The following is a 123,880-nucleotide window of genomic DNA, read 5'->3' on the forward strand; positions in this document are numbered from 1 at the left end:
TCGCTTGAGTCCGAATATACATCCAATAACTTGTCAAGGTACCCAGCATAAATTTTCTGCTTATGCCGACGATGTGGTACTTTTCATTTCAAATCCTGAAGTATCTGTGACTCCGCTATTGAAGCTAATAAATGTGTTTGGGTCCTTCTCAGGTTACAAAATTAACTGGGATAAAAGCGAATTAATGCCACTATCTCAAAAAGTAAACAAAGAGTTTCTAGACTCCACTCCATTTAAGAAAGTTTTAGAAAGTTTTGTTAGTCTGGGTATTATAATAACAAGAAAATTAGATAAGTTATTGCAGGCTAATTGGGATAGGCGAATAGAACAGTTGAAGAAGAGTATTGAATTTTGGAATACTTTACCAGTGTCCATGGTCGGGAAGATAATTGCTGTAAAAATGTAATTACTGTAAAAATGATAATTACTCTAAAAATACTTCCCAGGTTTCTTTATCTGTTCCAGACTATTCCAGCATTTATTCCTCAAAAATATTTTAAGAATTTAGATTAAATTATTATTACTTTCATATGGGTGGGTAAACAGCCACAGATAAGTAGGAAACATCTTAGTAAAACCAGAAGTGAAGGGGGATTTTGGACTTCGTCAGTTTAAGTTGAGGAGTTTATTTTGGAGAGACTGTCTCCCAAGTTGTGATTTTCAAGACATGCCGGCTTGGCTTCAGATTGAACACTCTTCATGTAAACATACTTCACTCCTAGCTATTCTCTATAGCCCAGTGAAAATGAGTAAAGTATTATATAATTATAATCCAGTGATTCATCATTCATTAAGAATATGGAAAATAGCGATGAAAATAATTAAAGCCCCAAAACTGTATATAGATAGTCCAATTTGCTGGAATCATGCCTTTCAGCCAGGTTTAACTGATTCAAGTTTTCAATCTTGGAGGGAAGCTGGCATAGTCAAAATGAAAGATTTATATATAGAGGATCGAATGGCATTCTTTCAGCATCTTCAGCAGAGATACCAATTTCCAGCCTCTCATTTTTTTTCGTTATCTACAAATAAGACATTTTTTGAGAACATACATTGTACACTATGAGCAGAAACCTCAACATGTTGTATTGGATAGGATGGGAGATATTAAGCCTTTTGAGAAAGGATTTGTGTCTAGAGCATATAATGTCTTTTTGGAGCAGAGTCCGACATCCTCAGAAGCATTTAAACAGTCCTGGGAAGAGGAATTGGGCACAGATATATCGGTGGAGACATGGAAATCCTGTATTGACAATATTCTTAATAGTTAGATAAATTCACGTTTGGGTCTGATTCAATTTAAGGTTGTTCACAGACTTCATTTTTGCCAAAGTAGATTGTCGAAATTCTCTCCAGAGATATCATCTTTGTGTCCAAAATGTTCGGCTGCAGAAGGGACACTTCTCTTCCACCAGTTCCTCACGTCACAAGCTCAATAATTTCTGGAACCTGCTGTTTGGTCATCTTTCTGAGGTATATAACAGAACTATTATGGCGGATCCTATTATGGAATTGTTCGGTGTGGTGGCACCAGAAACAGGGCTGGACAAATATGAAGTACAAGCTGTTGCCCTCAGCATGTTACTTGCAAAACGTCTGATTTTACAACATCGGAGGTCTGAGGCAGTGCCAACGTTTGATATGTGAATCATGGAATTGGGAAAGATATTGCATTTGGAAAGGATTCATTTTATTAAGGAAAAGAAAGAGCATGTTTTTTTGAGCATGTGGGAGTCATTTATTAGTTTGAGGGGCAAATCTGCAGATTGTGCTGGTGCATCATAGTTGCTGTAATATTTTGACTTTTTTTGTCATCATTGTTTGCTTTGCTTTATTTTATATATTATTATATATTAATATTCATTTTATATATACACTGTATATATAAAAGAAATAAGCCAATAAATAAATATTATTGTATTATAATATATTATATTTAATAAGGTATATGCAAAACCAGAAAGTGTTAACAGCAGTATCAACTGATGCCAATGTCTATGTACTGTTGGGGAATTACAGTTAAAACCCAAGGACCAGGTATGATGAACAAAGACCAGGAGTCAGATGCGATTCAATTAAAGAAAAATTTACTGAAGAACATAGTTTACAGCTTCATCAGCAGAAGTCAGCTTTAACACTCGCACGGAGTTCGTCGGCCGCTCTGCTTTACAATTCAAAATCACCAGCAATTATACCCTAACAGAGGTTGCTAACTGCATCAATTCATAAGTCATCAAAATTCTGATTGGTTCTAAAACCTAGATAAACTTAGAAAATTTCCACATATGGACGCAAGCTTGAAGCATATCTTCTGACGACTATTTTGGTGACAAGTGATCAGAGGTCCGACGCAATACGTCTCTCCAAAGACTTATGTAGAATATATGTAGAAACACTTATCTTGCTTAAAGGCTACTTCAGCCCTAAACCTTATTGAGCATGGTTACACACACAATGAGAGCAGCTTCTTAGAGAGGAAAAGGCAGACTAAAGCCATAATCAACTTATTCTCTAACATGCATAAATGTAACTTTGATTAATAATTATTCAAGAAATATTATAATTAATATTATTATGAAGGCCACTGTATATCTGCGATCCACTCCTTCAGTACTTTTAATCATCTATCCTATAGCTAGTTGTTTTTATTATTGCCTTTTCTTTTCAATTTGATCTGAATATTATAGTGAGAAGAAGAGAAATAAAAAACTTTTAGATATTAATCATTTACTCACCCTTATAATGTACTTTCTTTCCTCTGCTGAACACAGAAGAAGATTTTTAACAATGTTGCCAGTAGCCATTGTTTTTCATACTATGGAAGTCATTGGCTTATCAGCAACTGTCTGGTTGCCAACGTTCTTCTGCAGAAGAGAGAAACTAATGCAAGTTTGGAACAGCTTGAGGATGAGTAAACGATGACAGAATTTTTGTTTTTGGAGGAACTGCCTTTGGTACAAGACAGCTGTCTTTGAGTTCGGACAGAGCCATAAGCTTCATCCAGCATTTTGGCACAACTCCTGCTTCACTCCTCCTCTGTCATTCTCTTTCTGCTTCTATTTAGCCATAAAACTGTCAGCAGTCTCTCTCTTGTGGTGTTGGAGGGGAGAGCTGAAACACAAAGGCCTGTCAAAGAAGATGCGTTTATTTGGCTCCATTTGCACATCTCATTTTCCACTGCAAAAAAAGTACATAAACAGAGCAGAGCCTGGCAAGACATCTAGACTCTCAAATTTTGTCTTCGTCTTTCTGACAAGGTGAGGATGACAGAATGCAAATTTTTATCAGTGTGTTGAGGGGGATAAAAGAGAAATAGAACAAGAGAGATTTAGCAGGACACACTATTCTCTGTCCTCATCTGTGGGAATTCTAGGATAGCCCCAGGCAGCCTTTGACCTACATAGGTGGACTCTGACGAGTGCGTGTGTTTGGTGGTGTATGAGGACAGGTGTGTGTGTGAGTTATATGGGTCAGGCTCAAAGGCAGACAGCCTCTGTCCCCTCTCTTGCTTTCATTCCTCTGTAGTGCTGACAGGTGACTGACTGCTTGACACACCTGTCAGAGCTTAGTCTCCCTCGCGCTGACAGATACAGACATCTCTCTCTCTCTGCCTCTCTTCTGCTGTCTCCCTTTCCTGATCCCCGTCTCCTGCTCTTGAGCAATGGGACTAAGTGAACTTCCATGTATTAAAAGGTAAAGGAATGAAGACACTTGCTCATCTAATCCTGTCAAGCGTATATATAAACAGCTATGACCAAACCATCACACCTACTCATCCTTTATTTCTGTTAATTCACAAATAATTTCATTATTAACTAGTTCAGGGAGTTAAAGAGTTCCAAGCTTTATCCCTCCGTCTTGTTCAGCAAATCTGTTTACCTTCATTATACACAAGGATCATATGAACAGGTGATACCATGAATCAGGTGATAGAAAAAAATTAAACAAAATATGTAAATATTAGATTAAAAAAAAAAAATATATTGCCTTGGCAACTAACTAAAATAAGTTGACGTTTGAAAATCATTATTTAGAAATATTTCAGAAAGTTGTATTGTTTTATTGTAAAACCTTTATTGTAAAATTAACATGAATGTTAAAAATAAATAGCTTAAATATATATATAAAATTTGCTTTCAGTTTTCATTTTTAACATTTATTTTAACATTCATATTATGTGTATGCACACACTAAAATAACACTGCATTGATTCAAAATCATGATATTCTTGACAAATATTTGCAGCAAATACATATGCTGCAAATATTTGTTTATATATGTATATATTATATATATTTATATAGATTTGAAATTTGTGCATTTGTCCTCATATAGATTCTAATGCAGCAATTCTGATGCGAATGTCATATTTATAAACATAAAGAACAAAACAGTGCTGGGCTGATATAGTAAAGGTTTGTGCTAACCTGACGCTGACCGTGTGTCTGTAAGACAGACTGTGTGTGTGTGTGTGTGTGTGTGTGTGTGTTTCGCAGGCATCCTACAGATGGAATGTGTGTGTTCTACAGACAGGGCCATATGGTCTGATAAAACTGTCTTCTCTGAAGACTACTAATGAATCCTTATGCTGCACAATAAATATTACATGTCTAAAACAGATATGATGAACAATGTGCTTGGCCTTTACAGATTCAAAAACTCATCTGTGAACTGAACGTGAGAGGTGGAAATTATGGGTTGGAGTTCCTTGAAAGGCTCAGTGGTGGGTAGCAGAGAGAAGGGTCTGAGGAAAATGTTTTTGAGCTTCTTTGAATCGCAGGCTCCTAAAACTGGCCTTAATAGAGCAATAACATTTGACAGTAAATGCGTCACATGCCACAAATGGCCCTCAATAGGCAATACTACCTACAGTCCAGTGTAATGCTTTGTTTCACCAGCAGAGGGACCTTCAAAATGCAGTAATCAGATGATAGACTGAGTATAAAGGAAAATAGTGCAAAATAACATGATATGAAAAAACACAAAAGTAGAGCATGAACATTTTCTCTACAGTCAATGTGACATGCATTTATTTTGTAATACGTTTGGGAAACAGATGGTGTGGTTATGTCATCTACCAGCAGTCAATCATGCAGTCTAGCAGTCTAAAAACGCCAAAGTCACTCACAGTCACAGCTGAATTTTGAAAGCGAGTTTGGTTGATGTGTGCTATAATTGTCTGTTGAGTCACTGACAAAGGTATATTTGAGCATCCTTGTGTATTAGTAAATATGGCCACCCAAAGCTGACTGTGTGACTGTAGTCTGTGAATGAGAGAGGCTATTTTCAAGTATCAAAGAGTGTGAACTTTCTCTCTCTCTGTTTCTGGTTAGACAGTTTGCCTTAATTATAAATTAATTGTATCATTAGGAGTAAGTTACTGCTGGCGGCCGCATTGAGCCTGTCAAGGTTAATTACTGTAATGTGTTTATTTTGTGTCAGCCTCTGCTGTGAGCTGTCACACACGTGCGGATACAGTCTTCAAACACACGGCTGCATGGAGAGGAACCTCCTGGACAGCAGCAACACATACATCTCTCTCTCTCTCTTTAATCTGCTCACTCATATTCTTATCCATTCACACATCTGGAGTGCTGGAGGAATGGCTCTTACAGAAGACTAAATGGTCAGATTTACAACAGGAGAAGACCAGACATCCACATGTGCATGAACCGCACTGTGTGTGTTGGAAGGGGCATTTTATTTATATGGATTTTTAATAATCAAGTATTTCTTATCACAATCAAAGCACATTGAGTTTTATGTCATAATTTCTTATTGTCCTAATTAGTCAGTGGCAGTTCTGTTACCGTCAAGCTGTGTTACTAAGGTAAAGTGACAATGTTAACCGTATGTAACAGAAATGACAGTCATGTGCATGTTTTTCTCTGTGTATGACAATTGTTACATACTGTTAAAATTGTTACTCTACCTTATTAACAGAATTTACACTATAAGACACTTCTTACAGAAAATGTATTGTTACGGCCTGTAAAATCCTGTGATCCATGACAATGAGAAACAAATGACTAAAATAAAAAAAAAATATAACCATTTAAAAAAAGCAGACTTTGGACATGAAATGTAGCCTACCTGCAATTACAGAATAACCCATTTCTAGAAATGATAGATTTTATTTACAATTGTATGCAATTGTTTTGTACACATTTAATGAAAAATGTTACAATTGTTTCATTATTATTATTATTATTATTAACAATAATATATAAAATATTAAAATCTGTCATATTTATTAAATAACTATTTTAAAATGTTGTAATTGTTTTATTATTAATAATAATAGTAATACATGTCTATGGCATGCCCACATTCAGATAATTGCATGTGTTTTAGAAGATTTATTTTGTATTAAAAGGAGAAATCGCGCACACACTCTGAATCCAACTATCAAGATCTGCTGTGAACAGAATTCAGCTCATTTACCTGGATAGTACAAGAGATCAGTCAAGATCTCTCATACAAATGTTCTCTCTTTTGACTGGTATGATGTATTGAGAGTTTTAGAGCTGACGTTAGAGCGAGCGAGAGAGAGAAGATGGAGCAAGTCATGGGCAGATTTGATTTATGTCAGTTCTGATATGCTCAGTAACTCATCTGCTGACATTTCTCTCTCTCTCTCTTTCTCTCTCGCTGTCTGTTTTTAGCAGTGCTGTTGAGAGAGGAGCTGCCCTCATTTATCAGACTGTCAATCCAGCCCTCTATTCTACACCACTGCTCTGACACACTGACTAATGATGGCTTGCACTAAAAACACCTTGTTCTTTGCAACACACACACACTACCATTCTACTGAATCACACTGACAGACTGACAAATGATGTTTAAAAAGCAGACACCTTACTGTCTCGCTTTTTCTCTCAGTCATTTACTAGCCCCATCTTACTAACTACCTTATCAAACATATGCAAGATATTCACGTTATTGCACTCTTTCTGACCTTAAACTATTCAAGAATATGATTAGAGGAGTACAGTGCCTTCTGTAGAACAAATTGACTTGCGATGGAGGCTGTGAACAAATAATGAATGTTTATTGCACAGTATATTCTATTCAAAATATAACTGAGGAAATATTGATTGTGTTTGTTGATTTTGTTCCCATGATGCTCTTGCCCATTCATTGAATGTTTTTTCATGCTAAGGAATTCAAGAATATTTTAAAGACACCATCAATGTGTTGGGTGAGATTTCCATCTAGTGGCCAATTTTGGTGTTACAGCTTGTGTATAAAAAATGGAGGCACACGCTAAGAGCAGAATTTACTTTAAATTAAAAAGGGAGGATGGGTAAAAAAAAAAAAAAGTGACTTACAGCCTTCTTACATTAGCAACTCCTTTGTACAGCAAAGATACTCTGAGATGTAATGTTGTATATAAGACCGGACAAAGATACATACTAGATGTCACACAAAGATCCTCTGTAAAGCTAGAAAGAATCATAACAGACAGTGTTTGTAACCATAAGTGAATCATAACTGTTGTATTTCTACGTGTCTGCCTTTTTTAAAAGCAGAAATTGAACATTGTAGGCTACAGCATTCCGTGCATTGTTTTGGAATTATATTATGGAAACTATATTATGTAAACTGCAAATTATTGTTCTGCTAATTGAATTTCCTTTAAATGTAATATAAATCATGCCATTCCACTATTGCTAAGCACACTTGGGCCACTGTTTTACATTTAGATGACTGTTAAAAGTGGCCCAATTTACATGAATTGTACAGTACATTCTATAGTTTGGTCCCTGCACACTACAGCACGTCCTGATATTGCCGAGTTAGACGTGTTCCTGGCTCAACATATTTTGTTGACCCTGGAGCAACATTTTAATCCAAAAATATAATCTTAACCATATTCCTACACCTAAACCTAACCTTACCCATGAGTAATCCCTAAAATCAGAGGAACTGATAGATGAATTACACTGATGCACAGGCACCAAACACTGATTGTAATCCTAAACTTCACAAAAATTATAAACTGGTTCTTGAAATCTGATTGGTTAATCACAATGTCGTTCCAGGGTCAACAAAGATGTTGACCCAGGAACATGTCGCACTCAGCAATATCAGGTTGTGCCACACTACACACTTTCAATGCACTCTTCCTCTTCTGTGATTTAATAAAAGCTGCAATAGTTGACTGCATGAAGTGTCCAACATTCCACACTTTTCTTTTTTTATGAAGAGCATCTTCTGGGTACTTGAAATGCACGTCTTGTTGGATTTTTTTCAGTGTAAACACTACCCACATTATTTATACGACAAAATGGCGTTGAATAATGATTAAGTCTGTCCTTTTATATGATTTTGTGTAGACAGATTTCACTTCATTTGACTTTCATTTGATCCTGTGTGAAATATTTCCAAAGTAAAACATTAGCATCTTAGAAGCAGCTAGCATCAACAAAAAATCAACAACGATAGGCTATTGTTTTTCTGGTGAAACAAAATCTTATGTAAAGTACAGTTAGATAAACCTGTATTTGCACCCTTCATTTCAGGAGACTGAGAAGAAATGACATTGGAGATGTAGTAACACTTCTGAAGTCCATGACACATAGTGAGGAACTGAGGCCTACAGCAACAGTTATCCTTCCTAAGCCTTACGGGAAAACAATGTAAGTTTGTTTATTGCTACAAAAAAAAAAAAGAAGCAGCCATTTTGTGGTCTTTATTGAGATCAAAGTGACAACCAAAACACTCCCGGCTGACAGAATTCTTCAATCTTAATAAAACCAGTTCCATAGGACCTTAATAAACAAACTGTATAGTACTTCAAATGTATTTATGTTAAGAATTAAAAACAGTCAACCAGAATCAGTTGAACTGTGTATTTAGCATCTTATGAAAGAGAATGAAGCAACATTACCGTTTGGTTTTTAACTGTTGTATGTGACTGCTAGCAAACTCAAGCCCATCTTTCAAAGAAAATGATCAAGGATTTTTTTTTCCCCACATTGTACTGGAAAGAATTAATTTGTGCCAAATGGCCATATGTAACAAATGGAAAGTGGATTGTCATTTATTTATATATATATATATATATATATATATATATATATATATATATATGATAAATATGAAATTGAATCTCATTTTTCAGTTTAATAAAAGACATTATAGAATTATTAAATATAATCTAATAATTATAGAAATTATTAGCATATTGACTAATGCAGAAAGCAGCACATCTCACCCCACTCCTCCATAGCCAAGATGTCGGTCATCTTTTACCACAAAGAATCATGAATTATCACACAATTGTAAAATACTGGAAAATATTCTTTCATTGAACACTCAAGACAACAAAGTATTTCTGAATGGTTATTATTAAGTGTTTTTACACATGGAATATAGTAAATGGAACAACATTAGATGGAAGCATATAATCGGGGTGTTTCAAAATAACAGTAAACTTCTCTAGCTTTTTACAAAAAAAAAAAAAATTCCCAGTTAGATAGAAAAAGAGATACATTAAATAACTATGTTGATAAATTTACATGACACAGAAGAAAAGAAGGGGGGGGGAGAACAGTTGCTCATTACTTTCAATTTGATCTACTTAATCATGACTCAGTGTTGGGGCCCAGTAAGAAAAAAAAACACCAGTGTCCGGGAAAAAATTTGGCCGTGTGAGCAACTCGAGAACGTGTGGCTGAAACCCAGGAGTATCTTGCACTTCCTCCCCTTTCCAAAATACACCAAACACTGACATTACAATCACCATCTCAATACAGCAAGGTGGAAGCATGCAAGATCTTGTTTCATTTTTGTCATTGTCTTTGGCTTGTAAATTCAACAGTGACTCATGGGGAAGAAGTACGGGGGGAACATAGAAAAATTGCATCTCAGTAACTCTAATGAACATGTTTTTATGGATTTTACAAGAGATTGTAACAAGAACAGAGCTCAGAATGTCCATGCAACGTTACATTACAGATGTTCAACAAACCCTGGATTTACAAGATTTAAAGAAATAATTCACAACCTCATTTTACACAGAATTACAAAAATCTTTACAAAGATGCTACAGCACTGCCATTACCGCTGATTAGCTGCGGTGCTGTCACACCCTCAACTGATCCGAGCAAACATGATTTTGTAAAAATATGAAAAAAAAGTTTTAAAAATTGAGCCAACAATTCCATGTTACAAAACGAATAGACTACGGTTTAAATTGAACAAAAAAGGAAGCATGTTTTCTGCACCCGTGTTAATACAACTTGTTAAAAGCTTTAGTAATTGTCCAAAACTTTATCATGAAATTTCTGAAACCTCAAGTACTCCAGGCCACAGAATAATCTCCCCTATATATGCAAAATACTTTTATCATTAGGCGTCACGAGATAAAATATTTTATATTCGATTAACGCGATCACACGTCTCAATTTTTGAAAACTTTCTCGTCAAAATAAAATGTAAAGCATAGTCGTACTGACAAAAAGATGAAATATTCGTGAACAAATCAGTTTTAGAGACCCATATAAAGAGTGCAGTATATTAGACCTCAAACTTTCTACACCGTTCGAGGTGTGAGCTAAATTGAGCCTGCAGATTCAACACATTGAAAAGACATTCCATCTGTTGCAAAACTAGACAATTAAAGTCCCCGAAATGCAGTACTTTTTAAAAGAAAATCTGAGAACAACAAAATCCTAATCCTGGGGCCTAAAAAAAAAAATGACAAAAGACAGGATTCCTTCCAAGTTAATGGTCTGAGTATAATGTACAGTGGGCTGAATGCAGCCCTTTCAACAACCCCTGAACTGGTGTAATGGTGAGTCCCATTGGGCAGATGCCACACTGGAGTGGGGTTTAATGATTGGACTGAGGGATTAATCAGCCACATCTGTACTTATTTATATCCCTGCTGATTCCAGGCCTGCCCATAGACGCCGTAAGTGGGCATCTGCCAGCCGTTGGGCATATACTGACCCATCTGCTGACCGTTGCCGTATGACTGACCCCACTGTCCGTAAGGCTGGGCCGCATAGGTGGGTTTATTCTGCTGTGGAAAAGGAGAAACAGTAAGACTTGAGTTTGCAACAGAGCAGAGGAAATGTTTCTGAGAGGTCAAGAACTAGGTGAAGGGTTACCTGGGGCATTTGCATCTGTTGCATGGATCTCATATCAGCCGTTTCTTTGCCCCAGTAGCACTTTACAATGTGGCCCTCGATGCAGGTCCCATTTACAGACACTATGGCATGGGCGGCACCCTCATGTGAGTCGAACCTAAAAAAGAAAAAGCCCCCACACACACAAGCTAAATTCAAGTATACGCACAGGTGAATGATTTAAAGTCACAGAGAAGCAGTACGACATACCTCACAAATGAGTAGCCTTTCTCCGGGAAAACCCTGATCTCCATTATCTGACCGAACGGAGAGAAAGTCTGTCTCATCAGCTGATCTACAGTGGATGATGAAAAACACATTCAAACAGGATATTCACATTTTAGATTTCAAAACTTTTTTTTTTAAATCTAGCTCTGCTTGGCTTACTGACAGGATGTGCAAACCGGTTTTAAAATTCTTACAAGATAACATTATTCTCACAACATATGTACAATTACAATATTGAGACTACGTTTACACTAGTCCGTTTTCGTTTTAAAATGCATAACTTTTGCTACGGTTACACCTATTGTTTACACTACTCTGGCGTTTAACCGAGACTTTTGAAAACGCTGCAGACCCCATTTTTATTTTGAAAACTCCGGGATTGCATTTCAGTGTAAATGGACCAAAACGGAGACTTTAGAAAAGATGGCGTGGCTGCCCACAGTCGCACTGCGTATCCTTGACGACTGTGTAAACAATAACATGCTCGTTGTAACCATAGATATATAGATGCCCCATTCGACCGCTCCAAGCACGTAGACGCGTCCGCCATCTAAATAATAGGGAATCTATCTATACATATCTATGGTTGTACCAGCATGAATGGTCATGTGACATGCATTTTCAGTTGTGTAGTATGGACTGAGATCCTTTCTGAAACACGATGAAAACGCCAGAGGATGGTTTTCATTTTAAAAGGAAAATGCACTAATGTAAACAGGGCCTTAGACAAACCTGAAAGGCCAGAAGCAATGCCGCCACAATACACTGTGCAGTTACTCGGACTCGACTGGTTCAGGACCTCCTCATAGGACAAGTGTTTGCTGCTGGAAGCTTTAGATCAAAAAGAGAGAACATTTTAGAGTAGTATGACACTAATAAATGACTATGGAAATAAGTTCCACAGTAGGTGGTTCATATAATAAAACACATGGCTACATAAAAGACAAGAAATGAGAGACCAAAGAAACAGATTCTATTGTGTAAACTGACTTACCTTCATTGTTTGGTTTAGGAGCTGATGGCTTCCTTGTGGCCCAGTTTGTTCTGATCTGTCTGCCTCCCAGCCACTGGCCATTCATTTGCTGAATGGCACTTTCTGCATCCTATCAGTGGCAACAAAACCAATCAAACTGATCAATAACAAAAAAAGCCATAAAGACACAAAAAGTTACATTCATGTTATCCTGCTGCAGAGTATAACTATCACTTAATAACATCTTTGATCATAATCTTACCCATTTATTAATAAAGGAGATGAAACCATATCCTTTAGATTTGCCTGTGGCCAGATCCTTCACCACACGGGCGTCACTGCATGAAATCAGTAAGAATCCAAATGTTTAGACAATCCAGCTCAGATGAGGTTTAAATAGCACTTGAATTACACAATATTCCACTTACGATATCTTTCCAAACGGAGCAAAGGCTGCTCTGACATCATCTGTTGAGATCTCTGGGCTCAGGTCACCGACAAAGACGTGGAAATGATCTACAATAACGGTTTGAGGGGAAACAGTTAGATATATCAAACTATGAAGCAAACAAGAAAAACTATTCATGCTTTACAGTTTGACCACACAGGCTCTTATATATGCCAATATAACACCACGTGCATCCACTAGCAACACTGAAGAGGATACTTACTGCTTGTGTCTTTCTTTTGACTGCCTGGCATTGAGGCCCAGTTAACCTTCATATCCTAAGAGAAAGCAGAGCAGAGACCGGCAGATTAAGACAAGCAACAGCATAAATCATCTTCATCTTACTTAGCCGCATAATATGGCGAGCCTCCAAACGCAGAAGAAATAAGCTGACAACAAAATAAAAACCCTGGTGATCACTCGGGTTCAAAGAAAAAGCGAATTATTTTCTACATAGGAAAAGAGTCTAAATAGCAGACTTACAAAGAAGTGACATTATCAACTTGTATTACTCCTCAAATGGTCCTTCATTACCTGTTGAGGATAAAATATTTGCACTGAATATATTTTTCCAAGGCTTTGCTAAATTTGAAGGCCTGGTACAAGTGTAGACGATGATATAGCAAGGCTAAATGTTGACATAAATGGAGGGAGGGGGGCAAAAATAAAAATGGTCGACACGTACCCAAAAATTACTTAAATAATAATAATAAAAAAATGCTCACATGCTTTGTGGAGTTTGAAATATAACCAAGTAATCAGGCACTCCAATGGCCCAGTAATGGATTCTGGTGTGCTGCAAGGACTTTCGGGATAAATATTTTGCTTATTTGATTATGCTTCAAACTACCAATACAACCATAGTATTCTCCGCTATATTTAAATATTACCATGTTAAAGCCATAAGCTAACGATATGAACATGTGCAATGAACATCTATTTTTGACTAGTTTACTGTGCATTGTCATATTGTGGCTTCTTACATTTTTTTTAATTTGTAAAAGCAGCAATATGCCACAAAGATAAAACAATGTTTTATTATAAACAGGCCTTAAACACCATAAATTAAGTAAAACCTTGGTCAATATACTTTGACTTGTATGTCGTAAATAGTTGATGAGATGAAGGGACTTGAAAGATTTGATGCACAGGTTTAAAACAACTTACCTGTAAACACACTATAAATGTGCTAACTAAAGATATTCAGTGTGTCATCTTAGACAAGGCTCTGACAAGGCATTTAAGGGGTGTAACCATTTCAAACCATATCCAACCTACTTTTGAGGGTGTGTTTGCAATATTTTACCTTTCCTAAGATCTTCCTGCCATTCATGGCAGCCAAAGCTGCAGCAGCATGTCTGTTCTCATAGAACTCCACAAAGCAGTATGGGTCATTTCCAGCCGTCTGAAAAACACAAAATGATCTGGGTCAAACACTGATCTAAGTTACGAGTGTCCAGGGTTCCCAGGCTTTTTGATCAATGAATTTTTCCATGACCTTTTTTTAAAAGTCATAAGTTAGTAGTGGACAATTTTTTTTAAAGAATTATTTTAGATCATAGATCATCAACTCAATGACAATTTGCTCAAACTACCCATTCCCACTTGCAAGGAAATTTTATTCTACTTACGAGCTAGAAATGTGTATTAACTATAGAAATTTCCATGACGTTTGAGGTTCTACTAACTTCCATGACTTTTCCAGGCCTGAAAAATATTTCTCGGTTTTCCATGAACGTGGAATCCCTGGATTTCAGATGTTTTTTCACACAGTACTCACATCAAATATCATTTTACAGCTCTTGCAGGGGCCGATCTGGGAGAACACTTGCAGGATGAGGGCCTCCGTAACGTCCCTGGAGAGGTTCCCGACATACCTAAAAACACAGAAGTGCACAACAAACTGAAAAACACGGTCAATGCGTCGCGTTTTCCCTTCTCCTCTCACGCTAGCAGCACATTCCGCGAGGTTTCATGTCTGCCACGTTTTCAACGCACGAGAGCCAACAGCTAACATGATCCAAAACCTCCATTTATGAGAGAAACCACGCATAGTAAACAGACTGTCCGTCTGATTCACGATTTTCCACCAGAGGAAAGTGTGAGAAGGGCCATGTGTGGGATATAATAACATTTAAGCGCTTTTTTGGTAGTTAGCTAATTAGGTAACGGAAGCCTAGCGCTACAAACGGAACTTGTGCGCTGGCAAAAGCCGCTTGTGCACCGTAATTAGCCGCTATGTGGACAGATTAGTTCATCCTTTTGGACATAACCGGATAAATTAAAATAAGGTTAAAGGAAACCGTGGATTCTTCACCGCTAACGTTACCTCTGCCCCAATTTGGTGTTTGTCTAGCCGGCTTGTGCTGTCGGGATTAAACGCATGGACGCCCATATCACACTTCATATATAACATAAAGAGTAATTAACGGAGTTGTACCCTTGAGTTGCTTATCTTCGTTCGTCGTGCTGCGCTTGCGACCTGTGCGCCGCTTTACTAAACGTGTTTAAACACGAGTTTGGCCGACTAAACTACAGCAGCACTTACAATGTCCTGGGCTGATCCTCGTCCATCATCATCATCATCGTGCTGGTGGGAAAAGGTTGACGCTTTGATTAAAAAACTGCTCTGTTTTTAACGTTCGAGTGGATAAAGCTTCTATGATTTTAACTTGTTAGTTAACGCGAATTTACTGGAATAACTTCCTCTGACGTTACTCGTGAAACGTCATCAAAGGACGTCGCGAGCGCTCTTCTTTAGCTGCTGCTGTTTCTGGAGAAAGAGACCGATTACTGCCCCCTATCGGGTCATTCGCTGTATAGCCATAATAAATATGGTTCGCTGACCCTGGTGACGGCAAGTCCGACTCATTTCGGCGAATCGCTTCTTTTGATTCAGCGATTCTTTTACGTTATGACCTGTTGACATACGTGAACTGCTCTAAACTAGTGCTGTCACACGATTTATCCAAATAATCGTTTTTGTTTACATTATATATGTATGTGTATTTTGTATATATAAATACACATAGTATATGTTTAGAAAATATTTACACGTTCATACATTTATATATTCATATTCTTATATTTTATGTTATATATAAATATATTTAATTATAACATATTTTTCTTAAATATATACATGCACGTGTTTTTATTTATATATACATAATAAATATACACAGTATGCACACATATATTATGTAAACAAAAACTTATATTTTGGATGCAATTAATCACGATTAATCATTTGATACTCTAAACGTTTCAATAAAGCCAAATGTAGATAGATTGAGCTTTTTTTAAGGGCATTCATTATTATTTCACATGTCCCAGTTTAGTTTGCTGAAGGCATGGTTTTTCTTACAAATATGAAGTCATTTAGAAAACCAGTTATGTGTTCATATTGTGGGAAGTTGTGGCCTAATGGTTAGAGAGCCGGACTCGTAACCCAAAGGTCTCAGGTCCGGCAGGGATTGTAGGTGAGGGGAGTGAATATACAGCGCTCTCTCCACCCTCAATACCACGACTGAGGTGCCCTTGAGCAAGGACCGAACCCCCACCTGCTCCCTGGGCGCCGCAGCATAAATGGCTGCCCACTGCTCCGGGTGTGTGTGTGTTCACTGCTGTATGTGTGCACTTTGGATGGGATAAATGCAGAGCACTAATTCTGAGTATGGGTTACCATACTTGGCCACTTTTCACATCACTTTCAATTTTTTTAATTTGAATACTACTAAAACTGATACTGATACTAAAACTCATATACAGCTCTTGGTGTTCAGCCTGATTGGAAACGAACTGTTCCATCAATAAAGCAATTCTGTGTGAAATAGAAAAGGTTCATAGATTGTGGTAACCTGTTATGGTTGCATAAAAACTAAATTCTTTCTAGAATATAAAGTAAGAGAAGGCTATCTTGAATTTGGGTAACATGAAAATGGGCTGCACTTTTTTGTGTGTGGAATAAAGAGAGGTAACAGATTCCGGTATTGTTATAATGCCTTATTGGATTCTGTGCATCTCTGTGTCTGTTCACATAAGCAAAGTGTTTTCTAGAATATAAAAGAGGAAGCTAGACATCACCATAGTGAATTTGAGTAACATTAAAGTAAGCCACGCTTTCTGTGGGAAATACAGAGGGGCAACAGACTTGGGAAACGTTTTACTGGCTTGTCGGATTCTGTTTATCTCTGGGTCTATTCACATAAAAACAAATTGCTTTCTAGAATATTAAATAGAGGTGGCTAGACATCACTACAGTGAATTTGGGCAACATGAAAGTGCTTGTGTGTGAAATACAGAGAGGTAACAGATTCCAGTAACATGTTATGCTGCCTTATTGGATTCTGTGTATCTGTTTACATAAAAGCAAATTGTTTTCTAGAATATCAAATAGAGTAGACATCACCAGAGTTAATTTGGGTAGCATTAACGTAAACCACACACACTTTCAGTGTAAAATACAGAGGGGCAACAGATTTTGGTAACCAGTTACACTAGAATCTGAAAAACAAATAGCTTTCTAGAATAAATTGCTTTCTAGAATATAAAATAGAGCAGACTAGACATCACCAGAGTAATTTTGGGTAACATTAAAGTCATTCTGTGTAAAATAGAGTAGGGTAACAGATTTCGGTAACCTTTTTACACAGCCATGTGGGATTCAGTTACCCTGTCTCTGAAGCTGTTCACATTCAGGGCCATGCAGTTGCATAAATTTAGCCACTTTGTTAAGACAAAGTAGTCTAAACAAATAGCAGTTAGACAAGTGGTAATGAGTCTCATTTTTAAGATTCAAGCTAAAAAGAAATACGTTTTTTTAATTGTTTAATTTTTTAGTTGTTTAATAATTAAATGTTGGAGGGTAACATTCATATGTCGCTGTATAGTCATGCACTTGAGTGATCACAACTAAATCATGTCTGCTAATGATGTGGTGTAGCATATTATTTCACCAAGCCATGCAACAAATAAATTGCACACACTACTGGCCTCTTCTGAAGCAAATGTTAGTAAAAACTGAATCATGTTGGCCCAATCAAATGAACGTAGACAGCGGTTGAGAGGCGTGTTCATTCAGATCCTCTGCTGCTCTGCGGTGAAGATGGCGGAGAGAGCAGACGGACATCTGAAACACATAAACGGACAAATCCTTTGATTGCATGCGGTCTTCAGTAGAGAATTTGTGTAGTAGGTGAGTAAAAGAGGATAGTGTGCAGAAACTGCTGTGATGTGTATTGCTTTCGACATTTAGTTAACGCATGGTTGGGTTGAAAAGGTTTGGTTGCCGCACACGGCTCCTTATTACGGCTAACGCGGGCGAAATAATCGAGGCATGGATCAGTTTTTCCTAAACACACAAGAAAGCGCTCACGTAATTGTTTAAAAAACAGTTGTGAGACACAAAATTGCAGTTTTTAATATCTGCGTGATGAAATGTAACGTTAACCACATTGCCTTCCGGTTCTCTTAGCCGACCAATTAGCAAAGGCCTTTAGGGCTTATGGTTCGTTATAATACACTACAAATACTGTGTTTATTTGCTGACCTATTTATTTAGCAACACCCAATTTTTAATCTCGACATGCAAACGAACAATTGTGAATCAATTGTGTTACTGCTTTCTGGGGCATAGGCCTACGTTGTGAGGTAAACATTGTTTTGGGGGGAAAAAGTGCGAGTTTGACCATTTAGATCCGGTTCTGTAGTGCTCTTTGAATGCCTCTTGATTTTTCTTTTTCTCTTTCTTTCAGCACTGGCAGAAGATCTGACCCCCCAGGATGGACAGTGCTTAGATGTGGGCAACGTTTAAGCTGAATGCATTGTGATTTCCAATAATTGAGACAGTGATTTCTAAAAAGCTGTCTACATTAATGAAAAGAACAATGTAGTCAGCTTAGCATATTCAACCATGTACATGAATATTGTCTAGAGCTGTGTAATGTACTCATGCATGTATTAGGGGCTGCATTTATTTTATTTTTTTAGCTAAATTAGGCAGATCTCTTCCCACTTGCATTCTCGTATAGTTTTTAATATAGTACTTTTTAAGAAATTAAACATGGATGTGAATGAGATTTTACCTCCCCTCCCATTGGAGCCACCAGACGCAGTATTGGCAGGGAATGATTACAGTAAAGCACCTCCACCACCTCCCCTGCAAACGTCCAGTGACGCAGAGGAAATGGACGTTAGCTCTGGTAGTGATGGACATCAACACACCCCAGCAGTGGACAGGGATGAACAGCTGAACTTCAACAAGCGCACATTGTCTGTTAGCAGTCACCCATCAGGTAGCCCTGACCAAATGGCCATGTGCCCTAGAACCGCTCGCCATGCTCCCCCAGTTAGCAAGTTCTTACCTGATCTCAAACTCCTCAGAGATGTAAAGATCCGTGTCAGTTTCTCAGACAGCAGTAAGAGCAAAGACAGGAAGGTGTTATACACTCGTTTGGGGCAGGTTAGAGATGAAGGGCAGAGCCTAGAGGGACTGAATGGTGAATTGCATGAATCTTTAGAGCCAGGCAGCTCGACCATGAGCACTGGTTCCTTAGGGTTAGTTAGAAACAGTGAAGAACTGGAGACAGAACAGGAGAACAAGGTTGAGTTTGCCGTGTTGGACGACCTGGAAGATTTCAGCGAGAACTTTCTGGAAGTGGAAGATGGGGAGCCGAGTGGTTTCAGGTCTCAGACGATAGTTCAGCAGGAGCACGAGGAGGACCTGAATTACTCCTATGAGGTAAAATGCATGGTCTTATTTTGCCTCCTTTGATTTTGACCATTTTATTTGTTCAAATTGAAACATTATTTGGTTAAAGATAATATTATTGCCGTCTAAACCTGTAAATGCCATCAATCAAAGCATCTCCTGAAATATGCATCTACCACAGATAGAGTGCGTGTCTTTTATTCATCAGGAAGGATCCTGGATTGTAACAAGGTGGTCAATTTGAAGAGAATTTGAATTACAGCTCACAAAATGGGCTTGCTTCAAATCTTGATGTACATTTAGTTGATGACGTGTCAGTGGCTGCCAGTTATTAACCCACCTATTCTTCCAGGAGGAATTTGACAATGATGTAGATGCCCTGCTGGAGAAAGGCATGCCCATGCCTAAGAAGAGGCGTCTGGCTGAAGACAAGTGTGCTGGAGACAGTGATCACCATTCAGAAGGGGAGGCCGGAGTTCAGCCCATGATGACCAAAATTAAGACTGTTCTTAAGAGTGAGCCTCAGAAACTCTTGGTTAACTCATAGAAAGTTTGGTTGGAAGTTTTAAACACTGTTGCTACACTGTTAACTTTTAAAGTTTAAGATAAATTATAGATTATTATTAGAATGGGAGATTACATTATTGCAACTACACAAAGACGATATGTGTTTTCCAACCCCAAGGTTATTAGAGTTTTCTGTGGATTTCACTTTTGTGTGTGTGTGTGTGCTGCCAAAGTATTTTAAACCAATTGTAAAATATGTTTATAAAATTTGAAACGTAAATACACATTGTATTCAAGTCTGTAAAATTGGTGTTTGTTTATACGCACCAAAGCTGTTTAATTACTTCAGTAATTATTTGATATTAATATTTAAAGTAACTTTGTTTTTATAATGTTTAACTTTTTTTTTTGTATATTTATAAAATTAAATAAAAGTGAAATTCTAGTTATTTATGAGTTAGTTATTCTAGTTAAGTAATCATTCTAATATACTTATTTGGTGCTTAGGAAAAAATTCTTGTCAGTGTTGAACACTTGCTTCATATTTTTGTGGAAAATTATACATTTCCCAGGATGCTTTATTGAATAGTTCAAAAGTTTAGCATTTATTTGAAACAACACTTTTGTAACCATGTGAAAGTCTCAACTGTCATTTTGTTTTATCAGTTTAATGCATTCTTGGTGAATGTGATTTATTTCTGACTTTTCAACAGTAGTGTATATTCAGAATCAGACTTAAAGTAATTTGTAGGCTTTTTTTTATTTTTTATTTTATGTTGGTTCCATTAATGTTTTCATTTAAAATTTTGTTAACAATAACACTGATTCAAACAAGATAAAAACCTACATATGATTCTAGGTGACTGTAGTTTTTTGGTGGTTATTATTATTGATCTGACTAGTTTTTATTTATTTTTAAGGTCGTGGGCGTCCACCAACTGAGCCATTACCCGATGGGTGGATCATGACATTCCATAACTCTGGCATTCCAGTCTACCTCCACCGGGAAACCAGAGTTGTCACCTGGTCTAGACCTTACTTTCTTGGAACGGGAAGCATTAGGGTAAATGGTTGGCTCCCCTAAGATAATTGTATTTACAAATTGGGTGCTCTGCATTCTCATGCACCTCATCCCTTTATTCTACTCATTCCCCCCCAGAAACATGACCCACCAACCAGTAGCATTCCTTGCTTGCACTATAAGAAAATAAAGGAACAAGAAGAAAGGGAACAGAATGGAGAGGTGACTCCGACTGCAGAGGTGTCTCCAGTGAAATCTGGTGAGGAGGGCGTCCCATTGGAGAGAGTCGATGAACCTGACTCTACTGCCACAGAAGAGCCGACCGGCAGACCAACATCAGAAGATCCAGATCTTGACCTCATGGAGCCAGGAGGATCTGCAGAGGTGAAGGAGAGCCAAGCCAATGATACTGCACATGGAGCGCTGGGCCAGGTCAAAGCCAAGGTGGAGGTGTGCAAGGATGAGTCTGTTGGTAAGAGGATGAAGTTTCACACTCTCTTATGAATCACTGTTTAAAATCCACATGGTTTGTAAACTCTCTCTTCTCGTGACTTGTATACCAGACATTGAGGAGTTTAGAAGCTACCTAGAGAAGTGCTTTGATTTTGAGCAAGTGACAGTTAAGAAGTTTCGCACATGGGCTGAGCGCAGACAGTTCAACAGGGACATGAAGAGGAAGCAGGCAGAGTCTGAGAGGCCCATCCTCCCAGCCAATCAGAAGCTCATCACACTGTCTGTACAAGACGCCCCCACAAAGAAAGGTACTTGTCTATGAGTTATTGCATTAGTGAATTGAGAAGTACACAACACGTGCTGTTTTAACAAGACTGACCATATTTATATTTCAGAGTTTGTCATCAACCCCAACGGGAAATCAGAAGTGTGCATTTTGCACGAGTATATGCAAAGAGTGCTCAAAGTACGACCAGTTTACAACTTTTTTGAATGTGGTAAGTTTGAAGCTGTGAAAAAATGGCCAAAAATAAGCACGTGTGTTGAGTTATTTGTGTACAGAGTACATATCTGCAGTATCATTTACAGTTGTGCTAATGAGCTCGCTTGGCAGAAAAATGGGTTGTGATTTTTATCGATATACTAAAAATGTTATAATGCTGTTGTGAAAGCAATAAACCACTAAAGGCTATGCTGAATGGTTTGGTTAAAGACATTTTGGGCTTGATAAGGCTTTCTAACCATGATAAAATAGCTTTAATAATACATGGCCTGTTGTGGCATAATGATTTTACTTTCCGTGTGTGTGTTTTTTTTTTTTTCTCTCTTTTTGTGTAATAATATTGTTTTGTTTGCCCAGAAAACCCAAGTGAACCCTTCGGCGCCTCAGTCATTATAGACGGTGTTACATATGGCACAGGAACAGCAAGTAGTAAAAAACTTGCCAAGAATAAAGCTGGTACCACCCCCACCCACCCCCCATCTTCATCCAAGTCCTTTACCTTAGCAAGAATGTGTTTCATGAATAGATTGCTCTAAACATTTTATTGGGGAATATAAGCATTTATACTGTCATTTTCTTTCTGACAGCTCGAGCAACACTGGAGATCCTTATTCCTGACTTTGTGAAGCAGACGTCTGAGGAGAAGCCTATAGAGGGAGATGAACTGGAGGTACTGCTCTTCTTTGAGTGAAATGACTGATTTTTATCTTTGATCAGAGTTTTGTTCTTTGTTGTATTTATGGATGTTTATTTCCTTCTCCAATCCCACAGTATTTTAATCATATCAATATTGAAGATTCAAGGGTGTATGAGCTGACCAACAAAGCAGGTTTACTCTCACCATATCAGATCCTTCATGAGTGCCTTAAGAGGTATGTCGCGATAGAGAGTCTGTCACTCTGTATTACAGGAAATACATGTTAATCTAACCATGGGTCCTTGAAATGTCATGTCTGATTGAAAAGCAACTGTAGATCTGCTGTCGTCTGTTCTATAGAAACCATGGCATGGGTGACACCAGCATCAAGTTTGAGGTGATTCCAGGAAAGAACCAGAAGAGTGAATACGTGATGACATGTGGCAAGCACACTGTACGCGGCTGGTGTGAGTATCATTCAGAGCATTTCACAATGTCACACTTCATAAATTATAAATGTTGGTCCACTCTGCAGGTTAATCTCAAGCCACATACCTAATACTGCTCTTGTTGACTGCAGGTAAAAATAAGAGGGTTGGAAAGCAGCTGGCATCTCAGAAGATTCTTCAGATGCTTCATCCTCACGTGAAGAACTGGGGCTCACTGCTGCGCATGTACGGCAGAGAAAACAGCAAGATGGTCAAGAAGGTTGGCGCTGTCTTTTGTCGAAACAACATAATCTGCATTTTAAGAAATTAAATATGAGAGGAATGTTTCTTTTTGTTTGTGTGATTGAGAAGATGTTGAATTCTTGTCGTCTTCAGGAGAACTCTGATAAGAGCGTGATTGAGCTTCAGCAGTATGCCAAAAAGAACAAGCCAAATCTTCACATCCTCAACAAACTAAGAGAAGAGATGATGAAGCTGGCTCGAGAAAGGGTACAGCTGCAAATATGACCCCTTTCAGACAAATCTTGCACTTCAGTTAAATGGATTTGGCTAAAGATTAAAAACATTTGTTTAATTTATTTATTTTCAGGAGGAGGCAAGAAAGAAGCCGAAGATGACTATAATGGAGTCCGCTCAACCTGGCAGTGAACCTCTGTGTACTGTTGACGTCTAGCAAACCTTCGTCCAGCATGTTGTGATAGCACATAGCACTGACCAATGGTAATAGTTCTATAACAAAAGGTCATCGTACCATTACTGACTTATGCATTACTTTGCAGTGCAAAATGGCAATACTAGTTACATTTTTATCAGATTTTTGAGCTCTATTCCCAATCCAATTATTGCCCATAATGTATGGGTTCGGTAAGAGTCGTATACATGCACTAAGGGAAGGTAGAGTGAGCATTAAATACCTCCAGATGCACTTCTGCACCTGAAAGTGCACAAATATAATGATGGCTGTTGACAATAATATGCCTATATATTAAGGGGAATCATACAAATTATGTATGTGAAGTATTACAGATGCTTTTAAGTTTGTGGCTTTTTACATGTTAATAAAATGTTGCTTTTTCCCTTCTTAAACAGCAAATTCATTTCATATTTACTGTGGAACCACAGATTTCAGAGAAGGACTGTATCTTGGTACTCATAACTGTTGCGTTTGACTATATATGCCTGTTATTTTACAGGAATTTGTTCCTTTTATGTCTGCTTTTGTGGCATGCAGAGTTGTTCATTCAGTGCACGTGATCTTTTATATGGAAAATAGGGTTTGTAATGGCTTATAAAGTGTGTTGGTTTTCTTCAGTGGCCATGTCTAGTTCTTATTGGCATGTGAAGAATTTAAATGTTGTATTTCTAAAGCATTTCATGTGCACACTTCCAACTGCTGTTAAGAAATGCACTTATGTTGGAATTATTTGCTTGTGTGGAATGAACAACCTTTGTGTTTTTGTTTTAATTAAGCAGTGATGTGACCAGTTGCTCTACTTATTCAGAAAGCACTGCAGAGAAAGCACAAGTGTTTGAGGTACTGTAGTTTGTAGAGGAACAAGACATCAGGGAGATAGGATGCTAGTGCGTGCTAGTTAAGCTATCTTTTTTTTTTTGTTACATTTTGTTATGCTTTGATGTAATCAAACTCTTGCATTAGAGACTGGTTGGCAATTTTCAGTAAGAAAAAAATGGTAAATGCTGCCTTAGTTTTTCCTCTTGTATTGATGGTACCTTGTTTCAAAAGGGAAACGCCTCACTTGAGTCTGCATTCGTGATGTTATACATTATGTATTTGCTGTGGAGTGATGCTTGCTTTCTTGCATTGATATTTAGGGAAAAAATGCCTTCTACGCATGTGCTTTTTTTTTTTGTCTTAAATTTTTCTGTATGGTTTTGTGGTCATTTGCTGCGGTGGGTGACTGTGTGCACATTTTGCTCAGATGTTGTCACGGTGGTGTATTAAATAGTTTGAAACTCATTTCATAAGGCAGTCTACCTAAAATCAAAGGTGGTAACTCCATACCTCGAAGAAAAATCAGACCATGTCAATATATTCAATAGCTTGAAAAACATTGTGAACCAAAGCTTTACATTTATGCATTTTATAGAATATTGCTGCATATCTATTAAATATATAAATATATGGAACAAAATATATAAAAAAAATGCAATAACTGCTGGTTAAAATATGGTCCCTGCATTAAAATATGGTCCCTGTTTGAAGAAAACCACCACTTCCCCTCAAACTAATGGGGGGGGGTTCTGGTCTTAACATATGACAGGAAGGTCTGACAGGAAATCTGTTTAACACACTGAGTGAAAGGGGGAAATCAGGTTTTCTTGGGACAGCGACTAAAAAACTGCTGTGCACTGTCATTGAGTTTAGTATTTTAGTTTGTGTGCTTCTGAATGTTCACTGCGTTTGTGAAGGCACTTTCCTGTTTTCCATGAGCACAAGGCTGCTGCCATACTAAAAGTGCTTGGGGAATATGCTTTCCCAATAAAGGTCTGGAGTGTACGACTTGTCCTGTCAGTCTTGCTAAGTGTGTAATAGTTGTGTGAAGAAATACAAGCTTTTTAGTCGCTATCATTGAAGGGATAATTTAGCTGCAAGTAAAGCTGCCTAAAAAAAAAAAAAAATTATTTTAATGTAACATGATCGCTGATACACAGTGCTTTGTTTATGCAAATAAATTGACCAGAAACTGTCTTGTGCTGTTTTTAATGCAAACAAAAGAGAAAAAAGAAACCTATACAAAAATGTGGTAATGGTTTGAGCACTTCGATCAAGTCAGTTGAACTTAAGAAAAAGTGAACATTTGAATTTCACTCTGTTTAAATGGAAGAGAGACAGCCGTGCTGGCATGATAGATGAAGATAACAGAGCCTCAAGTTTCTGTGGTCTGAGTGTCAGAGCTGTAGTCCACTCTTTCAAACAGCAGGATGGTTTCACAGTGCATGGTCTGGGGGAAGAGGTCAACAGCCATAGCTCTCACTGGACGGAAAGGGGCTCCTCGCACACGGTTAGAAACAGCTCTGCAGAGACTTCAATACATAAATATACGTTTTAGAATAAAGTTGATAGGGAATATTTTGTATTTTCAGAGGAAAGTCAAACTGAAATGCTTTACCATGGTGTTTTTTTTTTTGTTTGTCTTCATACTCTTATCAAAATATAATAAGCCTCTGATTTCCCTTTTGGTTGATGTCATGCATTTCTGTCGCACATTTAAACTTTTCACTCAAACCACCACCATTCTGATGTAATGCCCATCAAAATGCAATCAATTCACAATAGTTTGGATGTTGCTATCCTGAAATTGATGTGTAAATCATTGTTCAATTGAAACATAAAATAAACTTACTCATTAAAATTGTTCATAGCTGCTTTGGCATTGCAGGCGATGTAGATGAGTCTCTTCAGATGCTCTGCTCTTCTAATTGCTAGAATAACTTTGGAATCTGGTAAGAGTGAGAATATTTGAGCAGAGAACTTAAAACACCATGCCTGCAAGTCAAAAGTAACGCTCGGGAGTACTGTACGTACGTAGCCCTGCTCTCGGAGGATCAACGATTGCTGTGACGTTGGGGGACACAACAGCATTAAGAACAGTGGGTAACACATCTTCAGCCTTTCCACAGTGGAATTCCACATTGGTCAAGCCTGAAAATGTACATTTGAAGTGTGAGTATTTCTTGGGAGATGGAGAGAGAAAAACAAGGCAATGATAATGCCATTCTGGCCTACCATTAGCTTCAGCGTTAGCCTTAGCGTCTTCCACTGCCTCCTGGCACAACTCTATGCCAATGACCTTCTTCACTCTCTGTTAACACGCAGAATTGTTTTTGTTGCTGCACTGTTCATTACTCATATTTTTGTGTATTTTTAGAAGCAAATGCCACACCTTTGCCAGCGAGATGCCGATGGTTCCTGTTCCACAGCACACATCCAGCACAGTGCTGTCCTGGTCCAGCTGTGCCCATTCACCCACAGCAGAGTACAGAACCTCAGCAGCAGGGGTGTTCGTCTGCCAGTATCAACAATCATAATATTATAAACATTTCAATAGCACTAATGTAGGACATTTAAACTGAAGGTCAGTATTATTATCCTGTACCTAATATTCTGAATCACACACACGATGGCATAAAGGAATCAGCTGCCTGATGCCTTATCAAGAATCATAGTATTAATTTTCAAGAAATTATATAACAGTTAATTTGTCAGAAGGTTCACCTGAAAGAATGAGTGTGGAGAGATACGGAATTTTAGTCCGAGAAGCTCTTCGTGAATCCATTCTTCTCCAGTCACGTGTTCACATGGCAGGTCCTCTGTACCCGCAGATGTCCTGGGTTGACGCAGATTAATAAAAGAATGTGTAAAGTCATCTAAAATCTAAATTAATTTCATTTAGGGTTTTGGGGTCTTACCTTTGTCCCATTCTCACAAAATACAATGAAGTGATGGCACTATCTTTTCCTTCTCCTTCAGTAAAATACTGACGCAGGTTTAGTTTCAGTTCCTCAATTTCTTCTTCTTGGAGTTTCTAGGTTGTTTAAACAAGTAAATATTTCATGCAGCAGTGACAATAGTTCCACCGTTTACTAAATACATAACCAACATTTAAAGTGGACACAAAAATAACCACTGAGTAAATCTCTTATTACCTGTGGATTGAAGAAAACTATGGCCATGGTTTGCTTTATCCTGCTTGTTCGGACTGTTAGCTGTCGCCAATGACCCTCATAAGTCTCTGGACTGTATACTGCATATGGAGTTGTCCTGTTCAGAATATCAATACAAAATCATTTAATAAATAGAAAAAATACATATACAGGTGCATCTCAAATTAGAATGTTGTGAAAAAGTTCATTTTTTCTTGCAAGTTATTTCAAAAAGTGAAACTTTCATATATTTTAGATTCATTGCATGTAAAGTAAAATATTTCAAAAGTTTTTTTGTTTTAATTTTGTATGATTAGACCTTACAGCTCATGAAAGTGAAAAATCAGTATCACTAAATAGAATATTTACATTTGAGTTGCAATTAATGACAATCCTTCAAATCTTGTTCTTTGAAACCACAATAATGGGGAAGACTGCTGACTTGGCAATGATCCAGAAGACGAACATTGACGCCCTCCACAAAGAGTGTAAGTCACAGAGGGTCTTTACTGAAAGGTGTGGCTGTTTACAGAGTGGAACAGGAAATTTTAGAGCACTTCATGCTTCCTTCTTCTGACAAGCTTTATGGAGATGCTGATTTCATTTTCCAGCAGGACTTGGCACCTGCCCACACTGCCAAAGGTAACAAAAGCGGACCATGGTGTTACTGTGCTTGATTGGCCAGCAAACTCGCCTGACCTGAACCCCATAGAGAATCTATGGGGTATTGTCAAGAGGAAGATGAGAGACACCAGACCCAACAATGCAGATGACCTGAAGGCCGCTATCAAAGCAACCTGGGCTTCCATACCACCTCAGCAGTGCCACAAACTGATCACCTCCATGCCACGCCGAATTGAGGCAGTAATTAAAGCAAAAGGAGCCCCTACCAAGTATTGAGTACATATACAGTAAATGAACATACTTTCCAGAAGGCCAACAATTCACTAATTTTTTTTTTTTATTGGTCTTATGAAGTATTCTAATTTGTTGAGCCTAAATCATCACAATTAAAAGAACCAAAGACTTAAACTACTTCAGTCTGTGTGCAATGAATTTATTTAATACACGAGTTTCACAATTTGAGTTGAATTACTGAAATAAATGAACTTTTCCACGACATTCTAATTTATTGAGATGCACCTATAAAATGGCTGATGGGTAATGCAGGCATATAATTTGCCCCTGGAATAAAAAAAAAACAAACTCATTTGACTTCATAAATATGGTTAGATTTGGATGCACATTAGGCATAATCAACAGTTAACAAAATAATTATTTAATTTACCTGATGAACTGCTGGAAGCCCTGCACAACCCTCTTGGCCTCAGAAGATACATGGGTGGTTTCTGATGGACTCACTACTGCACAGGATCCTCCTTTATACTTACCTAAACGAAAGCCCACTGTCTTATCCTCTCCATCTGCTCCCACTCCAATCACAAACTCACACTTATTCCTGTACTTCGTCTGCAAGGACAAATTCTTTGTTAGACAATGACAAATCACATTCAATCATACTATTTCCACAGACTGTATTAAACAAACTATTTGTCATGCATCCATCAAACCCCCAAAATGTTCATTCAACCCTTCACATACTTTACGATATTTATTTTGTGAGTTTATTTAAAGTGTGACTGTGATTAGAATAATTTATGTGAGCACAGAGGATTTACCTGCACAGGTGATGGTCGTATGGCCTCGAGTGGGCAGCACATTTTGTTGTACTTCTCTTTTTGAACAAACAACCAGGGAAGCATGGCTTTGTTGTTGTTGCCAATTTCTCTGAGAAAAAATATCAAGGAGGCTGGTTATATTGAAGGAAAACTTTACAGACCAGCTTTACTACTAGAAGCTCATGTATGAACTTTATATGTGACAATGTCATGTAATTTATCTATTTTTGCAATTTATAAAAGAAACATCTGGAAGCCATATGCATGACACCGGATCCATCAGAAAATACCTGGTCAGTTTCTGGAGAACGCCTTCAACTTCTTTCTCTTTCCTTTTCAGCTGTTCTTCATAAGGCACGTTCCACAAGGGTGTCACAGCATTGGCAATCTGGATATTGAGAGGCTCTTCTTCAGCCTCCTCCCCCTCCTGGCTACCAGCTGCACGTTTTGCACCAGGCTGTCCACTTTCCGCTTCCTCCTCTTGTTTCCTCTTCTTGAGAATGGGATCAGCTTTGGGCTTGGCCAGCCGTACACTAAGTACTTTACTCTTCCACTGCATGCCATGCACTGCCTTCATGGCCTTGTCCCTTTCCTCCTGATTCTTAAAAGTGACAAAGGCAAACATCTGCTTGTTAAACAGCTTGATTTTGTGAGGATTGATCCCATGCTTGTTGAGGAACTTCTTCAGGTCGTTAAAGCCAATGTACTTGGGCAAGTTTTGAATCTCAACTTTAAAGATCTCCGAGGTGAAGAGATCTCCTTTGATGTAACGGTACACACCACCTGCTGCACCCTCTCCTTCAGCTGCTGTTGCTGGTGGATTCTCTTGGTTTTTCTCTTCTATTACATCATCTGATTCCTTCTCTGTGCTGGGTAATGAACCAGCTGGATTGTCAACAGCAACATCTGTCATTTTGTCCTGCATCAAAAGCCAAAGGAACATATTATTAGATTTTAAAATGTTTTTTAAATTTTGGATTCAAATAGGTGATCTTAATTTTCAGTAAATCAGTTTCAGCAGTGTTCTGCCATGTGCCATGGTGTAATTGTGTAAATCTACTTTAATAATTAATTTCCCACAGATCAGGACAATTAAAAAACAAATGTAATAGTGACCAGTTACCGCACATTCGCATGTACAATTAAGATAAAAAAATGTGAACTGACATGTTTGTCAACGAATGGACACTACACGGCTCAAATAAAAAACAGACTATATTTAAGACAGTTAAATGCTAAACAAATTGCAAGCGAAGTTATTTCTGATATATCTTTAGACCGTCTGAACTAACCTGCAATGTCAAACCTCCTTGTTCTTCACTATGAAACATTAAAGAGCTCTAAAAGCACTGTGCAGTTATGCATGCATGCAAGCTGCCATCTTTAGAAACACGTGTCAAAAGCAGCGTATTGTGTTAAGGTCTTTTCCTTTATTTAGTAAAATGTAGTTGTAAGACTAATTGTTTAAAATATACTACTTAAATTTAGACCGCAAATAGTATTCACAATGCTTTGCATTTAAACGTTTAATTTTATTTAATTCCAGTGCAACGTTTAACTTTATCTATCACAAAAGAGCTGGGACTTTTATTTTGAAGTGTCACTCAACTGGCGAAAGAAAGTGCCGAGTCTTTTCTGACGGACAGAGAAGTTTTGGTTGCTGGGAAGGTTCGTGTTCGGAAGAGAGAGAGAAGCGCGAATGACTAACAAGTGCTGTTAAACATTATGTGATTGTCTGTAAAATTATCACTGGGGGATGAACTGACAGATTATTGAATGAGAGGCCAAGCACCTTCGACCGTAACTTAGCTGTCAGCTCGCTGCTATCTGATACGAAGACAGCGCAAATTACCGAGGAAAGTCGCGCGTATTCAGACTCGGACTTCAACCGAACTTTAACCAGGGATGGACGACCCAACAGGACTGGAGATTTGGGTTTGATTAGATTAACGACTAACAGCGGGGTTTTCAGTGGTCAGATGTGGCTGCTGGGACTGGAGACGTGTCACAGATAAAGCGGCTGGAGTTAAGAGCCACAGCGCTGATATCCATCCCTCGGTCCATTCACCTCGGTCCGCCCCTCAGGGGGAGTCCATTCAGCCTCTAACCTGGACCTGTAGGATTTTATTTACTCTAAACTTCACCTCCCGGTGAATTTAACACTTCTTAACCCCACTCTGGTGTGGAAAAACGTGTTTTGTCAAGATGGGTTCATTGTTTCGGAGTGAGGAGATGTGTCTGGCCCAGCTCTTTCTGCAGTCCGGATCCGCTTACGACTGCATCAGTGAACTCGGCGAACTCGGGCTGGTGGAGTTCAGAGACGTAAGTCGGTGTATAGTGTCAGTAATGTGCTGTTTATGTTTATTTCTTGTGCTCTAGGTTTTCGTAGACCACCCCACATCTTTCTACATCTTTAATTGACGTCGTTCATTTGTTGGAATAAAATAAGTGTTTGATGCATCTGTCAGATACCCACATAAACTGCTCGATTATGCATTAATATTTAGCACACTTTGCCCCAGTGTTCTTTACTCTCATTATTAAGTCATGAACATTCTTTAGCTTTAAGTGTATAAAAAATATTTCAATTCATTATTATTTCCAAATGATTATTATTCCACAAAAGTTGTTATTATTAGCATTATTGCATGAAAGTACTATACTATAAAAAATAAATTCATTGTATTGAATTTATTAGTATAGAATATTTTGAATATGTGTAGAATATTCCAGTCATCCTGGATTTGTTTTGATATACATTTTCTTTCTCTCTCTTTTTTTTTTACAGCTTAACCCAAGTGTGAACTCTTTTCAGCGGAAGTTTGTCAATGAAATCAAGAGATGTGAAGAGATGGAGAGGATTCTAGGTAAAAACTTAAACTTATTAGATAAATTATTTAATAAGGGTATACTTCAAAATTTTATAGTCTCAATACTTTCTGATCACAAAGCATGTTCATGATGGTTGAGTTATAACCAAAAACAGTAGAAGTACTAATAGGAAATGTGTTAAGCAAAAGAAAATAAATATTTTTTCTTTAAAATATTTGTGAATGAGCGATGGGCAGGACCATTAGGTTATTTACTTTTTATAGAGTTTATAAAGAGTGCATTCAAGTTAATTCAGTAAAATGTGATTTACGATTGGTGTGTAATGGCACTTGATCAGTGCACAGAAACAGACATTAAAGATCATTAAAATCCCCCAAAGTAAATCAACAAAATGAACTCAAAGTGGACTTGCATAACAGGATATCTTCTGAGGGAAATCAAAAAAGAAGACATCCCACTGCCAGAAGGGGAGGTGAACCCAGCTGCACCATTACCCAAACATGTGATGGTCATAATGGTGAGATCATTTCAACGCTGTTCATTTGTTTAACTCTTGTGATTAGTTGGTCTTTCAGACACATTCAAATGTCTTTTCTGTTTTCTCACAGCCAGTTGCCTAGCTTCTGCTTCTGTTTTCTTTCTTTTATGGCTGCTTAGCTCAATTCAAGTCATTTGGTTAAATAATTTCAATCATAGCTGTGCTATAAAGATAATTTTAAGTTTGAAAATGTCAGCTTATAGAATGTTTGTCATTCAAAATGTAAATATTAAATATTTGCTTACTGAACTTTTTTCTGGATATTTTAACTGTTGGTCATGCCTTCATTTAAAGGGGTTTTTGACTTTTTATTTTTTTATTTTTTTTATTTTTATTTTTTTTCTAGGCTTGATTGTGTTTATGGGGTGCAGTCTAACATGTGTTAATGCTTCGTTTGTTAAAAAACACATTATTTTTCACAATTTACCTTTATTCCACATCTCTCTGTCCTTTCTCTGATAAACGCGCTGATCATTTCCTGCTTTTATGAAGCCCCTCCCTCAGAAATACTAGTTAACGTTATCCCATAGGACTCAAACTTACTGACTTTGTTCACATAGGGTATAAGTACTTCTCATAATTTCTTTTTAGAATTTTAGTAATTTTTTGTGGGTTTTATTTCACCTAGTCACACTTGTGGTGTTCCTGGTCAAAAATGTCCGGACTCCAAACAATTGCTTATAAATCTCTCATTATGCTATTATCACTAAATATTGGATTCAATCTTTTTGTCAACTTGTTTTCTTTCATTTAGGACTGGCTTTGTGTTTCTATTTGTGTCTGTTTAATCGTAAGCCTCATTTATCTGAGAGTATCTACCTGTTTTATTGAGTGAAAAAATAATTTTTTATGAATAATTTTCACAATATTAAACAAAAATAATACAAATTTGCACTGTTTCTCGCTCTAGTGTGCTTTAATGTTTAATCAGGAAGTTTGCTTTTAAATGTTTTTATTTTGTACAAAATTGCAAAAAGTCACACTTGTGGTGTTCCCGGTCAAAAATGACCGGACTCCGATCAATTGCTTATAAATCTTTCATTATGCTATATTATCACCAAATATTGTATTCAATCTTTGTCAACTTGTATTCTTTCACTTAGGACTGGTTTTGTGTTTCTATGTGCATCTGATTAATCGTAAGCCTCATTTATCTGAAAGTAGACACCAAATTTTTGGAGTGAAAAAAGCATTTTATGAATAATTTTCACAATATGATAGAAAAAATTATGAAAATTTGCACTGTTTCTCACAATAAATAAAAATTTAAAAGCAAACTTCCTGATTAAACATTAAAGCGCACTAGTGTGAGAAACAGTGCAAATTTTCATAATTTATCTCATATTGCGAAAATTATTCATAAAAAATGAATTTTCACAACCATAATGTTAATACAGTATGTCAACCGCACGCGCGTCCATGTATAATGCTTCTCATAGCTAAGTGAAAATAAGTGTATTCACTGAGCTGATGATCTGAATGAGAGAGAGAGAGAGAGAGAGAGATGCAGAGCAGGGGATGCGAGGAACAGTATTAAGAACCGTTGCTTTAGAACACTGATTTTGAAACTTGTGAATCCATTAGAATCGTTAGAAGACAGAATCGCAATTCATATATGAATAGATTTTTATGTGCACCCCTAGTTTTCTCTTCCTCTTCTGTAATGCTACCTTCACGTACTATCGGAAATTTCCTATTTCCCACTTATGAAGTCGTGATTACGAGCTTGTTCTATTCAAGTGCTTTAATGTCGGAAAGAATAACATAGCATCCCATTGGTTGACAATCATATAAACATTCACCGCGCTATACGTGCAGTTTGCTGACAATTCTGGAATTTCAGTCAAATACATGTTTATTTCACTGCTTATAAAACATACAATATGCTTCGAATGATCGTTCATATCTAGCCTATAAATAAACTAATTTAGCGACAAGACAAAGGGATGTAGTTTTTGTGAGAACAGTATTGACAGTAGCAATGGTTGTCCCCACCACCATGTTAAAATTTTATGACCCACCCAACTCGGAAACTCTGGTATCAAAATTGTTTCAGAATTTCCCAGTAGTAAATACAACTTGAGAGGCCGTTCACGTCCAATTTCCGATTAGGAAACTCGTATTTACGATAATTCCGATAGCACGTGAAGGCAGCATAAAGGCCCCGATATATTTTAAATGAAATCGAAGAACGAACTGATATGACGTCATTTCAAACAAAATTAGGCCGAAACGAAGTTTGTTTTGAGTTCGTTTCGGCAGTTTGAAACAGCTCACCAAAGCGAACTTTCTGGGGAGTTCGTTTTGGCTCCTAAACACCTTTGAGCTACCGTTGGTCCATGGCGATTACGCAATTGGTTACGCAATTTTTTTTTTTTTCCCCCTATTCCTTTCTCATTCAACTGAGGTCAGGCAGGGGAACAACATCTCCAAGTCACTAGCAACATAAATGCACTGTGTCGAATAGCTGAGCTGCCACAAATATATCCGCACCTGTACAATCAGTCGTGGAGAGACTTTAAAGATTCAGAGAAAGCATATAAAGAAATTGCAATGAAGCTTGGTGGCGACGACCCGGAGTTATGCAAAAAGCGACATAGAGAAATATCAGATGCAAGTTTTCCAAAGCCATGAAAAGAATGAAACGAAAGAGTAAAGATAAAAGGTAGCAAGTACCAAATACATGTTTCAAATAAATGTTACACCATAGCCTACTGCTGCTGCTGCTGTTCTTTCAATAAGCAAATTGAAAAGGTATACAGTAAATGAAATGCCATAACATGCAATAATAAACCTTTGTTTTTATCAAATTATGACAACACATAAAATATAAAAACGTGTAATAATTTATCCAGTTTAATAAAAGACCTAGATACACCTTCATTGCATCGTTGTTGTGTTAAGGGCAGACGCGCGAGCGTCACGACGCATGTTTACATTAAAGGATTAGTTCACTTTTAAAAAAAAAACATTTGCTGATAATTTACTCACCCCCATGTCATCAAAGATGTCCATGTCTTTCTTTCTTCAGTCGAAAAGAAATTAAGGTTTTTGATGAAAACATTTCTCCATATAATGAACTTCAATGGGACCCAAACGGTTCAAGGTCAAAATGACAGTTTCAGTGCAGCTTCAAAGGGCTTTAAACGATACCAGACGATGAATAAGGGGGTTATCTAGCGAAACAATCGGTCATTTCAAAAATAAATAAAAAAGTTTAAGTTTTATAAGCACAAATGCTCGCCTTGCTCTGTTCTGTGATGCGCGTTCGTGATGTCACGTAATATTATATTATTATATATTTTAATATTAAAAAGCCTACTGACTTGGTACTTCCGCCTAAGTCAACCCTGACCTTTTCCACGTAATTGCGTATTACGTGACGTCACGAACGCGCATCACAGAACAGAGCAAGGCGAGCATTTGTGCTTATAAAACTTAAACTTTTTTTATTTATTTTTGAAATGACCGATTGTTTCGCTAGATAACACCCTTATTCATCGTCTGGTATCGTTTAAAGCCCTTTGAAGCTGCACTGAAACTGTCATTTTGACCTTGAACCGTTTGGGTCCCATTGAAGTTCATTATATGGAGAAATGTTTTCATCAAAAACCTTAATTTCTTTTCGACTGAAGAAAGAAAGACATGGACATCTTGGATGACATGGGGGTGAGTAAATTATCAGCAAAAGTTTTTTTTAAAAGTGAACTAATCCTTTAATCTACACCCCACCTCCAGCAGCGCGGGGGTGTTGGAATGTTCAAAAACAGTATACTGTCGCTCAGCCTTATCGAACTTCTTTTTGCCCCCAAACGAACAACGAAAACGAACTTCGTTTGTAGTATATCGGGGCCTTAAAGCAGCACAGCATAGCCTCGCCCCCTTCGTTGCGTGTTCCCAGGGGCGGGTTTTATCTGGGTTCGTGACGTATCGGACCTGGAAAGTAACTCGTTGTAGTCCCTTACCAATTGTTTTTGTAGGCATTAAACTGCCAGAATTTTAAAAGATCTTCGTTTGCATTGAATTTTCAGCTTCGTAACTTTGCAGATATTGTTTATGCTCAAACAGCAACATTACACACTAACTAACGTTAAAAAAGTGAAATCGCAATCAACCACCCCTTTAATCATTTTATCGCATGTCATTTAATCAGTTGAAATCCCTTTTTGCAGTTCCCTGCTAGATCTCTCTCAGGAACACTTTCCTCAAAGTCAGTGCACTGCTTACAACGTTGAAATATGACTGCTGATGTTTAGTTCTTACCGATTCCTGTGTGTTTTATATAGGAGCAGCTTCAGAGACTGGAACTGGAGCTGAGCGAGGTCACCAGGAACAAGGAGAAACTCCAGAAGAACCTTCTGGAACTGACTGAGTACACGCATATGCTGCATATCACACGCAACTTTGTGCACCGCAGTGCAAAGGTAGGTCATGTGATTCCCTGTCAAATGTTTGGAACGTTTGTTTGAGCAAAAGAAACGGTTAACATCTGATTGGTGGAAAGATTTACCCTGCTTTTGTCCTTTAATTATATCACTAATATTGTTAAGCAAACAGCTGTTTATAAATCAAATATCTTTAAAACTGTTGAAAAGCAGTTTGTCTCTTGATGTCTTTGGTACTCGATCATGTTCAACCTTTCTGGTGTAATTGAAAGCAATTCATCACCAGAGAAAAGAACTGTGGGAATCACGCACAGGGCTCCAAACTGCGACTAAAATGGTCGCATTTGCGACCAAAAATATTAATTTGCGAGTGAAGTTTTTGCTGAGGTCGCCACTGGCGACTATATATAATTTGCATGAAAGGACTTTTTTCCCGATTGTTTTACGCTCACATCTTTTGTTATGTTCACGTATTAAACTTACAAAAGACGATGCGCATCAAAGTTTTACTGGAAAAGAGTTTCAAACAGTCCTCGTCTCTGCCGCACACAGTCTGCTGAACGCAGTGAGAGAGACCTGAAAGGTGATAATATAAACACCAGTACGCCGCGTCCACACGGTCTGTGTATGCGTCCGGATCGCGAGAGCGGAGAGTATCGCACTTAATGCTCAGGCGCGAACTCTTTAGCACCTCAGTTAAAGCAGCAAGTGAACCCATTATATATTTTGATTTACTACTATAGTATGAAATGAACATGATCAAAAGGTAGGCAATAAGAAAGCCTATAGTACAACTTACTGAAATGTTTTATGTAAAAGCTCATGTTTCAAACTGAGGAAATGTATAAAGCTTGTAAACATTGCATTGTAATACATTTACCTCAGAATAACCACTCAGTGTCCATAAACTCATCAGTTAGCTAGAAAAATAACTATAAAGAGGAGCGTTTTGCTATATTTATGCGCTGTTGCATATTAATATTTTTACTTATTGTGTTGTACATGATTCAACTCCTCCTATAAAATTGCATTTTACTAATGAAGAAAGACTGAATGTGTGAAAGACATGACAACATTTATAGGATGCACTGCACTCAGTTGCCAAGTGATGCTTATGGTCCATGATATTGGTACAGATTCTGTGTAACGAACAATTCTTTGTGACTGTACATTTCAAGTTGTAAAAGACATTTAATTCACACTTTAAGTGAACCTTAGTCCCCCGGTCGACCTGATCATCTACAAGATGGATTAAAATGCTGATAAAGCCTAGAAAAGAGAAGACATAAACACATGACAAAATGATTGAAATGTTAAAATAGGGGGTAAAAATAAAATGATAATAATAAAATAAACCACTTTTATTCTGTGGCACCTAAAAAAATAATTTGGCGCCTAAGTTTTTCTTTTATAGGAGCCAATGGCTCCTTACTCTATTTTTTTTGTCTGGAGCCCTGCACGCAGGTGATTTGGAGTCACCTGATTTTCACTGACTGCCAGAACTTTGAGAGCAGCCAGCAGTGGCTGCAAATAGGCTTAACTCTTGACGACTTCTTCTTGATCACGGAGGCGTTGTGTGAATCTAATCTCTTGCTGGGTTTTTGCTTGTGTATGAGCAGAGGGAGCCTTCACAGGTCCAGTATGAAGAGTTTCCCTTCCTAGAGAAAGAACCCATGATGGACTACACCAGCATGCAGAGGCTTGGAGCCAAGCTTGGGTGAGCAGTGTTTAAAAATTTAAAGCTGAAAGTATACTGCTCTTGCCCATGTCCTGCTTTGGCTCACCAACAGATAATGTGACACAAATTTCATCATCAGCACAGTTTCCTGTTGTACACCTTCCATGTGCAGACTGATTTTTCTTTTGCAATCATCTTTTTATCTAACATCCTGTTTCTTGTATGTATGTTTAAAAGCACACAAAACCTGTGTTTTTTAAATTCATGTTAATGTTGTAAAGTGGAGCTAATAATCTTCTTGTCCCTCCTGCACAGGTTCATTTCTGGGCTCATCCAGAGCGTAAAAATCGAAGCGTTTGAGCGAATGCTCTGGAGAGTGTGTAAGGGCTACACCATCCTCAGCTACTCCGAGGTAGATGGGCTTTTGGAGGACCCTGATACGGTGAGACTAGTTGGCAGCTCCAACATGGTTTAATTTTATGTTGTTTTTGGTTACAAAAATGTATAGTTAAATCTTTAAAAAATATTTTTTTTTAACCATTTGTTTCTTTTTATGTGGTCAGTTTGATCTAAGCCTTTACTCTAATCCTGGATGCTTGATTCAATTAAAAAAAAATAATAATAATAATAAAATAGGAATATCTAAGTCTTTTAAGATGTTCTCTGTCTGGTTTGTCAGGGGGAGCCAACCAGGAGTGTGGTGTTTCTCATCTCCTACTGGGGAGATCAGATTGGACAGAAAGTTAAGAAGATTTGTGACTGGTAACTTAGCTCTTAAATCAACTTCCTACATTCTACTTGAGGTGAAGCTACCACACATCTGGGGCAGTTAACCACCAACGCACTGATTGTGTCACTGTAACAAAACAGGGAGCTGCTCCTTTTTCATAAAGATTATAAATAGCTTGTTCCCTGTTACATTTGGGGGAAGCTTCATGCTTTCATTTGTTTATTTTAGTTCTTTCAGAGCATTTTTCTTCTTAAGAGAAAGTAGAAGTGCTGTAGTTTTGAAAATATTGTTTTTGTTTTCATAGCTACCACTGTCACCTGTACCCATACCCCAACAGTAATGAGGAGAGGACAGATGTGGTGGAGGGGCTCCGCACACGCATTGAGGACTTGCACACGGTGAGTCCAGATGAGCTCGGTTTTACCTTTGTTACAGTTTATGACACGCACACTTTTTCTTGCTTTGACTGTGTGTAACATAATGAGGGTGTAAGTGTGCTCTCACTAGTGTGATTAGTTATTTACTGGCTGTAACCTTTATCTAAGTTACTAATAAGCTCAGCTTAATCTTAATTAAAGATAAAAAAAACAACATTCATGTTTAATTGTACTTTAAACGTCTTTTGAAACTGACTGATGAAATCAGGGACAGTAGAGATTGACTCAAAGCAACTTTGATGCACAAACTATACAAGCATCCTGTATAACCACAGTTTTGTCCTTACCAGGGAAGGCTATAAGACACACCTGTAACGCTATAAACTGAAACCTGTCCTAGAAACTGTAACTTGACATTGTTAAATTCAGCAGCTAAATGTAATGAGTATTTTATTGCTTGTTTTCAATAAGTTTAATCAAATTCACACAAACAATCTCACTTGTTAGTTCAGAGAAACAAAATATCTCTTTTCTTAACTGAATAAAAAGTGCTAATTTAATGCTGCAATAGTGCTCGAGTATAGTGTAAATTCCTCAAATTAACACTATAATAACACTATAACTCAGGAATTATAGTAATGAAATGCATGAAGGTTTGTGGAGTTTTGTGTCATGCACAGTAATAAATGATGGGCTGCAATAGTAAAAGGGTTTGATTGTGCTCTCTCTGTCTTTAGCAGTGGATGCTACTTCAGATACTCCAACCAAAAGAGCAGAAATTGTACATAATAGAATGTATATTAGAATTATTTGGATGTAGTGTTGTCACTAATCTTTCCTAACCAGTTCTAGACAGCCATGCAGTGGAGGAATGTAGGGGGCAGTTTGAGGGCATTTAAGTTTGCTTGTGACCCACTGCTTTGTAAAAGAGAGAAAGACAATTGTGCTAGTGGCCCAACTCAGCACATGATGTTCATGAGGTCTAGGCTGTGGACAAATTTCTCACAGACTTCAGGCACCATTAAATTATTTGTTGATACTTTGTTCTCACTCACTGTCACTCTCTCTCAAAACCTATGAAAAGATGTTCAATCATTGGGTTGTTTCTGTGCCTAGAAAATATTCCTTGATTGATTGAAGATTTGTTTGCTGAAGAGCACAGCAAAATTACTGCATGCTCATCTGAGAACACAGTTCAGAAACCAGGGCAACAAAATGCCATGTATGGTTGACCTTGGGGGAAAATTCACATTTATCTTACAAGTTCCCAATACAGGCTAAAATATTAATTTTCTGCTGTAATTATGACAAAAAGTTCATTTTTCAAAATCTTAACCACACAAACTGAGAAATATATTACATTAATTTTGTGATTCCAGACATTTTATAAACTATATGTTCTTCAATAAAGCATTTAATTAATATTATTACAGAGCTTTACATAAACGATTTAAAAAGAAATAAGTAAATATATGAACAAGTAAATGCATTCATTTTGTTCATTTTAAGTCATCCTACTGTCTCCTTTGATGTTTGTTTGCTAAGGCCCCCTGGTTGGGCTGCTATATGTTAAACCTTAAACCTTTACATGCAAAATGGTTTAGCTTGACATGCTCTTGAAACCATTGTTTCTTCGTAGGTTCTTCACCGGACTGAGGATTACCTGAGGCAGGTGTTGATCAAGGGCTCAGAGTCTGTGTACGTTTGGGTGATCCAGGTTAAGAAAATGAAGGCCATATATCACATCCTTAACCTCTGCAGTTTTGATGTCACAAACAAGTGCCTCATAGCTGAGGTGTGGTGTCCCGTAAATGATCTGCCTGCTCTTCGGAGAGCTCTAGAGGATGGATCGGTGAGTTCTTTACATTATTTTGAAGGTGCACTAATTCAGATACATCTGATTGATAATTGTACACACATCTCTTAAAGCAGGGGTGTCAAACTCAATTCCTGGAGGGCCACAGCCCTGCAGAGTTTAGCTCCAACCCTAATTAAACACACCTGATCCAGCTAATCAAGTCCTTCAGGCTCAATTGAAAACTACATGGTTTGTGTTGGAGCAGGGTTGTAACTAAACTCTGCAGGGCTGCGGCCCTCCAGGAACTGAGTTTGACACCCCTGTCTTAAAGGGATAGTTGAGCCAAAAATGAAAACTGTCATTAATTATTCACCCTCATGTTATTCCAAACCTGTGAGACCTTCACTCATCTTCAGAACACAAATTAATATATTTTTGATGAAATCCAAGAGTTTTCTGACTCTGCGTAGACAACAACACAACAGACACGTTCAAGGCCCAGAAAGGTAGTTAGGACATTGATAAAATGGCCTGTCGCATCAGTGGTTCAAGCGTAATTTTACGAAGCTACGAGAATAAAACTTTTTGTGCAAAAATAAGAAAAATTATGCCTTTTATTCAACAATTTCTTCTCTTCCGTGTCAGTCTTCGACTCACAAATTTTCATTTTTGGGTGAACTATCCCTTTAACTCTGTTGTTTTGTTCCTTCAGAGTAAGAATGGAGCCTCAGTTCCCTCATTTGTCAATCGTATCCCAAGCAATGACACTCCACCAACCCTCATACGCACCAACAAGTTTACCTCAGGCTTTCAGAATATAGTGGATGCCTACGGTGTAAGCAGCTACAGAGAGGTCAACCCAGGTGAGAGGATAGCGATTAAAAAGCACTAAGTATTAACATTAAGTATTAACTTCATGTTTGCAGCTTTAACATGTCTTCAATGCTTCATACATTCTATATGCTTGGATAAGATGTGTAAGCTTCCTTCTTTATCACACCTTCTCGCAGCTCCATATACAATCATTACTTTTCCCTTCCTGTTTGCTGTGATGTTTGGAGACCTCGGGCACGGCATCATCATGGCGCTGTTTGCTCTGTGGATGGTTCTCTATGAGAATGACCGCAAACTGAAGAAAACCAGAAATGAAGTACATGCAGCTTGCTGTTGTGACAATGTTCATTTTCTTCTGAAATTCATTTAGACATCGTTGTTAAAAGTTATTTAGTCTATTATTAGTTTACTGTTTTTGTTAATTTTGTTATAGTTTGATTAACATTGTGTTCTTTTTTTTTTTAAGATCTGGAACATTTTTTTTAAGGGCCGTTACATCATCTTGTTGATGGGTGTATTTTCAGTCTACACTGGATTAATATACAATGACTGCTTCTCCAAATCACTCAACCTGTTCGGCTCGGGGTGGAACGTCAGCGCTATGTTTGTGCCTGGAGTCTGGAGGTGAGTGTCCAAAGCACAAAATATTGTGTACAGTATCCTTTATTTAAGCAAAAAAAAGAACAATATACAGTATGTGGTGTGCAAAATATGTTTTAAAATGTAGCATTCTAAATTGCTTTAATGGATCTACAGCTATGGAAAAAATTCTCAAGAAAAAAGTTCTCAAAGAGAACACTTGAAAATTCTATGAGTTTGAGTAAAATGTCCAAGAAAATTACATTTTAATAACAAATGTTTTCATTTGTTGTAATTTGAAAATCAGGGTTATTCCACCAAATATTGATTTCTTAACTCTTCTAGAGTTAAAACATTGGTATTGTGTTGTCTAAAAATAAATATGATGTCTGAAAACATGGCATCTGTTTTTGTTATTTTGACCAACTGTCATTTCATGCTCTAAATGATATTATATTTTTATTTAAAATTTGAAAGAAATGTTATCAGTCGTTTACAGAATAAAGCAAAAATAGTTTTACTCAAACGCATACCTGTAAATTTCAAATTCAGAGAAACTATGAATCTTCGGTGCTCTCAATTTTTTCCATAGCGGTATCTAACAAATATTTTGAAATGTAGGTACAACCTTCCCTGTTCCCATGGAGATGAAATCAAGGCTTTACTAAAGCACATTTCATTTATCAGCTCTTTGTACAGACAGTTTTAATCCTGGCAGTTGAATCCTAGTTCAAACATAAGGGGAAGGCAATTCTAACAAACACTGTCTCTCATGATGCTATGTTTGAAGAGGTTTATTCTATATACACCAACATTCAGACGTTTTGGGTTGTTCAGGAGGGGCACATTAAAATGACAGTAAAGACATTTATACTTTTTTTTATTGTATTTTTGATCAAATAAATGCAGCCTTGGCGAGTTGTAGTGTAATAATTCCTGTAATCAGACAGCTGATGAATCAGTAAATTATTTATTTACATAAAGAAATTTGTTTACATACAAATTTACAACCCAGTCCAAAATTCTGATGGAAAAATGTGGGAATAATTTGTGGAGATTATGCAGATGATCATCACAATTTCATTTATTACCTCGCCGTAGGGAACAACAGCAGGCACAGAGATTTCTCACGTACAGTATGTGGCTCTAATGTGATCTTCATTTTCTCTTTCTCCCAAGTCCAAGCACGTTCCGCTCAAATAGCTTCCTTGCACTGGATCCAAACATCACAGGAGTCTTTAAAGGGGCCTATCCTCTGGGCATTGACCCGGTAGGTCTCTGACTTCATTTTATTACTGTGTTATCAAACGAAACAAATGACCTTACTATCACATCACCATAAAAACAAGTAACAGTGGGTGAAAGTCTAGGGTGAAAGGTTCCATGGATGAATGAAAAGCTATGATTTTTAGTCCTTATAAAATATATAATTATTTTTTAAAATGAAATTTAATAATATTTTATTTGCACTCTGTAGATCTGGAACCTGGCGTCCAACCGTCTCACCTTCCTGAACTCCTATAAAATGAAGATGTCTGTGATCATAGGAATAATCCACATGACTTTTGGAATCGTCCTTGGGGTTTTCAATCACTTGTGAGACGTTTTAAAATATATTTTCGATAGATCCATTTAAAATGTATGACTTTGATCCTTCTAATACTTTGTATGTTCATCTGTTCAGGCACTTCAGACGGACATTCAATCTATACCTGATATTTATTCCTGAGCTGCTCTTCCTGCTCTGCCTCTTCGGCTATCTGGTCTTCATGATCATTTATAAGTGGCTGTTTTTCACAGTCAGAGATTCTCAGACAGCTCCCAGCATTCTCATCCACTTTATCAACATGTTCCTGATGCAGGGGGACTCCAGTCAACCCTTTTACCCAGGACAGGTAGGACTGAAAGAACCGTACTTGCACCTATTCCACTTTACATGCACCTCAGTGTTTCTTTACATGTATTTTCCTTCTTTCCCACAGGCTGGGTTTCAGGTGCTCCTGCTGATTGTGGCTGTGCTCTCTGTGCCTGTGTTACTCTTGGGCAAACCTCTCTACCTCTACTGGCAACACAAGGGCAGAGACCACTTGAGCATGTACCGAGTGAGGATCCTTGTTTTGTTTGTGTGTGTTCTGCAGTTGGCTGAAGGCCATTGGCTGATTTTCTCTGTCTCTCTCTGTAGGGTTATCAGCGTGTACGGTGGAGCAGTGAGGAGGAGCTCTCTCTCATGCATGCTCATGATATGGAGGAGGGAACCAGTCTGGACAGCCACTCCTCCAGCTCTGACAGCCAATCAGGGGAGGTAAGATGTTCAGAATAGGGGTGGGCGATATAACGGTAGTCATGATTAACCGGTAGAAATTTGTCAACCGGTAGAGATTTTGGACTATCATCTTTATTGCGGTTATGCACTCGCATCAAGTTGCAGTGCACTGTGGTCACGAAATGTATCGTTTGCACACATTTTTAAGCATCGAGGTTCAAAAAACTATGATTCTAAGCTGTTTAAATGCAAACAATAGCATTATATATGCGTGCACTGTCTATGAGACTGTTCTGAGCACGGTCTGCATGAATCCTACATGAAGCTGCTGCACATAGAGCATGTGAGTATTTTTGTTGCTTTATTGGCCTTGTTCAGTTAAATACACTTACTTATATGTATGAAAATGCCTGTCTTTGCAAGTATTCTCATAAACACAGTAATTTAGGTCTTAAGTGAAAGTAAACAGCTGTAAGAAAACACGTGTAACAGTATATTGGATCTTGGTAGCTCTTAGAGGGACAGCAGTCTGTCATTCATGTTAATCAAACAACAAGAGAGAAAATCTCTCACTGCTCTTGACTAAATCACTTTTGTAACTTAATACGAAATTTAATTTACACAGTGATTAATTTATACAATGTATTTAGCATTTAATTATTGTATTTTTTAATTATTGTCCTGTTGCTTGAAATTAGTTACTTATCCTCAGTGAGCTTGAGTTTTTTTAGGCTTGAGTTAGTTTTTCTGTGGCATTGACACAGGTGACAAGATTTATGAAAATTCTATGGTATAAAAAAAAAACATTAAAAGTATTAAATGCTGCTCCATTTGAAAGCAGGTGATGGATATTTACCGCTAATCACGGAACCGGCTTTACTGACGAGATGCGCATCGATTCATCGGATTCGATATATCGCCCAGCCCTAATTAAAAGCAAAAATAACTATATTGTGATATATATCGATAAACTAAACTAACTACGTGCATCGTTTGGTGTGAATAGACTACTTTCCCTATGAGCCTAACAAAGTTTCCTCTCTTCCACAGTTTGATTTTGCTGATGTCTTCCTCCATCAGTCCATCCACACTATAGAGTACTGCCTGGGCTGCATCTCTAACACTGCGTCTTACCTCCGTCTGTGGGCTCTCAGCCTGGCACATGCCCGTGAGTAACATACCCTTCAGTGTAGTGCTGGGCAATATAAAATAATAATACAGTTTATTAAACACACAGAAAGCAAAGGTCATTAAAACCTGCTAAAATAAACGTTTGTCTAATAATATTAGTATTGAACAATAGAATGTTCTTTTTAAAGTAATTATGATAATAATAGTAATAATAATACTGAAAACATAATTTAAGGAATATCACTAAATTCATTTGATTACATTTTAAAATATCAATTAAATTGTTTATAAATGTATTTGATTACCGCAGTTTTTGATAGTAAATTTGTATTTAATGTTACAATGGCTTTTTTTTATTCTGTGTAATCCTGACAGTATAATAAGCCACTATAAACCTATACAAAGGTCCAGGCATGCAAAGAATAAAATACAGTGATGTACCTTGAAACCAAATTCTTAAAAATAACTGTAACCATAATACAATTTTTTTTTTTTTTGTAATACTGCCCAGCACTACTTGAATGACTATCGAATCTAGTTATTTTATTTTAGTTATTTAAAGAATTTAAAAAAATCTTACAAATAAAATAAAATGTTAACAAATGTTATTTCCTCTTTTTTATTTTATTTTTATTGATGACTGTACAGTTTTAATTATAGTTAAATTTGTGATTTAATATTCAGCACATCCAGTGTGTTAATACAATTTTTTGAAACAAGCCGCTTTATCATAATTACAGCAGAAATACTGGGTGACATGTTTAGCCTATATAGGACCTGTAAATTATTGTTTATTAGAGGCCTTTAATTGCTTTTAAAAACGGCTTTATTTAAAGTAAAGGAATGCTGAACATGTTTTGTTGTGGTCCAGAGCTCTCTGAAGTGTTGTGGGCGATGGTGATGCGGGTCGGTCTGCGTGTAGACACCAGTGTGGGCATTGTGTTCCTGGTGCCGGTTTTTGGTCTGTTTGCTGTCCTCACTGTGTCCATCCTGCTGGTGATGGAGGGACTTTCAGCCTTCCTTCATGCTCTCAGACTCCACTGGTCAGTACTGTCCTCAAACATACACGGTATATATTCAAACACAGTATGAATTGATACTGAATGGTTCAAACTGAAATCATCTCTCTCTCCTCAGGGTGGAGTTTCAGAATAAGTTCTATAGCGGCGCTGGCGTCAAGTTTGTACCATTTGCCTTCTCTCTCTTGCACACCATCTTTGAAAACGAGGGGTTGTTGTGAACTGTGGCACGCTAAACACCAGACCAGAGCGGATCTGTGAGCTTCATTTTAACAGATTTACATGTTGGTTAGGGCATTCACATGCCAAAGTAGTCCAACCAAATACTCTTTATATGGAGACACCAGATCAGCATTGACAATACTGTGCCACATCAGATCACATTTTGGGACTTGCAACCGTTACACAAACACGCTGAGATAAAGCAACAGCTCTGGAGTGTAAATAGGACTTTTTTTGTGTGTTGAATGTATTAGCTCTTCACAAAAGGGCTGTTTGTGAATATCATTTTTCTATCATGCCTGTTGGCTGTGCAGAGATGGTTGACTCTCCATAGCCGAGCACATTCCCTGAGTGTCTTTAAGGTTGAACTTTTTTGTTTATTTGCTGTCGATTTAACTCCTTGTTTAAATTCCAGCATTTTCATCCTCCACAGAGTTGCAACACGAATATGGCTCATGTAGTTCATTCATAGTGTTGAACGGTACTGCGCTTAGATAACAGCAGATGTAACACAATCAGGAGTTCGTACATTTGGGCACAGTATTTGTCAAATGTTGGCAACAAGATGCTCAGAAAGGACAACAATGTCTTGCCTGATTGGTTGCTCCAGATTTGAGCAACGTTAGCCCAGATCTCGTTTCTGTTGGGCTGTATAGAGCTTCACGAGCCTCTGTTTGTTTCAAATCCTGCTGCAGCTGATCTTCTTTCTGCTTGAAAAATCTCCTCAAGAACCTCTACTAGCCCACAGGAGGCTCAGATAGTTCTAAGTGCCTAACATGCTGAATGTATTCTGATGGGTGGGTGGGTGGTGGATTGAAATTTTCAGATGACGTCATTTAGAATTTAATTCATTTAATGAGGAAATTCATTGTGTTGCTGTTCATGTTTTTAGTGTTTTTAACTTGCAGATCTGTTCAGTTACTCGGTTCTGCTTCTTCAGAATGGTCCTTTTTTTAAACTCTTGAATTTAATGTGAGATTTTGGTGTGTGGATTGTGAGCCACTGAATTCATTCCAGGTTTTTTTATTTTATTTATTAACAGTACTTACTTTGATTTCTATATATGGTTTGACGAGTCTGCATCGTTTAGGTAATTGACATTCCACATTTTTTCATATGAGCTCTGTATTAACATGACACAAAATCAAACCTGTGAAGCTGGGCTAATAAAACTTTGATTAAATGACTCTTGATATCATTGCCATTTTTGAGCAAAGGCTTTAATGCAGTGTCACTAAAAAGAGCTTGCATTTGTAAGAGTTAGTTTGTTTTCTGAAATAGTCACAACTTTTACTTAATTCTAGTTGATTTCACAAACAACTGTTTTTTTTCTGATCATTTTTAGAACATTCTACAAGTATTAGTCCTTCATTGGTAAGGTTTTCTCAATAGTTCTGAATTTATAATCTCTCTATTACCAACTCAGATCTTGAACTTGCAAACCATAACAAAAATGTAAGATTTTATTTGTTTTCATAAATAATCTTAAGGAAAATGGCATTTACATGTATGGGTAAGTGTGAACAAACAAACTCTAAATTGTTGCATTGTGCTTCATTCAGTGTTTTAGAGCTGACATGGAAACAAACTAAGGATATGCCAGCATTTACAAACGGTTTAAAATTAATAACATTTTTTGTTCAGAGATCAAAACATCCTACAGAACAGCCTTGCTGGTGATGAACAATAGCTCTTGTGGGCACATCACCTCCTGACACACTGCTGAACCACTTAAAATTCTACACAAATCATCACACCCCCTTCAGTCATTCTGCATGAGACCAAAACATTCCTAACAAATGTATATAGACATGAAAAGTGTCTGCCAGTATCCAAGTCAGTGAGTTTTAATAGAAAAGATTAACATTTATAATCGTACATTGACAGCTTGTCAAAAATGAAACTGACTAGCTGGGTCATTTGAAATTAAAATATCCATTTACAAGTAAACCTCTTGGTTAAAATTACGGTTTTTACCAAAACAGCATTTATTAGGATGGCATGGCATCATTACTTCAGTTTTCTTTATAATAGTAATAATAATTATGGTTATTACAAAATACATATGGTGGCATGAGCGCAAAATAAGACCTCCAGCCTAATTCTACACTTTGACAGCAATCAGAAATAAAGTGAGAACTGATCTCCAGTGATGTAAGGCCTGAATCCACTGCTTTACTACTAATCATAAAAGAAATACTGTAGATTTGTTTCTGTTATACAACTTTGCTGCTTGGGGGCTATAGTTTTATAGTGCTCAGCAAAGCAACAGAAATAGCTCCTTTTTATCACTACTAAAAAGAAATAAAAAATCTGTCACGAAGTACTGAAATTACCAGCTTTAAAAAAATGACTACAATGTCCTTCTCTATCGCTATAATGCAATGTGAAATACAGCGATCCCCTTCATCAGGAACACTTGGGTGTTTTAATCCACGTTCTCGACTGCTAATAAATACAAGCATGCTATGAACACAAAACAAGGTCAGCGAGCTGTTTGCTTGTGTTTTTAGTATCACACTTTGTATTTTGATTGTTTGCTATGTCCTCTGAGTGAGTCAAGCGGGCGACTTGTTTACTTTTATTAGATCATTCATTCATTAATTAAGTATCCATGTTTTTACCAAAAAATTGTTTTTTTTTTTAATTGCATTGATACGCATTATACTGTGGCATCACAGGAACATGATAATGACCACTGGGGGCTCCACTGAGCTGATGCAGGAAGCAGCTAATTAATGTGCATGACAATTCATGGGTCTAACATTTGTGTCCGAATACCTGCACTGTCAAATACAACAGACACAAGGGCTCTTTTAATGCTTGCCTGAAGCTCATTGGCTATCTGAAGACATGAGATGAACCTTAACTGTCATTTGCTATGCAAAGTGGGCGGAGCCAGGGAAAGTCTTCAGATGTGTGTCCAATAAAAGAGCCTGATTGTGCTCCTGGGATAACAAATAAAAATAACTTCCTTTGTCCAAATATGGTACTGTTCTTGATATGAAACTAAAAGAAGTACAAGCTGAACAATCAGACAATTCACAGAAATGTTGCAGCTGCATTGTGTTGAGTTGAGTGAGTCTCTCCTTCATATGTGAGTTTCTTCATGTGCTGTCCAGGCCAGTATGGGACGGGGGTGGAGCGTCTTTGATATGATCTCTTTATAAACAAGACTGAGTCCAGTGTACTTTACTGCTGGGAAAAGAGGAAAGTGCATTTGTGATGGGGTTGTATTGAATAAGAAGAACCTGATTTGCTTTGGAAGATAAACTGGGGCGGCACTTGGCTAAGAGTTCAACTGAGCTCAATTTCTCGCACACACTCGTCTTTGAGGTGAACTTCGGAGAGAACATTCTTCTGTTCACCCATTTTAGTAGTCTAGTTAAGAGTCGGGCAAAGATATATGTCATTGAGCTGCAAACACACACTTACACACACACACACACACACACACGCTCTAAGAGATCAAACAGCGCAGGTGTTCATGACCTGTCTCCACTACCTCTGCAGTCCCAAGGCCCTGATGAGTTCATGTAGAGGGTTTATTCCTCTTTTGTCTTTGTCTATCTGCAGAGTTAGTCAATTGTTTTGCGTGTTCAGAAGATATCGGGACTCGTACTCCAGTCTTGTCTTTCTTTGGCCTCCCAGTAACCCCCCTTATAGACGTAAATAGTCTCTCCCGTCATTTCATCCGTCCTCTGGTGGAACCACAGCGGCACGTAGCCTTCAAAGTCCTGTCCTGTAACACAAAACAACAATAAAATCACCAGGAGAACAGCCTGAACAGTGGCACAAAAGTTGTGGTTGACAAATGGAATTTATAGTTTCATGAATAGGTGTGAGATATATATCGTCTACGATAATATTGCAATTGTTGTTTAAAAGATAGGAATTTGACATTATCGAGTATATCGCAAAAACATAACAAACAACACCCACAGGGTGCACGCATACCCTATGAAATGTAAGTTAGACTACTGCGCGGGCACATTTAGAGTTCAGGATTTCATGATTTACTCTATTAAAAAACATTTAGAATTCCCCCAAAATTCAAGATATGGGAATATGCCCCCATATGACTTTTATGTCTTTTATATTTATATCATGTGATATAGATAATAGAGTACAGTTTTTTTCTCCAAATATCAGTACGATTGCAAATGTGACTGATTTTATAAAACAGTCCAATAAACAAGAAGTGACTATTAATTGACTTACATTTTGGACTCAATTGGACTCCGCTTTTGCAGCAATGAAAATAATAACACCCCTAGTTTCATGGTTTTCAAAACTTCTACATCGGCAAAATGCCAGAGATGTGACCATCTTGTGACCTTGGACCTCCGCTCACCTTCATCGATGGCCTTTGAGGCCTCAGCTTCTCTTCTCCTCCTCGTGGCTCTCTGTTTTTCCTCCAGCCTCTGTTTCTCTACGTTGGCCTCGTCCCAGCGTCCCGCTTCCATCAGCTGCTGGTCTGGCCTCAGCCTGCTGTCCGTCCAACACACACCCTCCTCTTCCTCATTCAGGGTCAAAGCCAGAGAGGAGAAACAGTACATGTTCTCAGCATTCTCTCTGAGAGATAGAGAGGAGAATAGAATGAGAAACAAATACAAAAATTATGCAGAGAATCTAACGTTATAATTTGTTTTGCAAGGCCACCTTTAGTTAAGTAGGTAAGTAGGAAGCAAAGAAGGTATTTCTGCAGGTAGGCAGTTTTGGTCTGTCAGTAATGAGTCTGGTAGGTGTGTTGTTTAGACTGTAAATAGTTAAGAAGATACCAATGCAATCACTCTTTTGCCAACTCTGGTATTTCTCCTGCTTTTTTATTTGGATGGTAATTGTTTCTCATGGGGACGTAAGGGATTTTCAACATTTACAGGGGTTGGTCTGTGATTTTATTGCTGTCTGAATACAGAATGTATGTTTTTCTCCCACCACCCGTGTACAAATCCCTGGCCGAATTACCTTGTGTTTTTTGACAAACAGCAAAGTCGTGTGGTAATTTAATTGCCATCTGAATTCACATATCTGAGTTTACGAGATCATTTTTTATTTTTTTTTTAATTCAATGTTGAAATTCTTTTTGACCACTGCCGAACACTGTACAGAAACTGTTGGTTAGTTCACTTAGTATATGGAGGTAGGCCAGTACTTTATTGATTGACAATAATACCAGACATTAATGCTGTGTCTTACGGTAGAGGGTATTTCTTCCACAGTAGTTTGGGTGTGAGCGTCTGATAGACAGTCTTCTGTTTGCCCTCAGAGCTGCTGCTTCCTCTGCTACTCTGCACGATCTTGGCGCTCTCCATCTTTTCATCCCATGTACCTGACAGGATGTAGTGGGCCTGGCCGTCACTGTCCTTCACCACCCCTGTGACCTTACAGTGGAAGAACAAGGAGAAAAAGGATAACAAGCTCTGGGGTTGAACTACAGAAGCATGCCGAGACAGAGAGAGGGCAGAGCAGGATAGAAAGATGGTTTAGCCATGACGAACATCATTAAGGGCTCTTATCTGCTGTGAGTATAACTCACATATGAATCACAGCGGGAGGGACAGGAAAAAGGACAGGGACGATTTAAGTCCAAAACATACCTTTCGTGGGACTTCCCTCGAAAAGTAGCTGTACGGAGAGAACTTGAGCTGACAGTTCTCTTTGGTCCTGTGGTTGACTATGTCAATATCTCCTGACTGCAACAAAGAAAATATGAGATGAAAAGAGAGAAATATCAACAACTAAATCAGTGGTTCTTAAAGCCTGGCGGTCATGGAGGTATGATGTGTTTTTCTTCAATAAAGTTGTATTTGATATTGAAAAGAAAACATGTCTTAAAGCCCCTCAAAAAAGTCAGATTTTTTTCAGTTAAAACTTCAAGGAATAGTTCACCCAAAAATTTTAATTTTGTCATCATTTACTCACCCACATGTCATTCCAAACCTGTATTCTTTCATATTTTGAACACAGAAGAAGATATTTTGAAGAACCAAACAGTTATCGGTCCCCATTGACTTCCATAGTAGGGAACTGTTTGATTACCAGCATTCTTCAAAATATCTTCTTTAATGTTCAAAACATGAAAGAATACAGGTTTGCAATGACATGAGGGTGAGTAAAGGATGACAAAATTTTCATGTTTGAGAGAACTATGCCATTAACAATAGTGTAGGCTGCATTGTTTAATTGCAAAACTGTTTTCTCCTCATTTTTAGTCTTTATTATTCAGAAGAGGACATCAAAATTGAGTAAAACTAAGTCATACAAAGAATATATTCTACAAGCATGGACCTACAAGCAATATGTTCCCCTTGACGTTTCTAGGCTTTGAATATTTGACATACTACTGCAAGAAAATTCTGGCAATCATAGAAACTTAATAATGTCAGAAGTTCAACCTGATCAATCCACAGTTTGCCCACAATGATGTTGTGCACAGTGGAGGTGACTTTACGCCACACATAGTGGTTTCCACTCGCATGAAACTGTAGGTGGATCGCACCTGGTTAGACAGACAGAAAATCAATATGTTCATCATTATCACAATATGACAATCAAATCATGTGAAGTCAAGAGTGAAATACAAAATAAATCCTCTGCGTGACAATAAATTAAATCAGCATAAATAATGTTTATAGATGCTGTGTTACTTACAACCAGTGTTGGGGGTAACGCATTACAAGTAACGCGAGTAACGTAATAATATTACTTTTTTCAAGTAACTAGTAAAGTAACGCATTACTTTTTAATTTACAAGAAAGTATCTGAGTTACTTTTTCAAAAAGTTACGCCAGTTACTTTTTTCCCATTTATTGATTGTCAGGGCGCTGTGTGAACATGCTGTTACTGTAGTTCTAGACTAAATGTGAATGTGCATTAATTCATCCCACTTGCAAAAAACAGATTTAGTATTCATCAAAATGAATTAAAACAGTGAAATGCAAACTCAGAATATGATGCAAACCTGCAATAATTAAATATGTTAAACAACACAAATGTATCTAATCCCATTTTATTAATCAATGTCTTTGCTGCTGACCTTTGATGGTCCAGTTCAACCATACTAATAAGCAAAAATGACTTTAGATAAACTAACAATTGTGCTTCATTGTTTTTTTATTGCTGAAGAGTGTTGAAACTTCTTCTCCTGTGTTCTACTTTACAGACGTGAATTTACTTTTCCTTCAGCCTGAGGTTTATTCATTACACTTTTTGGTGTGAAAGGGCTTTTACATTAGCTGTAAATAGAACTTCTTGTATTAAAAACAATCAAGCCTTGTGCATATTTAAAAAGTAACGCAAAAGTAACGTAACGCATTACTTTCCATAAAAAGTAGCTAAGTAAAGTAATTAGTTACTTTTTTATGGAGTAACGCAATATTGTAATGAATTACTTTTAAAAGTAACTTTCCCCAACACTGCTTACAACCTAGTACATATGTGTACATTTGTTTACAGAATATGAAGAATAGTGAAATAGTGAGACAGTCAAGAGAGGAGAGCACACTCACCCAGAGGCATGATGGAGAGGTATTTGCCACGGAACTTGCTAGCGATGGTGATTTCCTGCCACAGGGACCAGCCTCGCTGTGACATCACATGATGGGCAGCTGCCGGCGGATGATGACTGACCTGAAAGATACAGGCAAATAACAGTCGAGTGCTGAATATAAAATTCACCACTAGGGAGTACTGTGTCTTTATTCATTCAGACGTGTGGACTTTCTATCTGTGATTCTGCTGTTCTCTCAGTCACCTTCAACCATCATTACCCTCCGATCACTGAACCTTGCATGTGAAGCATTTCCAGTAATGGCTGAAGGTGACTGAAAACAAGTGTTGTGACACTGCGTTATAATAAATTGCTTAATTTCTCATTTCCTCTCGTTGCAAAATGAATTCAGCAGCAAAACATATTAGAATGACTGCTGAAGGATCATGTGATACTGAAGACTGGAGTAATGGATGCTGAAAATTCAGCTTTACCATCACAGGGAAAAAAAATAGTGGAGTGCTCTGTTCTAGCTTAACAACCTCTACTGAGGTGAATATAAATGCTAACTGATAGCTTTCCTCATATGATACCGTAGACCTTTTGACTCTTAACACTGACCTGTTCACAAAGGGAACGGTAGCCGAATTCTTCCAGGCGGTCCAGTTCGTAGGTCTCTCCCAGGAGAGGGTTGAAGGGCTTGGCCGTCCGGTGCACTGTGGTGGAGTATGAGGAGACGGAGAAGGCTGCGACCAGACACATCTGCTCAAGAGAGTTCTCACAGCGCGCCGCCTTATCCAGCAGCTCGTGGTACTCCAAATCCTCCGTCAAGCGCTGCAGCATGGACAGGGGCTCGTTGAAGTTCACCTGGACACAGGGAGAGAGGAAAACACTTAGGCTGTGTCCCAATTCACATTCTTCTACTACATATTGTAGAGTATGTGGAGATACTGCAATTGTCTTGTGACCACAGACCCATTCTACAATGAATGAATGATGCATTTATATGCAAGTATATATACAATCATATATATAAGTTTGTTTTGGAATTAAAAGGTTAGCATCCAGCTAAATTTGTTACTTTAAAATACATAGTTACTTTACTTACAAGTTGTGGCAGCTTTAGCTTTGTATTCTTTGCCTTTTTTTAAAAACTTAAGTTAAAAGGGAACTGTCACCTTCTCTTTCATAGAACAAGGGGTTGTGAACAATATTAGCTTAAAAAATACATACACAAGAGTTTGAAAGTTTGGCGTTGATAAGATTTTTTATAATGTTTTTAAAAGAAGTCTATTATGCTCACCATTTATATGATCGGTAAAACTGTAATATTGTGAAATATTACTGCAATTTAAAGTAACTGTCTATTTTCATATATTTTAAAAAGTTATTTATTCTTGTGATGGCAAAGCTTTAGCAGATTTTCAGCAACCATTACCCCAGTGACCGCAAACTGTGATTTTTCTGTCAGAAAGCATCAAAAATATCTAAATTTGTGTTCCGAAGATGAACGAAGCTTTTACAGGTTTGGAACGACATGGGGGTAAGTGATTAATGACAAAATTTTCATTTTGGGGTGGAGTAACCCTGGAATGAATCAGCCGTTTGAACGAATCGAATTAAGACATTTACCGCCACCTTTTGGCAGATTTAGTTTCTTATTTAGAGTATAATTTCATTAAAAATAATAATAATAACAATAATAAAAACATTAAAGGGATAGTTCACCCAAAAAATTTAAATTCTGACATCATTTCCTCACCCTCATGTCGTTTCAAACCTTTCTTTTGTGGGACATAAAAGAAGGTATTTTGAAGACTGTTGGTAACAAAGCTGTTTTGGTTAAAATGATCTTCTTTTATGTTCCATAGCTTATGTTAAGCCTTTGTAGCCTAAATTTTTATGTGTAATAAATTTTGTTGAATAAAATAAAATATTTCTTTCTAAAGCTACAATTTGTAATGTCTACTTAAAACTTTCTCATTTAACACAAAAATAGCTTTAAAGGGGTCATATGACATTGCTAAAAAGAACATTATTTTGTGTATTTGGTGTAATGCAATGTGTTTATGTGGTTTAAGGTTCAAAAAACTTTATTTTCCACATCCTGTACATTATTGTTGCTCCTCTATGCTCCACCTTTCTGAAACGCGTCAGGTGTTCTCTGATTGGCCAGCTATGCAGTGCATTGTGATTGGCTGAATACCTCAAGCATGTAACGGAAATGTTATGCTCCTTACAGTATTGTGATGCCTTTTCCCACGCGACAAGACAAAAACAATAAAACCCATTATAAATGAGGCATTTGTTGCATCCAGTGGGGACATAATTACTGATTATAATGACTTATCCTGTCTTTTTCAACATTACCATATCTGCATTTGTGATCGGAGAAACGACACTACTCTACACTGCTCAAAACTCACGTTTGAATAGTCAGTGGCAAATTCTTTAAATATGAAAACATACTTGCAGGCTGTGAGTCAGAAGCGCCAGACTGTCCTTACAAATTTGGAATTGCCCCACTTTATAGAAACAGCCTTTGTGCACAGCTGGCATTGTAGGCTGCTCTCCCAGGTTCAGGAAACAGTCCTCTGTAAAATGCGCTGCACACACTAATATTTGGTTTGAACTGTTCTGGAACAGTGTTGTAAATACAACTTAACCACTGATTTCTAGTTGTGTCCCGTTTTGGAAGCCCAAACAAAGTACTTTCGCTTTCACAATGAAACAGCGTCTCCAGGACATGGCGCCGGCGGCAGCAACAATACTACAGCCAGAATAAAAATCACGCCATCATTTGAATGAAAAGCACGCCAAAATCTTCCCACACAGTGACGTAGACATGTGGGGGCATGTTCAAATGAGCCATTTTAGGAGAGCGTGGACAAGTCTTAACTTTTATAAAGAATATCTCGTTGGGTTTGAGACTTTAGTCTTTGCAACTTTAGGGATCTTATCTATGCATGAACAGCTTGTAACTCTCCAAAGAGAAAGGAAAACTTGAAATCGCATCATATGACCCCTTTAAATAATCTTTTGTATGTATTTTCACAGTCAAATTTATTTTTCGATTAATTAATCGAAACATCATGTAATTAATTAGATAAAAAATTTGAATCGACTGACAGCCCTAATAAAAAATTTATTTCTTTTTATAAAACTCACTGACCCCACACTTTTGAACAGTGGTGTACATGCAAATGATATATATTCTAGGCACATTTTGCTTACTATTCTCAAAGAACAGCAATGCGCTGATTCTAACCTTTCATTTAGGACCATTTCATTAATCTCCGATATCACTTACAGGCATTGGGATCTTAGAGAGTTCTTTGCCAATGCAATTCTTCATGATGCTCCACAGATTGAGTGAATAGTTGGGCTTCTCTGGGATCTGGGTCCGCCTCTTTCTGTGAGGCTGCAGCTCTTTCCCTGAAAAATCATTACTGCTCACAGAACACTAAAAAAGACACAGACAAGAGTGTTTGTATTGAAAAACATCTGAAATTTATGAAATGTGTTTATGCTGAAAGACATTATTTGAAGGGCCTGAGTGCCCTTGAGGAACGTAATGCATAAACACTGACAGCTGACTGATGCTCCATCTGTCTGAGAAAGTGAGTCACCGAGAGAAAGATGAAACAAGGGGAGCAGATATCAGTTCATTAAGATTCGGTTAATTGAGATGAACAACAGCTGTCAATGATGAACACAGACTGCCTGAGGAAACATTCACAGTCACGCTGAGTCTACTGGATCTTTATGCCACAAAAAATACAGTGGGGTCCAAAAGTCTGAGGCCACTAATGAAAATGCGTTCAATAAAAAAAAAAAAAAAAAAAATTTCATTTCAAATATGAAGTGAATTTCAGGCCCTTGTTACAAATGATTTTTAGTATTTCAGAATGCCTTAGCATTTTGTTTGTCGTCCTTTTAAATTAGATTTTAAATCTGAGATTTTCATTGTTGTTTTTTGGATCCTAGTGTATATAACCTTTGTTTTCGGCTCTTGTTTCATGTCACACTCACATTGTCTTCCTGGTTCCAGTCACTGGGCTGTCCTCCACTCGCACCACTGAGATTACTCTGAGAACGCCTGCACAAACAAGAAAGGGAGAGAGACAGTAAGAGAATGAGATGCAGGCAAATAAGCAGAATAATGGTATGACGTGTTTAGCTGATGGAATAAAGGTTTCAGGAGTCAACCAGTGAATAAGAGCCAGATTAAAACAAAACAATAATAAATAAATCACAACCGTAATGAATGAATAGTGAATGCATGAATATATCCACACAATACATTTGAATGAAAAGCATTTTACGGCTATTCAATATAAATACTTTTGTAATAATTGATAAAATAGTTATTTCACAATTATAAAATATTTTATAAATTATATAAAATTATAATATTTTATAAATTATATTAATTTATAAAATAGTTATTTCAGACATAGTTATTAATAACCACTTATTTTACCAAAATAGTATTAAAAGAATTACGTTTTAGTGCAAAATATTTGGTAATTTTCACCTCATGCTCATAATTTTGATTGGAATACATCTCATTCGGTCAGGTGGTCACATACGGTTGAGAGTAAATATGTAAATGCAATCGAAGCATAAATCAGACCCCAAAATTATGCATATTCATATGGTCGAAACTCCATGCAGCTCCCATACTACTCTCCATTGGAAATGAATGACTTTTGGTGTACTGTTTATCAGCAGGTAGTAGAAATTGACTTAAGAAATGTGTTTTGAATTCATTATTAATAAAATGTCTGCATTTAATTTTTGAACAACTATTTTTCGAACTCTCCTCAAAAAAGGAAAATTGTGTCAATTTATTTACCCTAATGTTGTTGAAAAATGTATGACTTTCATTTTTTGGTTAAGTGGGGATGAAGCTGACCTGTGGTGAGAGGGGTCCGTGGCAGTCACAGTTATAAAAGCAGGTGATTCTTCCATGGCATCAAAATACTCTGTATCCTCATCTTCATCACTCGCTTCCTCTTTCCTGGGCCTTTCACTCACTCCTGTACATACATAAGTAGTCAAAAACAGGCACAACAGTACCATTACAGCAGTCATGCTGGTTTATGATCATGCCATGTCTCATAACTGAGCTCATTCACTTCTATAATATTAATTTATGAATGATCACGATGCGGCAGGGGTGGCGTGTCTCACCCGTGTTGGTGGTGGGCGTATCGGGAGTGTTGACAGCGTGCGTGGGGGCCTCTCTCCAGGCTCGTTCCAGGCTGTTGTGCTGCTTGGCTAGCTGCTCGATGGTCTCTTCCAGGTGTGTGCGCTGCTCTCGCTCATGCTGAAGTACTCGCTGCCATCTGCGGCTGTGGCTCTCTGCCAGGTCCAAGAAATCTCGACACGCCTGTGCAGGAAGTTACAAAACAGGGACTAAACATCAACACAAACACAGAAGCTTCAAGAACAAAATAAAAGTGCTATTTAGACCAGGGGGGCTTGATTCTGCTCCTAAAGATCAACCTCTGTGAAGAGTTTTGATTCAATCATAGATGAAACAGTAGAGCATGGTTTTAGGGCATGGGTTTGATTCCCTGAGCGTTCATATGAACTGATATCATATACCTTGAATGCAATGCAAGTCGCATTGGATAAAAGAGCCAAATGCATAAATGCAATTGTTTTTAAACCTTAGACTAAATCTGATCGAGATAATCCTTTAACCCTTAAAAGCTTTTTTTTTTTTTTTTGGCGAACAGAAACTCCTGAAGATTATACTTGGATTTTTTAAATCCAAAATTAGTCTACATCTAACATTCCCTAAGCAAGTTATAGCAGTTTATTACAATATTATTTGAGTCGTTTTTCAGTGAAAAACAGGCATAGATATATACAGAAAAACAATATAGATACAGTTCAGGGAGTAAATAAAAAGATCACTGAAGCAAAAGTGACTTTTTTTCAGAGAAATATATTTTCAATCTGAACATGAAGAACAAATGCAAATAGTGTAGCAAGTCGTGAAAACAACTGTAAATTCTCACACGCAACAAAAACACAAGCAGTGCAAATGATTTTCACAAACTGCACTCAAAAATAGAAAGAATATACTAAGTGCAACTGAAAACATAGTGCAAATGAACTTTGCAAACTATATAAGAATTATTTACATAATATAACACCCAAACAGATCGACGCCTCCTCACTGGACCAGGTTTCTCCGTCAGAATCGATTCTCCTGGGATATCGCCTCAATTCCAATGTTTTATCCAATATGTAGTGCCGTTTCAACCTTGTTTTTGGTTTGTGTTATGCCAAAGTGCTCTGTCATGTGTTCTGCTGTGCTTTGTCAGAGTGCTTCTCGTAAAAATCTTTTATTTTCAGTTTGTTTTCATGCACACAAATACGCATACTTTCACATTGCATTTAAAGAAAAAAAAAAAGAGTGAGGAAAACTTTCACTTTCCGTTTGTTCTAATTTCCAAAGAAGTCCAAAAGCTTTTTATTGCTGACAATTAGATGACAATTTGAACCATCTGGACATGAGGGTGGGACTAAGCATCAACAATCATTCTAGTTTGGCTCAGAGGAACAAACTGCATGGGTTTCTTTGGCAAATCAATGCTGATCAAAACTTGATGACGTAACAACATTCACTACAGAACTTCTGAATGTGAATCCTCTTCATGTGACTTTTTTAAAGCATACAGATTGGATTAATGGTTCAAACTGGTTAGTAAACAATTAAAGGGGTGATTGACTTTTTTTTCTAGGCTTGATTGTGTTTATGGGGTGCAGTCTAACATGTGTTAATGCTTCGTTTTTTAAAAAATGCATTATTTTTCACATAATTTACTTTTAAAATCATTGCACACCGAGTCAGAAATTTTTGCATGCGTTTTTCCGTTTTTTCCGTATTCCCCATCCTTTCCTATCAAAATTCATGCTACGGATGCGAAAATGCTGATCCAAATTTTTTTTGACGGGCGAAAGTTTCGGAGGCAGTGTGCAAACGTGATTGACACAACGTGAGGTCGTATTTATTTTTTAATGTGCGAAAATTTCATACTCGGTGTGCAGTGACCTTTATTCCACACCTCTCTGTCCCTTCTCCTCTAAATGCACTGATCAGATCCTTCTTTTATGAAACTCCTCCCTCAGAAATACGCAATGGACTCAGATTGGTTAGCTGGTACAGTGTGTTGTGATTGGCTAAACCGCCTCTAGTGCACGTCTGAACGTCCCGCCCCTCAGCTCAGCGGCATGTGCTCCGGTTGTATTGTAAACAATGGCGTCGTATTAATGGAACATTTCATTGTTGGAGCTTAACTGAAGATCTGAATGAGAGAGAGAGAGAGAGAGAGAGAGATGCAAATAAGAGCGTGTGCAGAGCAGGGTGACGCGAGGAGCTGCTTTAGAACATTGATTTTGAAACTTGTGAATCCATTAGAATCATTAGAAGATAGAATCGCGATTCATATATGAATTGATTTTTACGTGCACCCCTAGTTTTCTTCCTCTTCTCTAAAACAGCATGGCCCTTTGCTCTGTGTTCCCGGGGGCAGGGTTTATCTGGGTTCGTGACGTAACGGACCCGGAAAGTAGCTCATTGTAGTCCCTACGAGCCATTTTTGTAGGCATTAAACTGCCAGAATTTTAAAAGACAATATCTCTTTTTGCATTGAACTTCCAGCGTCGTAACTTTGCAGATATTATTTATGCTCAAACAGCAACATTACACACTAACTAACGTTAAAAAAGTAAAAGCACTTTTTTAACGTTAGTTAGTGTGTAATGTCCCTTTAAGAACGATAGTTATTTTTAGCCACAGGTAGACTGTCTCTAAGGGTTTAAAATACACGCACATACACACTTTTTATATACTGATAATTATCAGTATTATTTTATTGTACTCAAATATTTTAAAAGATTATGTAATTCATGATAAAGTGAGATTTACACCTAGATATATATATTAGTTATTTTAAAAATATTTTAATTTAATATTCCGTATATGGGGATGAACACCTTATGTAAATACCTTTTTTATTTTTTTTTTAAATATATTACCATAAGCTATAAATATATTTAAAAATGTTATAAATTTCAGAGGTGTACAGCAAATGCTGCCTCCACATCCTCTCTCTGTTTTCCCTCGCTATCTCATCACGATAATCCCAGCTCCCAATTCTCTAGGGATCTTATCTGTCCTCCTGCCGTAGGCACCATACATGAATTCACCTGTTTCCTCATTACTGCTCTGGTCTCCCTCATAAAAACAGTCCCCACAGGAAGAGATCATGGAAATACTTTCCTCTCTCTGTCTTCCTCTTTCTCCACCTTTCTTCTAGTTTTCTCTCCTGATAGACTTTTTTTTTACTGTTCTTATAGAAATGTCTGTGAAATGCTTCACAACATCTAAGAAATTATATTTGACATGTCTATGACAGAAATATTGAAAAGATCTGATGAAATCGATCATGGGTCGAAGCTCTAGTGGTTCAACTCAAAGCAGAAGTGAAAGAGTAAATCTGACGGCCAGTGCACGTTCAGAAACACGCAAACATACAGACTGTCTATGAGCTGAGTCATGCTTTTTTTTAGTTGAGCCTTGGATTAACAGTATTGAGTAATACAAACATCTAAGAGAGGCTACTCTTGGTTAATAACACAGACACAAAAAAAATCTATTTTACTGTGCAATAACACAGGAAAATGTTATTGCTCAAAGGTTGCTCCTTCAAACCTCATTAGACATTTTTGAGTTCACAGTCATGTTCAGTACAAGATTTGCCTCAGATGATCAATTTTTTTCAGCAGAAATATATGTCTCCATTCGCTCTCAGTTTAATTTGTTATCGAGGAAAAACAAGTGAGATTTTAAAGAGCTTTTTCCTTTCTATAGTCAAGTAAGATTTATTTATATAGAGCTTTATACAATATAGATCGCTTTGAACCAGCTTTTCAGTAATAAACAGGAGAAACAGCCTCAATGCTGCAAAATTATTCAATTAGGTAAGAATAAATTCAGTTATAATTGCAGAAGACAATACAGTGTCATTATTCATCTCAATTCAATTATTCCGTGTTCTCATTCCACAGCACTGACACCTGAAATCCTAGCAATTTCTTCACTACATATAGTGCAATGTATGACAAATAGCATGTTTCTTGCTCATTATTAATAATAATAACCCACACCACACATAGGTTTCACTAAAAATAACCTCTGTAATCTAACTCAGTTTCTGTGAGAGCATCTCTCTCATCAGAGCTCATCAATCATGTTAATAACTGAGACTACAGTACAGCCACAAAATCACTAAGGCAGCTCGCAGTCACAACCAATCACGTCTTTTACAGTGTCAATGCCTCTGGGTGTCTGTACTCTCTTCTTCCTCTCTCTCTTGATCAGTGTTTCTTTGTCCATCTCCCTAGTCTCATATGAAGGCACAATGACACAACTCATCTGACTGACCCCAGTCTGCTAGATTTATCAGGAACCACACTGACAGATAATTCTCAATTTCTAACAAAATGGGCACAGAATCAGTGACCAAATTTCACCTTTTACCACAACTGCCATCGGCAGATTGAAAAAAGTTACAAGATCCTGTAGTAATGCCAAAATCATGGGTTTAATTCCCAAGGAATGAAAATACAAATAGCTTGAATGCAGTTGTTTTGGATTAAAAGTCTTCCAAATCTATTTTTAAAAATTGAATGAATAAAATATTACATTCATACTAAATAAATTAATATTTAAAAGCGAAAAGGTATACAATTATATATGCATATATATATATATATATTATATATATATATATATATATATATATAGCATTACTTAGCTGTTTTTGTTGCATATTAATTGCAGGTCAATGTACATACAAGACATAAAAACATGAACATTCTTATATTTTAATTTGGAGGCAATAATGCATGGATTCATGGGGGAAAACAATTTAGGCCTGATATAAAAATTGCTGCTAATAAAATTGAGGCAAAACTTCAATAAACATTTGTTTGTATATCTTTGTCTATATTTTTTATTATAACATCTATATATGTTTTAATTATAACATCCATATATTTTAATCACTCACATCATTTCCATCAGCAAGCATCAGAAAATTATTTTTCTTTTTGACTTAAAGTAGGTATTATGTTACAGTCCCTAATAAATCCAACTTACTAGATTGATTTACTCACTGAGCCCATTTTTACTTACATTTGGCGCTTTGCAGGTGATAATTTTGGACCTTGTACAGAACAGAGTTCAAAAGCAATAGTATAGGTCCCTCCACTCTTTGCATCCCACTTACACTTCTGTGCCCTTAAAGTCCACAAACAAAGGAAGAAACCAGCCCTTACGTGACTCTTGAGCTCTGCTGTGAGAGACGATATGCATGTGACTGTGGCTTCCTCACACGTTCATGAAACTACAGCTCCTCTCCTTTAACATATGCAAACTTCCACTTTTTTTTTGCTGAGTGAGGCCCTGGGCCCCAGACTGCTCGTGACTTCAGGAAGAGCTTAGAGGAAAGAGATGCATGTGTGTCATATATCCACATATCCGAGAAATGCCATTTAGTTGAGGGGGAGGGAGAGCCATGTCATTCAGTGTGTAAAATTGATAGATGGTTAACTCAATGTCCAGAATCTAGATCGATTTTCACTTATTTGGACACTTACGTAACACTTAAAAGTGTCTAAATGTCATTACATTAAATAAAATATTAAACCAAGTGGGAAATAAAACAGTTATTTTAAAATGCAATAATATTTCACAAAATGATTGTCTTTACTGTATTTCTGATCAAATAAATGCAGCTTTGGTGAGCATAAGATAACTTTTCAAAAACATTAAAAAATTAGAAAATCCCCTAAACGTTTGAACATTAGTGCATGACATCACAGACATGATTGAAAGCCTCAGAGAATCAGGAGACAACAAGAGAAATGTCCTTATCTTCTCTCTCCTTGTTTCAAATATTGAAGCATATTTTAAACATATCATCTTCACTTATAAATTTCCATCCATCAGACCACACACAAAGATCAGAATGGTTTTCCTCTTCCTCTCATTAGAACTGCTGCGGCTCAGCCTGTCCGTGTGCTTTAATGAGTTAGACCTCATAGTGCTGTTCAGCACTTTTCATTATGCATGTGTATTTCTGTTCAGCTGGCCATTAATCATTTTAGAGATGAAAGAAAGAAGACTAAAGAAGAGTCCAAACAGAGATCTCGCAAATGAAAGTGCTATTGCATGTAGATCTGGTAGAGTGTTCCATCACTCAAAGACTCAGGTCCTGACTGCTGTCTGCAGGGCTAATGATTCAAGCTAATCTCAAGAAGTGAGAAACAGATGGAATAGTTATCAGCCAATAACACATTGGTGAACTACTGGATTCCTATATTAAACATAAATCTAAAGATAGTTAATTAGGTGTACATGTTGAGATAGTTTGCTCTATATCAGTTGTTTCCAAACCTTTCATCAGAGCAGCTACTTCTTATCTATGGCATTTGTGAAGCAACACTATCTCACCTAAAATGGACATAATCACATTTTTAACATGAAATAAACGTGCATGGAAATTTCCAATCTCACTTTGTTTATCAATAAATATTAAGACACATTTTACTCAAAAATTATGACTACTTTAGCGGGTTTCAAAAATGTGGTTGACCTTTTTTTTTGTCAAAGTGGTCACTGCTTTGCCAGAATAAGTTGCCTGTAATGTACACCTGGCTGTGAAGACTAAAGTGAGGTTTGTATTCAAGTTGTGTACCAACAATCACAATTATGATGCAGTCAATACATATTTGTGGTCCTTTCTCAAAATCCACACAAATCCAAATAAACAGCATGAAATTGCATTCACCTAAGATAGGGGGCAGTCGTGGTCTAACAGATAGATAGTCGGACTTATAACCAAAATGTCCCGGGTTCAAGTCTCAGGTCCGGCAGGGATTGTAGGTGGGGGGAGTGAATGTCCAGCGGTCTCTCCACCCTCAATACCACGACTGAGGTGAGATCCTTGAACAAGGCACCAAACCCCCAACTGCTCCCCGGGCGCCGCAGCATAAATGGCTGCCCACTGCTCCGTGCGTGCGTGTGTTTTTGTTCACTACTGTGTGTGTGCACATGGATGGGTTAAATGCAGAGCACAAATTCTGAGTATGGGTCACCATACTTGGCTACACGTCACATCCTTTCCTTCCTAGATGAATTCAAGTTTGTCATAGTTGAAATGGAACACACAAGACAAAATCACCTCTAATATTGACTTCCATGACTGTGAGTACTGATACCTATCCAGAATTTGATTTAGGAAATCAAAGACACAGAGGACATCCGCAAAACTGAGAGCTATTCCTAGACCTCTATTGATCATGTTAGTGGAGGCTCAACCTTCATTGATTACAGACAAAAAAATAAAAAGTATCTATGATCCAGGTATCTGCGACAACATTTGCCTTTAGAGCGACACTGAACATAAAATCTGAAAACAGAGACAGATTAGGATTTTCTCTGAAAAAGAGAAAAAGAGTAAATATGCTGTTGTATTCTGTTCTGGAGCTAGTTTCTGAAATGAGTCTGTTTGATGAAGTATGGTTGGGTAAGAGAGCTAATACTGGATTAGATTCCACATTGTCCATTGTGATAATGAACCACAATCTTTCCAGCCATTATATCTGAACATTGCTCATTCATATTGACCGTAGCACTAAGGACAGAGGAAAACACTATCCAGATAATTAAAGATAATAAATACAACCAGTCCTTAATTTGAACAAAGTCGGACAGTGCTCAGACTCATTGTTTCATAAAAAAGGGGACAAATTTCTCCAGCTCCAAGAATAAAATGTTTTTAAAATCCAAGCAATCTTATAGATTGTTATATTGTCATTACATACATTTTAATAACATATACAACCATTTTTTTTTCATTATGTTTTTAAAAAAAGTCAGTTCTGTTCACCAAGGCAACAGTTTGATCAAAAACACAGTAAAAACTGTAATTCTGTGAAATATTATTACAAAAAAAAAAAAAAATTATTACAGCTGTTTTATATTTGAATATATTTTAAAATTAAATTTATTGATGGCCATTACTCTAGTCTTCAGTGTCACATGATCCTTCAGAAACCATTGTAATATGGTGATTTGGTGCTCAAGAAATTTTTATTTATTGTTTAAAATTTTATTTTTTTCAGGATTCTCAAGTTCAACAAGAATTCTTAACAGCATTTGTTTGAAAAATAAATCTTTTGTATCGGTGTAGGTCTTTACTGTCACTCTTGATCAATTTAATGCGTCCCTGCTGAATAAGAGTATTAGTTTCTTTAAAAAAAAATCTTTCTGACCCCAAACTTTCAAACGATAGTGTATACACAAAAAATCTATTTTATAATCACTGAAACCTGACCCAACTCAAATTTTGTAATAACAGAAAGTCAGCTCTACTTACATTGATCATAGCATTGGAAGTGATGCGAAAGAGGGTGGCTCTCTCGTTGACAGCCTTGATTTTCTCTCCTCCCTCCAGAGGCACACGTAAGGTCTCGAGCTCACTCAGAGACCGCTGCAGCGCCGCTCCATGCTTGGCTATCAGGTCATTGCACGTGCTCAAGTCATCCAACTTACTGGCCAGAGTCTTGAGAGTGCCCTGGATCTCACTGTGGTCTGACTGAGAGGTGGGCTCCTCGTCCGCAGAGTCATCTTCACAGAGAGAGATACAGAATACAGGTTATGGGAGAAAATTTCATTATTGGGTGAACGATTGCTTTAAGACAGACAAAAAAAATCCATCCCATGTCCCCACAATGTGTTTACCCGCTGTTTTTAGACCACAGCTCCTAATTTCCCTCATTAATTAATGCTGATTTTACAGGTGGCTGAGGCCCTAACAACTGGCACCCAGTCAATATTACCACTTATGCAAACAGAGCACAAACACCCACATCAACACACACACACACACACACACAGACAGATGGTGGACAGCTTTAAGAGAAAGTGACTACACACAAAATATTACCAGTTAAGAAACCTGAAAGTCTCAGATATAAATGGGTTTCCTAATTAAAGGGTTAGTTCACCCAAAAATAAAAATTCTGTCATTAATTACTCACCCTCATGTCGTTCCAAACCCGTAAGACCTCCGTTCATCTTCGGAACACAAATTAAGATATTTTTGATGAAATCTGAGAGCTCTCTGATCCTCCATAGACAGCAAGGATAACGCTGATTACGTTGATTCTGGGGTACTCTCCAAATTGGCGGAAGATGGTAACTCGGGGAGAAGAATTGTTGAATAAATTATGCTATTACTGTTTTCTTTGCACACAAAAAGCATTCTCGTAGCTTCGTAAAATTACGGTTGAAGCCCTGAAGTCACATGGATTATTTACCGATGTCCTTGCTACGTTTCTGGATCTTGATCGTGGTAATTACATTGCTGTCTATGGGAGGGTCAGAGAGCTCTCAGAATTCATCAAAAATATCTTAATTTGTGTTCTGAAGATGAACGGAGGTCTTACGGGTTTGGAACGGCATGAGGGTGAGTAATTAATGACAGAATTTTCATTTTTGGGTGAACTAACCCTTAAGTCATACTGGAGAACACACTGACAAGACTCATCTGTTGATAATATCATCAACAGATACAATCAACAATCATTTCAAGCAATTCAGCAATATTTTACACCAAACTAATTTTGTATTTTGACAAAAAAGCACAGCTAATGAAAAGTTTAGCCAATTATCAACAGACTGCATGTGGGAATATTGATACCGAAACCTTGTTTGCAAAAAATTGATTGATGAAGGTGATCTAAATAAATAACAAATATTTTATTCAATAACAATGTTTACACAAATTCAGTTGTCTTCTGAATGCCTGAAATAAGGTCTATGGTTAACACAAGCTCAATTTTCATATTTTCAAGTTTTCTATGGCAAAATAAATCAGCTTTTATGTGTCTTGAAAAAGGCTAATCATCTACTCACTAGTCCACTTTTATAGCCTAGCTGTTTATACTTGCATTCTTGCAAACGATTCTAAGTTAAACTTTACAAAATGTAGATTTTAAATAAAGATTAATGATTTGTCAGAAGCGTAGTGTTGGGGACACTGAGGTCATATAGTGAACTTTAGATTGTTACATCTGCCGACTGCATTCAGGCTTCAAAATTCATAAAGGTTGTGTCCATTTGTGAAGGTTTTTTTAATAAACAACTGGTAAGAATCAAGACCATTTGTTGGTCACAGAATTGTTTTCTGCAATAATCAATAAAGCCAATTGAAAAATCCTATTGATTTTTGCCAAGGGAACCAATGTAATGCACATTTTTTTGGCCTACATGATCTATACTGGAGGATGCACACAAAACTTTTTTTTGCATGCAAGTTCCCAAAAAACATTTCAATTGGATTGAGATCTGGAAATAGACTTGGCTATTGCAAAACACCTCCATTGCTTTCTTCCAAGCTATTCCTTTTTGGACCAAAAACCTTTGCTTTTATTGGTACTGCATTCATATCAATAGCTGTCCGTTTAAAAACAAGAGCCTATAAAATTAACATAAAGTACCTTAGTGATGGTCATGAGCATCACTTCTGACGTCTAGGCTATAAACATTTGGTAGTGGATAGGATGTGCTAAAAATAAATGATAAATAATTTGGATGCCGAAATGTGTTCACTTTGCACGGTTCCACAGCTGCCATCATTAAAGTCCATTGGCATGTATGGACACGCTCACACACACAAAGGCTCCATTCTAGTGACACAAGTGGCATAAATATAGAGCAAATGGAGAAAACACATCAGAGCAGAGCTGAGATCCTGAAGCGGAGTTGAGGCCATGACAGGATCATGCAACATGGATGCAATGAGACAGCTACTCACAGACACGTTTATTACACCACAATGTACTTAGAAAATAATTTCTCAAAGAAAGGATGCTGTTGCTCATCTCTGAAGAAAAAAAAAAGACCATTTGGAAAAAAGACATGGTATAGTGCGTGTGAGAAAAGAGGACATGGCAACCTTATTCAGAGCAGCGGAGCGGGGCAAGAGTGAGATTGATTTGACTGGGTTTGTTCCTCCTCAGCAGAGAGCAGAGCAGCCATCAGCAAACTGTTCAGAGTCTGAAAACATTAACCTTCTCATGACTCAACAACAACATAGGCAGACAGAAAACATTGAGGAGGAGGAAGAGGGGTCACTTTAGGGGACTTCCTGTATAAAGAAGTGTAGTTACACGCAAACTAAATGAGAGTCTTCTATGACTTAAAACCAGATAATTACTATGCATTAAAAGGTCTCTCCTGCTTCTCGGTTCATTGTTGTGCTGGTGGATGTCATTTTAATCTAAACAGCAACAGAATGACATCTTGAGGGTCTAAACGCCGACATGGGGAAAACGCTCAATCAAATCGTCCATTTCTAGAGCTTCTTCTTTTCTCTCTTTCCATAAGCCACTAACACACAGACACACACACACTGGCTGACTGTGCACATACATCACATATTTGTGAGCTATGTGACTGCTGACAGAAGAATCTGTGGGAATGTTACTAACAGCATATTACCATACTAAGTATTTTCCATGCAGTATACAAGCCTTTTTCCTACATACTAATTTTAAGTAATATACATTATATACCACACAGTATAGTAGCATACTAGTGTTTCATTCCAAACCGAACATCTCTTTGCCTTTTGCCTCTTGGGTTTAATCTTGAGCACTTGAGCATCTTGATCTATAGCCAAAAAAAAAAAAAAAAACCCACACAGCTTTACATTAAGAGAAGTTTTCACCCTGTCACATTTCAGCTTTAGAAGAGCTGCTGATGAAGGTCTGAGGGTAATGTGCAGCTGGTATAGGGTAAATCTGCTGTGTGCTGGAGATTACAGCTCATTTCCACAGCAGCATCTCAGTCTGGGAACTGTCCGACAGAAGGACAAGGTGGCTTGCTATTTTATAACACTTACAGGCTTACAACCTGCAAGGCCCAAGTCAGATGAGGTCTGTTTCTAAATGTAACCCTGGACCACAAAACCAGTCTTAAGTCGCTGGGGTATATTTGTAGCAATAGCCAAAAATACATTGTAAGGGTCAAAATTATAGATTTTTCTTATACGCCAAAAATCATTAGGATATTAAGTAAAGATCATGTTCCATGAAGATATTTGGTAAATTTCCTACTGTAAATATATCAAAACTTAATTTTTGATTAGTAATATGCATTGCTAAGAACTGCATTTGGACAAATTTAAAGCAGATTTTCCCAGTATTTTGAGTTTTTTGCACCCTCGGATTCCAGATTTTCAAATTGTTGTATCTCGGCCAAATATTGTCCTATCCTAACAAACCATACATCAACGGAAAGCTTATGTATTCAGCTTTCAGATAATGCATAAATCTCAATTTTGAAAAATTGACACTTATGACTGGTTTTGTGGTCCAGGGTCACAAATACATATCACAGTCATCAAAATGCGCACACTAATATCTATTTACAGAGTGACGTTACAGAGAAAGTAGTAGTAAATATTAAATGCTAACATGCACATACAAATCATTCTGCCACCATCTGTTTTATTTACAATCTAACATCTAAAGTGCATCACATGATAGAATAATTATTACATCAAATGGTACTTTAGTAGAATCCTGTATCTCTAAACCCCCCTATGTATGTTTGCACTTCATATTTTCTACAACCTTTTGACCATTACTTTTTCCTGAGCTCAGCTGTACACCTGAAATAGGAACATTAAACTAAGTATGATGTATAGTGAATATGTCAAGGAGCACAACCTACCAGCTTGCAATAATGTGGTAATAAATCTGACAAAGGAATTACTTATGAATTAATAAATGTATAAGCTGGTTTCATACATCCAGATTTACTGTAGTAATGCCGCTGCCAGAAATAGTTCACATTCGTGTAGGATTCAAAACAGTTTTCAAGTTTAACTCAAAAGATTGAAAATAATTTCTAAGAACTCATGTAAGAAGGTGGAATAAACTCTGTCAGCTCCGTCCCTTTGAGGTTGGAAACAGAATATGCCTAAAATGAGGAGAGTCTCCTAGCAAAGCTTGCCTTGCAATTCATTTTTGTTTGTTTGTCTGCATTTTTTGTCATTATTGCAAAACTTTAGACTTCACAGTAAGTAACGAAGGAAAGACTATACTTCTATATAATATAGATTATAATTTTGACTATATAGAAAATGCTACAATGTCACTCCAATACGTAAAAAATTCCATATAAAAGTGCATGTCAAAGGAGAATTTCCTAATTGCCAAACCCTTTTAGAAAGCACAAGTGTGCATCAACTTGTATGAATATTTACAATTATTTTTATAGGATCTATGGATGCAATCTCACCAGCTTTCATCTACTTGAGGGATAAAAGCTGCAGAAGGCAGAAAACATCAACACATGAACAGCCAGATCAGATGGATGTACTGCAGATGAAACATGATGATGTAAATATAGATTATGTAGCACTGCAATGAGCAGATGACAGCGTTTAATCTTCTCCAGCCAGAGTCTATCAAACATAAAGCCTAAAACTAATGTATATCACCTCTACAACAACTTCAATAAATTAGAAATCTACAGACTATGCCTCCCTGCTGGAAATGAGCATAAAAATAGTGTTAAATGAATAAAAGAGTTATTAGGAAGTAACAGAAAATGACTAATGGCGTACAGTAGGTGCAATGTTTAAAAAAAATAAACACGTATAATAAAAGTATAATACTATACGCCAAGAAGCAGAAATAAGTGCATGGTGTTAAAATGAATAATATATAAAGAAGCAAGTAAAAAAAAAATGTGCATAAAAAAAACCTATAATGTGAATAATACTGTATAACAGAATAGAAACAATAGCCATACAAGAACATTCAAAAGCATGGTTTTTGGAAAGTTGGTTGCTGTAATTGATTTACAGCAGTGAGGTTGAATTTGTATTGCCCGTGGGTAGAAGCTATGCAATAGCCATTTTGGTCTGTGCCCGGGCACTTCTGTTTCTCAAATTGTAAAGGCAATGATTGGGATGCCTGGTGTCACGAATCCGGTACATGGACATCTGCCCAATTACCACCAGAGGTCGCCCTTCCATTATATTGACTCTCACACACATGCTATATTACACCCATTTAGGTCCTTCTCAAACTGCCAAGTATTGTTCTGCGTTTATCACTCACCTAGTGATAGCTGCTTTACGGAGCCATTCCGAGTTTTGTTAGTCTAAGTCTAGTTTAATCCTGTTTATTGCCTGAGTCATTCATGTCTACATCCTAGCATGTGTATCTCGTTTCTTGTCTCATCTCTGCCTGCTCTGAAGTTTATAGCCTGCCTTGGATATATCTCTCTCTCGTCTTGTCGTTTGGACTCTGTTTGCTCCTGCCTGGACTATTATCGTGTACCTGGATTATCTCTCTTTGTTTTGCTCCCTGGATCACGTTCGCCGCCGATCGACCCCGTCTATTCACTGGGCTGCTCTTGTGTTTTCCATACCTGTTTGCTGGTGTTTCGACCCTGCCTGTGTTTTTGACCACATCTCTGTCTAATAAAGCTTGCAAATGGAACCGCACATTTCTCGTCTCGTTCGCCCTGTTACACCTTGGGTCTTTAAAAATTATCTGGCTATCTTAAGTCTTATATCTGAATATATGTCATGGATGCTAGGTGCTGTGATGAACTATGTTGTCTTCACCACCCTCTGCAGGTCCAAGGCATTAAAATACAGAACAGTTTCTGTAGCAGGCAAGTGATGCAGCTGTTAGGAATACTCTCAATCATGCATCTGGAGAGTTTGTCAGAATCAGTGGTGACATGCCAATCTTTCCTCGCCTATGGACTCGTATCTTTCAGGGAGGCATACTTTAGTTCTAATGTAAGTATGTTTGTTTGATAGACTCTGTAATGGTTGGAACAGATTGAACATGGCATTCTGCGCATTGCAGTGCCACACAATCTACATAATTCTATTGTTTTGGATAAAAGCATCTGTTAAATGCATAAATGCACATTTAAATGTACTGAGAAAAACAGGTGCTGGAGTGCCTTTTTGCTCGCTGCTGTTCTGCTAGCAAGACTCCACATCCCTCGAGAGGCATCAGATTCATTAAGGATAATGGGAGAGTGACACTAGCCATATCTTGATTGACAAATCGGTAAACCTGATTAAGGACTCTGATCACTGTCATTTCTATTTTCAGTCACCACACAGTTTTATTTACAGATCAGGTCCTGTTAGGACAGAAATCAAGGGCTAGGCCCCAACTAATGTGCTTAATAAAAAAGTACTTTTGAAATAAAAACTATAAGGTTTCACACCAAGCTCTGTTGGTGTGAAGGTTCTGTAGATGCTCATGGTGCGTTCAAGTCACGCTGGATACATCGTATTTACGAGTTGAACGCACATGAACGCCACCACAAAGTCGTTATTACAAGTGGGAAACTCAATTTTCTTTAAGCCCTGAGTGTCCGAGTTGGGGGCGTGTCAGTGAAATGGATGCAATGGACGCAGCCAAAGGCTAAAGATATGCATTGTCGGTAAAGTTGTTGAAATTAATAAAATGATTATGTTTTTGTAATGTACAATAAAACTATAAGTTACTGTGAGCCAAAGATGGGCGCGACTGAGACCTTATGCTTCCCTACGTGCTGTTCGGAGTCCGAGAAATACCTCAGGCTTCCACCGGGTTCACACCGTTCAAGCTGCTGTTCAGAAGACAACCACGAGGACTCTTGGACGTGGCTCGCGAAGCTTAGGAGAACCAGCCCACTCCAAATCGCACCCTCATAGAGCACGTAAGGGACATGAAAGGGAGGATCGACCGTGTAATGCCACTAGTTCGAGAGCATCTAGTCACTGCCCAGCGTGCCCAACAGAGGTTGTATGACCGGCCAGGTCAAGCGAGGGAATTCCAGCCTGGGGATCGGGTCATGTTCTTGGTCCCAACGGCCACCTCCAAGCTCCTGGCCACCTGGCAGGGACCTTACACCATCCTGGGGTTACAGGACCTTACACCATCCTGGCGCCTTACACCATCAACTTCCGTAAGTTGAATGACGTTTCAACCTTTGACAGCAATCCCATGCCCCGAGTGACTATCTTGACGCTAGACCTCACCAAGGGCTACTGGCAAGTGCCCCTGTCCCCAAGGTCCGGGAAAAGACAGCATTCGGCACCCCCAGTGGCCACTGGCATTACCGGGTCCTACCGTTTGGGCTACACGGGGCTCCCGCAACCTTCCAGCGACTAATGGACATCCTCCTCCGGCCCCATCAAGCGTATGCTGCGGCGTATTTGGATGATGTCATTTTCCACTCAGAGAGTTGGGAAGCCCATCTGGATCATTTGCGGAGGGTGCTGATGGAATTACGACGGTCTGGCCTCACAGCCAACCCCAGAAAATGTCACCTTGGACTGACGGAAGCAAAGTATCTGGGTTATAAGATCGGAAGGGGACTCATCATGCCTCAAGAGAAGAAAGTCGAGGCAGTCAGGAAGTTCCCCCGCCCCACCAGTAAAACCCAGGTACGTGCTTTCCTGGGGTTGGCGGGCAATTACCGGCGTTTTATCCCTAACTTTTCCTCTATAGCCAACCCCCTGACCAAGAAGGGGCAGCCAGAGAAGATAATGTGGTCCACGGAGTCGGAGAAGGCTTTCCGGATCCTGAAGACGGAAGCTCTCCCCCCGGCCATAAAGTGGGCAGTCCTGGAGCTAAAATACTACCTGTGGTTCACTCTCATCACCAACCATGCACCGCTTCAATGGATGGCTAAGGCTAATGACACCAACGCTAGAGTGACACGTTGGTTCTTAGCGCTCCAGGACTTCCACTTTCAGGTGCAACATCGGGCCGGGGCTGAGCACGGGAATGCCGATGGACTTTCCCGGAGCTTGTCAGGATGGGCAGGTTTCACAGGTATTGTGTTAGATCCCCCCCCACCCCGTACTATCCCCGCAACTAGTTGCATTTCCCCCATAGGACCAGTTTGACGCTTGGGGGGGGGGGGGATGTGGCGAGTATCCCGAGGGCAGATCAGCGTCGCCCTGGAAACACCGCTCCTGAACTAATTGCCAACTAAGAACACCTGAGCGTAATGGCCAGTGCACCTGGAGCTCGTTTGCATTGGCTTTAAAGCTGGGAGGAAAACCACACCAAGATGAGTTACATGCTACCTGGAAAAGAGAATAATGTGTATTTTCTCTTCATCTTCTGACTGAGTCTGACTGAGCTCCTGGCCATTCGCAACCTTTCACAGAGGATCACAGACCCTACCACCACTAGGACCCAGCGCACCTGCACAGAGCACCGTATTACCACTTCTCTGTTTAAATAAATCACCCTCCGGGGATTTTCCTGGTAAACTCCATCGTTTGTGTCTGTGTCCTCATTCACCCCGCTACAGTTACATATACAAAATAGTATATTATTGTATAATTATAATGGAATATATAATTATTCAGTTTACATCACCTTCATAAATTAAATAAAAACAGAAAAAAGAAAAAATCAGTTTTCTTTTACATCTGAGAGCAGCAGCACATATGGTGAGATGATAGTCAAAACCCTTCTAAAAGTGGTGCTGCTTCTCTATGGAATTGAGATCTTTGAGAGCTTCTTAATATATCACTCAGAATGATTGAGAATAGAGGTGATGTACTGATTTCAAAACGTGGTGATTAATCGATGTAATACTTTAAATAAGGACTGGCACTACTGCTGGGGGATCAACATTACGGCTAGAAACAGTATTTTCCCAACAAGAACGAGCAGTCGTATAATGACAAGACAACAATTAACTAAATCACAGGAATTCTCCATAATTAACATCTTTCACCCTCATATCCAACTTACAACAGACAGAGAAAAATGAGTATGCATTTATAGCTTAAAAAGCTGACAAGTGGTGTTTTCTAAAAACATATGAAGGTTATTGACTAAATAAACAGGCTGCTGTATAACTGCATTATTGATTTTTGTGTGGAGGACATGCAGGAGACAAGTGCTTAATTTTCTGTTCAAAATCAGAGCAAAGATTATCACCCTGACAACTGTCAACGAGAAACAGATCACACATTCACAGAGCCGTATGTACAGTCACAGATTTCAATCTGCGTGCTTGTCACAGATGGACCGAAAGCTTGTGTCTCAATCCTGTTATAAAAGGGGCATCACCACACATGAACTTAATTATGCAATAATGTCTTAAGTGGGTTAACAATGTTTGCATATACTTTCATGTAGGCCATTGTATGAGTGGAGGAAATGTTTCCTTCATTTCAATGTCACTCTGACCCACAAGTCTCTCTCATACACAAAATGTAGAGTACAGCAAATCTGTTAATGATGCAATAGCTAAAAGACCATAAATGACCAGAGAACGAGAAAGGTAAAATACTATTTTAAAAAGCAAATTTTGACCACTAAAATCAGGAAATACGTCCCAGACTTTCCTTTTTGTCAAAAATTCATAAGTGTCAAACTTCCTCATTGAAAAAACTGCTGAACTGTCAACTGCTGAACATTTAAAGGGAAGGTTCACTAAAGTTTATAACAATAATTCTGTCATCATTCTGTATGATTGTCATTTGCAGAAGACAAAAGAAGAAATTCTGAAGAACACTGGTAACCAAACAACAATGACTTTCATTTCTGAAAGTATCAGAATTTAAATTTTTGTGTGAACTATTCCTTTAAAGCTGAAGTGCTTGATTTTTCAATTTTAAAACATTTTCTCATACTTTAATGTTATTTGTAGATTAGGTTTCCCCGTATCCCGATAGATTGACATACTGAGACCACTTAATTTTATTATTACCCCATGGCTTCATCGACATCTCATATCACATTCTGTTGAAGGTCACACAGCTGCTGCATGAGGAGCTCAGGAATTCTTTCATTGATCTCACACTGCTGCAGCTAAAGGGTCATGATACTCCATGCCCTGTAACATAAGACCATGTCATGCTAATCTTTAATCTATCACATACTAAGTACACCTTGTGCAGTATACCATTTAGGGACTGCAAAAATAATTTAAAACAGATCACACAGGGCCAATGGATATCTGAGAAGGCCAGGCAAAAATAAAACAATTACAGTTATTGGTTATTGGTTTATTATATGCTCTATAGATACGTCAACAAACTGCTGAATTAAGCATGTAACAGTATTACATACAACGAAGAAGCACAAACTCTCACATCCTTGGTAGTTGAAGGCTGTACTACTGTTTAAAAGTTAATACTTCTACCGAGCAAGGGTGCATTCAACTGATCAAAAGTTACAGTAAAGACATTTATAATGTTACAAAAGATTTAGATTTCAAAAGAAGTGCATTTATTTGAACTTTCTGTTTGTTGATGCATCTCGGGGGAAAAATGTATTACAGTTTTCTCAAAAATATTGAGCAGCACAACTGTTTTCATTATTGATTTCATTAAGAAGAAATGTTTCTTGAACACCAAATCAGCATATTAGAATGATTAATGATCACAGGAATACTGTAAATTACATTTTTAAATATAATTCAAATTCAATAAAAAACTAAATATTTTAAATTGTGATAATGTTGTTTTACTGTAGTTTTGACCAAATAAATGCAGCTTTGGTGAGAATAAGAGTCATTCAAAAACACGTTAAATTTTTTTTGGTATGTAGCAACTTATGTTTCTGAGGCACACAACAGTTTCAAAATTCATGTCTGATGTATGACAGCATGTCTTTTTTCTAGCAATGTTAACCACAAACCTTATTTTATTCATAAATCTAAAATCTCTATTTTACAAACTCCCAAAGACAACTTGGCCTACAAATTGACGTCATGACTGTTCTGTACTAGAGAAGAGCTTATTCGCAAGTCACAATACTGACTGCAACATTTCAATCTACGCACAACTACAATTCGGAGAGCGATTCAGAGAAAGTCAAGCTCCACAGCTATGGGCGTTACAGTGTGCTTGGACATGTCAATCAACCTCTGGACACTAAAATGAGGCTGGACAAGGAAGTGCTGACCCCACACTTCCTTGCAAGAAGCCCAGGAGATCAAAAATCACAGACATTGATCAAAGCAGAACACAGCCAGAGCTTTATCAGTCATATCCTACCTCTGAGGCAGGTGAGGTTCAGGAGATGACAGATTGAAAAGGAGCGAGTCGGGGCCCGTACGAGAGCGAGAGGAGCAGGAGCATGAGATAAAGATGAGGAAGTGTCATCTCTTCCTCCTCTTCCTCCTCTTCCTCCGGCGGGAGCGCACTGACCCTGGCTGAAGCGGCTCAGGCAGCCTGAGCTGCAGAAGGAGCGCACCGTTCCCGGCCCCCAGCATGCTCCACTCTTCATTCCACCACGCTACAGGCCTGCCGCTCCTCTTTCCCTCCTCTCTGCTCCTCACACGCTCGCATACACGTACGCAACCAACCGCTGCACAGGAAGTTTGCCGGACTACTATATCAGCTGGCTGAGTGCAGGGGGAAGCGGCCACACTGCTGAGTCTTCTCATCCGGCATCACACACGCGTGCGCATGCACACGCGCTCGCCGTCATGCTGCAAAGGAGCAAACCCTTCTCTCTGGAGCCAGCGCAATTATAGACCTTAACGGCCTTGATTTCACATCCTCGCTATCCCGCCTCACCTTCAGAACGCGTACGCACACACTCCGATAGCATAGCATATTGGCATTCCTCTCCTCGTGCACAGCTTAATGCAGTGTAGAGTAGGACAGAGTGAGGGGAGGGAGGGAGGGATACCGTAGTCTGCAGTACACTGCTGTCTTGACTGGTATAGACCGCTGAACACACCTTCTATCCTTGCTTTCACACACACACACACACACCTCTTGCAATGGCTATCCTGAGTTTAATAATTCGAGTAATATGTTTTTTCAATAACAGGAACTTTTACGCCCCAAGGGTTGATTTTTAGTAAAACTGAACAAATTTCAGCTTTTTCTTTTCTTCTTTTTGTAACATAAAGGTCACATTAGACTAGCTCAAGGAAACCTAGTTTCATTTTGCTACTTTTTAAATAAATTTCAGTAACACACTATAACACAGTCAACTTTGAAACATTGTAAGAATATGAATTATAAAATTCTTAAAACTGTAATAATATAAACGAAGACTGAAATAATCCTATACTATACAATTTTAATGTTCATATGTAAAAATATTAGCAATTTGTACACAAATTATGACAAACCCTCAGTTAGGCGTCATTTTCACTGCATTAGACAACTCCATTTCCAATAAATGCTGTTCTTTTGAACTTTCTATTCATCAGGTTTTATTTGATCATAATTCTTTTTTTTGGAAGTGAAGTGGGAGAGAGGAGGAGGGGGGGGGGGGGGGGGGGGGGTCGAGAAAGGTCCTCAAGTCGGGATTCGAACAGGGGACGCCCGTAGCACAACAGCACTGTATGCCGACTAGTTGATCATAACTCTAATAGTGCCTATACATATACAGGTACATCTGGAATGTAATGAAATTGGAATATAATGAAAAAGGTCAATATTTTTTGTCACTCATTTCAGAAAGTGAAACCCATATATTATATAGGTTCATTACACATGGAGTGAAATATTTCAAGCCTTTATTTCTTGAAATTTTGATGATTATGGCTTACAGATAATACAGATAACCCAAAATTCAGTGTCTCAGAAAATTTGAATATTACATAAGATCAATAAAAAAAGGATATTTTAAACAGATATGTCAGGCTTCTGAAAAGTATGTTCATTTCTATGCACTCAATACTTGGTTGGGCCTCCTTTTGCATGAATTACTGCATCAATGCGGCGTGGCATGGAGGCAATCCGCCTGTGGCACTGCTCAGGTGTAATGGAAGCCCAGGTTGCTTTGATAGCGGCCTTCAGGTCATCTGCATTGTTGGGTCTGGTGTCTCTCATCTTCCTCTGGTTCAGGTCAGGCGAGTTTGCTGGCCAATCAAGCACAGTAACACCATGATCATTGAACCAGCTTTTGGTACCTTTGGCAGTGTGAGCAGGTACTAAGTCCTGCTGGAAAATGAAATCAGCATCCCCGTAAAGCTTGTCAGCAGAAGGAAGCATGAAGTGCTCTAAAATCTCCTGGTAGACGTAGCTGCGTTGACTGTGGACTTCAGAAAACACAGTGGACCAACACCAGTGTTACGGGGCTGACGAGACGTGAGACGTGCGGATCCATGTGCAAAGCTTTATTAAAAAACATGGTCAGAATCAGGCAGGGTCAGACAGTGGCAAACAGGTATGGCAGAGGCAAGACAGAGCAATCCGGGGCGCAAGCGTGGGTCGATGATCGGCAAACAGTATCCAAAGGGGCAAGGCAGAGAGATAATCCAGAGACGAGAGCAATAATCCAAACAGGGAGCGAACAGAGTCCAAACGGCAGAGGCAAAGGGTAAATCCAGGAAACACGGGCAGGGTCAGACACGGCAGGAAAACAAGGCAAGACTAAGACTAGAACAATGGCTATGGCTCTGTAAAGTTGCTATCGCTATGCGAGTGATATATGCTAACAATACTCGGCCGTGAGCAAGAGCAATCCCAGGCTTAAATAGAGTGATGGTGATTGTGAAAATGGTGATCAGGTGTGTGTGATGTGTGAATGGTGACAGCTGTGATCTGTGCAATGGATTGTGGGAAATGGAGTCCAATGTGCTGTGAGTGTAAAAGTCACTGTGGTGAACGGGTGACCTCTAGTGGTGGTTGACAGGGAGAGCATGGACCAGATTCGTGACATAGCCCCCCCCCAAGGAGCGGCTTCCAGACGCTCTTATATAGTCCAGGAGGGCGGTGGAGCGGAGGCGGAACAGGGGGAGGGACGGAGGGCCAGGTCCATGAGGAAGTGGGAAGACCGGGGACTGAGGCAGAACCGGCAGAGCAGGACACCCAGGCGGAACCGGAGACCAGGACAGAGCAAGAGCCCACCAGGGCGGAGCAGACGGACCAGGAGCCCACCAGGGCGGAGTAGATGACCACCAGACCGGAGTAGAAGACCACCACGGCGGAGCAGACGACCACCAGACCCGAGCAGAAGACCCCCACGGCGGAGCAGACGACCACCAGACCCGAGCAGAAGACCACCATGGCGGGGCAGACGACCACCAGACCCGAGCTAGAGCCCACCAGGGCGGAGTAGACGGACCAGGAGCCCACCAGACCGGAGTAGAAGACCACCACGGCGGAGCAGACGACCACCAGACCCGAGCAGAAGACCACCATGGCGGGGCAGAGGACCACCAGACCTGAGCAGAAGACCCTCGCCAGGAAGCAGACTGGGCAGGAAACCATGGCAGAGTCTGAGATCTGGGGGAAACAGAGACAGACAACACAGGGAGAGCAGAGACAGACAATACAGGGAGAGCATTCATGATCTCAGGGGGCGTGGCAGGGCAGGACGAGGATTCATAGACTGCGTTTATAGCCGTGACAGGACAAGGCGAGAGCTCACAGACGGCCTCTTTAGCCGTGACAGGACAGGGCGAGAGCTCACAGACGGCCTCTTTAGCCGTGACAGGACAGGGCGAGAGCTCACAGACGGCCTCTTTAGCCGTGACAGGACAGGGCGAGAGCTCACAGACGGCCTCTTTAGCCGTGACAGGACAGGGCGAGAGCTCACAGTTGGCCTCTTTGGCCGTGACAGGACAGGGCGAGAGCTCACAGACAGTGAGTTCAGGGGCGGCCTTCATGACCGTGACAGGGCAGACAGTGAGTTCAGAAACGGTCTCCATGGCCGTGACAGGGCAGACAGTGAGTTCAGGAACGGCCTCCATGGCCGTGACAGGGCAGACAGTGAGTTCAGGAACGGCCTCCATGGCCGTGACAGGGCAGACCGTAAGTTCAGGAACGGCCTCCATGGCCATGACAGGGCAGACCATGAGGTCAGGAACGGCCTCCGTGGCCGTGACAAGGCAGACCGTGAGTTCAGGAACAGCCTCCGTGGCCGTGACAGGGTAGACAGTGACGTCAGGAACGGCCTCCATGGCCGTGACAGGGCAGACAGCGAGTTCAGGGACGGGTGCCACCACTTCGGGAGGTTCTGCAGCAGAAGCCGCCACCTCTGGAGGCACTGGAGCAGACTCGTGGACAGGAGAGGCCTCAGGAGCACAGTGTGCAGCCCACACACTCAAAATGGCAACCGCCATAACGGGAAGCACTGAGGTCAGGGGAACAGTCTCTGTAATAGCCAAGGTTGAGGCCCTGGGAATGCCAGCTACTCGCACCGACATCAGTGGTGGGTCCATCACACTGGATATCAGAACTCGAAGGACCGACCTTGAATCCTTGGGTGTGACAGACTCTGGCTGGAGCACTGTGACGTGGTGTGACTCTGGCTTGACAGCGGAGACGTGGTGTGACTCTGGCTTGACAGCGGCGACGTGAGCAGACTCTGGCTTGACAGCGGCGACGTGAGCAGACTCTGGCTTGACAGCGGCGACGTGAGCAGACTCTGGCTTGACAGCGGCGACGTGAGCAGACTCTGGCTTGACAGCGGCGACGTGAGCAGACTCTGGCTTGACAGCGGCGACGTGAGCAGACTCTGGCTTGACAGCGACGACGTGAGCAGACTCTGGCTTGACAGCGACGACGTGAGCAGACTCTGGCTTGACAGCGACGACGTGAGCAGACTCTGGCTTGACAGCGACGACGTGAGCAGACCCTGGCTTGACAGCGACGACGTGAGCAGACCCTGGCTTGACAGCGACGACGTGAGCAGACCCTGGCTTGACAGCGATGACGTGAGCAGACTCTGGCTTGGCAGGCATGACGTGAGCAGACTCTGGCTTGGCAGGAATGACGTGAAGGGGTGCTGTTGCTGCCGCCATTTTGTGAGTGAGTGCGGTGCCGTGTTCCTCCGCGACACCCACAGTGAACGGAGAGCCCACACACAGCAAAGCATAGTCCATAAATTGACTGAGAGATGAACGGGGACCCTCGCGGATTAACCTTGACCGGAGCGGCTGATTAATGCCTTCACAAAAAAAGTCAATAAGTGCGTAGTCCGGCAGATCAGAAAAATAGGCGAGGTCTAAGTACTCCTGAATATAATCCTCGAGCGGTCGCGAGCCCTGCTCGAGGGTTAATAACAGTCGTGCACAGTCCATACCTGGCCAATGTCCTCTGGAAAAGCCGCTGGATCCTTGTTTGGCCGAGTATTCTGTTACGGGGCTGACGAGACGTGAGACGTGCGGATCCATGTGCAAAGCTTTATTAAAAAACATGGTCAGAATCAGGCAGGGTCAGACAGTGGCAAACAGGTATGGCAGAGGCAAGACAGAGCAATCCGGGGCGCAAGCGTGGGTCAACGATAGGCGTACAAAATCCAGACAGGGCAAGGCAGAGAGAATAATCCAAGAACTCGGGCAGGGTCAGACACGGAAAGGAAAACAAGGCAAGACTATGAAAACTAGGAACGCTTTGTAAGGTAGCACGCTAACAATACTCGGCCCTGAGCAAGAGCAAGTCCCAGGCTTATATGGTGTGTGGTGGTGATTGGAAAATGGTGATCAGGTGTGTGTGATGTGTGAATGGTGACAGCTGTGATCTGTGCAATGGATTGTGGGAAATGGAGTCCAATGTGCTGTGAGTGTAAAAGTTACTGTGGTGAACGGGTGACCTCTAGTGGTGGTTGACAGGGAGAGCATGGACCAGATTCGTGACAACCAGCAGATGACATGGCAGCCCAAATCATCACTGACTGTGGAAACTTCACACTGGACTTCAAGCAACATGGATTCTGTTCCTCTCCACTCTTCCTCCAGACCCTGGGACCTTGATTTAAAAATGAGATGCAAAATTTACTTTCATCTGAAAAGAGGACTTTGGATCACTGAGCAACAGTCCAGTTCTTTTTCTCCACAGCCCAGGTAAGACGCTTCTGACGTTGTTTCTGGTCCAGAAGTGGCTTCGTCTGAGCGTGGTGACTCTTGATGCACTGACTCCAGCTTCAGTCCACTCCTTATGAAGCTCTCACAAGTGTTTGAATCAGCTTTGCTTGACAGTATTCTCAAGCTTGCGGTCATCCCTGTTGCTTGTGCACCTTTTCCTACCCAAATTCTTCCTTCCAGTCAACTTTACATTTAATATGCTTTGACACAGCTCTCTGTAAACAGCTACACCTTTCAGTAAAGACCCTCTGTGACTTACCCTCTTTGTGGAGGGTGTCAATGTTTGTCTTCTTGACCATTGCCAAGTCAGCAGTCTTCCCCATTATTGTGGTTTCAAAGAACAAGAGATACACAGAATTTATACTGTAGGGATGGTCATTAATTGAAACTGTAAAATGTAAATATTCTAATATTTTGAGATACTGCTTTTTGACTTTCAAAAGCTCTAATCATCAAAATTAAAACAAAAAAAACTTTTGAAATGTTTTACTTTACATGTAATGAATCTAAAATATATGAAAGTTTCACTTTTTGAAATAAGTTATAAAAAACAATTTACTTTTTCACGATATTCTAATTTTTTGAGATGTACCTGTATAGAACATAGAACAGGGGTCCTCAAATAGGGAACCTGGCTCCAACTGGACCGCAAGACATAATGACAATTATAACACTATTTTACTGTTTCTTCAATTTACAGTGAGCAGTGCATCGACAATAATACAGTATTTTAACAACTGTAGCAAAAACACAGTTGGCAGATACTTTTGCTAAAACACTGCAGAAAATGCAATTATTTTTTAGCTGTCATACATATATGAATCCAGCCGTTCAAATAAACCAGGTATGCAAAAAGACGATTTTTCATCTAGATTTATCATTATTCATCAGCATGAATAGAGCATTTCATAATAAACAGTTATATATTTTTATTATTATTATTATTACTATTATAAAGTATTAGATGTCATAGATGTCAAGAAAAGATAAAAGCTTTGAAATTACTAGTTAATGTTTTGTGCTCATGATGTGAACGTTTTGATTATTATGTATATTGTTTGTTAGCTTTGTTACTTACTTTAAGCCAAACATATAAATGGTCCAGACTTCAAGAGGAAAACCCTAAATCCCCATACAGTATTTTTTCTTAGTCACATGGCCTTCTGCCATACATGGGTATTTGAACATAAAAATAATACCCTGATAAAACATCTGATCTTTTTTAATATCCATATTCAATAAGCTCAACTGATTAAATTTTAATTGATTTAAATGTATTTAAATTTTTCTCAGACACCACTGCTTTGCCTCTCTGGGCCCAATATCCTTCATTTTAATGACTATTTTATCCGTTAAGATTTTAATTTTTTTTATAAAGTAGTCCTAATGCCCAGTTGGAAATTTATAGCCATTTCAAAAAAGTATTTTCTGGACCTTCGCTGGGAAGAAAATACAGAGACTGCTCTCTTGAAGTCCGAAACACACACACACACACACTCTGACCAGAAAATGATTGCTGAGAAGATGGCACTCTGTTCAGTCCCAGCAGTGCTCTGTGTCCGATGCAATGCTTTGAATGTTTAAAGCAGGGCAAGGTCACTCATGTGTTGTAACAACCACACACACACACACACACACACACACAGAAACACCAAAAGAATCGCCTGCCACTGTGAAATACACCATTACATTATTGCTGCACTGCAAGGTCACCTTCAGTAATGTGTGTGTGTGTGTGTGTGTGTGTGTGAACACACGTAGAATCTGTCAAGCTTAATTAAATTTATCTACACTGACAAGTACAAAACAACATGGATGCTAGGCACATACTAACACACACACACAATAACCCAGGCAATTATAACTGAAAACATGTGACAAGTGAAAGTGTTTGCGTCTGCTCTTTTTTAGTCATTTTTAGCCCCAAATCAAACGATAGTTTTTAATTCCATGCTGAAAAAGAGGAGACTTTTTCATCTTCCCCCTACGCAGCCGTTTCAGACCAGCACTTACAGCACTGAGTTCCTGTGCTGAAGACTAACAGCGACAGTGACTCAGTCTGATAATTGGCAACAGAAATAAAGAGTGTAGCAATCAGATGAAGAGAATGAAGGGCAGACGGCACACCAGAGACAGGCCTGTCACAATTAATACATGATCTTCTGACCACAATCGTTTGCGCATCTTTAGATTCCATCATGAGATGCTTCCATCTAAATAAGCAAATTTGCCAAACTCAAAGACCAACACACATGCAATTTTTACTGAGCAAATGTTGCATTTCAAGCTATGGCTAATATAACATTTGAAAATAAATATTCATGTATTTGTTTTGGTTTCTATCCCCAACCTATACAACTAGGCGTGGATGACCAAAGAAAAGTCTCCTACTCAAGCACAGTCATCAAACTCAAATATGCCCTCATAAATAAGCTGAAGCTGAACCATAAATTATCTCATCGCAGACTGCATTTTAGCAAAAACGATACCACAGCAGCACATAGCCAGTGCTCTTGCAGGATGTCTCCAGGCTGTTATGGCAGATTGATCAGTAAAGCAGCTAAATACGTCCTGTATAACTACAGATAACACCTTTAACACAAAGACTACGGCCAAGCTCAAACAGTCACAATGGAACTACTTTAAAAAATTAACATTAAGACAATTAAATTGAAATGATTTGTTTTAATAGTTAACAACTATATCATGTTCTGTTAGAAATGAGAGAGGCAAAGAGAGAGAGAGAGAGAGAGAGTGAGAGAGATGGACAGGTAGAAATGCGTTCCAGAGGAAATACAGATATGAAAGATAAAAGAGGAGAGTCTATATTTAAAACCCAGCAGAAGGAAAAATCCACTGGAGGACAGAAAACATTCTGAAACATGAACTCTCAAATAGTACCACAGTGTCAAACAATTAAAGAAGTTCTGAGTTCATTTAGTGTGTGTTGAATGGAGGCCTGAAAAATGACTGAAAATGAACAAATACATGTTTCTGCCACTACCATTTTATGATCATTTCAAGAGAGTTCAGACCAACACTGCATAAAAAGCACAGTGTCAAGCACAGAACTGTGGATAGAAGTATGTGTGTGTGTGTGTGTGTGTATTTATCTGCCAGAGATACACTTTCTAGGTAGGATGGAAAGTCAAAATCACAGGAACATAATCACAGGTTTAATAACACATTCTGAAAGAGTGTTTATAGGACCCATATTTAGATAGAGGATAAGATTTCACAAACCTATACTCTTTAAATGAAGAACAGGATTGTGAACAGAGATGTGAAATCACATCCTGCAGACTTTTGTACAAAGTAACAGTAAAAAATTTGATGAAAAAAAATCACTGAATGAAATTTCTTATGACCGTAAAAACCTTGCAATCTAAAAGGTTATGCCTAAATGCTTCATATTAAAATTAGATTTGAGTAGATACTTAATATTAAAAGAAAATAAAATGTTCCTGCATTATTTCCCTTATGCTTGCATATTTGGCTTGACTGCGATCTTTAAAGACCTTCTGATATAAAAGCTTATTCATGAATGCTTCATTTTTTAAATATAAAGATATCATAGATTTAGATTTTATTTAAAAATTAAGTTTCTCAAAAAAATTTATATATTTTCACCAGGCTCTCACTTACATATGCCTGAGACACAAGTCCATCAGTGAGTCAGAGAGCCAATCAGATGCAAGCTTAAAATATGCCGATTGGTCCCTGCTTACAGAAGAATGATACACACACACAGACACTATGATTCCTCAATTACAGCCTCACACAACATCTCAGACTTAATCCACAAACGCCCCCATGCAATTATAGCAGCCTGTCGATAAACACACCAACGATGAATCATACAGACAGACACACACACACACACACAGACCTCTTAAATCCTTGTGAAAGTCATAGGAGCCAATATTCATAGAGCAAATAAACCAGGCATTAATCAGCAAGTCTATATAAGAGATACACAAGGCATCAGGAGTGTTTATACACTGATTCACAGACGCACGGTTTTGTCTACTAACGTTACATACACAGCGTGCGTGGCGCTCGCAGTGATTTCAGCGTCTGCGTCTCAATGAGGACATAAATACATAAACAATATCTCCAAAACTGATCTGAGAGTCACTTCACGAGCATTTTACCATTTCATTTGAGTAAAACAAGCGTCATATCATATACACACAGAACTTGATAATGAGAAAATACATGAAGTAGAAATGGAAGGGTATCATTTGTTTACAGTAAACAGAGTTAATAAGAAAGGAGGGAGTTGCTTTGTATGTTGACACAGCGTTAAGATCTAATTTGATTCAAAGTATGTCAGTGACTATAGAAAATCTTTTGGAATGTGGAAATATAGAAATCGATATTGAAAGATCTAAAAAATATAATTATTAGTTGTGTGTATAGATCACCAGGAACTTGTATGGATACCTTTATGAATAAATTATTTGGTATGCTCGATAAAGGGAATGAGAACAAAGTACAAATTATATGTGGAGATTTCAATATTGATTTGTTGAATCCAAATGGAAATAAGAGAATAACAGATTTCACTGACACACTATATAGTAAAGGTCTATTTCCAGTGATTACAAAACCTAGTAAAATAACTGAAAATACTGCTACATATATATATATACAAACGAAATTGAAGGAAAAATAGTAGGAGGATTATTTATAAACATGACTGGTCATTTTCCAGTTTTTGCAATATTTCAAAGATTATTTGATAAAACAAAAGGTAGCAGGATAAATAGTTTTAAATTAATTTGATATAGAACACCAGAAATCATTGTTGCTCTCAGTGAGGACTTAAAGAATCAAAATTGGAGCGAGGTTTATGCAAGTAAAGATCCTAATAGTGCTTATGATGCTTTTTTGTCCATATTAATCGAAAAATACGAAAAACATTGTTTGTTTAAGAAGACTGTAAAGAAGCAAAAAAATGAGGATAAACCATGGATTACTAAGGGAATAGAGAAAGCATGTAAAAAGAAAAATGCATTATACAGGAAATTTATAGCAGCTAGAACTATACAAGTGGAAAATAAATACAAGATATATAAAAATAAATTAATAAGTATTATAAGATTTAGTAAAAAGGACTTATAATAAGTTATTGGACATGCATACGAACAATATACAAACAACATGGAAAGTACTTAATAATATAATTAAAAAGAATACTGGGAAAGTTGATTACCCAAATTATTTTGTTAATGATGATAAATTAAGTATAAATAAAATGAATGACATTGTCAATGAATTTAATGAGTATTTTGTAAATATTGGGAGCAATTTAGCAAAAGTGATCGTGGAGCAAAGAACTAGGCATAGGATAGATGAATTAATAATTTCATAATAATTTAATAATAAGTTAATCAGGACAATTTTGATCAAGAACAATGCACTGTGGCTTTAATTCAGCGTAAGCGGTGCAGCAAAACTAGACTCGGCACCGAAACGATCTGCTCTGCTGCTTCTGCGCTGCGTGCGGTGTGAATACTCTGTGGGCCCCTCTTTACACGTGCAGCCGACATCTCCTGGATATTTTCTACTTGAATTAAAATTATGTCATAGTCAATGTTTTGATTGACAACTTCATCTGCAAGAGTCAATAACAGATCTTTTACTGTACCATACTCAGCCATAGCTCGTGATGCAAAAAACAAGAAAAAGGTGCCTAAATTAGAAAGACCAAAGAAATCGAGTTTGAAAGGTGACGCCGCCCACTGAGTGACGTGCCGACAACCGTAACACTGAAAATGCAATGTGGAGGGAGGAAATGAATAAATAAATGAATGAATGAATGAATAAATAAATAAATGAAGAAATAAACGAATGAATAAATAAATGAATGAAGAAATTAATGAATAAATAAATGAACAAATAAATAAATGAACGAACGAATAAATACATAAATTAATTAATATTTATATATTTATTTCTGCATTTGTTTATGTATTTCATCATTTCATTATGTATTTAACAATTTATTTATATATTTCAACATTTATTTAATTTTGACTAATTTGGCCCTCCATACAATTGTATAAGTTTCATGATTTTAATTAATTAGACATGCTTTTTGATTAATAAAATTTAATTTGACCATTAAAAAGGAGTCCAGAAAAATTCAAACGGAAAAAACGGAATCCAGAAAAATTTAAATGGAAAAAAATAGAATTTAGAAAAAAATAAAACGGAATTTGGGAAAAAATAAAACGGATTTCATAGGGCCCTACTATAAGTAACTCCTCTTTAGGTGACAGAGTCGTCTCTCCTCTCAGTTTCTCTTACCCTTTTGCCCTGGAGACCCTGGCAGTAATCCAGCCCTTAGGTAACAGAGAACCACTGACCTCGCTGGTACACGCAGTGCCAAATGATCCAGAATACATTAGAGTGCATTACTGGCACAAAAACACTCGGATGCCTCTGATCTGCTGCATTATGATGATGATAGTTAAGCCAAATGACTGGAAAACAGTGTGAGCCTAAATATGAGGAGACTGAGTGATGTTTATGAGTTATTGCGGTCCAGAGACGATAATCAGATGCAGATGACATCTTATCTAAAAGAGCCACGAGACAGCAATCCAATTACTGAAGCCCTGATCAGACTTGACTGATTATTTACAACCACCTCAAGTACAATTAAACATGTTGCTCACACGCACACAAATTCAGCTGAGGTTTTGCTGCTTTTAGTCCATATCTCTTTGGAGGCTATGTGTTAGTGTTGTTTCATATACTGAAGCATTTGTAATATAAATGCTTAAAATAAATGCTTTATTCATAACAAATTTTGAATGGTAGTCATTAGAGAAACGTTTTTTTTTTTTTGGGTCCAGATGGTGCAGTTACAGCATCTACCAACAGGAGCAAACCAGCAGACATATGAACAGTGAAGCAGCATCTTCACGAAGAGAGACATACTGTAAACAAAACCACCAGGGCAAAAAGAGATTTCATTCATTTAGAACTGCTGCTGGTTTTGATCAGACGTCTGTCTGCAGCGTGAGACAGAACCACAGGAGCACACATCTGAGCATGGCTGGATCCTGCTGTAATCAAGAGTGGATACGGCCCAAGACGGCCCACCGCAGAGACACACTTTCATATCGAAGTCCTTTCCTTCTGCAAACATTTAATATGCCATATGCTCTGCTCCTCTCTCTCTTCTTCCACCTATTCCACCCGCTGCATACGTCCACATCCAAACAGTGTTTACATAAGGAAAGAGTGAGATTTCACTGTTCACACTTGTTTATTGGGCACAACAGATATTTTTTTTGGTTTACAAGAGGCCAGCGGGAACGGGCGATTGCTGGATTGATGTTTTGCTGTTTGGGTTGAGATCAGTCCCGCGGGGAGAGGTGGCTAGACACCGGAGCCGTTCCTGTGGGCCGTAATGTTACAGATCTGTCCACCTGCCTGCCAGAGTGTTTCCTACACATCCCTCTGCGCAGCGTGGCGAGAGCAGAGGAAAACATACTCTAAACAAGCAATAACCAAATAGCAAGGGAGTGGAACAGATTAAAAAGCTCTGCAGTGAAACAATGTCACGGATCTTACGATAAAAAATGCATGAATGAGAAAGATAAAGATACGAGAGACATCAGGGAACATAAGAGAAGGCATCATGGCAGTGTTTCCTAAAGTTACCGCTGCCAGAATATATGCTGGAGTTCAGCAGGGGCTGGATGGCGGCACACTGAACTCCTTGTTCTGGATCGGGGCAAATTACCATCACCCCGTGGACCTCCCAGACACCACCGGACTCAGCTGGAGGGAAGGGATCCTCCGGTGTCTGGAGAGTGTCCTGCCCCGATCCAGAACCACCCCGCCGACCGCAGCCCACTCCAGGCATCCGCCAGCGGCGATGATGATGCCGCCGCCCGCGAAGATGATAATTCCGCCCGCAGCGATGATTGTGCCCCCGCCATTCGCGGGGAATTCAAGCCTGCCGCCGTTCGCGGCAAACCCAAGCCCGCCGCCAGTCGCGGCCAACACAAGCCCGCCGTCCGAGAATATAGCAAGCCCGCCGTCCGGGAGTATGGCAAGCCCGCCCGCCGTCCGGGAATATGGCAAGCCCGCCGTCCGAGAATATGGCAAGCCCGCCTTCTGAGAATATGGTAAGCCCGCCGTCCGGGAATATGGCAAGCCCCCCAGTGACTGCTCCTTGCAAGTGCCCTCTAGTGCCTGCTCCTCGCAAGTGCCTTCTAGTGCCTGCTCCTCGCAAGTGCCCTTTAGTGCCTGCTCCTCGCAAGTGCCCTCTAGTGCCTGCTCCTCGCAAGTGCCCTCCAGTGCCTGCTCCTCGCAAGTGCCCCTCTCCTGCGTCTCCGCTGGTCCCGTCCAGCTCTCCTGCATCTCCGCTGGTTCCGTCCAGCTCTCCTATGTCTCCGCTGGTTCCGTTCAGCTCCACGCTGCCTGAACGCCCCAAAGAATACGCTCCTCCAGAGCACCCTCAAGTGCCCTCTCCTCCTCAATGGCTCCCAGAGGGGAACTTCCCCAAGAAAATTTTTGGTGGGGGCCATATAGTCACGGCCTGTGTGGCCAGGCCAAGGGCTGAGGCCATGGAGATCTCTGATCCGTCATGGCCGTCCAAGCTCCCGGATCCGCCATGGCCTCCCGAGTCTCCAGTCCCGCCATGGCCTCCCGAGTCCCCTGATCCGCCATGGCCTCCCGAGTCCCCAGTCCCACCATGGTCTTCCGAGACTCCAGTCCCGCCATGGCCTCCCGAGTCTCCTGATCCACCCTGGAGGCTTCCCTTGTCTCCTCCCTGTCCTGGCCCTGCTCCAGTCTCCAGGGCGCCCGCCCCCCCTCCCCGATGTGACTGTTACGGTGCGGGACGCACCTTCTGGGAGGGGGGCGATATCTGTCACGGTTTGGTTTCTGCTTAGTTTCCTGTTTGCCCTTATTTGGTTTTGTTCCGGTTTTCCTCATCAGTTCCTTGTTAGTTTATCATTCTCATCACCTGTGTTGTATTAATTATCTTGTTTGCTCCTTGGTTCCCTGTTCTTTATAAGTCCTCAGTTCTCCCTCTGTCTTTGTCTTGGATTAATGTTGTATTATGGTTAATTGTGTTGATGCTTATTAAAAACCTCCTTTTCTTCCACTCCTCGTCGTGTGCCTTTCGTTCTACAACACCGACCGTAACAATTATATGCTGATTTGCTGTTCAAGAAACATTTCTTTAAATGGTTGTTCTGCTTAACGAAAAGTCATGTAAACATCTAGTCAGTTGTCTCTCAAATTCAACACTGATAAAATGAAAATCATGCTATTCTGCCCCATATGTTTCTTACACAGATGATCTCACATTGTAAAATCCCCAAACCATGTCTCTCCTTCCTTTTCTCTTCTTTCTTCTCCTTTCCAGACAGTTTTATACAATTACGACTGTTGTAGAAACCAGGCTGAGTGTGTATCCAAGCATACAGAGTCTCTCAACTGTACAGTGAGTGTCCCTGTGGGCTAACACACACAGAGGCACAAACGAAGCAAAAGGCAAAGACTAATAAACAACCCCAACGCAGATCAAATCATGTACTTGAAAACTGGAGATTAGAACCCGCATACATGTTTCCAGTCTCTCTCTCATACACGCATGCACACACGTACACACAAACCACAACACGCAAATCCCACTGTAATGCCCAACGGACAGAAATTAAAAAAGTAAGGAATGACTGGATAGCAGGAGGAGAGATGGATGGAGGTATGAGGAAGAGAGACATGCACCATCTGTCAGTGTGTAGTAAATCAGGTCAGGCTGGAGTGTGTGAGATTATAAAACACACAGAGACATGGCATAGCAGTGAGACATATAACACACACCACATAAATAACACGCACACACAAACATACAAGAGAAGCTTGGTGTAAACCACTCAAAGTCTACTGAGACACAGCAGAAAAATTCTTCACATATCTTAGAAGATATTTAATTAAATATATAATACAGATATATCCAACGCACAGTGGGTATGACGATCCATCTAGGCAAAACCAACTTGCCTGGACACACGCTATGATATTACTTACACACAGGAGAGAGCTCTCCTCCTCTCTGCTGGCATAGAGATTCACTCCTCAGTTAAGAATCCAGCCAGAGCCAAACGAAAGAACGAGTGTGCAAGATCGCGAGCTTGTCTATGAGCTCACCCTCAAAGAAAGAGAAGAGGTCACTTGTGTCGGTTCTCTGCACCGGTCCATACTCAGGGAAAATGAATGAGCTTACGGAGAAAGAGGAGCGGTAGAATGACTAGGAGGGGGAGAGAGCAGCCTGGAAGATAGGTGGGAAAATAAGAGCAAGTAGAGAGAGAGAGAGAGAGAGAGAGAATACCAGATAAACCGTCACCAATTAATCGCTGACACTTTGCTCAAAGAATAGATTCCAGCACCATGGACAGAGGAATAGAGAGCGATAATGAGAATACAGAGTGAAATATGAAGGGCTAAACGAGAATGTGTTGTCCACATGTCAGGCATGTTGCAGTGGGTGTGAAATGATGACAGGGACGCGAGGTGCTCTTGCTTTGTGATGTGCCCACTGAGGAATGCTGGGTAATGAGTGTACATACCAGAACTGATCATTCAGCTTCACTCTCCCTGAGCGTAACAGACAGGAAGCTGAAGAACCACATGCATGTCTGCATACCTTCATTAGACTCTAAACAAGCCCAATGTCATGCTGTTAAAGCTCATACTGGAAACAGGAGAGCACAAGGAAGAAACAAAAACAGAGGGCGACTAAAAACAGAAGTGAATAAAAGGCCAATAAGCATTTTGTCAAAACACTAATGTGAGAACTAAGTAATGTAACCAGTTTACCCTAACAAATCCAAACAAAATGTTCCCAAAAGTAATAGTGAAAATACAACTTAATTTTCTCACATTTTCTGACCTTGCAAAACTCACCACAATGCCAGGGTTTTGTACGGAGTGGTTTCAAATCTAGACTGTCTACTGACGTTTGTTATGACATCCACTTTGAACACAATACTCATGACAAACCCATGGACTGTTTGTGTGTTTTTCTCCACATGTGCTCCCCGTGACCCAGTTTCTCCCATGTGTGATTGTCTTATTTGGTTCAGGTGTGTCCCGTTAACTACCCCTCGTTTAGTTCTGTATTTGTAGTGTAAGTGTAGTCTGCCCCATGTTTCCTTGTTTATAATGTGTCTAGATGTGCTATGTGTGTCTCCTGCCTGTGTTATCCTTTGATTGTTTATTAAAGACTGTTGTTTGAGATTATCCCTCGTCTCCGCGTTCCTCGCTCCCTCACAGTAGGCATTGATGACAGAGGTGGGCAATTCCAGACTTAAAGAATTTTTAAAGTGTGTCTGATTAGGAAAAAAGCTAAATTCTCCAGAGCAGTGGCTCCTCAGGACCAGAATTACTTATTCCTGGTCCAACAGCTATTGTGGTCATAGTATTGTGGTCAGGTATGGCCTGCCATCTGCTGGCTTTTTTATGATATTACATGATAAACCACATGTTTACATGAAGCAGGTGAAAAACAGATTCAGTTGGTGATGGCTTATTAATCTGGTAGATGTTTGTATAAGAAAGACAACTACAAAGCCTTCAAGCTACACATTTATCATATGTGTTCTCCAGGGATTAAATCCCATGACTTTGGCAGTGGCGAATCTGTTTTTCAGTCTATGCAGGATCTCAGTGCAGGATTACATCACCATGACACCCACTCCCACCATCCTGACAACCAGACACTGGAGCACAGGGATCAGCCACTGTCAGAGTGACTCAGAGTATGTGTGAAAACAAACAGAGTGAGGTGGGTCTGGTGGGACTCTGGGGCAGAGACAGACAGACAGACAGACAGGTGGGGATGCAGATAAAAATACTGGTGCAAATATAGACACTGTTCTGAGCGGGGCTTTTAGGGCTCACGGTGTTGATCTAAAAGCTTGAGATCAATTATGTCAGTCTGACCCACTTCTCTGTGTCTCTCACTTCCTTCAGGAGATCACACTCTGACATCATCAGATTTCAGCACAGCTCAGGCTGACAAAGGCAACCGCATTTTCCACTGAAATCCTTGTACAGACCAAATCATGCTTGAAAAAAATATTTTGGTTCCTGTTTAGTAGTATCTTATTATTTTAATCTTAACCTTGATTTTCACATGAGCAGTTTAGAAGGTCATCAATATTTCTCATCTGTTTTAATAAAAGATAAAGAGTAATTATATTATATTGTTTTATATAGTTATAACATGTATCATGGTTTCCACAAAAATATTAAGCAGCACAGCTGTTTTCAACATTGATTGTAATAAGAAATGTTATCAGCATACTAGAAAGATTTCTGAAGGATCACGTGACACTGAAGACTAAAGTAATTGCAACTGAAAATTCAGCTTTACAATCACCAGAGTAAATTAAATGATATTTCTATATTAATAAAAATATTAAAATAAAAAACGGTTATTTTAAATCGTAATAATATTTCACTACATTACTGTTTTTTTTCTGATCAAATAAATTTCAGACCCCAAACTTCTGAATGGTAGTATATGAATTGTATATACACACATTAATTTTGTATTATGGAATTATGGCAGTGACTTTATTAACCTTACAGAAAAAGGGAGATCATTCCAAAGTTTGGGTCCGACACAAGAAAAGGCTCTGTCACTTTTTAGTTTGTATTTTATTTAGTTCTTACAACACAGAAAAGTTAGCGGAAGCTGGGGAGTAGTCAGGGTGATTTTACTGGCCTTTAGTATTTAATGTTCTGAACGTGATTCATTGCAGACCCTTTATACATGGCACACAGACAAGGGATTGAATCATTTTAGTTTGAGAGAGGTCAGGTGCACTGACCACAAACACACACAACATCATCAGCATTCTGTCTGCCATTCAACTCCACAGAGGAATGAATCTGTCTTTTATACTGACACACATACCGCTCGCATAGACAGAATACACAGAATGCGACAGCTCCGCAAAAATAGAAAGCTTGGGTTTGTTTGTGTGTGAGAGGAAAGAGTGGGCAGCATCTGGAATGGAATGAAGAGAGGGGCTGGAGCACAGCCAGGGTTTCATATGGATGAGAGACTGACATACAAGAGAGATTAGAGAGAGAAATATAAAAGAGCTCTGTTGTCACGTGAGTGCTGGCTAGGTTCTCATGAGAACTGAAATCACGTGCCAAAATGAACACAACTGCCCCCTTGTGGCGAAACTATTAAAAGCAGAAACCATTTTTCCCCGCTTATATGATGATGAATAGGCTAGTAATTTGACCAATATATCTTTGTGTAAAAAAATGTAAAAAATCTGAAAAATAAAATAAAAATTATTAAAACACAAAATATGTATTGTAAAACGTTTTTAGATTTTTTTTTACGCTGTCAGTTATAATTTTTAATTTAAACAAGCTAAGTACAATGGCGCATACAATACATGAATAACTGACTGAAAAGTTAAACATTTTTAACACTCCGTCTTTATAAAATACAGCAAAACATTATTTCAGTGTTAAAGTACATGTATGGTTAACATCTGGAGCTATGATAAAACACAAGTTCTACCAAAAAGCAGAAGCCATCTGCTTCAGGAGCTCACAGAGCAATGACAGCTGTGTGTGTCACAGGAGATGAGCATTTCAGGTCTCAAATATAGGCCAGCGCTGTAACATGGCGAACGTGCTGACCCACTCTGACCCTGAGTACTAACAGACAACACACTGATTCATACAGCTATGTATGAAAACATTTAGAGCTTGACCCAAGAGTATATTAGGAAGCCCTGGAATGAGAGCGATCTTTTTTTCTTGCAGATTTTTAATTAAAAGGAAGCAACCACGTATCTTTAAACACATGCAGCAACAGCTTTGACCAAATAGCGCTTTGTCTTTCAAGACAAAAAGAGAGAGCTGCAAAATAGCAGGCACTGGCTATATTTACATTGACTGCAATAATATGAACAAGACCTAATATTCTCAAAATTATTAAATTCATATTGCCATTTGCATTTGAGGTTGTTGATTAATGAATTTTTATCTCTATATTGTTTATATCCAACTCTCAGTTCTAAAGTAGTAAATAGCTGGAGTCTTGCAGTCCATGCAAACGCATCTTCTAGAGGTCCTAAACTTTGAATAGCAATGTTACATAAACATAAGCAATAAAATCATGCTTCATGCAATCCTGAAACCCAGAGGTACCATCTCATCTAGCATGGTTCAGCATTCAGTCAATGAGAAGCATGGATAGATCTACACTACAGTATGTAGTGTTTCAAGCCAAAGGCTAATACCATCCGTTTGACATCTCACTGTTCAGTGAAGCAATGCAGTGACCCACAGCAGTTACCGCAAATTAAACAATCCAAAAAAACAACATCTTTGAGCCAGTCCAGTCCAAATGCAATCATTCCAGGGCTCAACAAAAAGGACTGCCTGAACAGTGTGAGAGTCTCAAGTCTTAATTTAAAATTCTATTCATATTTCAATATTTGGTTTTCTATGATATCTTGAACATTGTTGTTCAATTCTGATATTTTAAATGCATTATCAGGGTAAAGCTATCCAGCAGGCTAACGTGGATGATGCTGTGTCAAGTCTTTTTGGAATTTAGAATGGGTTGAAAATGATAAATCATCATATGCCATAGTTTTTTCAGTCAAAGTGCATCCATGAATTCATACATTATATCTGGTTAATTACCAGTTCTTATTGCTTAATTCCATTATTCATTAGGTTTTTTTACAAGGTTTTAAAGGGGTCATGAACTGCTTTGTTTTTTATTTTGTATTGTTCTCTAAAGTCAACTTATAATGTTATCAAGATTTTTACATCAAAAAACATAATTCAGAAGCAATAGGCTATTTCCTGTTTTGACCCCTCTCATCAGAACGCTCTGTTTGAATTGGCGAGGCGGATTGTAGACTGTGACTGACTAACAGTTGTGTATGTTAGATAGCCTACATCCTTCACAGATGGATGCTGCTGTGATTTAGGTTAAAAATGCATTAATACTCAGTAAATATCAAACAATCTGTAAAAACGCACAAAGCAATAGTGACCACGTAATAAACACAGTTACTCAAACTTGTGTAGTGCGACATTACTGTCGGATCCAATATATTCAGTACAGCATCGTCTTTTAGTTTCAATCGCTCTGAAAATCATGCATGGAATTGTGCCTTGTTTGTAAACGAATCCGCAGTAAAATGAAGTGAACAAAAGACCAAGTTCTTACTGAAGTTAATTAAGAATAAAGTTCATCAAATAAAGTTTATCGTTTGATTTCGGCGTAGACCTGCATTTGCCTCTATCGTTATTTACACTACATGCACGAATCGGGCGGGGCTAAACAGGCAGCGATGTATAAGCAGGTGTTGATCTTCTTCTGCGGCGGTGGTGTTTAGCCACATTATTACGACATAAAGTCACATATTCCACAACATGTCGTTTTGGCAGATAGGCTTCAATATAAACTGTTCTGAAACGTACAGGATGTTTTTAATAATACAATAACCTCCTATATGTCAAAAGTTTTGATTCCTCAGTTCATTACCCTTACAAAACCTTAATTTAGTTAATTAAATTAGTTAATTAAAAAAATAATAATAATAAAAATAGACTTTTTATGGTGTGGCCAGTGAAAATGCAATGGCATGGCCAGCACAAATTTGATCTCCTGATTGGACCAGAAGAAGAAAATTCTTATTGCTGAGCCCTGCAATTTTCTGCAAACACCCTGAACTACAGACTAGCCCTGAAAACATGATGCAAAGCCTCTGTAAGAAGCCCAGTCACCTTACCAGACTGATAACAGTGTGTTAGTGGGGCTGTGGGGCCATTGTCTAAAAGCACAGACATTTTTCATTCAAAACCTTTGTGCAGCAACTCAATTAACACAATTAGTTCTAAGCAGGGAGAAAACATGGATCCAGATGAACATTTCTATAATGTTTCAATTACAAAGTAACACTTTCAACCATATGATTAGATGCCATCTTGCCAAAAAGGCAGATGAGTGTCTGCATTTGCTAGAAAAGCAATTTCAAAGTGACATATTGTTGCCAGGACTTCAGATAATTTTTTGTTAAAGACTTGAAGGACTGATGTGATGTGTTGAATTTAGCTGAATCATTGTGCCAATTTATTATTTAGACAATCAATATATAAAAAAATGTTGGCAAATTAGTGTTGCAACGATAAATTTCAGCTTAAAGGCACAAACTTAAAAAAACAAATATCTATGTTCACCAGAATTTTCCCGCTCTTACCAGACTGATCGTTCATCATTCGAATGGCTTTGGCCTTGGCCAGCTCCAGTGCTGTGACCCATCTCTGCCTCTCCACCTCTGTGCTGGCTTTCAGATGGTAAGTGCGCCCCCCACTGCTCAGAACAATATTGCAGGCATCTTCGGTGTCGATGTGCGCCGTGGCCAGGTTGATGGTGCCACGGCACGTATGGGCCATCTCTGCCTGTGTCCTATCAAGAGCGACGAAGACAGAAGGAGCAACCAAAACATGGAGAGCAGGAAATGAGAGGGAGGTGTTAGTACATGATGACAAAAAGACACCAAGAGAAAAAAAATCAAGGAAAGACAGACACAGGGAAAAATGAGGAGAAGAAGAGAGAGAAAAGGAAAATGATTAATAATATTGTTAAATCATTAATTCAAATGTCCAGTTTGTCAAATGTTGAAGAGAGGAACCACACAATGCATAACTTTTCGGTATGATGTAACTTGCAGGATAGCTGTACTGTGAATAAAGTCATATGTAGAGTGAATAATGCATCAGTCGTATGTAAGAGAGATATATACTGAGCACCTGTAAGCGTTACATTACTACACACAGCTGCATACTGAGTGGGCAGAGAATAGAAGTTACAGTTTTTCTCAATTGCTTTGGCTCAATTACATTTTTTTTTTTTTTTTCCGAAACAATAAGTTCAGATCTCTGAACAATTAGCTTCTTGTTCACATCAGATTGGAATTTCTTATTGATTTGAGAAAATTGCAAATGCTTTGGCACGTGTGCAAACAGTAAGAACAATTGTCTGCAGTTTGCACAACAACTAATTGCATATGCCTTGTTGATCAAAACTCGACAAAAGTCGATTTTCACTTAAACTGTCAAACTCTTCACAACTTCTCAATCATTTTTCATCGTGTAAGCCATCACATTCAAAACGATCCATTCAATTATGAAAAATTGGTATACACGCATGTATATTCCATAAGTGTCTGACATTGACATTGTTTGTAATGTCTGCTAAATTGGCTAATGACCTCTAATTGCAATATAATTTGAATCAACTATTCAACCATTTTTACATTTTACTTGTAATACATTCGTACAAAAATAAATGTACTGTATAAATACAAATGTTCATATACTTTTTTTTCTATGTACTATTGACTCTTCTCAACAAATATCAGATTTTATTTTTTTTTTATAAAACTTTAATTTCCATGGTTGACTGTCATGGTGAAAAAACAACTAAACATTTCGACCAGTGTGGCTCACACAATGACAAAAATACTTTATATTTTGGTGGCCTTGGCCAAATTACTGACACGATAACTAGGTTTTGAAGCATGAATGAAATGTTTTGGGTGAGTAACTACATTTTGCAGACATGCAATAAAGTTCTGAAGTTCCAGCAAACAGTTGAGACATTTGCACTCACAGTTTAGAGAATGTTAAGACTGTTTCGAAAAATGTGCCAAAGCAATTGAGAAAAACTGTAACATGGCTATTGTGTTTTAGCTGGCCAAACAACAACACTCAAACAAACCAGCCAGTGTCACAGCCAGAGAGAGAGGGAACAGAGCGTGATGTAAACCCTGACAGAGGTTTACAGGAAGAGAACTTACAGTACCCACTATTAAACAGCATAGAAACTACTTAGGCCTACCCTAGTGAAAAAGTTATATATTTAAAATAATTTTATTTCATACTAAGTATAGTTCAAATCTATTAACATATTTACTGACATATCGCTCGAGACTTATAAAATTATATTTATTTGGAATACTACTAGTGCACAATGCACATTAATATTAAGCCTAAAAATGTGTTTTTTTAATGTCACTATTGATGAGGATTGTATGATCTTTGATGTCTTTAAATGCAAGATATTTAAAGTGTACCTGAAGTATACTTGCAATAGTTCTGCTTTAGCACAATCAAATATACTTCAGTATATCTTTAGTTGGACTTCAGCACTACGTCCGCACAATTAAAGTGCAGTAAGCACAAAATTAGTTGTTCCAGTTTAGCAGACATTAAGTATACCAGTTTAGTATAACAAAAGTACAATTGCAGGGTATTTTTATTAAGCACATAAATATGCAAATGCTCTTGTTAATCTATTTCATAACTTAGCATGAAATAAATGTATTTCAAATACATTTAAGTATATTTTTCACTAGGGTATCCTTATGGAAACATGACATTGCCACTCCCAAAAAAAGAAAAACGATAAAAGTACAGGGTTGTGTTTTTCAAAAGCATCGTGAGCTAAGTTGATCAAGACGATCAATTTAGGCTTAAAATGCTTTTGGGAAACACAGCCCAGAACAATACAGTAAATGCAAGACTAGCTGTGCTTAATTATCTCTTCAGGCTCAGTTTTCTGAACTCATAAAGGCTTCATAATGATCTCTATTAGTGACAAACCAATGGATCACTGAAGATCAATCAGCCAACAGCATGCTATTTTACAGTAAGATTATCGGCATCTGCAAACAATTTGATCACAGGAATAATTTCATTATTGTTTTTAATTTAATGAACCTGAGTAAAAAGATTATCTAATATTATCTAATAAAATTATCTAATAAAAATTGCATGATTAATAATTTACATAAATGCAATAAAACGTTAGAAATCGTATCAACAACCCATATATTGTAGAAGTATATATATACAGACAGAAGAAGAATGAGAGTCAAAACTATGGATAGAATGATAGAACAGAACGATAGATCAATGGATGGATGGATGGATGGATGGATGGATGGATGGATGGATGGATGGATGGATGGATGGATGGATGGATGGATGGATGGATGGATGGATGGATGGATGGATGGATGGATGGATGGATGGATGGATGGATAGAATTTGAAAGGCCATTCTAAGGAGCTCTAATTTAACCAAGCCTTGAGTAGAAGCCTAACAAAAGCCTAAATCCTCACAAAACACAGCCGAAAAAAGACAGAGACAGGGAATAAAGACAGATTCCTCACTCAGCTGCTTATGAAACACTGATTCAAACTCTGTCACGCTACTGAGGCTTTGCTGACTCAGAAAGAAAAAAAGAGGTTCAGTGAAAGTGTAAAAGTGAGGGCAGTAAAAGGCATGAAGGGGTAGAGAGGAGGAGCCAAAAAGTGGGGAGACACACAGAGAGCCAGAACCCTGTCTCTGTGTTACTGTGCTGACAAACCGCCTGGGAGCTCCCCAGTGGTGAAAGTGCTCTGGTTACCCAGTATCTGTTGCACATCTCTAATGGAATGTCAAAGCTCTGGCCTCTCAGAGAAACTGAAAAGCATTCCACTCATTCAGAGCCGATCAGACATCTCTGACACAGATATATACTGTGTTTGTGGAAATTAATGTGTCTGTATTTAATGTGAAACGTGTGTGTTAAAAGGAGCTGCATGCAAAAGAAAACATACATCACAACCAAGTTAGTCTGATACACAAACAAATTATTAATATAAAGCAGTTATTTATACTGTATCAAAAACATGATCAGTATGATTTTTTTCTCAAAACAAATTCGCAAAAGCCAATTCTAAATTTCATTGGTCATGTCAATCAAAGTGCTAATTGCCTACACAACGCTGAAACAAATACTCACCCCTAACCTTAACCTGCATCCTAACCTTAACCTAAGTATTTGGTAGCATATTTTGATAGCATTACTGTTTGTCATGAGATCCATCTTTCTGAACTTTGAACTGAATCCATAAAGAATCCATAAAGTTTGAACTTTTCTTGACAGTTTATTTAAACTTCAAGTTATCATTACTGTCAGTGACGTCAATCTTGAAATAAAGTTTTGTGTACTTAAGGTTTGTGTGAACTTTAAATATAGCCTACTGACTGGTTGTTCATATGACTGCAAAATCACAGTTAATGCATGTGTTAAATTATTGTCTCTGCATGAAACATCATTTAAACCAAGTTTAAAAACCACGATTGTACAGTCTGTCATGTTCATTTTAAGGCCTATGCAGTTCATGGTAATACTAATAAATGTTAAGAATATTTCTGTCTACGTTTGCACCCAGCATTTTGTTTCCATTTAGAATAATCATTTCAGTAAAGCAGCCTACTTTGAAACTGAACAAACTGTGTGAGAAAGGGGATTAAAAAAGTATACCAGCATAATAGGAAATCTGAATCAGAAAACAAGCGATTCTCTTTCCACATACGAGACACTATAGTCTCCCTACTGTGTGTGTGAGTGTTGAAAGAGTAGAGTCCAACATCTTCTGGCTACATTTATCAGGCCTTCTGGGGACTGATGGTCTGACAGTCAAGCAAACCAAGTAATTGGCTGAATCCAAACTCAGGTGACCGAGTCACTAGGGGGAGGGAGAGATACACATTCAGCTCAGAAACCAACCATCAATTACCATATTCACTCCATCACACAAAAGAAAAGAAAAAAACCCTCTAGAGCTTAGATTGCATACTCAAACCCTACCAAAGCAAAAGCAGACAGGACAAAGAGAGAGAAAGTTGGGGGAGGAGGTGTGGAGGGGTAAAAGCAAAGATCTTAAATTAGCTTCACCCACCCTGCAGGGGACAGACTGGACGCAAATGGCTGTAAGTGGGTCAGAACTGAAAACATGAAGCCAGTGTAAGGAACTACCATGCCGAGCAAAAAGAGAGAGACGGAGATATTCATTAAAAACTTGCAGAGAGAGAAAGAGAGAGAGAGGTAGCGAAAGAGAGAAGACCAAGAAAAGGGTGAGGAAAAGTGAGGCAATGACAAAATATAATATCAGGTGAGATGATTTATCCAGAATTTGTCCAAAAAGAAAAATACTCATAAAAAGCAGAGGGAAAGAAAAAGGGGGTGATATTGATGTAAGACAGTCTACGAAATTCAGTTAAATATTTAAATTATATATTTTTATATCTAATTTTGAGTGCCTTCCAGGACATTCTGAGTGGTTTCTTGAGTGTTGCTATGGTGTTCTTGTTGGTTGCATCCTCTATTATTAATTTTAATATACAATACCTTTCAAAAGTTTTGTGTCAGTTTATTAAGGCTGCATTTATTTGATCAAAATACAGTAAAAACTGTAAAATAAATCTTGCAATTTAAAATAACTTTCTATTTTAATTTATTTTAAAATGTAATTTGTTCCTGCTTATTCTTTTTAGCAGTTACTACAATCTTCAGTGTCACATGACCCACCAGTAACACATTAAATTGCTGCTCCAGAAACATTTCTTATTTTATAATCAATATAAAAAACAGCTCAATGCTGAAAACAGTCATTCGGTGATGAATATAAAATTCAAAAGAACAGCATTTATTTGTAAATACAAATCATTTGTAACTTTATAAATGTTTTACTGTCACTTTTGATCAATTTGATGCATACTTGCTGAATAAAATTTTTAAAAATCTTACTGACTATATTCTGAGTGGCCAAAAGAGCAGCAGCTCTTCCTTTCTGCAACTTGGCTTGCTCATGTGTCATATTATGTCATATACAGTCATGGCCAAAAATATCGGCACCCTTGGTAAATATGATCAAAGAAGGCTGTGAAAATTAATCTGCATTGTTAATCCTTTTGATCTTTTATTTAAAACATTCACAAAAATCTAACCTTTCATTGGATAATAAGAATTTAAAATGGGGGGGAAATATCATTATGAAATAAATGTTTTTCTCTAATACACATTGGCCACAATTAACGGCACCCTTTTATTCAATACTTTTTGAAACCTCCATTTGCCAGTTTAACAGCTCTAAATTTTCTCCTATAATGCCTGATGAGGTTAGAGAACACCTGACGAGATCAGAGACCATTGCTTCATCCAGAATCATTCCAGACCCTTTAGATTCCCAGCTCCGTGTTGGTGCTTCTTCTCTTCAGTTCACCTCACTCATTTTCTATCGGGTTCAGGTCAGAGGACTGGAATGGCAGAATGGCTCAGTGACCCATTTTTGTGTTGTTTTTGAGGTTTATGTTTGGATTATTGTACGTTTGGAAGATCCAAACATGGCCCATTATAAGATTTCTAACAGAGTCTGTAACTTATTGATTTTTTATCTGTTGGTATTTGATAGAATCCATGATGCCATGAGTCTAAACAAGATGTCCAGGACCTCCAGCAGAAATATAGGCCCACAACATCAAAAATACAGCAGGATATTCCATTGTACACATGGGGTACTTTTTATCCCTGTGTTCACCAAACCCATCTTGCATGTTTGCTGAAAAGCCCTTTTTCTTTCGTTTCATCTGACCATAGAAGCCAGTCCCATTTGAAGTTCCAGTCGTGTCTGATAGCGGAATATGCTGGAGTTTGTTTTTGGATGAGCTAGGAGAATTTTTCTTGAAACCCTCCCAAACAAGATGTGGGTGTCACGATTCAGCTGCTGCTACTGTGTAGGACAACGAGGAAGCGAGGAGACGTCGGAGAATTCCACAAAAAACCATCTTTATTTTCCAAATAAAGAGTCACATAGAGATAAGACACACACGTAGCAGGGGGAACAGACGTATAACAGCAGACAGGAAACAAGGGGTAGAACTCGGGAGTTCTGTAAATAGACAGAACTAATGAGGGGAAAACGAGACAACTCTAATCATATCAACCACGGCTGGAACTAAATGAATTGAATGGGGACAGGAACAGGAGACACCAAATATGAGCACAAGAGGGATGGAAACATAGGACATAGGGACACAGGTCTGACAGTAGGGTGCTGTTTGACAGTTTTATTTAAGGTTTTCTGACCCCGAGACTCATCTATTTTCTGCAATTCTCCAGCTGTGGTCCTTGGAGAGTCTTTAGCCACTCAAACTCTCCTTCTCACCATGTATTAGGACGATATAGACACACGTCCTCTTCCAGGCAGTTTCCTAACATTTTCTGTTGATTGGAAATTCTTAATTATTGCCCTGATGGTGGAAATGGGAATTTTCATTGCTCTAGCTCTTTTCTTAAAGCCACTTCACTAATTTGTGAAGGTCAATTATCTTTTGCTGCACATCAGAAATATATTCTTTGGTTTTTCTCATTGTGATGGATGATTAAGGGAATTTGAGCTTTGTTTTCCCTCCTATTTATATTTCTGTGAAACAGGAAGCCATGGCTGGATAATTTCATGTTCATAATCACCCTGGAGTGCTCAAAATTGTGAATATGAATGGGAATATACTCATAGAGATATTTTACTCATAAGAATTTCTAGGGGTGCCAATAATTGTGTCCAACGTGTTTTTTTTAGAAAAACATTTATTTCATAAAGATATTTCCCCCCATTTTAAATTCTTATTATTCAATGAAAGGTTAGATTTTTGCGAATTTTTTAAATAAAAGATCAAAAGGATTAACAATGCAGATTAATTTTCACAGCCTTCTTTGATCATATTTACCAAGGGTGCCGATATTTTTGGCCATGACTGTATTTCACATAAGCGCTATCACTTAGGATCATTTAGAAAAGTGAATTATTTTTATTTCTATATTCTGTTATCCCTTTATATATGTTTTTTACACTCCCAATCTCATACTAGCCCCTAGAGACTATTAATAGAGAGCTTGCTCTGCAGTGCCCATCAATCATGCCTACTTCTGCAAAAACCATATTATCACATGCAAGAGAAACACACACTCAGCAATGACTGATGATTACTCCAGCTATGAAATTGACTGTATTTAGAGTCCAAAAATAATTATAGGAAGCGTGCACAGTGTCAGTGAACGCATCATGCAAAGTGTCAGAATGACCCTTCTTTCAGTTAACCTCCCATATACCCTTGATGGACACAACCTCCTCTCGGATCATGTGACCACATTCTTCCCAGCAGAATGGAACGTTATCACTCATTGCAAAAGAAGGTCAAGCATTGTCTGGGAGCGAATGAGTTAGAGATGCCCTGAAAACAGAGCATTTGGCTAATTGTGATAGTACTGATTATTATGTAATATGCAATTAATACGATGGGCAATTTGATTACGGTTTAATTTTCATCTCATGGCCCAAGTCAGAATAATAATTTTGTTTTGCCTGTTTTTTAAGTGGGAATGTAATGGAAATTCACCCTGTCCAAATGCATATTAATGTCTTATTCTGAACAATTCATACATGTATATGTAACTTTTTTTTTATTTTTATCAAAATGTCATAACTCGATCTTCCAGTAAAACGTCAGACTTGTCCCTGGTGATGTATGCTCACTCTCTAATTATTTAGTCCACTAAAACCCCGTTGCTTTCTTACAACTGACTACAAGTTTGCATTAGGATCTGCATCTATTCAATCAACAACCAAGTCAACTGAGTCCCACCCAACATTTATTCCTTTCTTCCATTTTTACTTGGCTGTATGTCACAATATGGACATTTTTCCTTTTTTGATAATCATTCAACTGTATGTCAGAAAAGATATGGAAGAAATGATCTGTCGCTACTTCAATTACATTGCAAATAAAAAAAACAAAAAAACACCTTGCATCTTTTTAAACAATGAAATCAGGCATCAAAACAATGTACACAAGAAAATATACTTAACCAATAAATACTTGGCTATAAAAACAATGTACAAATTTAAAGGAGAAAATATAATCTACTACTAGATTTTACAGATGCTGACAGTCAGATCTAGGCAGGTTCACTGGATTTCCCTCTTTTACAAACAGATTCTTCATGAACTAACAAAAACAGATTACCATTGCAACTATAAGCACATTTGACATTAAAGACGGGTGAACGGTCTGTTAAGAAATCAAATATGAATAGAAGGAACCAGACAGAGAGGAAGTGTTTAAGAAGAAAAACACAGGAGGGGAAGATATGTGACTCATCACAAGTAGGAGAAAGAGGAGGGGGAGGGGCTGTGACCGAGTGCAATTTACGCAGACCATTACACTTTTACGTGTTTTAGCGCTGCAGATGACAGGACTGCATGTGTGGTGATGGAGGTGGGGGTTCTATTGATCTCAGTAAAACGAACACATCAGCAGAACACATCCAAGGCGCGTCCTATAGAAAGCCTCTGCATTTCCTTCAGAGTGTAGTGACAGCACAGGGAGCTGAGTTCTTTAGAAGTGCACATAGAGAAGAGTGATTGATTAATGTGTAACTCTTAGTAATGATGCACAAGTCTGTATGACAGCAAGACCAGTTCGATCCAGCCCAGAGAGATGAAGAGGTGTGTATGTGAGCAGCATCATCTCAACCCAAGGGCCATCGACAGAAACAGACTCGCTGGACACTCGAACGACTCACACATCAGCTCAGAGATCCTCGCTAAAAGCAATGGAAGGAGAAGTACAGGAAGGCAAGAGTAGACTTTGTTTAGAATAGGAAATAAAATATGATTAAAAAACAATAATGCTTTTAATCAGAAATGATAATAATAAATTATGTTCTTTTAAACTTTCTGTTCATCAAAGAATCCTGAAAAATCAGTTTCCCCAAAGGCAATAATAATAGTGTTCCATGAGCACTAAATTAGAATGATTTCTGAAGGATCGTGGCACTGAAGACTGGAGGAATGGCCACTGAAAATTCAGCCTTGTCATCACAATTTATATTTTAAAATGCATTTAAATAGAAAACAGTTATTTTACATTACAATTATGTCACAATATGAAGTTTTTACTGTCTTTTAATCAAATAAATGCCCTTCTTTCAGATCCTAAAGGCCCCAATCTTTTTTAACGGTAAATTACAAATAAAAATATTGATACAAGGAACAGAAATATTGATGCAATATTGTGCAAAACACTGTAGAATTGCACATTATCAATATAAGATTATATTGTCTCATTGCACAATGTTTTAATATATATTTTTTTAATAAAATGACTGCATGGGGATGGTTAGACTGATATCAGCTGAAAATAAGAAAATGCTGATACAGAGGCCACCTAGAGAGTGCTAGTCAGCTGCTCTCTGCATTTAAGCACTGTAGGATGTTGTAATTGTGCATATTTAGCAGCATGAAGCAGATTTGCTTGAAAGATTGGTACAAATCTTTCCATTCACTCGACTCACTCGAATATATTGACCACTAATGGACTAATAAAAATGTAGGCATAAAATATACACTAAGTACATCTCCTGTATTTGAGCAGTAGTGCTGTGTAGTGCACACGGTCAGGCCAGGAATATAGGTTCACGTCTAAATCACATCCCATGCTTTCTCATTCCCCATGCTGTCCAGTAAATAAGAGTCCAGAAGTCTCTCTGCTAAAACTCAAAAGGTTTTCTTTCTTTTGTGAAACACAAAGGAAGATTTTTTTAATTTATGAACAGTTACATTCACAATCTTATGAAGGAATTTTTAAGAAGCCATTCATAATCTAATGACCAGTATCATACATTGGCTCTTAAACATATTCTCTTTCTGGCTCCCTAACAGTGTATTAGGCAGGTTGATTTGGCAGACATTAGCACAGCACGTTATCCAGACACTCTATTGTATTGGCTACGTGAGCACCAATGCCAGAGCTCTCCGATGACAGCAGATCTAGCTTTACACCACTGCAATCACCTTCCACCATAATAGACTATTAATAGAGGAGAGCAGCAAGAGACATGCTTCTTCTCTTTCACAGAGTGTCGCTTTCCCTTCAGACTCTCCAGAGTGGGTGGAAACCCTGTGGCCCACAGTGTGAAGAGTCAAGAGGCCCACAGGGTCTGCCCAGTAGAGATACGGATTGATGGGCATTGCTTCAGTGCTCTTACAAGAGCCTTTGCCCTTATTTCATTAGCAGCTTGACTACAGATGTACTCCATGACGCTATCATGATGACCCTCATGACCATCTGATAACCATTCATTCTAGATCACAGTTGGTGCACAATACAGTTCTGATAGCACAAAGGCTCTCAAATACACTTCTTGAATGTCTTCAATATGCCTTGTTGCATTCACGTATTACTAATAAAATATTTGATCTTCAAAATTATACCTACCAGCTAATACCGTATTAGCTTTAGGCAAAATTTTGAAAATCGAGTGTTTCAGGATATACCTAAATGCTGCCTTCAAGTGCACCTTGGAAACTCATATCTCTGAGTGAGGCAATTGTTAAATGACATCATGCATTCAAGCCAGAAACATGACACAGAAGTAGCCTAAACAAAACAAAACATCTATATTCAAAAATATGAAAATTATTCCCTTCTGTCACTTATTTATACATAGTATCCAGCATACATTATATATATATATATATATATATATATATATATATATATATATGTTATTATCAAGATCAGTGTATGTTCTATTGCATTTTAAACTTGTAATTGGCTCAGAACTAATTGTGATATTTCTGACTTCCACTTGAAGCGCACATAAAGCAAATCAGCTTATTGCCTTTCTTTGCATTTATTTCAATTTTTTTCATAACTATTGTGACCTTCAAGTGGAGTCGAAAATATCATCATTAAAAGTTCTGAGCACATGAATCAACAAGGTGTGTTTACAGTTGGAAAACTCAGAATTCAGTTGTTGAGATGTGATATTGGAAAGGGCGCGTCAATTCGAAACATGGAGGAAACACTAATCTATAATATAGATAATATCATATGACTATAGAGACCAGTGAGTGGAAAGCCAGTGTATGGTGTAAATCACTCCACTTTTACAGTTTGCTTTACATTTATTTGTGATACCACGTATAAAGAAGTGATAGAAATGAAATATTCTGAATTCCGATGTAGTTATTTGAGTTTTATGTTCACAATATGTCTTGTTTACTTTAGACTAGTTGCAAGATATGTTTCCGACTTGAATGCATGACATGTCAGAACGCCTGATTGGGAGGTATGAGTTTTCCAGGTGCATTTGAAGGCAGTGTATGTTCTGTGTATCCACCTGAAGAGAAAAAGATGAAAATCTTCAAAACTATCTGTTAAATGATGGAATGACTAGCTTATGTAAAAATGTATTAAAAATAAACAATAAAATCTGGCAACGAAGCTATCCTTCATTCTGCTTCTTTACCTATTTTTTTCAGGCTGTTCCACCTAACCTTTTAACCTTTTTCCACCTTTTAACACAATCATCCCATCACTCCTCCAGTCCAAATTAAGCTCTCCGTGCCCACCTCTGCTGTCAGTGGATCACCAGCTTCTTGACAGACAGGCAGCAGCTAGTGAGGCTGAGAAAATACACATCCAGCACCCGTAGGATCAGCACTGGAGCCCCTCAGGGCTGCGTACTCTCCTCACTGCTCTTCTCCCTCTACACCAACGACTGCACATCTAAAGACCCCTCTGTCAAGCTCCTGAAGTTTGCAGACGACACAACACTGATCGGCCTCATTCAGGATGGTGATGAGTCTACTTACAGACAGGAGGTTCAAGCTGTCTGGTGCAGTCTTAACAACCTGGAGCTTAACACGCTCAAAACTGTGGAGATGATAGTGGACTTCAGGAGAAACCCCCCCACTCATCATCATGAACAGCACTGTAACGACAGTGGCGTCATTCAGATTCCTGGGCAGCATCATCTCTCAGGTCCTGAAGTGGGACATTCACATAGACTCTATTGTGAAATAGGCCCAGCAGAGGTTGTACTTTCTTCACCAGCTGAGGAAGCTCAACCTGCCACAGGAGCTGCTGAAACAGTTCTACTCCGCCATCACTGAATCCATACTCTGCACTACAATAACTGTCTGGTTCAGCTCAGCTACCAAATCTGACCTCTGAAGACTACGGAGGGTAGTCCGGACTGCTGAGCGAATCATTGGTACAAGCCTCCCCACTCTCCAAGAACTGTAAAACACTCTGGACCCCTCACATCCAGCACACTCCCTCTTTGAACTGTTACCATCTGGTCGAGCTCTGAGCACCAGGACAACCAGACACAGGAACAGTTTCTTCCCTCAGGCAATCCATCTCATGAACATTTGAACATTTAACAATAAACATGAAACACACAACACTATCATACATTTATTTAACACACATACTTATTACATTTCAAATTTGCATCTAACATATCTAAATACTAAATTGTCTATTTTGTATATTTGTATATTATTATTTTTATTATCTGTGTCCTGTCCTGTTGCTGTCATTCTGTCGCACTGTGGAGCTTCTGTCACTACAACAAATTCCTCGTATGTGCAAACATACCTGGCCATAAAGCTAATTCTGATTCTGATTCTAACACGAATGCACATTCTAGGAAAAACACAGCTGATTGGCTCTTAAAACTGCAAAGGTTGCAAAGTAACTTGCATTTACATTCTACAGTTGTGGTAATGACCATTATGATTTCTCCCATACATGTTTCCAGGACATCCATTTCCTCTTTCTTCTATTGGGAGAAAGTCCAACATGCACTTGATGGAAACAATATAGATTGGGAATATTTTCAACATTCTCGATATAGGGCAAGAAATTCTACAAGAAAGTTCAGTGACTGATAATCCCAAGGCTAGTGTTATGCAATATTTCAAAAACTGCAGAATCACAAGAAGTAGGATACGTTATGACAATTATAATCTTTATAGCTCAAGGAACAGATATTAACATTTTCCTGTATGCATATCGTCATCCTATTCACATAAATAGCAATCACTTATACATTTCAATGGGCATTATTTCTGCTCGAGTAAATCATTAAACGCTTCTCTTATGGGTCAAACCTATATGCGGTAATGAAGCAATTAAAAGACAGCCGTAATTAGGACTTTTTGTGACAGTTACCTCATGTGATCCACCTGTCTTCCTAACACAAGGGGAGAAATGAAACATGAGTACCATTGCTGGCTCAAGGGCCTCTTGAACAACAGGTGTTACTGCCCGAGCTCACAGGTGATATGTGGAGGTGGTTTAAATTTTTAAAAGATACTGTATCACTGCATACATAAGCTTCACATCAGATATCTCAGCCCCTGTCATTCGAGATGCTGTCACAAAAAAAATAAAAATAAAAAAAATAATCAGAGTGTAGTTAGTGCTATGTGACGTGTGTGTGTGTGTGTGTGTGTGTGTGTATTGCATTACCGCATCTAGGTCTGTCAGACACACACACATATGTATACATATAAAGCCGCATACATATGAAAGAAGAGTGTACTGTATTTTTTTCGTGGATCACACACATATACATAAATAAAATTAATTTTATTAATAGAAATTAATATGCTAAAAATTGTATTTTCCATATTATACTTTAAGGGAAGCTGGTTACCATGGTAAATGTTTGTAAGGGATGTTTTCGATCGTTGCGTGTACGCTGGCTAAAGCTAACGCTGGCTAACACATCTGTAGCTGGCCAGAGGCTGAATGTGGACCTGAATAAATTACTGTTGACCAAGTTCACCAAAAAAAACAAGCCATAAATATGATTAAACCTAAAGTTGTAAGACACGCCCACATACACAAGCAAACGTAGGTTGTCAGATGGTAAAGTGCAACGACTCTCATAAGCGTCACACAGTAGCTAAACGAGAATATCAGTTGAAGTTAGCATAAACGCTAGCTGCCGCGCTAATAAAAACAGCGTAACGTTACTGTTCTCATTTAATGAGAGAGACGGGCTTTTATCCGCTCGAAATGACATTTAAGGACTCATTTAAAAACAAACACACGGTGATAAAGTGGGGCGAGGGTTCTGAGAAGCGGACTAGCATTTGTCCACACTAGAGACGCGCTCGTGAAGTGCAATGAGCGCCCGCATGTGTGTTTGACAGCTTTAATGACCTGCTTTGACATGACAGATCCCTACACTGGTCAGCCACACAACAGCATACTAACATAGCCCAGTATAGCCGAAATATATGCATATATTGCATTCTAAATGAATGATATCAACACGTGCATACAGAAGGCGCATTATTTACCTGTAATAGGACAGCAGACCGTTGCTGAGCACGAACCATCTGCGCTGGTAACCTTTGATGTAGTTAGTCCATTTAAAGAGCCAGCCTTTGTACGTGTCCGAGCCCGGGGCTGGTGTTCCGCTCGCTGGCGTGGACGCAGCACTCTTGCCCTGCTCGCTCATGCTGCCCCGGTCCACTGCCGCAGACTGATGATGATGCCTCCGCCACCGCCGCCGCTGCTGTTTGCAGGATAAGCACGGAACTGCGGTGAGAAAGGACACGATCCTGCCGGGGCCGCTGCAGGGAGCGGCCACTCTCCCCATAAAACTCACCGCCGATGTTCTGAGATGGACGGGCTAACAGAGGAGGAGGAGGAGGGTCTGGGGCAGGGAGAGAGAAACAGCGTCTTTCTCTCCCCGATGACAGAGAGATGGAAAGCAGGGAGTTGGAGAGCAGGAGCGACGACCACTGGCGCGAGAGGAGAGCGAAATCACCCGCGCACTACGTACGGTCATAGTTTGTCAGCCAGTCGCTCACATTTTACATTATTCACGTGAATTACAAACATACTAGTAAGTATTGCGTAATACAACACATGCGCTCGATAATAAAGAGTATTTAAATTATAATAAATATTATAGCCATTTTCTAAAAAAAAACGAGAAAAAAAACGAAAAAAATAAAAACACTTGAACATTACCGCATCCGCTCGCACCTCATACAGCTATACTCGTGAAAAGACATCAGCAATCCTGAGACGAGAAAAAAAAAAAAAAGTGAAAAGGAAGCCCGTGCATCACTTCATAATCTTGAGAAACGTTTTTGGCTGTTGACGTTAATAACGTGTTTTAATGTAGGTAATAATTTAACCCCCAACAACGTAAATATTCTCTCTGACTTTCTATGTTCCCTTATGCAAATTAGCCATGGTTTTAACACGAATAAAACCAAAAATCATGGTCCTTGTAGCCATGGTAACAGCAAATTAACCATGGTTTTGTTACTTCAAATAATAATTTACAAAGAAGTATTAAGATAATAATTTTTTGGTTATAAAAACAGACCTAAGCCAACAATAGCCTTTAAAGTGACTGAACAATGAGGCAATAATGATTGGTTAATTAATAATTATATGATTTCATCAAACAGCACTGTTAAAATACATAATGTGGGCTTATACAAAATAAACAATTTATGTACATTACATGTTATTACAAATGCCTGCAAAGGGAGCCAAAGGCCTGGTAATTGCTGCTGTTACACTTACAGGACGATCAAGTCCTAGTTTAATAGGCTATTTTGACCAAACATGTAATTCAGATATTCACTTAATCTTTAATTTTGGCCACCTTTTTGCTATAGATGCTACAGCCTCTATAATTTCTTCAACAACAACAACAACAAAACATGTGGACATCAAAACCCTTACAAAAATTAACCATGGTTTTATCTTATGAAACTGCTTCATTTTCTTTTGCATGATTTCTGAATGCATGAAGACTATAAGATCAATCAGACAACTGTATTAATAAGTCATAGCCATAGGTAACTGAGCTACAGTTGTACTTTGTAAATAATACAATTTATTTATTTACTTTTATATTTTATTAAAGTTCTATTTTGACCCCTATTGTATTGTTGTTGTTGTTTTTACTTCCAAAATATTTGAGGGAGGGGGGCACAACAATGCAATCTTATTTAGGGCACCCATTTGGCCAGCAGCCGCCCTGCTAAAGTGTAAGTTTAAGTGTAGGCTAAGTCTAAGTTTGAGCAACTGAAAGAAACTTGCACTGACTGATCTTAAAATATATCAGTGCCTTTGTTTTGTCTCAAGAGTAATGTTTTTTTCTAAGTAGGCCTACATTGATAAAAAATTAGGCTTAAATGTCCTAATTGAACTATTTGGCCTAATCTTAGTCTAAGCCCTGTCTGTGAAACCGGACCTTAATTTTCTATTTGCGCTCCCTGCACACTATGAGAGAACCGATTATTAACGAAAATAGGTAAGGCAAGGCAAGTTTATTTATATAGCACATTTCATACACAATTGTATTTCAAAATGCTTTACATAAACGGAAAAAAAATAATCACAACAATAAAACAACACTGGACCAAACGCATTCCGTATCCATTGGATAAGAGACTGTTGTTTCCCGTGTTTCAATACAGGACGATCACACTCTCACTTTTCATTCGCAAGAGAAAATAGTGCGCGTTGACTTGAAAACGTTCCAAACTGCAAGCAAATTTCAGTTAAGGTTAGAAGGGATACAGCAAAAACTACTGGGTATGCGCATATACAGCGTCATTTTTCTCACACTGTACAACAACAATAACTATACGGTTTTTGCATTATTGTAGGTTTAGGGTTGGGGTAGGTAGGTGTAGACGTTAATAAAACAATCTAATATAGGTACAAATTTTATTTATTGTTAGCTTCCAGATTTTGCTTCATCCCATCACCGCAAATTTCGCTCCCCACTTCGCATTCACTCCGGATTGCTCACCTTTTCTGGTGTCAACAAACCTGGTATCACTTTTGGAACGCTGCTTAACCAATCAGATCTTAGGGATGGAACTTTAATATTGTACTACATGCAATATATGTAGGAGACCTTAAGCAAAGTGTTAATGTAATAATAAAAATAGTAATATTTAGTCTATATCATGGATGCTAATCCCTGACCTGTACCCATATTAAAATATATGAAATAAAATATTTAATTTGCTTTTGTAGTTTTTAAGTATACAATTTGTTCAAACATATTTGGTAGGCTAATTGTTATTTTGAGATTCACAGCCTTGCATTTTTATTAATAGTAATAATTTTTATTTCTTTTTAGTGAAGAAAATACCGTCTTCTTTAAATACTGTCATCTTTTTCTGTTCTCCAGTGCATTCATTTGCAATAAATTGCTTTTCTTATTTTTTATTAAAGTATTGTGATAACTTTTTGATCAGGTTTTTCATAGAGTAGGACATGGAGACTGCAGTCATGTGATGTTTTGTGATCATTCACCAATTGATGGCGCCACAGCGTTTGAAATGTGGCACAAGCAGTTGGTTTGGTGATATATGAAATATTCAACATAAGAGAAGAATAGCTCAGGCATCTTTTGAAAGGGTTTATTAATTTTTTTTCATTGAGGAAACATTACAACTACATAAAAGAAAACAAACATTTGTTTCCATTTTACAAAAAAGCAAGTAGCCCTTTAAAATCTAAAGAAAAGAAAAAAAACAGATAGCCCTACCAAGACAATCCATATTCAGCAAGTGTGAATGTTCAGTCTAAAGCCTTTAACATTACTAGCACAGGACATATTCCACAAGAACATGACATCTGCTACATTGTCTATTCCTTAGTCCACAAACATAGCACAACACTGTGTGGCATGCAAATGTATGAGCCCCTCTCTGCTGTTTTATAACACTAGCCTGACTTTTTCTCCATCATTTACATTTAAACTACATGCTAAGCATATTCTGCACTAACATTATACAAAAAGACAAAAACAATGCTCAAGTACTGTTACAAAGATCTGCTTGTACTCACTCATGTAGGTACATCAGTGCAATTTACCCCTGAATGATTTTGGTTTTGCCAATTAAAGCATGCAGCTAAACAGAAAACAGATTATTTAAAAGTCTGAAGGATGACCCAAGTTTCTAACTTATGTTTCCATCTGCTGACAGAAGGTCTTAGCTCTTTTGAGTCATGTAAGATGTGTACAAGTGCATAGATGGCTGTCAGAGTTGCATTTATGAGAAAGGAGGTTGATTTTTCTCCTTTGCACACTCTGAGAATATTATGTCTTATGACCTTTTTCTGTCATGGGAAAGCATTCGGGGTGCGCGCTGTTTAGGACCATCAATTTTCTCTGTCTAACGAATTTCCACCTGTGTGCCAATGCTCCACAGTTTATTACCTCAGACCAGAGTAGGTGACAGAATAGGTGTAGCAGTGCGACAGCTCTAGCTGTGAATCAAGACTTCCGTACAGTCAGCCAATCAATCGTGTTGACTATGGGGTGGTGATGGCGCAGTGGATAAGACACATGCCTTTGGTGTGAGAGACCTGGGTTCGAATCCACTGTGAGACACCAATGTGTCCCTGAGCAAGACACTTAACCCCCTAGTTGCTCCAGAGGCGTGCGACCTCTGACATATATAGCAATTGTAAGTCGCTTTGGATAAAAGCGTCAGCTAAATGAATAAATGTAAAATGTAAATGTGGACTATCAGTATATCTACAGGATGTTCTCTAGAAGTTCATTTCAAGCTAGAGCCAAACGTCTACCTGTTCTCCAAGCTAGCAGAGAAAAAAACAGTAGCCCCAGATCAACCAGAATCTCACTGCAGACACTAAAGCACTTTAACTTTAATGTATTCTGTATTCAGAAATTCTCCAGGGAGAATGTGGATTGCGCTGTCATCCACTACCTTACAGACTGCAGTCCACTGCAGTAAAGGATGTAAGCCTCCTCTGCATCCTGGTTCAGCAAAAATCTTCAGGTTTAGGGAAGCCCCAGAGGACCTGTTGGCTTTATCATCACTTCTCACAGCTTCTCACAGAGTGCCGGTGATTGTACATGCTTGCTGAAATCTGCACAACACCTCACTATCCTGCCAGAGGAAGACATTATTTTTGTGCCTCATTTCTTCAGTGATCTATATTTAAGAGGTAGGATGTTTGCCATTTTACTTGATTTGGCAGAGCATATGGTGAGAAAATTGCAATGCAGTTATATATAGTGTGCATGCTGGGATATATCTATCTTAGCAAATGTGCTAAGAAGTTTGAAAGGAAATAAGTCTGCATTATTTAATGAAGTCCAAGATAACAGCTAAGGATCTCCAGGTATCTCTTGGCCTTGTTCATACATCCACCATTGGACAAAACGGGGAACTGGAGAGTTGCACTATATGGAAGGACGGCTCATCAGTAAGAATGCTGGTGCCTATTTTAAGGACAAATTTCCACCATTTCTTAAGGCAGTTGCACAGCAGAACAGAAGTGCAGTGCTGCATTGCGTCTGGGACAACTCACTGGTAAATACTTAAAGGGTTAGTTCACCCAAAAATGAAAATTAGCCTGTGTTTTACTCACCCTTGAGCATCCTAGGTATATAAGACTTTATTCTTTCAGACTAATCCAATCAGAGTTATATTAAAAATTGTCCTGGCTATTCCAAGTGCTATCATTGCAGTGGGTGGGTGTTTCTGTTGAACAGTCCACAAGACGTCAAATAAAGCACGCGCATCCATAATAAAACGTGCCTCACACGGCTCCGAATAAAGGCCTCCTGTAGCGAATCCATGCATTTTTGTAAGAAAAATATCCATATTTCAAAGGTAATAAACACTTCTTTCTCACTTACGGTATCTATCATGAGCGGGAGCCGTTCCAGCAGATGACGAAGGATGTTGACGTTGTGTGATTAGTGAAGAATGCGGAGAGAGAACAAAAAAAATGCCGGACACGAATTAACCGAGGATTTATAAAGAAAATTGTCGGAGGATTTTGATATAAGCCAAGAGGAGACTGATTTTCCCTTGCTAAAGTAAGGAATTTTTACTTCCTTTGCTCCTGTAAACAAACTTGCGAGACTAGCATGTCTCACAGGTGTGCGTGCGACGCATACATCCTACGTCATCCGCCGGAACGGCTTCCGCATACAACAGATACCGGAAATGAGAGATAAGTGTTTGTTACGTTTGAAATATGGATATTTTTTTTTTTACAAAAATGCATGGACTGATAACGCTTGGAATAGCCAGGACAATTTTTAATATAACTCAGATTGGATTCGTCTGAAAGAATTAAGTCATATACACTTAGGATGCCTCGAGGATGAGTAAAACACAGGCTAATTTTCATTTTTGGGTGAACTAACCCTTTAACCTAATCACCACTTTATTAAACTCACAGAAAGACAAACATTTGCTAAAAAATGCACAATACACAGTCTTCCAGTATACACAGCCTCAGTCAAAGCTGATTGGCGCCGCTGGTGTGTGCACTCATAGAAAACCATATGTTCAAATTTTACAGACACGGCGTCGCGCTTCTTTTCAGTATGCGAGCCCCTAGCCATTAAACCATTTTGCTATTAAAAAAGCTGTTCCAACCACATTGTAGGAATATTATTTACCCTTTTGCAAGGTCTGTGTAAGGATTGGAGTCTGTGCAAATTGAATTGGAGAATGGTGAGGTTTCTGTCTGTGAGCTGCGGCATATGGTTAATAAGGTTTATGAAGTGAAATGTTAGGGCAGGATTTGAAGCCTGCAGCTCCTTCAATATTAATGTCCTGAAGCAGTTTTTCAAAAAGGAAACTGGCCAATGAGTAACAGGACAGGGATTATTTTAAAGTCAGAGAGATAAAGTCAGCAGATAATCTGTGTCTCCATTGTTGTTTTGTTTTGACTAGATACTATAACATAGGGAAAGATTAGCTCATATTTTACGTCAAATTTGACGAGCACTACAGATAATTCCAACGGGTTGACAAACTTTCACTCATCATTATTTCTAAACGATAAGTACATCCTTCATAATAGCAGTTTCCAAGCAACGGTTAAAAACTGTCACACTTG

At 38.5% G+C, this 123,880-nt stretch overlaps 5 protein-coding genes across 10 annotated transcripts; 2 read left to right on the plus strand and 3 right to left on the minus strand.

Annotated features, from left to right (window-relative positions):
- Positions 1–9,289: 9,289 nt before the first annotated feature.
- LOC306870224 (cytotoxic granule associated RNA binding protein TIA1-like) lies at positions 9,290–15,546 on the minus strand. Of its 3 annotated transcripts, none has more exons than XM_079417360.1 (11): positions 15,336–15,546; positions 14,568–14,664; positions 14,094–14,192; positions 13,011–13,065; positions 12,768–12,855; positions 12,602–12,677; positions 12,361–12,469; positions 12,099–12,197; positions 11,349–11,433; positions 11,121–11,256; positions 9,290–11,032 (listed from the first exon to the last, which is right to left on the minus strand). In XM_079417360.1, exons 1-11 carry the CDS (start codon positions 15,371–15,373, stop codon positions 10,880–10,882), a joined length of 1,035 nt encoding a protein of 344 aa, XP_079273486.1. In that variant the 5' UTR covers positions 15,374–15,546; the 3' UTR covers positions 9,290–10,879. The 3 variants fall into 3 exon arrangements, with proteins under 3 accessions (XP_079273486.1, XP_079273488.1, XP_079273487.1); XM_079417362.1 differs by having other exon boundaries at positions 15,228–15,541; XM_079417361.1 differs by having other exon boundaries at positions 9,341–11,029.
- A 2,314-nt stretch (positions 15,547–17,860) lies between these two features.
- On the plus strand, positions 17,861–25,777 carry LOC306869192 (microprocessor complex subunit DGCR8-like). Of its 4 annotated transcripts, none has more exons than XM_079415840.1 (15): positions 17,878–17,984; positions 18,553–19,529; positions 19,852–20,014; positions 20,927–21,069; positions 21,166–21,499; positions 21,591–21,788; positions 21,876–21,977; positions 22,340–22,438; positions 22,570–22,652; positions 22,754–22,854; positions 22,980–23,086; positions 23,200–23,327; positions 23,444–23,557; positions 23,658–23,788; positions 24,158–25,777. In XM_079415840.1, exons 2-14 carry the CDS (start codon positions 18,852–18,854, stop codon positions 23,739–23,741), a joined length of 2,334 nt encoding a protein of 777 aa, XP_079271966.1. In that variant the 5' UTR covers positions 17,878–17,984; positions 18,553–18,851; the 3' UTR covers positions 23,742–23,788; positions 24,158–25,777. The 4 variants fall into 4 exon arrangements, with proteins under 4 accessions (XP_079271964.1, XP_079271963.1, XP_079271966.1 ...); XM_079415839.1 differs by having other exon boundaries at positions 18,544–19,529; positions 24,158–25,693; XM_079415838.1 differs by having other exon boundaries at positions 17,861–17,984; positions 18,556–19,529; positions 23,658–25,777.
- Positions 25,772–31,018, minus strand: LOC306869193 (tRNA (uracil-5-)-methyltransferase homolog A-like). Its single transcript, XM_079415841.1, has 12 exons — positions 30,705–31,018; positions 29,703–30,331; positions 29,413–29,521; positions 29,022–29,203; positions 27,737–27,851; positions 27,500–27,615; positions 27,306–27,417; positions 26,974–27,096; positions 26,817–26,892; positions 26,616–26,732; positions 26,434–26,530; positions 25,772–26,113 (listed from the first exon to the last, which is right to left on the minus strand). The coding sequence occupies exons 1-12, from the start codon at positions 30,741–30,743 to the stop codon at positions 25,957–25,959; spliced, it is 1,872 nt and encodes a 623-aa protein (XP_079271967.1). The 5' UTR covers positions 30,744–31,018; the 3' UTR covers positions 25,772–25,956.
- LOC306869189 (V-type proton ATPase 116 kDa subunit a 2-like) lies at positions 31,012–48,985 on the plus strand. The gene is made up of 20 exons (XM_079415835.1): positions 31,012–31,734; positions 32,201–32,279; positions 32,664–32,761; positions 37,069–37,206; positions 38,787–38,884; positions 39,161–39,287; positions 39,525–39,607; positions 39,880–39,973; positions 41,592–41,804; positions 42,463–42,613; positions 42,761–42,900; positions 43,051–43,208; positions 44,343–44,433; positions 44,641–44,759; positions 44,848–45,058; positions 45,146–45,265; positions 45,346–45,465; positions 46,477–46,594; positions 47,429–47,600; positions 47,695–48,985. The coding sequence occupies exons 1-20, from the start codon at positions 31,618–31,620 to the stop codon at positions 47,795–47,797; spliced, it is 2,550 nt and encodes an 849-aa protein (XP_079271961.1). The 5' UTR covers positions 31,012–31,617; the 3' UTR covers positions 47,798–48,985.
- Positions 48,986–49,629: 644 nt separating this feature from the next.
- LOC306869190 (oxysterol-binding protein 2-like) lies at positions 49,630–117,620 on the minus strand. Its single transcript, XM_079415836.1, has 15 exons — positions 117,304–117,620; positions 102,505–102,713; positions 68,757–69,007; positions 60,487–60,685; positions 60,209–60,332; positions 59,323–59,389; positions 58,601–58,753; positions 55,912–56,157; positions 55,310–55,430; positions 54,197–54,300; positions 53,399–53,494; positions 52,998–53,182; positions 52,153–52,373; positions 51,421–51,540; positions 49,630–50,993 (listed from the first exon to the last, which is right to left on the minus strand). The coding sequence occupies exons 1-15, from the start codon at positions 117,603–117,605 to the stop codon at positions 50,890–50,892; spliced, it is 2,502 nt and encodes an 833-aa protein (XP_079271962.1). The 5' UTR covers positions 117,606–117,620; the 3' UTR covers positions 49,630–50,889.
- Positions 117,621–123,880: the final 6,260 nt, after the last annotated feature.

This window comes from Barbus barbus, assembly GCF_936440315.1.
Source record: "Barbus barbus genome assembly, chromosome: 5".
Classification (NCBI taxonomy): Eukaryota; Metazoa; Chordata; class Actinopteri; order Cypriniformes; family Cyprinidae; genus Barbus; species Barbus barbus.

What these genes read in the sequence shown, in the direction of transcription:
- LOC306869190 (XM_079415836.1), bottom strand. Translation starts at nt 117,605, where the DNA reads ATGGGGAGAGTGGCCGCTCCCTGCAGCGGCCCCGGCAGGATCGTGTCC. An exon ending in AATGATGAACGATCAGTCTG is followed by an intron (nt 69,008 to 102,504) that starts GTAAGAGCGGGA and finishes CTCTCTGTGAAG; the next exon opens with ATGACTCTGCGGACGAGGAG. An exon ending in ACCGTTCCCTTTGTGAACAG is followed by an intron (nt 55,431 to 55,911) that starts GTCAGTGTTAAG and finishes TGTATCTTTCAG; the next exon opens with GTCAGTCATCATCCGCCGGC.
- LOC306869192 (XM_079415838.1), top strand. Translation starts at nt 18,852, where the DNA reads ATGGATGTGAATGAGATTTTACCTCCCCTCCCATTGGAGCCACCAGAC. An exon ending in AGACGCCCCCACAAAGAAAG is followed by an intron (nt 21,789 to 21,875) that starts GTACTTGTCTAT and finishes TTTATATTTCAG; the next exon opens with AGTTTGTCATCAACCCCAAC. An exon ending in TAGAGGGAGATGAACTGGAG is followed by an intron (nt 22,653 to 22,753) that starts GTACTGCTCTTC and finishes CCAATCCCACAG; the next exon opens with TATTTTAATCATATCAATAT.
- LOC306870224 (XM_079417360.1), bottom strand. Translation starts at nt 15,373, where the DNA reads ATGATGATGATGATGGACGAGGATCAGCCCAGGACATT. An exon ending in GCTCCGTTTGGAAAGATATC is followed by an intron (nt 12,678 to 12,767) that starts GTAAGTGGAATA and finishes GATTTCATGCAG; the next exon opens with TGACGCCCGTGTGGTGAAGG. An exon ending in AACAGATGCAAATGCCCCAG is followed by an intron (nt 11,033 to 11,120) that starts GTAACCCTTCAC and finishes CCTTTTCCACAG; the next exon opens with CAGAATAAACCCACCTATGC.
- LOC306869193 (XM_079415841.1), bottom strand. Translation starts at nt 30,743, where the DNA reads ATGTTTCATAGTGAAGAACAAGGAGGTTTGACATTGCAG. An exon ending in TACGACCATCACCTGTGCAG is followed by an intron (nt 29,204 to 29,412) that starts GTAAATCCTCTG and finishes TTGTCCTTGCAG; the next exon opens with ACGAAGTACAGGAATAAGTG. An exon ending in TCGGCATCTCGCTGGCAAAG is followed by an intron (nt 26,893 to 26,973) that starts GTGTGGCATTTG and finishes GCGTGTTAACAG; the next exon opens with AGAGTGAAGAAGGTCATTGG.
- LOC306869189 (XM_079415835.1), top strand. Translation starts at nt 31,618, where the DNA reads ATGGGTTCATTGTTTCGGAGTGAGGAGATGTGTCTGGCCCAGCTCTTT. An exon ending in AGAGATGGAGAGGATTCTAG is followed by an intron (nt 32,280 to 32,663) that starts GTAAAAACTTAA and finishes CTTGCATAACAG; the next exon opens with GATATCTTCTGAGGGAAATC. An exon ending in ACCACTTGAGCATGTACCGA is followed by an intron (nt 45,266 to 45,345) that starts GTGAGGATCCTT and finishes CTCTCTCTGTAG; the next exon opens with GGTTATCAGCGTGTACGGTG.